The sequence below is a fragment of the Triplophysa rosa genome, linkage group LG3 (genome assembly GCF_024868665.1).
Source record: "Triplophysa rosa linkage group LG3, Trosa_1v2, whole genome shotgun sequence".
NCBI classification, from domain to species: Eukaryota; Metazoa; Chordata; class Actinopteri; order Cypriniformes; family Nemacheilidae; genus Triplophysa; species Triplophysa rosa.
Genome location: NC_079892.1, coordinates 822815 through 934400, shown reverse-complemented (window position 1 = coordinate 934400; position 111586 = coordinate 822815). Strand labels below are relative to the sequence as shown.

Sequence of the window (111586 nt, the reverse complement as noted above, 5' to 3'; positions counted from 1 at the left end):
CACACACACAGGGATAACAGCACAATCCACAGCTCGCACACACTCGGTTGAATTGTGAAGAGTTTGTGTAACTGTGACACTCACAACATGACAGCTGATCTATAATCATCCGATGTGTGTTTGACAAATGACACGTACACAAAACACACGACTGCTGCATGTAAACACAAGCGGTGATGCTGTGAATCCCTTCAGATCCTAATGACAGACCTCAAACATCTACGCACACGCTCGCACACACACACACAGATGCCAGAGGGTGAGAGCCGAGCGGTACTGATGTGACGTCCTCATTAGTGCAGAACTCGACCGCTGAGGTCATGTGACCACAGTACGCCAGCCAGCATCCCATGAGACCGGTGGAGAGAGACAGAATCACAGCCATGACACCGGATGAACTCTTCCATCAGATCGCGCGCTTTACATTCACAGACTGAAACTCACGTGCTGCATGAGCGGCTGCAGTTTCGTCACGCCCGAGCTGAGCGGGGATCAAACGGCCGATGTTTTGAGAGAGAAGACAGACGTGTTTCCACATTAAAGAGCGGTAGACGGGCAGGTGAGCTCCTGCCACTTCAAACGGCCTCATGAAGAGGTGACACCCGGCCCTCCGCACCACAAACACCAGAGAGGAGCATCCACACACACACACACACACACACACACACACACACACAATCTAACACAAACCATCATCATTACCAGCCAAATAAATCACTGCCAACTTATAAAATACCTGTTTCTTTGTTCGCTTGTTTATCTCAAAAACTATTTGTGTTTCAATCAAACAAGATACAGTCATCTGTTGAGCGGTAGAAACAGGAAAACGTGCCTGTATTCTTAAATGCAACCAACAAAACTACAACGCAACTGAATAAAAACCTTCTCAGAACTTCGATGACATAAAATGACGTATTAGCAACATTATGTCATTGCTAAACACTATGAAAATGTAAGCATAAAAACATCATTAGTGCAAGGTTTAAACCATTAGCATGTTTTCATAACGTAATGGGAATGTCATTAAAACGTTCTTAAAACAGATTTGTGTTAGCAGAGAAAGAACCAAGTTTTAGGAACGACAAAGAGGAGGCTACACGATGAAGAACATCCAGACTTCAAACCATTTTACGGCAACAAGCATAACTTTCGGTAGACCTCCACGAAGAATCAATAACGCTCGAGTAGTTTTAATTTCGTTGAATACAATGAAACATTAATATAAATGAATATTGATCTGTATGAAATGAATTGATACATTGACACCAAACACAGAGCGAAGTTAACTTCAGAGCAGGCCGCATGCGTCCGATGACAGGGTCTATAACCGTGCGGAGTGAAGTAAAACAACACAGTGATGTTGCGTTCGTGAAGGAGTCCTTCTGGTTCATGAAATCTCTCCCTCGAGCACAGAGAGCGTCTTGAAGTAAGAGTTGAAATAAGAGCCAAACACTTCCAAACCCATCACATGTTTTTAAGGGGAATATTAAAGAAAGATCTGCTTTAGAATGATTCAGGTGAGCGTCTGATGAGTGTTTGGTGTTCTCAGGTGACGTGCTTGGATTAAGATGCTGTCCACATCAACGCTTTCTTCACTCGGCCGAGGGCTGAGCCGCTCTCGCTGGAGAGCTTCAAACAGGCCGACTCGACCGAGACGAGCGCTTCAAGACACACTTCACCTCCAACCAAACCCTCTCAAAGATCTGAACATCAGCGTCTCAGAGACGATTCCTCGAGTGGCAGCGCTACATGACGACAGTTCTCGTCACACTGGCCGACTGTCCCAGCTGCAGTCGTGTGGGAGTCAATTCATTTGCCTCCAATAAAGATTGAATGTCACGGTGGAGCTCAGACTCCCTCTTCCTCATCGCTGACATTTCACTTTAACACACACAACAACAAAGCATGCACAGTTTAAGAAAAGCGTCTTACCATCCCATAACCGCAGTCAGATCCGTCCGCGAGGGGCATGTGCTGTGTACGACAGCCTTTGTGATCTCCCTCCGCGCTGGTGCACCACAGACGCTTGCACTGTTTCTGAAATACACACCAAACATCTGCTACTGTGCCATTTCTCTGAATATCTTCTTCTTTCAGAGTCATATGACGATGCGGAGTAAACCAGCAAACTGTCATTTTAAGTGACGACATCGGTTGAAGGGATCCTCTCACAGGTCTAGTGAAATATCTCGTCTCTGCTTATGAAAACGTGCCCGACGGCTGAGATTTACACGAGCTTTAGCACCGACACACTCGTGCGACTGTTATGAGCTGACGTTGACAGATGTCCTACCATAAACGGACAGACTTGTGATCCGGGGCCGAACATGAGTTCACACTGTCGGTTGGCGTCGTAGAGTTGACCCGGGAGCTGAGCGGGAAGATTATACGTTCTGCCCGGAGGCTCGTCCAAGAGACATTCACCATAACCCGTACTGTTAAACATAGAAACACAACAAATATCAACACACAACAGCTGGTTACAGTGCAATGATGAAACGGAAACCAGCTTATTCTGTCCGTCTTAAAGGGACAGTTCACCCAAAAATGAAAATGATGTCACTGTTTTCTTTTCAAACCTGAATGAGTTTGTTTGTTCTTTACAACACTGAAGAAGATATTTTGAAGTACGCTGATAATCAAACTGAGTTCATTGCATGAAGACAAAACATTCCTCAAAATATCTTCTTTTGTGTTTGAGTCACACACAGATTTACAAACACGCGAGGATGAATAAATGATGACAGAATTTTGTTAAGAAGATATTTTCAGGTCTCCTCACAGGAAGTGAGGAATCTTCTTACCTTTTCAATTCTAGTTTAAGAAAGAAGTTAGGAATGTTCTGTATTCCCCGAAAAAAAAACTTCTTAAGACAGTTCTTAAAATTGATCTTAGGAAAAAAGTTAAGAATGCAAATTCTGGAAACAAAGGCTGTGGTAAGCATCATCATAAAATGACGACAGCATCACGGTTGTCTTAAATCTCAAAAGGTAAGATGTTTAATACATGTATTGGTTGTTTCACATGTGACGTGTTTTGTATCAAGCTAGAATCATAATTTTGACGTTTGCTTTATTAAGGAATTTTTATATTGATATAATGATGATGTCTAATGTTAGCTCCCTTACTTTAGCTTTCATTATTAAAAACAGAGCACTTTTTACATTATTCTGGGACAAAGTGACTCGAAACGGAGAGGATCACAAATATTATGACATAGTAACACACACAAAGTATTACCATAAATATAGCTTAATTTTCAGCACTTGCTAAGATCTTAGCTAACATGCTGATGCTGTTTAACACATCACATGCTAATATATATATATAGGCTATATAAGAATACGAGGTGCAACACGTTTCTTGTGTAGATAAACATGTAAGGGCTAATGTACAAGCAGCCGGTTGTTATGGCAGAAATAAGGGTCTTGTGTCGCACTGAAGGGGCTTATTAAAGCAATAAGCCCCAAGAAGCAGTGGGTTACAGTGCATTTTATAACAGCTAAGGGCGTTGTGGCATGACGCGAAAGGAGTGCCTAAAACCCCGTAGCTGTTATAAAATGCACTGTAACCCACTGCTTCGCGGGGCTTATTGCTTTTATAAAACGGTTATTCCATATGCTTAGCAAGGTTTCATAAAATAAAGTAAATAAAATGATATTTAGGCTATGTGGTGCGGTCAGCCGTTATATATTGAGGTATTTTATAACGGCTTAGAACTCCGCTCAGCCAATCAGAATCAAGGACCAGATTGCTTGTACATTATCCCGCTTATTACACGCCTACTTGCCACATGAGAAGAAAACTGGACATGAAATGTGAAATATTTGATTAGCTCATTTTTACCGAATGCAGACCTTCCGCGCGGAAAAGCCGTTTAGTTTTGGTTTTAAAGTAAGAAACGACATTCAAACATCACGAACAGGCAAATTGGTTTAATCATTTGTAAATATAATGTCATATGTGTTATTAAAAGACATATTTATAATTCATTTTTGTGTAATATTAAACTGCCCCTCTCAAAATGATTTGCAGCATCCGGGTTACAGGTGTTATTAGTTTTGAGCGCTTGTTATTTGAACATAACAATCCTTGGAATGTCGCGACTGGCCAATCAGAATCAAGCACTCAATGAGCCGTGTAATAACTACAGTTACAACACGTGTAATCGTTGACGAAGCATATGTCATTTATTCTTACGACAAAAATGAAGAAAAAAATATTTGAGAACTTTTAAAGAAATGTTTGAGAATCGCACTTATCAACATTCTTAGGAACTTCCTATAATTTATCTTAAGAACAATCTTATATTTGGTCAGTTTCGTGAATCGGGCCCTTGTAGTTTTTTTGTGTCACGTGACAATGGTTTGACATGAATGCAGTGGTGTCTGTAGGTCAAGTGTGAGGTTCATGGAGCCGGTGCCGGGTGGTCTGTTTTGTTACCTGACGGTAAATGATTGACTGGACTTAGTTAGACACCAGACGGCACAAAGAGCGCATTTCAACAGGGGTAAAGTTTTCCTCCTCTTTTCCTTTTCTACACAATGCACAGAACGGGAGCATTTTAGCATCACTGGAAGTCTCTCTCTCGCTCTGTAACGTTGTGTATGTCGTCCCACCACACCCTTTCTTTAAGAGCTACAAAAGAACAGCTGTTTTCAGCAGATTTCATTGAGCGCTCATTGAATTTGTTGGGCTTAAAATCCCTCAATAGCTCATTGAGTTTAAGACTGTATCAAAAACCCATTCAACAAAACAACCTTCATAAAAGTGCGCCGTGTGCTGACGGGAAACTCTCTGATGTGTTATTAAGTGCAGTTTGTAGTTGGCAGTGAAGTCAAACACCTGTTTGTTTCACTCATTAGGGCACTTTCTGATGACACAAAAACTGAAATGCTTCACGTGTGTGTGTGTGTGTGTGTGAGAGAGAGAGAGGTAAACTCATTATATTCCACAAACACCGTTTCAAGTTTTGATTTAGTGATGAAATGTCTCGGCCTCACACACACACACACACATCACCGCGTAACTCGCTCGTCCCGGCTGTGATACAAACTCTCTCTCTCTCTTTTGTGAAGCTCTCTGCATCCACTCGAGCAGAAGATCAAAGGCTCGCGTCCAGAGAAAATCTCATTAGAACTGACATTTCCTGTCTTAAAGGAACTCTGAGAAGCCCTCAATGAGTCGTTGCCCCCGGTTACCGTTGCCGAGGGGCCAAGCACGCCGGCAACTAAATGACTGTTTGTCCGGCACCCCGAGAGAAAGCCGACAGACGCAGACCGAAAGAGAGAGCGCGACCCAATCACGATTCACTCAAAGGTCATTTTAACCTTAAAACCACGACACCAGATCACACTGGTCAAGCGCTGCAAACCAGATAAACCAGTTGCTCAAACACCCGAACCAGTGAGAAACATCAACAAATATCAATCAATCCAGAGACACAGAGAGTGAGACTCACTCGAGGAAATCAGTGATGTGTTTGCGGCTGCATGTGGACCAGGACCACGGACTGGTGTCGTAGTTGAGCGTCGGAGCCATGACGTGATACTGATGCTTGACACCAGACTCACGACACTTCGGACTGTCATCATGAGGCATGTTGAACCTAAAACACACACAAACAACCGCAAAAATTCAACAACATGATGCTAAAAAATGACAGAATACTCATGAACAGAAAACTGTCTCAACGTTGTCTCAGATGTTTCTCTTACACTTGCTCAGGAGAAATGAAACGAGAATCAAACGAGACACGAAGAGTCGGGAGGATTATAGGGCTCAAATAATCAGGATTTGATGAGAAATGTCTGAGCTCATACTGAGACTTTGGATTGCAGACGAGACACATCTGAGCTCAGTTTGACTCATTGAGATCTCTTCTCAAACTCTCATGACAGACACATTTCTGACTGAAATATCTGAGACACACATGAGATCTTACTGACGTCTAAGAGAAATGATTGAGATCTCTGGCCCTATTTGAACGACCTAAGCGCATGTCTACAGCGGACACACAGCTTGTTCTAACGGGATTGGTGCGCGTCCGGTGTGGACAGAATTGAAAATGATAACGGGTTCTAATGCGTTCTCTTGTCGCGTCGCATCTTGCCGCATCCGGTGCAGACACGGTGTTACGCGCACGGCGCAGGTGCACTCAGGGCGTGTCCGAATCCACTTGTGCTAGTTTAACGACAGGAAAACGGTCCATGGTCTAAACGGGTCGTCCCGATTCTCTTAATGAGTCATGGGTGTGTTTTGGGCGTGACGTGCAGCAAACCAATCAGAATCTCATCTCTCATTCCCTTTAAGAGCCAGTTGCGCTCGCTACTTACACAGCAAAGACTGGACGCTTCTCCAGAGAGGAAACGCATCTGCTCGCGCATGCGTGAGGTTAAAGCGCGCACGACCATCTACAGGACAAGCTGGATTTTTAGCTTTATGTGCGCGATAATAATCTTTTACGTTGTACTTCATTTATTTTTTATATTTGGCATGTTTGTGTGCTGCTGCGCTTCCCTCTGTGTAATACGTAAAGTGATGGACCCGCCCAGAGGCGCATTTTCTACTAAAGCGCTCTTTAAATAACAAAACAAATATTGCACTATTGACTTTAGAGCAGCTTTGAGTTGGTTTATGGCGCAGTCTATTTTGGGCGCACAAATGAGCGCAAATGCATTTTCTGTTTAACCAATGCAGCGCAGGACGGGGAAATGAGAACTGAAACCAGCAGAAACACTTGCGCCGCATTGCGCCGGGTGTACGATAAGGCCCTCATGTGTGATGTTTCTGTCTTATGGGAGGGTGGAAGTTTCCAGAAATGGGTTTGTGTTGAATGAAAGCACTTTAAGAGGACGAGCTGCGTTGGAATAAACCCTTCAAAAATAGCAGCAACAATCCGATGAGGTCAGACTTGAAAATTCCAGCTGTCCCATCAAACGCCAACACATTCAGAACAAAGCCGTGTTGCTATCAGATGTTTAGTGTCCTCAACAGGGATTGTGATCATCCTCAATGACAGATCAGAACATCAACACAAACCTGAAGACTCGGCTCAACATTTACTCGTGACGTTACAAACTTTATTTCTGCTGTGAAACACAAAGGGTGTCTCTTCTTACAGAAGATTCATGTTCAGTGTGAACCGAAAACATCTGTGAAAGCAAAACCGCACGACTGGTAACTTGACAGCATCTCCATTTCTGAGTTTAAATCTGTGCACACGGACTTCTGCGAGACGTCGCTGTGAAAGATGTTCAGCGATGAAAGATTGTTGAAATGTGCGTGTGTGTGGAATGTGCTTTGACCAAACAGACGACATTCATCAGCATTAAGAGAGTGAGCATTTGAGAATGAGCGACGGCACGTCCAGAACACGAGACTGACAGATTATAAATGTGACCGTCGCCGTATCGACCGGCGGAACTCCTGCTGCCTGTGCTTTTGGAAAACTTGACAGATCTGAATTCATAACGAGAGGAAGAGACAAACGTTCGGCGGGAGGATGAAATATCGTGAGCGAGCTTTGAGAATGAACTTACACGTGACCGAGTTCATGAGCGATGGTGAAGGATGCGCTCAGTCCGTTCTCCTCGCTGATGGAGCAGCTGCGGTAGGGGTCACACATCGTCCCCAACTCCGCCAGACCTTCACACACACACACACACACACACACACACACACACACACACACACACACACACACAGAAACGTCATCTGGACATGCTACGTTAGCTCTCTCAGGCCTGATCCCTCTTTAAATTGAAGGGATGACAGATCGTGGGCCCTGAACACCTGCGCAGGGGCCCGGTCGCAGGTCACCGAGTTTGACGCTTCAAGAGAAGTCATTGACAAACCCACAGCTGCTGGAGCACGAGCCGCACAGCTGACGGCGTTCATGAACACATTCTCTTTCATCTTCCCTCTAAATATAGCAGAACTCAACATCAGACGTGCAGGACTTCAGAGTCAATCTAGCGGCTCAATCAAATATTCAATTTCTTCTTGTCTGAAGCATTAATCAAACTGTATGTTGAGGTCGAAACCAAAAAACATTTCTCTTCTCTTCTCTGAAGTTTTACATTAAGATGAAGAGTGTTTTACCTAACGTGTCGCACTTGTCTTTCGCTCGGCAGATGTCCTCCCTGCGACACAAACACACACGTCTCATCACACAACCCACACAAACCTACACGTCTTTGGTTTACTGGAAGGAGAAGGTCAAAGGTGAGGGTCAGGTCACCTGGTTATGAGAAGTGCGGTGTCGTGGTGGTCGGGGTGACCGTCGTCTAAAGCGTTGTGACTCTGTTGCCAGACGCAGAAGTTATGCAGCGTCGAGGTGGCGTAGAAGCTTACGTTCGGCCCTTCCTGAGGAACAAGACAACAGCTCATCCAAGAGAAACAACTGCTCACGGCTTGGGATTCTCACCCAATCTTGGTTTAAAAACACCTGTTTCGACAAATTCCCTTTATATTCATTTAAAACAAGGTATGATACGTTTACAGGCATTCATGTCCAATTCTGAAACAATTCTCATTACCGTCACCATTTAAAACATGCTATTGGATAAAAGCGTCCGCTAAATGACTAATGTAAATGTAATGTTCTGCTAAAATCAAGCGAAGCCATGATGCCTAAGCAAGTTTTTATTCATCAGACATAATAAGACATTAATGAAGTACAGTATATTTTAATAGAACATTTCTTTAAATGTGGAAAACTAGCTGTATGGGTAATGAGAAGTCGTGTACACAGCGTGACAAGAGAACATTAGTAGTAGATGTGTTTAAATCAAACTTAATGTAAATATCGCTGTGTTTAAAAAACCTTACAGAGGAGGAGAATATCAGTCCTGGACACTTCCATTATTTCTTCAGTTTTATTATACAGTTTTTTGTCATTAGAGAACACCTAGAAGAACATCAAATTGTTTATTCACGATATTTTAATTTTACTCTGTTTAAATTACAACATACACTGTATGACACACTAAAGGTGCATAAAAGATTCTTCACCGCGATGCCACAGAAGAACCATTCAGTCAAACCATCTCTTTCTTACCTTTCCGTGATCTTTTTTCACCACAAAGAACCTTTTGTGAGACAGAAAGGTTCTTCGGCTGTTAGCGGTTCTTTATGAAACCATTTAGACAGAAAAGGTTCTTCTATGGCATCAAAGCACCTTTATTTTGAAGAGTGCAGATGACCAGACTCTATTTAACCTGGCAGGTCATTCTTTAGTCCAGTGATTTATTCAGAAAGCCTCACGTGTGTGTGTGTGTGTGTGTGTGTGTGTGTGTGTGTGTGTGTGTCTTGTGTACCTGCTCGTTGTGTATGACGATGAGTTTGACAATCATGATGTTTATGAGGTTTCCCACACTGGGGTCTCGGTAGATCGCAGCAACCTGAAGCAAGATACAAGCAAACCAAAGTGTGGATATAAAACAACACCCTTCAAGAGATCACGTAAGCCTGAGAGTCTGTCAGGAAGTCATTAAGTCTCTCTAAACGTCCCGTGTGTCTGTGTGAAGCCAAAGGGCAAACCTCAACAAAACCACTGACAGACAGACAGACAGATCACAGATGGAAGCTGCCATAAATCACCGTCAGACACACCAATGGCGTCTTCTGATTGGCCAAGAGAACTGTGACATCATCAATGCAGAGCGCTCTACTGACACACGAGTGAATGGCGCTCAAGTTGAAGGCATTGCATTGTGGTAGGGCTGCTCGATTATGACAAAAATCATAATCACGGTTATTTTGCCCAATACTGAGATCCCGGTTATTTAACACGATTACTCACTAACTTTAAAAAAACATCGAAAAATAAAAAACTCGGCTTTTTATCTGTGAATTCAACTGAAGCATAAATGTAAAGAGAGAGCACAGCTGACCGCTGCATAGGGAAGGGCTGCGCTGTGGATTTAAACCACAAGAGAAGAGAGGATCCTTGCCAAATGGAACGCGGCACAATAATCGCTTTACCTCCATTATTTTGTTTTTGTAATTGTTGAAGGCCAAAATTGACGATTAGGATTCATTTTCGATGAATTGCACAGCCCTACATTGTGCTCATGTAGCGTCTCATGCATGATGTAAACAACACAACACGTCAAAATATCATCGATTTATGAATATATCAACTCAAAGAACTGAAGACATGGACTCAATTAATGATTAAAAAACGATCAAATTCTCTTTCAAACCGATTGAGACGTTAATGAGACCAACTGCAGATTTCACGAGCTTGAATATAACAAGAACATAAAACAACGAAACTATCATTTTGTTTCCAGAGGAATAATTTATTGCTCAGATGAGACTCTTTCATAAGGTTTTTGTTCCATCAAGGTATCTCGTGTTTTTTCTCAACCCAATTTAATTCAAGAGTTCAAGAGAAATTGATCATATTGAGATATCAGACTTTTTAACTTTGGCATCTTGGCTCCCAGTTTGAGACTCAACTAACTTCAGGAGAAACATCTGAGAAACAAGAGACCTCACCATTTGATCTCCGGAGAATCCATCGAGACCTGATGTGAACGTTATCTTTCTTTAAACAACACATACTGTCCAGTAACTGAAGAGAGAGAGCGTAATAAAGGAATCCTTCACTTACTACGGACATGATAGTGAGTATGTAGTGCTCCAGGTTCCGTCCGTGATGTCTCACCATCTTCACATCGGCCGTCACCATCAGCTCAACGAAGCGCGGGTACGACAGGAAGCGTTTCTTACGGGAATGAGCATCGCTGGGATCATCTTTGGAGTGGGCGGTGCGCTTGTGAAGGGTTTCCTGTAACGATGTCACTTCCTCTTTGAGAGTTCTGTTGCTATGGAGACTGACGCGTGTGCTGGCATGATGTTCTGTGAGACAGAATGAAGAAATGCTCAAGTTGAGGCGTTCACTGACAATATGATGTGCGTTTCATACAGTCTATGCTAAAGTCAGGGTATGCGCAGCCATCTGCGTGCACGTGTGCGCTCTGATCTACAGCTGCGTGATGTGGGATTATGTCAGAGCGGAGGGTGCTGGAATGAAGCTCACAGCTGAAGCCAAAACCTTTTCAGAAGAGCCACGCTCTCACATTATGAGCGTGATATCAGACACTTCAGTTAAATGAAAAAGAAAGTGTCTTTAGGTTTAAGAGGAAATTCTGGTTAATCACTTCAGGCCACACATCATCATCATCATCATCATCATCATCATCATCATCATCATCATCAGGTCAGCCGTCACTACAGGAAACTCCTGTGAATTAAAATGACACAGTTTAAACCGCAAGACCTTCTCCAGTGAGCGCTGGTCTAAAGAACGGCTTCCACACACACCACACAACACAAACACATAATCTACTGTAAACTCCACATGTGTTGACATAACCTCTAACACACAAACACACACATCAACACTGATGTAAACACTGACATCATTTGTGGACGCCGTCAACAGTTAACATCAATTTACAGAAATCCATCATATTTGACTTTCTTCACGTAACCAATCACAAACCTGAGAAGCACATGTGTGTAGAACAACCGAACATTATGAACACTGTTGAGGAGAGACAGAATCTTCAGCAGGTGACAGGTGAACATCTGCAGACGTGTCATTACAATCAAACACCGGAGAGAAATGAAGACAATAAAGATACATGTCATGAAGATTACCACACACACACGCGCAAACACGCACGCACACACAGACACACACACAAACACACGCGCAAACACACACGTGTGCACACACACAAACACACAAGCTTGCACACACGCAACACATGCACGCACGCACACACACACACAAACACACGCGCAAACACACACGCGTGCACACACACAAACACACAAGCTTGCACACACGCAACACATGCACGCACGCACACACACACACACACACACACAAACACACACACGTGCACACACGCAACACATGCACGCACGCTCATACAGACACACGCACACACACGCGTGCACACACGCAAACACACAAGCATGCACACACGCAAACACACAAGCGTGCACACACGCAACACATGCACGCACGCACACACAGACACACACACACACGCAAACACACAAGCGTGCACACACGCAACACATGCACGCACGCACACACACGCGCAAACACACACGCGTGCACACACGCAAACACACAAGCATGCACACATGCAAACACACAAGCGTGCACACACGCAACACATGCACGCACGCACACACAGACACACGCACGCACACACACGCGCAAACACATACGTGTGCACACACGCAAACACACAAGCATGCACACACGCAACTCATGCACGCGCACACACACTCACATATGTGTGCACACGCGCAAACACATGCACGCACACACACACACACACACATGCGCACACAGACATACACACACACACGCAAAATGCACACACATCTCTTTTAGCAGCTACATCCCGCTACAAGTTCAGAGCTTTGACCTTTGACCTCATCAGTGTGAACTCTGCACAAACCAAACATCCTAAAAGTTTCTCAGTTCCTAAAAAATTATAAAACACTCCACAAACAACAAACTCCAGAAACAACTACAACAAATCACACACACACACAATGAACATCTGTCATGTGACCTCGGTTACATCAGCAGAAGTCGTTTAAAATCTGAAGCAATTTCAGACATATCAGCAGAACAAACGTCTTTACTCTCCAGCACACACACACACATCACACACACACACGCACACACACACACGCACACACACCCACACACACACACACGAGCAGCGCTGCATGTGTGCAAAACAAACACATAGTTTCCTCGCCTCTCTTTTGTCCTCATTCACAGACGGGATGTTTTTTTGTGTGAAACTCGACTCCTGAAAGGGTGAAATCCCTGAGCAAACATGAACAGGAAGATCCTGTGGCTTCAGTAAACACGTGTGTGACATCACTGACAGCACACACTTAACATGACAGATCACACAGAGGCAAGAGTTTCAGAAGATGTCATCAAACTGAGCTCAGATGTGTCTCGTCTGCAATCAAAGGTCAATCTTATTGAAGATCTCGATATCAACTCAAACATTTCACCTGGACAATCTACATTCATTTACACCTCCTCTCTTTATTTCTTCTGAGAGTAAGCTGATGCTCACATGAAACACAACAGAGAACTCCATCAAATCTCCTGAGCTGTGAAAGAGAATATAGAGCGCTCGTGTCATCATCAGCCCACAGTTTGAGTGGGTGAATCAAGTGTCTCTCTGTCCATCAGCACACAGACGTCTGTTGTCCCGCAGCGAGCTGGACTCTAGAGAAGCCCTTTTCTGACCACCACCTCAAACTCTCTCAGAACTCCTTATACAGTCCATCACATCACCAATTAATAATCTATCATCAATATTACTAGAAATAATAAATATTTGAAAGTCAATAATAGCTGTCCAGCAGACACACTGGTGTGTTACTGACACAATAATAAATCCATGAAGCTTCAGTAGCCGAGATGAAGATGAAGATGATGATGATGAGCGCCTCTGCGCCGCTTCAAAGCAAAACAAAATCATCTCACTCATTTAGAACTCTTTCTATGAGAAACACACACACAGAGATCACAGACAGAGAGATGAATCAGATGAAGCGGCCCGTATCCTCATGGACCGTCATCTCTTTCATTTGACCACCAGCTCAACAAAGACACTCGCAAGACAGAGAGATTAACACCAGCATAATCATTAGAGCCTTTACAGACAAGTGCTCACACACACACACACGCACGCACAAGCACGCACGCACGCACACACACACACACACGCACGCACACACACGATGTCAGAGAATGATACAGAGAATCATCTGTATTAAACGCACTCTGTGAAGTAATACTTGTGGATAATTAAGTGAAAACCATCGTTTCTGGAGGACACTGACATCATCATCAGAGTGTTTTTGAGGTTGTAGAGTGACAGACGGTGTAAATGGATCCACCTGCAGGCGTTGAGAAGAACCGAGACGTGGAGAGCCCTTATCATGGAAACACGTCTCTCAACATGGCTCATGACACCAGACTGACGTGAGATCAGATCAGAGAGTTCGGGACTCTAAAACACACGTCACGTTACAATCTGTTCAATCTGGACCGACACCGAAGAGCCTGTGACACAACTACTGCTAGATCAAAACATTATTCATGCAAAAGAGTATTAAAGGGACAGTTCACCCAGAGCCATTGAGAGAGAGAGTCGCGTCAACTCCGTTGACTCCAATGGAACAGTTTTTTCACAGCAATGGAGGCTCTCAATAGTTACTAGTGAGGCACAGAGCTGCGACTAAACAGACCAACTGAGGTAAACGTCTAACCCATTTAAAGATGAAAGCCATTTAATGAATAAAAAAATGAAAGAAATAAAGCATTTCAAGAGAAAACATAACTTCCTGGAACTGTCTGAAGGCTCCATGAATCACGTGACAGAACTCTCTCTCTCTCAACGGCTCTGAGTTCACCCAAACAGGAAGTTTCATCATCATTTATTCTCTCTCATGTGTTTGTAAATCTCTAAGTGAGTCTTTCTTCACTGGAACACAAAAGAAGATATTTTGAGAAATGTCTTAGGGGTTTCAATGGCGTTCAGTGTTGTTTGATGATCAACGTTCTTCAAAATATCTTCTTTTGTGTTCTGAAGAAGAAAGAAACTGCTTTTGTTTCTACTTCAATACAGGTTTGACATGAGGATGAATAACTGATGACAGAATTGTGATTTTTGGGTGAACGTCCGTATATAGAGTCAGTGTTTATACACAGATCATTTTCGCTAATCACGGTTGATATAGGATATAGAAAGTAATTGGTATTAAGTAACTAAATACTTTTTGGAGAGAGTCATTTGTACAGTAATTAGTAACTAGTAATTCATTACTTTTTCAGAGTAACTTACCCAACACTGCCCGTCGCCCGTGTCGTGTCTGTAAATCAAGTTTCCTCTAAGCTTCATCTCTCACCGTGTTCAGAGCTTCATTTGTGTGTTCCCCGTCCACCGTCCGCACCGACTGTCCACAGCAGGTTATATAATGACAACATAAAAGAGTCTTTGTGAGGGTCAGTGATGTCACCGTCCTTTATGTGTGCTTTTAAAGCAGAGGTCCCGGGCGGCTGTGCTGCGATTGGACGGAGAGCGAGTGGAGACGACACATGAAAGGGATGATGGGACGTGCCAACTGTCCCAGTTTTCTGTGCCAAGTGTCTCTGAGATCAAACCGCTCGGGGTTTTCTCACGAGTCGACCAGTGAACGTCATTTGCAGTAGGTCAAACTGAGAGCGGATTGCAGAATTGTTGAGAGACGGGCATGTGTTTGAAAACATCACAGGAGGAGTAAAAATGAGTTTGTGGTTTGTGTCGAGAGAAATCTTACATTTAGATCTGAGTGCAGAATGTTGAGATTTCTTCTCAAACCTGGTAAGATGAGAGAAACTGAAGACATGACTTTGGTCTCTGTCTGCTCCTCCAAGCATTCTGTTTGTCTCTTGAATGATGGTTGCACGAGGTCGGCGGGTGAATGTTTTCAGTCCATTTCAGATGTTTTGATTGTGACAGACGTTTTGTTTTAAGGTTCTTGCCAACGATCTCTCAATGTCGATTTGGCTCACCGTGCTTTCTTCAGAAATAAAGCTCTCAGGTCAATATGAATGTTGGTGTGGTCTCACCGACAGATGTTCAAAATGATCTGTGTATAAACACTGACTCTATATACGGACGTTCACCCAAAAATCACAATTCTGTCATCAGTTATTCATCCTCATGTCAAACCTGTNACTGACAGCACACACTTAACATGACAGATCACACAGAGGCAAGAGTTTCAGAAGATGTCATCAAACTGAGCTCAGATGTGTCTCGTCTGCAATCAAGAGATGAAGCTTAGAGGAAACTTGATTTACAGACACGACACGGGCGACGGGCAGTGTTGGGTAAGTTACTCTGAAAAAGTAATGAATTACTAGTTACTAATTACTGTACAAATGACTCTCTCCAAAAAGTATTTAGTTACTTAATACCAATTACTTTCTATATCCTATATCAACCGTGATTAGCGAAAATGATCTGTGTATAAACACTGACTCTATATACGGACGTTCACCCAAAAATCACAATTCTGTCATCAGTTATTCATCCTCATGTCAAACCTGTATTGAAGTAGAAACAAAAGCAGTTTCTTTCTTCTTCAGAACACAAAAGAAGATATTTTGAAGAACGTTGATCATCAAACAACACTGAACGCCATTGAAACCCCTAAGACATTTCTCAAAATATCTTCTTTTGTGTTCCAGTGAAGAAAGACTCACTTAGAGATTTACAAACACATGAGAGAGAATAAATGATGATGAAACTTCCTGTTTGGGTGAACTCAGAGCCGTTGAGAGAGAGAGAGTTCTGTCACGTGATTCATGGAGCCTTCAGACAGTTCCAGGAAGTTATGTTTTCTCTTGAAATGCTTTATTTCTTTCATTTTTTTATTCATTAAATGGCTTTCATCTTTAAATGGGTTAGACGTTTACCTCAGTTGGTCTGTTTAGTCGCAGCTCTGTGCCTCACTAGTAACTATTGAGAGCCTCCATTGCTGTGAAAAAACTGTTCCATTGGAGTCAACGGAGTTGACGCGACTCTCTCTCTCAATGGCTCTGGGTGAACTGTCCCTTTAATACTCTTTTGCATGAATAATGTTTTGATCTAGCAGTAGTTGTGTCACAGGCTCTTCGGTGTCGGTCCAGATTGAACAGATTGTAACGTGACGTGTGTTTTAGAGTCCCGAACTCTCTGATCTGATCTCACGTCAGTCTGGTGTCATGAGCCATGTTGAGAGACGTGTTTCCATGATAAGGGCTCTCCACGTCTCGGTTCTTTGCCAAACACCTCATAGATGATGTTCCTCAACACACTTAACTCCGCCTGTATACGTCTGGATTTCCTCACACACGTGGCACATACAGTCATACTGAACAACTATCACAAAACAGTAAGCAGCACACAATCTGAGTTAATCCCGCGGCACATTTCCCCTCACAACAAACACCCTCACTCTGAAACTCAGCTATTCTACAATCACTGAGGCCAAAAAACGCTCAAACTGTGGCGAGATTGAGTCCAGACAGTGAGCAGCGTTGGCTCGAGCCGGTGGGTCTTAAAGACTCTGGCTGAGATCTCACACACACTGCCAGCAGCAGCAGGAGGAGGAGGAGGAAGAGGAGGTGGAGCAGGAGGAGGAGGAAGAGGAGGAGGAGGAAGAAGAGGAGCAGGAAGAGGAAGAGGAGGAGGAGGAGGCGGAGCAGGAGGAGGCGGAAGAGGAGGAGGAGGAGGAGGAAGAGGAGGAGGAGGAAGAAGAGGAGCAGGAAGAAGAGGAGCAGGAAGAGGAAGAGGAGGCGGAGGAGCAGGAGGAGGAGGAAGAGGAGGGGCGATGGGCGGGCTGCTCGGGGAGACGGGTGTAACAGTTTACAGGTGATTATAACAACACAGACAGAGATTAACAGAACCAAACAAAGCCAAACCACCAGATTTAACACAACGTTCAACTGTGCTGCTGCTGCTGCTCAAATTCATGCTAAATTGAGTCCCAATGCAAGACATCCAACAACATTCACAACAGAACTCCGATTATAAAAAGAAAAGGACTGAGACACAGGCTTAAAGCCAAGAACATCTCTTCAATACACACCAACGTGATTTAACGAAAAACAAATGATCTGAGCCGTGAACAAGCACATTCGAGCAACAGAAATGTGATGTTGCCTTTGAGAATCTGAGCAGAGTTCATGACTCACGTGTCCAGCCGTGACACGCACGGACAACACCCTGATCAAAAACACATCCACATGCCTCAATTACAGTCGGTTTTGAAATGGCATGACAAATATTAACACATCCTTTCAGCCGCCACCACCCACAACACCATAGCAACCACGCTAACTACTGTACTCTACCCAGAACTGATGCAGCAGGACAAACACACACTTTATAATGTTGTGTACGAAGAATCCTGCTGTTTAATATCCAAACCTCAGCGTCACTAGAGCTTCATCAAAGGGTTCCGTATCTCAGCATCTGGAGCTCTCATCACACCCTCTTTTAATCCTCATGAATTGTATATCTGCTCGACTCTTTGGTGCATGACCCACATTCAATGTCACAACACAAGGAATATTCTAGAGTAGCTTAAACCCCACAGACAACATCTGCGAAACAATGACAATTACCACAAAAAAACTGTTTCTACCTTCAGTAAAAACCCTGCTTACACATTATATGTAAATATTTAGAAAGAAATTAACAATCATAATAACTTACGGTAACTACTGTAACAATAACTATAAAGATACCAACAGATAACAACGTTACATTTACGTTATGTTCATAACGTTACGATTGCACGCTGAAGTTTCACATTATAAATGCACAAATGCCTTAAAGGGGTCATATGGCGTGAACACGTGTTGTTCTGTGTCTTTGGTGTGTTATAAGTCGCTCATGCATGTATTAAACGTGTAAAATAGCAGAAATGAAAGTGTGGGAACAAAAGAGTCATTCTATGTAAAGCGAATGCTCACCCAGACCTGCCTGAAACACCTCGTGTAGCCACACCCCCACAAATCTACCTCAGTTGGTGGTCTGATTTGACTAAGACCGCCCAAATGTATACGCAAGTAAGGTGGGCGTACCTGTCAGTACAATTGAAGAGGAACCTGATGTTCCAAATATGGTCAGAGGCGTCACATTTCCCTCACACGCTTGCAGTATTCCACCAATCACTACGCACTGGTGAACTGGCCAATCACAGCACACCTCGCTTTTCAGAGCCATGAGCTTTGTTAAACATCAGCGTGTTTCAGAGAGGCGGAGCAAAGAGGAGATACAAACATGCACGTGTGTGGAAAATACAGCGTTTTAACCTTAAATGGTGTATACACATTACATCACATCTAAAACAAACCATAATATGACCCTTTAAATCTAAATGGATTTTGATTGGCCCTCAATGTTTTATTGTTCATCCGCTGAACGATTTCGATTCATGCAAAAATAAGAAGAACATGACACAACTAAAGCACCGCTCACATAGAGGAAACTCCGCCCACAACGATTACATCCCAGATGTTTCTCCGCCTCTTAAAGGAATATTCTTAACACCTCACTGCTCAAACAACCTGTTCTGAGACTCACAAACAGACTCCAAATAAAGAAGAGGGGTCAGGCTGCCCTCTAATCACACACATAACACAAGAACACAAGACCGCACACACACGTGAAGAGGGTTTGCATGTGTTTAACAGCAGCACAGGAGATGAATGTGTGTCAGTCAGAGCGGTGGAACGTCTGAGTCTCTGGACTTGATTTACTTTCATTAGACGAAGAATTTCAATAACTGGCCTTCATAATGAAGACGCTAATCCTCACAATAACACACATGCCAAAGAGCACAGCACGCTGAAAGTGAGCCAGCTGAGACCAGGACGCTAACAGAGAGCATTTCCACTTGTGTTCTTGTGAATCCTACAGTATTTTCCTGAACTTTCAAACACCCCTCTTTCATTTCCATCCCTTCACAGCGTTCCACAGACACCTGTCGCCCTCACCTGAGGTCGTGCATGGCTGCGCGTCAGGTGACTTCCTGTGCACATCAGGTGACTTCCTGTGCACATCAGGTGACTTCCTGTGCGCGTCGTGTTTGTAGATGAGGTGAGGTTTGTTATGTTCGTCCTCATATTCTCCGTCAGCGCTCATCAGGGGCTCGAGGAAGAACTGACCGCTGCGTGTGGTGAACGTACCCGCCTGCAAGAGCAAACACACAATGAGTCACATCACCATAAAAACAGACACAATTTGCACTGTTACACACAAGAAAGAAAGGCCGGTAGTTGAACAGCATACCAGCAAATAATGAAGTGGAAAATGGGATTTGGACCGTTTGAATGAATGGAAATTGTGTGACACACGCTGAATTAATTTTCCACCGTCGGCCCGAAAGAAAAGCACGCTTGTGTGTGCACGTCGTGAGGCGCACGTACTGTAACAGAGCCGACGATAGTTCCTGTCATTTCCTTCTACGCTCAATAAACCTGACACGTGTGAAAACATCATCCAGCACTTCTTCTAAACACAGTTCTGAAAACATCACCGGCCTGATGTTTCTATCTCTCTGCCAGCGTGACCTTCACTGGTTCAACATCATCTTTCAACAAACACCCTGACATCATCCTGACATGTGCAAATGAACATTTCATCATTCTAACAGACAGCAGGTTATCTTGTACACACCGGGGGTTCTCAACCTTTTTGACTCCAAGGCCCCCCATGGTCTTTAAAGGGATACTTCACTCAAAAAAGATTTTTTTTGTTCAAAACAAATCAATGTATACAGGTTTGGAACAATCTGAAGGTGAGTAAATGTTGACAGAATTTTCATTTTTGGATGAAGTATCCCTTTAACAATATTCAAAGCCCCCCTTCCTATTCACATAAACTCAACATTTCTACCCAATAGAATGATTTAGAGCTTGACATTAACTGGAAAAACGTATTCATTATAAAAATGGTCAACTAATAAGAAATGACAGAAAGTTCTGGCATGAAACTCTAGGGGCCCTATCGTACACCCGGCGCAACGCGGCGCAAGGCACAGCGCAAGTGTTTCTGCTAGTTTCAGCCCGACACAGTTCTCATTTTCCCATCCTGCGTTGTTTAATTAGCAAATGCATTTGCGCTCATTTGTGCACCCATGGCGTGCTGGTCTAAAAAAGAGGTGTTTTCAGGCGCATTGATGGTGCGTTGCTATGTTGAGGAACTGAAAGTAAACTGCGCCATAGACCAACTCAAACCTGCTCTAAAGTGTAAAGTCAAAGGCGCAATTTTTTTTGTTATTTAAAGAGCGCTTTAGTAGAAAATGCGCCTCTGGGCGGGTCCACAACGTGCTACTAACGTGCTCTTTAAATAACCAAAAAACATATTGCGCTGTTGAGTTTAGACCAGGTTTCAATTGGTCAGTGGCGCAGTCTGTTTCAATTGCCTCAAAATAGCAACGCGCCAACAATGCGCCTGATCACACCACGTTTTCAGACAGCACGCCCATGGGCGCACAAATGGGCGCAAATGCATTTGCTATTTAAACAACGTGGCGCAGGACATGAAAACGATAACTGTGTCGGACTGAAACTATCAAAATACACTCGCATCGTGCATGCCGCCGGATTGCGCCGGGTGTACGATAAGGCCCAAGATGGCGCAGTCCTATAGTCTAACCCAATCTGACGTAATAACTTTACCACACGGCGCAGCTGATTGGTTCTGTATCAGCAGCCAATGAGATAGCTACTCAATGTTTAAATCTTGGCTAGTGATTGGCGTAGCACTGCAGCGCGTTTCAGAAACCCGCCTCCTTCCCCAGCTCCACAGGTATAGATCTGCTACAGGGTGATCATGTACTCTATACTCTATACTCTATTCCTTACATGCACACAGCAGCATGTTGTGGATGTATTGGCAGTAGCAAGTCTCTGTATTTGCTCCGCAGCATCAGCAGCAGCAGCGTAGCAGATCTATTCTGCCAAGACCAAATACATTTATATGTCATGTACACTACCATGCTAAACCCTCCGCGAGTTGTCATGACAGAATTGTTTTTGTTTTTCGTATGTACTCAATGCTCATTTTGTGTCATTTAAAAATATCAGTCATCTTGAGGCCCCCTTGGAAGGCAACGGCCCCCCCTGTTGAGAACCACTGATACACACAGACGAAAGCACAGAGAACAGCAGCGTTCATCAGACGCAGTGACAGATGAGGAAATATTTCCACAAGAACTGAGAGAATATCTGACACACTCACTCACAGCCCTGGGGATGGAAACATGACATAAGTCTGCCTTCACGCGTGTACTCGATGAATACAGTACTGATTGACACGTACACACACAAACACGCTGCGACTTGACTCGATACAGTTCACCAGCCCTTACAAACACATACTATGGTGATACCGCGGTACACTGACGCTGTCACACAGCAGCTGTTAACCACTACATATGACAAATAAACCACACATGCGAAAAATAACAAAACTAACAATGAAGATAAAGCTCTCTTGTGCTACAGTATGTTATATTATAAATATACGTAAATATGAGTTTTTTCCAAAGAGATAACTTCATTTTAACTTGAATTTTTTTTAAATCATGTTTTTTTATTGTGCATTCCAATGAATATTATGAAGCCATAATAACAAAAAAAGATACAGCTAACTAACATAATAAAACACAATAAAAGCATGATAACATAATATGGCTGTGCAATTCATCGAAAATTAATTGTAATCGTCAATTTTGGCCTTTAACAAAATAATCGAGGTAAATTATTGATCCTCTCTTTTCTTGTGGTATAAATCCACAGCGCAGCCCTTTCCTTCACAGCGGTTCAGCTGTGCTATTTCTTTACATTTATTTTTCAGTTGAATTCACAGTTTAAAAGCCGAGAATTTTTTTATTTTTAAAAGTTAATGAGTAATTGTGTCAAATAATCGGAATCCCAATATTGGCCAAAATATTTTTTGCCGTAATCGAGCAGCAACTATAACATAATAAAAAACATGATTTTTGATTTTTTGATCTCTTTCTGGAAATAAACTCTTCAAATTAACTAAATAAAATAACACATTCTTAACAGTTTAGTTTAAGTGTTCGCTGTCACACCACAGGACACACGGGGCTGCACGATTATGACCAAAATCACAATTGTCGATTATTCACCTTGATATTATAATTGCGATTATTATTGTCGATTAATAGATTCTACTTTGACGTTTTGAAATGTTTTATAACTTTCTGCGATTACGTAATTGTTTCACCCGTAATTGTAATCCCGATCAGTTGTTTTGATTAATTGTGCAGCCTTATGCACACAGGTTGGGTAGATTTGTCAACTAAAGCATGATCACATTTGTTGAGTGCAACTGAATTATGGCACACGAATAAAAGAGTTTCATGTGAACATCCAGAAACTCATTCAGGCTGATGACATCATTCTCATAAACTCATAAAGACGAACACTGAAGGTTATTACGCTCGGGTGCGGACGGACGCTGTCAACAATCTGACATCATCATCACCTGTGAGAGGCGCAGACATCAGCACACGTATCAGAAGCGGTTGAGTCTATGTACAGCACACAGATCTATGAATCCATTACGACAAAACACAAAAGTAGGTTTTTGCAGTCTGTCTGTATAAATTCTTAAGCGTTAACACCGTCCAAATTCATCAAAATTCATTAACAACTTCAAAGTTACACACGCCGCTCTCAACACATCTTTTGGAAAATGATTTGAAATTTCATTCAACTCATGCATGTTGTCACACAGCAAACTGAAAGCACTTTCTCCGGCTGTTCTCCAACATCACCCGAGGACGGACACGCGACTGACGCTGATCCTCTCTGTGCGTCATGTGATGTATGACTTGATGACCTCATCAGATATGACATCACCTGCAGCTACAGACTGCTGCATTTACTGCGACGGGTAATCGCCTCATCTAATGAACAAACGACTGTATGCAAACGTGTCAGGAGAGCATCCTCAGGAAACAGCGCCACGACCAGCAGGAAGCTGATTGGCCAAATCCGGCTTAAAGGGACAGCTCACCCAGAAATGAAAATTCTGTCATCCTCATGTCATGTCAAACCTGTACGAGTTTCTTTCTTCTGCAGGACACAACAGAAGATATTTTGAAGAACGTTGATCATCAAACGACACTGAACTCCATTGTATGAACGCCAAGCTGGCGGTCCAGTAAAGGAAGTTTTAAAGCAGTAAAGAAGCTGAAAGCTCGTGTGAATCCGTCTGTCATCTCTGCATCAGTCTACACATCTAAAATAACCACATTCATGTCAACAGACTGCTGTTAACCTAGAGAAGAACTCAAGAACACTTCTGTGTGTGTGTGTGTGTGCGCGTGTGTGTGTGTGTGTGTGTGTGTGTAAACTCACGAGTCCAGCGCACAGACTGAAGACGGCCCGATGTTCCTGTTGAGCGTTCACGTGTCCTTTAAAGAAACAGTGTCGAAGGTCTGCGTCCCGATGCTCTTCTTCTCCCAGATGATCCACCGTGTAGGACGGAGCGATAAATCCAGAATCAGCCGTGAGGTTGAGATGAAAGCTCTGACCGAACGCCTGGATGCGGTACTGAGCCCTCACACCTGAGAGCTGGGCGTCAGAGCTGCGCTTCCTCCTGCGGTAGTGCAGCCGGTGCGGGAAGGACTCTCCAAACTCATTCAGTCGCACCGGTGTGATGATCTCATACGCTGACAGCTGGCCAATGAAGCTCTCTGAAACACACGCACACGTAACAGTTATACTGGAGCACTTTAATCCAAAGTGACTTACAGTGCATTAAAACTACACACTTCATCAGTGTGTGTGCGTGTGTGTGTGTGTTTGCGCACTAGATCTTTATGTAGAAAAATGACTCAACTGGTGTCCAGGAGATGTTCAGTGCATGTATGAAGTTCGCACAAGTCTAGATCAACACGTTCCACTAACATTTGCCATCCACACTTCAACACTACATCTATTGCTTTGTTGTGAAATGTCTTCATTTTAAAGTGTGTTTGTGCAGCTTTCAAACACATGACAGACTGACAGAATGACGCTTTAAATGTGAATTTAAGTAATGAAACACCATTTGGTGCTATTCTATAAAACAACACAACATACAGACCATCATAAACTTACAGTGTGCAAACATACTGCCATTTTCATGACATACACACGATATTGACACGTTATATTGTTCATTTAATCGTCAATACAATCGACTTTAAAGATGCACAAAACCACATTAAAACTAAAAAAGCCCATTTTATCTGTATTGGAAGCTGACTTAAGAAGAACAAGTTGCCGTTATTCCTCGTGCAGTAAATGTGTCTTTACCTTGTTTGGGGTGCAGTTTGTGCGGGTGCGCGATGCGTAAAAGCGCGGAGAGGTGCCACACGAGTCCCAGCAGCCGGAGCGCAGGACCCCGCATGATCTCTCTCTCTCTCTCTCTCTCTCTCTCTCCGGCTCTGATCCTTCAGCTACAGCTCCAGAGACCCGCCGTCATACCGTTAAAACATCCGTGCACATGCGCTCCGGTTCACTCATTCCGCGCACGGAAACCCGGCGGCGAACTCAACTCTCTCTCTTTCTCTCACACACTCAATGTGTGTGCGTTTGTGTGTGTGCTGATCCGTGCCAAGGGGCTTTTTTCGCTCCCCCTCAACACACACACACGAGAGAAAAAGAGAGAGAGCCAGAGATCTCGGCACGCCCCCCGCACCACCGCCGTCTCCAAACTCAACCAGTGCATGACAACAAATACACGTTTATTGACAATGAAATGTCACGGTCATTGTGTTTATGAGAAACAGAGTTTTGAGTTACGAGGTTAAACGGCAAACAAATCAAGTGAACATTTATTTATTGCATGTACAACAATTCTGACAAAGTTAATGTAACAAAAATGCACAATTAGAGTTTCATTAGTTCCTTAATGTATAATCCAGCATGAACTACGATCAATTAAACATTTTAGCAATCTTTATGCAAATGCAGTTTTTCATTGTTTGTTTGTGTTAGGTCAGTGTACATTAACTAATGTTACAATATAATGTTTTATATTAAATATCTATTTGTCAAAGTGTAGAAATGAACATTATGCTGTAGAAGTTTTGTTCAATGTTTATGTAATGACAAATGAAACTTGTAAAGTGTTACCACCTTTATCAACTATACAATATTTACTATAATATACTATATTCTGAGATTTTCCGGGTAACGACTGAGGAGCCCTTGAGCAAGGCACCTGACCCCTACTTGCTCCCCGGGCGCTGCAGTGATAGCTGCCCACTGCTCCGGGTGTACGTGTGGTCACCACTTGCTGTGCGTGTGTTCACTACTCTCTGGATGGGCTAAATGCAGAGGTCACATTTTGGGTATGGGTCACCATATCTGACAAATCGCTCACTTTCACTTTATATATATATATATATATATATATATATATATCATGTATAAGACATCAGAATGTGTGACTGACCAATCAGAATCATATTCTAACACGCCATGTAATGAAGCTAAAATTAAGAGTTTGTTTTTCACGCTTAGAGATTTTTAAAATACAGCCACACTGCAAAAAAATTCAGAAAAACAACTATTTATGAAGTCAGTCTGACAGGTGCAATGCAAAGCGTCGGGTTTTCTGAACTCATGCACAGATCATAAAGGTTGTTTCATTTAGCAGATTCATAGATTTGTGAAAGAGAAGATCAGACATCTCTGACACTCTTCATGCTGGACACATTGAACAGATCTACTTACATCTGCATAAGTTAAGCTTCATTTGAATTGTTTTAATTTAATTGAACATAAAAGCACGTTTCAGTACAACAATCACAGCTTACATCACACATATTTAACGAGAATAAGATATTCTAAATCTCTCTAATCTGGTTCCAGTTCTGTTTTGATGTACAGTATTTCTGTCCACAGGTGTGTGAGAAGCGCATTAGTCTTAAATGTGCACTTGCCCTCCCGCTGGTTTAAAACGATCACAGCGAGCAAACTGCTCTTTATAAAACAGATGTGAAAGTGCTCATTAGAGAGAGAAATCTCATTGTGTCTTCTCACAGCTAAATAACAACATGTGCTTCAGGTCTTTAGTGCACACTGAGGAGGGGACATCCCCGCAAGACGACTTCAGCACGGGACAATATTGACAATTATGTCAAAACTTATGGCTTTAGAAAGCCTGGAATATCGGAAGAGTTTGTTTCCAAAATGAGATGTTTTTAAAATCTTGTTTTTGTTCTGTTATCATGTTTTTATTGTGTTAGCTGTGTTTTTTGTTATTATGGCTTAACTCAAAACAAACCAACTGCAGTTTGATTGATATTCATTGGAATACACAATAAAAAACATGATTTTTAAAGCCGCCATAACTAAATAAATACAGCTAACTAACACAATAAAAGCATGATAATGTCATAAAAAATTAATTTAAAAAACGGAGTTATCTCATTTTGGAAACAAACTCTTCATCTGTCTTTTATGATTCTTTTGTCACGATTTTTCTTAACAGACAAGGTCACTATTATTCAAAGCTTCCAGACCATCAAAACAAAGTGCATCATGGGACACTGGTCATTTTCAATCAAACTGAAGTCTCTGTTTTGACTGTATGACAGTGTTCTTACCTTCACCACGGCTGTCAGATCAACAGCTCTTCTTCAGCTCCCCGAGGTCCACATATACATCAAGACTGAATGAACTTCAAATAAAAGCGTGTCTGACAAAGCATGAAAGAAAACACATAAACTCACACAATGAGCTTCATGTTGTAGCACGCACAACAAGCTTCCGATCTTCTCACTTGACCTTTGACACCAGCGATGACCCCCTGTGTGGCCCCCAGCAGGACCCTGGGAAACCATTGGAGCTTAATGAACAAGGGTTGAACTTAAACGCTGGAGAGCAAACTCAAACTTCAGCAGTTTTATGTAAAAAAAAGACTCAAATATTCCGCACGTGTGATGAATGTATTACCTGCATAAATCATTTAAAAGTGAAATCGACATCAATGTGAAGGTTCATTTTCTGAGGTTTGTATTTTCCTACATAATTCAAAGAGAAAAAGACCAAAAAAACTTAGGAACCCACTGGGAATGTGAAAAATTACATTCAAATGCCAAAAAAAAGATGGACTTACATACGCACGTTCTGTCCAAATATCCGCTTGATGTAGACGGAATTTATTGAAGAAATTTGTCGAGGCAGTTTTCTTTACCAGCGTGCCAGAGAAAGCAGTCCAGCCGAGAGTTTTGTGTTGAGCTTTCTGTGCTGCTTTAACTTCGCATGAACGTAACAGACATCGGGAGGTTCTGTTGATACATTATTGTCTTAACAAAAACAAAAATTATGTTTCAGCACGTCTATTTGTGAACCTTTTGTGACACGGTCCTCAAATCAGACAAAATTTTAACCAATCAGACTCATGAATTTCTGATTTATCTGAACCAGAACATCATATAGATTCAGGGTGGACCATTAAAGAAACCAGTTTATGACCACCCGGATCACCCTAGCAACCTCCTAGCAACATGCTCAAACGAACTCAGAAAACCTTAGCAAGTGCAAAGCACATAGCAACACCCTGGTAACCCCTGACAACATCACTTTTAAACGGAACCCTTATTTTATTTCAGTTTATTGCTCTGTGTTCATTGACATGATGAAGGCTTTGACCCTGAACTCAATGGAAACAGTAAATGTGGGTCGTTAACAGAACTAACTAACACTCACTCTCTGTGCATTTCATCCTGAAGCTCGTGTTAATGTTTGACACACTGATTGTGTAACGGTGTGAGACGCCTTCACACAACTACAACAAAAACACATGATTACAATAAAAGCACAATGGGATACACATTCTATCAGACAAAGAACGCATTTTATTTTCATATTATTTAACAAAGCCGTGCTTGCTTATATCATAGCCTCATGTCAGTAAAACGACTTTCACTCAACCTCATCGAATACCTATAAAGACAAACCGTGTCCGGAGTGGATTTCGTTTAAAGAGAAGAAAACGCTGAACAGGACTTCAGGATGAAAGATTTATTCAGACAGATATTGAACGTCGCCCTCTCTCTCTTTAAAAGCAATCAGTCCTAGAATGAAATGACATGACTCTCCCGCTAACGGAATGAGTTGTGAAGGTGGACGCTCACAGGCTAGCACATGAAGAGCCTCGGAGTGTCTGAAGAAGATGAAAGCGAGGCTCCTTTGGTTCCACCATTCAGACTTCAGTCCGTTCATTCCGTTTCCACCTTAAACAATCACACAAGTGGCGTAACACCCCCGGTTCACAGGCTCACCTTTGGACGGGTGGTCCGCGTGGCCCCTCATCGTCCGGTCTGACTCTGATTCTCCACAGCGTAAGCTTTAAATTCCACAGAGGAATGCCGGAGCGTCCCGCGAGTTCTCTGCGCTTCATCCGGAGGCTTCACAACGCTGTCAAAACATCTTCAGCCGGATCTAAAGCATCACTCCTGCGCTCTGAGAAGAAACGCGTGAGATCACGATTCCTGCAGAACATCAACACCATCTCGTGAGACTCAGTGGAAGCTTTCGCTTTAGTCTCACATATTTCTCTTGAGAAAAAGAGTCTGTCTGTCAGAGTTTGAGAAGAGATGTCAACAATGAGTCAAACTGAGCTCAGATCTGCAATCAAAAGTCAATGTTATTGAAGAGCTCAAACATTTCTCATCACATTTACTCAAATCCAGATTACATTCAATACAAATAATTCTAGATAAAAGATGAAACACAACTGAGAACTCCAGCATGTGAGCGCTAACATTCGTCAGGGACACCGTGACATGTGTGATGCGTCATGATGTGACCTGGTCATGTCTACTCCGTGAGCGAGCTCTGAATAAACACGTGTGTTAGTGCGACAGGTAACGGCATGACTAAAGAAAGTTTTCGCTCTTTCAGGACCTGATATTAAACCCCGTGTGAACTTCTCTCCTGCAGTCACTTTACAAGCTTCACACACGTTCAAGAGGTTTGCGGCTCTTGTACGTGTCTCACACGGTTTAACCTCAACACACATTGACCTGCGGATCCCAGAGGACGGGAGACATGAGTTTAAAATAACTAAACATCGCCACGCTCCCTCGCGCCATCACCCATGATTTCATGAGGTTAAAACAGCAACTCCACTCGTGTGTGGAAACGTTTTTATAAGGCTGTAAGGTCGCAGAACCTTCAAAGTCCCCATGAACCGGACGTTGTTGCGATCGTTTTCACTTCTGTATTTCGATGCATTTCCGAGTGAAACGGAATTTCCGTCTTTCTCTGCGATTTGATTGGATGTATAAAAACAGCCGTTGCATTTTTTAATGGATCTGGCAGCAGACTGACAGTTGAAGGGGAGGAGTTAACGGATGCTCCGCCCAAGCCGTCTAACATACGTCATTTGAGATGGATAGTCACTACAGGAAGGAAATGCTTTTTCAGATTTTAACTGAAGATTATGAGGGCACACGAAGTTTAAACAGAGAATGACCCACATTGACAAACTATTCACAATAAAACCTGCAATATTTCATGAAAAATAGACTTTGTCATTTTTCATTTCACTGGGACTTTAACATTCACGTTGCACTAACTATAGGCTATATCTTTTAAGAACCGTTGACTGACGGGTTTTTTACTTTTAGGAGTGCAGGCTTCACGCTTCCTCACAGTGTTTAATACTGATGATGTGGAATAAACGCACAGCACTTCTCCAAATCATTTATTCCATGTGCGCTCGCAAAGACTCGACCTGGACAGACAAACAGCCCCAATAAAGAACGGCAGTATTTCCTCTCTGACAACACAGCACGACGTTCCAAGACATAAACGCATTGTGACGTTCTTTGAAATTCTGAGACGAGATCTGTAAGAGTCACAACACATCCAGTGCTTTGTTTGCTTTGTTTCTGTGGAACACAACAGAAGATATTTCGAGAAACGTCTCGGTGGTTTTGTGTTCATACAATGGGAGTCAATGGAGTTCAGTGTTGTTTGATTATCAACATTCTTCAAAATATCTCCTTTTTCTATTCTGCAGAAGGTTTGAATAAATCAACGCATGATCTGTGAGAGGTGTGCAGCGATTGACATGAATGACGGCGTGTCGAGTAGATTTGTTGTACGCTCGCAGAACTAGATGCAAAACTTGGCTGGCGGGACCACGAGCAGACTTCAAACTCTGAACACGTCTGAGCTCTCCGGTTTCATTCTGGACAACAGCTGCCGGAGTCACACGCTAGTGCTGTTCTGGAATCAGTTTCTTCAGCTAACGGAGACAGATGAGGCTAAACTGACCTGAGACCAGCGATGAGACCCATCTGGAGCATGTGTTGTATGAGACCCAAACTCTAGTACTGCTGCGATACTCTGGTGCAGCGGTTCTCTGATCAATACTACGGTATAAATACCAACATTGATTCACTCTGAAACACACAGTGCCGTGTTCGTTCTGCATGCTAAGTGTTCTGAGCCTGTGATGTGATAACAGCTGAAAGCCCCAGAGACTCATGGGATATGGTGACAGCTGTGTGAGGTCCACAGCAGCTCACAGGAAGAGTTTTGTTCAAGTTGACTTCAGCTGTAGATGTGTTTAAACACTGAGATGATGTCTGCGCTCTCTCTCTCTAATAACAGGTTAGTGTATTGGGTGGGATTAGATCTCCAGCGGCCAATCGGTGACTAGAGCAAGGGTCAGCCTCTATTACAGGGGTCTAAGTGTCTCACCCCGCTGGTTTCTCCTAAACATCAGCACTGGCTCAACATGAATGTGATCTGATCCGAGTTTCACTCAATTCAATGTCAAAAAACACATTTTCATTTCAACTTCACAACATTATAAACCACATTTTTTTGCCGCATCTATTTTTTTTGTATTCTATATTGTTTACATGTGCACTTATTCATATCTGTTTTGTGTTTTAATGTATGTGTCTATTCTATTCTACTCGTGACATGATTTGGAACGCTCCACAGAATCTCATGAAAAGCTAAAACCACAAAAATACAGAAATATTTACCATCACCATCAAATGAATTAAAGGGAAATTCTGTTATCGTTTCCTTGCCTTTGAGTTGTTTCAAATGTGTGAAAGATATTTGGAAGAATGCTTATAACCAGACAGATTTCAACACCCATTGTAGGAAAAAATACTTGTGTTCTGTTGAATGTAGGACAGCAAACACTTCTGAGGCACTTTTGACTGCCACTGTTTTTTTCCTACTATGGTATACAGATTTGTAACAACTCAAAGGTGAGCAAATGATGACAGAATTTTCATTTTTGGGTGAAGTATCCCTTTAATATCAGTATAATTCACTTATAATAATTTAAATAAAATAAGTACATTTCAATTTTGGATAAAGTTTTCTGCTGAGCTAATTGCAATGCATTCTGGGAGTAAACCTATGATGCCTTAAAATGCAGCGCAGACAGCATATGTTTTATTTTCCCTACTATGGCAGTAAATGGGGGATGAGATTGGTTTGGTTACTGACATTCTCACAAATATCTTCCTGTGTGTTCAGCAGAACAAAGACACGTATACAGGTTTGGAACAATCTGAGGGCGAGTACATGATGACAGAATTTTCATTTTTGGGTGAACTGTCTCTTTAAGATCCTTCTTTTGTGTGCATTTATGATTAACTGTCAAAATTTGCCAAACTCAAATGAACATATTCAAGGATATGAAACTGAAATGATTCAGTCACGAAAGCCAGTGAGCAGCTGAATTCAATCGAACGAGTCTTGCTGAAAGGAAAAAGCAGAGGAACTTTCTTCTAGGAAAAATGTCGAGCCTTAAAACTCATGTAAACCACAAACGTAAATCTCGTCCGTGTCATAGAATGGGAGTTGTTTGGGTTGAAGTAGCGTATTTATCCTCCTGTGGTCCCAGCACAAGATATGAAAGGCCGGAAGGCGGGTGATAAACTCAATATTTATGTTTGGATGATGTGGATGTGTACACATGTCAGTGATGGACGTACACGACCGCATGTTTAAATCACGTGGAGCCATCTCCTCACCTGAACGTATTTGTGCGAGTGTGGTCAGGACCTGCTTACAGGGGTCATCTAGACTGAATCACAAAACCAAAGACATGACTGAATCGATTTGGCCTTAGTCTCGGATACGCTGAAAGAGAAGCAGAAACACAAACCCGAGCATGTAAACAACCCGAGTCTGACATGTTGATGTTTTGGTCATTGGTGTATTTATCATGAGCTGCGGTGGTGCCTCATCACTTCACACAAAAGTCTGACGGGTTATGAGTGCTACCACCAGAACATCCCAGCATCTACCTAGCAACCAGATAGAAAATTCTAGCATCTACCACTTACAAAAATCATAGCATCTACCTAGCAACAGCATAGCAACAACACAGAACATTTGGTCACGCTTTAGATTACGGCCCGCAATGAAGCGCATAATTCAACAGGATTTACAGCGTAACTAATTGTAACAATAATCTTCCTCCACAGCACATATCTGTAGGTAAAGGGGAACAATATGCAAAGTTTGGGGAATAAAGGGGAACTGCATGCCATATAAACATCCAAATCAAAACACTCTTGAAATTGTATTTGATTGTAGTCTCAAGAGATCAACACTGATGTTGCACATTTTTTTCACATTCAAATTCAGCAAAACAACTCATAATTACAAGAAATTATTTGTGTCCAATAATCCTACAATCAATCAAATAAAATTAGTTAAAAAAGAGTTAACCCTTAGTTTTAAAATTCTTACAGTATAAATATTTCTTGAATTTCCTGACTTCTTTATTCCCCAAACTTTGCATATTGTTCCCCTACTACATATGAAGAGTTTGGTTCCAAAATGAGATAACTCAGTTTTTAAAATTCTTCAAAATTCATGTTTTTCATTATGTTACCATGTTTTTATTGTGTATTATTGTGTTATTTAGCTGTATTTTTTCTTAAATCAAAACAAACCAACTGCAGTTTGAGTAATAATAACTGGAATGCATAATAAACAAACATGATTTCTGATTTTTTTTAAATGGAGTTATCTCATTTTGGAACCAAACTCTTCATATATGTGCTGTAGAGGAACATTACTGTTACAATTAGTTACGCTGTAAATCCTGTTGAATTATGCGCTACATTGCGGGCTGTAATCTAAAGCGTTACCGAACATTTTTACAGCTCCAAATTCTGCATTACAGTTTTTCTTTAGAAACACCTCTGTTACTATTGCTTCTACTCAAAAAAGCAACTGCACCCTAGCAACCACTGATAAATGCCTTAGCAACCATCCCAGTTCGATCCAGTGTCATCACAGTGGGAACACTGATGTAAAGATGGACTGGTGTGAGATGTGTCATGCGTGACAAGTAGCCCCCCCCAACACACACACACACACACACACACACACAGGTTTTTGCTGAATGAACAACATGTTCCTCGGGGAAATGAAGCAGTTTGGCAGAGACATCTGATCTGTTTAAATCACATAGTTGAGCAGTGAATGGGTTGAAAGCCCAGCCCAGTTAATATCTTTAATGAGTCTGTCTCTTATTATCAGAGGACAAACCCAAACTCAAAGATGACTGCTGCTTAAAAGGAGGATTACTCACCTAATCTCTGACAGACAAACACACATAACCTGATAAAACACACACACACACACACACACACAGCTAAAATACTCATGTGCTGGAGTTTCGTCCTGTTATACAGTAAAACAGACAGATCCATGAGAATTACTAACTGTTAGCCTATATGAGGTGGATCATTCGTTAGAAAATGGATCTTGAAATAGGTTTGTTTTCTTACCCCAATAGCAAACATGAAGTACATTAAAAATCTAGTACTCTTTAACTTTCACTCGAGTATTTTTTTACTTGAGTAAAAGTAAAGTGCGATTTTACATACGCAGAGACGCGTGACCTACGCCGTACCCTACGTCAATGCGACGCGGACCACAAGCGCTGTGATTGGTCTGCTTGAGCCCCCTCCTTTCATGTCAAAAAACTCCGCGATAGCGTCGGGTTTACTCATATACGCATTAATTATCTAAATAAATTACGTGTTTTTCTGTATTTATTTAACAACTCAAGCTGCAAAAGTGACCGTTTACTTGCCGCTATCACTGCTAAACGCTTCTCAAGCAGCCTCCACAACGATCCGCTTCTTCTTCGGCTCTTGTCTTGGTTACAGAAGCAACACGCCTGTGGACACTGACGCCTAGTGGCCATTGTCAAGTATAAACAAATACCGGCGTGGTCTGATGCAGGAGTAAAATTCTGCTATAAGAAAGTACTAGATTTTAATGCAATTAAGTATTAAATGTAAAATAAAACACACAAAAAAGTGAGCAAAAGTTACTGCTGGATTAAAAGCTCATATCTCCAAAACTGACACTTTACAGGAAAAGAAAAACACTATCTTTTCAACCATTAAACACTTTGAAGTTGACAAGCACTTTTTAATACGTTTTGATCAAAACCCACGAACATTAAATGTGACCAATAATAATGATTTATTTACAAAAATAGAGATACACATTTTCAGTTTGACAGTGAAGATATAATGTAGTGAAGTAAATACTGTCCAGTATTTCAGTTCAGACCTGGAAACGACCACAGAAAACTGAATTGCTGAGTGAAAATTCCCGATATAAAACTCCTTCCGCGACTTCGAAGGGAAAATTTTGCTTCAACATATTTACTGTTGCATTTTTTACGACCTCTGCGGTCGGTTTGAGATGTTAACAAGCACGTCTCCAGCGTGTGATTCTGGTATCTGTGCTCATGTGTATCAGCACACGGGTTCAGAGGTCCGTGTGTGTGTGTGTGTGTGTGTGTGTGTGTGTGTGTGTGTGTGTGTGTGTGTGTGTGTGAACACATGCCAACCAGAAAATTGATATTATCATCATCTTCACGGCAGCTTGACTGGTAATTCGCGCTGTTTCAGAATACATTTCAACACAAATCAATAACCAAACCGCACGCAAACGTCTCCAGACGAAACAAAACTGCCCTCATAATGTGAAAATAAGCTTGAAAACAGGTTCATGTGTTTAGTCGTGAAATGATGTACATTCAGTGTTTGTGTTTAGTAAAATTGAACAATTGAGTTCAAGTGTTAAACACGTGTAGAGTAATGCGTTAATGCAGCGTCCAAGCAATTTGAGCGCTGCGAGCGTTTACAGCAACTGAGGGTCAATGTGACCGCTTTCTGCGCTGCTGACTAGAGAAATGAAGTCCAGCGCTGCATTCACGACGCTAAAGAGATCTTCAGGGCTCACGTGGAATTCAGTCCAGGTGGGTTTATTTACATTCTCATCTGGAGATGACGTGTGCTTACATTTACACTGCCCCTCTCTCCTCTCTCTCTCTCTCTCTCTCTCTCTCTCTCTCTCCTCTCTCTCTCTCTCTCTCTAAAGCTGGGTGTGTGGATAATCAGTGTTGGCGTAATAGTTACTAAGCTAATCTAGTTTGTGTACTTTATTACAGTTACTTCTGAAGTCTAAACTAGATACTGTTGTGTAATACACTCACCTAAAGGATTATTAGGAACACCATACTAATACGGTGTTTGACCCCCTTTCGCCTTCAGAACTGCCTTAATTCTACGTGGCATTGATTCAACAAGGTGCTGAAAGCATTCTTTAGAAATGTTGGCCCATATTGATAGGATAGCATCTTGCAGTTGATGGAGATTTGTGGGATGCACATCCAGGGCACGAAGCTCCCGTTCCACCACATCCCAAAGATGTTCTATCGGGTTGAGATCTGGTGACTGTGGGGGCCATTCTAGTACAGTGAACTCATTGTCATGTTCAAGAAACCAATTTGAAATGATTCGAGCTTTGTGACATGGTGCATTATCCTGCTGGAAGTAGCCATTAGAGGATGGGTACATGGTGGTCATAAAGGGATGGACATGGTCAGAAACAATGCTCAGGTAGGCCGTGGCATTTAAACGATGCCCAATTGGCACTAAGGGGCCTAAAGTGTGCCAAGAAAACATCCCCCACACCATTACACCACCACCACCAGCCTGCACAGTGGTAACAAGGCATGATGGATCCATGTTCTCATTCTGTTTACGCCAAATTCTGACTCTACCATTTGAATGTCTCAACAGAAATCGAGACTCATCAGACCAGGCAACATTTTTCCAGTCTTCAACTGTCCAATTTTGGTGAGCTCGTGCAAATTGTAGCCTCTTTTTCCTATTTGTAGTGGAGATGAGTGGTACCCGGTGGGGTCTTCTGCTGTTGTAGCCCATCTGCCTCAAGGTTGTGCGTGTTGTGGCTTCACAAATGCTTTGCTGCATACCTCGGTTGTAACGAGTGGTTATTTCAGTCAAAGTTGCTCTTCTATCAGCTTGAATCAGTCGGCCCATTCTCCTCTGACCTCTAGCATCAACAAGGCATTTTCGCCCACAGGACTGCCGCATACTGGATGTTTTTCCCTTTTCACACCATTCTTTGTAAACCCTAGAAATGGTTGTGCGTGAAAATCCCAGTAACTGAGCAGATTGTGAAATACTCAGACCGGCCCGTCTGGCACCAACAACCATGCCACGCTCAAAATTGCTTAAATCACCTTTCTTTCCCATTCTGACATTCAGTTTGGAGTTCAGGAGATTGTCTTGACCAGGACCACACCCCTAAATGCATTGAAGCAACTGCCATGTGATTGGTTGATTAGATAATTGCATTAATGAGAAATTGAACAGGTGTTCCTAATAATCCTTTAGGTGAGTGTATGTGTGTGCTATAGTGGAATTGACATCAAAATTCAAAGTCTAACTTTAAAATCTGTGCTTTAATGTATAATTCTTACATTTGTATACTTTGGTTAGTAAATAATAATACTTTATGTAGTTTTATATGATTTATTTGAATGAATTAAAAGAGCCGTTTCATGTCTATCCTTGAATCACTGAACCAATCAAGGTTGATGTAGGATATAAAAAGTAATAAAATACCTTTTGGAGAGAGTAATTTGTACAGTAATCTAATTACACTATTGAATATGTAATTAGTAACTAGTAATGAATTACTTTTGCAGAGTAACTTGCCCAACACTGATAAGAATTCATCTGAATGTTGTGCGTTATGTTGACTGACCTGTGTCTGGTGAATGTGGTGATTCATGGGATGTTGTTGGAGGTTAGTGGAGGTGACGGGTGACAGCTTCCTTCAGACCACCGACAAAACATTCAGGCCCGGAAACATTTCACCCAAAAATGAAAATTCTGTCATCATTTCCTCGCCCTCGAGTTGTTCCAAATGTGTATAAATGTCTTTGTTCTGATGAACACAGAGAAGATATTTGGAAGAATGCTTGTGACCAGACAGATCTCAACACCCATTGACTCCCATAGTAGGGAAAAATACAATGGCAGTCAAAAGTGCCCCAGAACTGTTTGCTGTCCTACATTCTTCAAAATATCTTCTTTTGTGTTCAACAGAACAAACAAAATGATAAAGTCATTTTTCCTACTATGGGAGTAATTGGGGGGAGAAATCTGTCTGGTTATACGCATTCTTCCAAATATCTTTCTCTGTGTTCATCAGAACAAAGACATTTATACAGATTTGGACCAACTCGAAGGTGAGGAAATGATGACAGAATTTTCATTTTTGGGTGAAGTTTCCCTTTAATGTGCAAAACAAACTGAGCATTACGCCAGAAACACAAACATATGAATCCCTTCCAGCATTTCCAGCTTGATTTAATGTGCTGTTGTGCTGCAAAATGCATTGAAAATCAACTTAAACATTACACAAGACACGACACAATCATTAGAATATAGTATTGTCTTTCCATGAGCCCGTGACACATTTCTGTTTAAACCCCACGGGACCCTCGGTGGCCACACAGAACGCACGAGTCGCCCGCTTTCCCCCCGCACATGGAAGCTCTCGGGCCACCTGATGGGTCGTGACATCTGGCCTGAATTACTGCTGTGGATGACGGGTCTCAATGTGGCTCACATTAGAAAACGCCACGGCACGGCCCGCTCGGAAATGGATTCGGATTCAGCGCAGGATGATCTAATTAGCCCGCAATTCTTCGGTGAGGAAATCCTGAACGATGACACATACACACACAAACACGCGCGGAGGTGAGATCGGTTGATAACTGTCTGAAACTGGGGTAATAGATCTACACGAGTCTGATCTTGAACGTGATTTTAACAAGACTAGAAATGAAATGATGTTCTTTAGAGAAAGCCGTGGATGAACTCGAATGATCTCGATCTTAATGAAATCTCGTGTCATTTGCCTGTTAAAATGTCAGGAATTCTGTGTGCGTCTTTCCAAAACGATCCCTTATGTGCCTTTATCAGGTAGGTGTAATAAAAGGATTAGTGTTGTATCCGGACCCTCAGGAGACCCTCTCTTCCCGCAGATAGCAGGACTGTAATGGCCGGAGTTGATCTTATCTACACAATCCCACAGGACGTTGCAAAGACACACACAACACTGAATATCGTCCATACATGTGCCATGAATCTTTCCACCCTCCAGCGCCCCCTTCAGCTCGCGTTCATCACGTAACCATGTGAAGTGCACGACTGGCGAGACTCCAGCGGAGGAGTGAAGATGCGTCCCCGCAGACGCGCTCAGAATGCTGATAAGTTTCTCCATTCATCCCTGCGAGCCCCCCGTCGCCTCGCACCTCTTTCACTTCATATTTCGGTGTGGTTCTATTGACTTTTTCTTCCTTTCAGAGCGCCTTTAATCCCGGCCTCAGAGTCCAGCTCGGCCCTCCACAGAGCCGTCTTTATTGGGGGCTTACAGCGTCCGCCGGCTGGTTTATCTCCGACTCTTTTCAGTGCGCTTCTTAATGACCTGGAGAAACTCGCTCTCACGCTCGGCTTCCCAGGACTGCAAAAACCCCGTGACGTCAGGACGGAAGGAGAATTAAAAAAGACAGGCCGAGACCATCTCGCCGCGTGTGCGCTCTTAAAGATTCCTTCAGCGTCACCTGATGACTTTCTTTCTCCTGCAGATATTCTACAGTGTGTTTGCTTCCCTTTGGTTGTGTCAAATCTGCGAGACATCGTCTTGAAAACACTACACGGTGCTCGTACAACAACATGAGCCGCCACCGTCTGAATGAAGATGAGAAAATAATGACAAGATTTCCATTCGCAGGTGAAGGACTTCAAACCAACTGTTGAAACAGGAGACCGCCGGGACATCTCAGATTGGGACGGGGGGAGACACGCGCGGTCTGGACAGCTCGCCTAAATCTATTTGACACATTTCAGAAAGACATCATCAGTCCAGAACTACAGACGAGAGCTCATGAAATGAAGAAGAAATCCGAGACAAAGATGAGATGAGACCTGTTGTCGCCCAGCAGGACAGAGATCAATATCTGTTAAGCATCCCGGCACTCTTTAAATCCTCTAATCCTGAAATAAATCATCTCACGACTTCCTCTTCTCAACTCGTTTGCACTCCAGCTTCACCTCACTGGAATGTGTGAGTGTTTTATGAGGGAACTATGAGGGAAGAGTGAATTGTATATAATAAAAAACAATGCACACCATCACACAGTCCATTATCATATAATAAATATAGTGTGCCGTCATACATTATCTGCTCTTGAACATTCATGTCAAATGTCTGACTGGGAAACTCGTGTTTACGTGTGTTCCAGTTAAACCAGAATATTACCCCAAAAACAATAGACAACCGGTAACATTGTGTTTTCGCACTTTTTCAACATCCTGTCCACATATTATTTAATGATGCAAAAGAACATCGCCTTTAATTACTTGATAGAAAAACATGAAGTGAAATAAAGTAATGAGCTTCTTAAAGTCAATCTTTTGACATCTGACGTCAGTGTATTGAAGAAGAGATTTAACTTCAGCCTCGGTGCTTTCATTCATCACCACATTCAACAATCAAAGAATTTCTCTTTCTGAATGAGCTGTGGATTATTGTCACGAGTTCTGTGAAACAAGAGCTTCCCCACTGACGTTCAGTGTCATCTGAAAGAAGACGAGAGACAAAAGCTTCCACAGACACAACAAACCAAGCGCTTTAACAGCAGACTTCAGCTACACGACTGCACAGACACAACACACGTGAGAGGATTCTAATACACCAGCAGCTTAGATTGAGGCAGTTTGATGTTCAAATAGACTTTTTTAATGCAGTACAACTGTATTTACACAAGAATCACACGCACACAACACAAACCACTACACACAAAGACGGCGTTTCATCTCAGCGTACACAAAGACTTGATGAGTTTTTATTGAAACGCTGGCGTGTACCTGCAGTGTTCACGTCAGACATCACTGCGTCTCCAGAGCGCCGGATCTCAAGATGTGTGAGAGCTGAGAGACTTTATCAGTCCCACCGCTGAATGAAGTCATGAAACACTAAACAAAGAACAAAGAGAAAGACAGTTATGGTAATCTGTGCTTCTTTAACACAATATAAACATGATCAAGAATGCATGGACATTCCCGTTATTTCCACATGACATTACTTCACTTATTCCATTGATGAAAAAAGAGTTTTATTGTGTCTTGATGTCTACACGGGCAGCTAAACAACCAACACACTGTACATACATAACACACACGTTCACAACTAGTGCCTATAGACTGACATCGTTGTGAAGGATACACACACTTAAAATTAATCCAGGATTATGATGTCTAAAACTGCTGCCTATAGTGTGTGTGAGCGCATGCGTGCATATGTGTGTATATGTGTGTGTGTACTGTGTGCGCATGTGTGTGTGTGTGTGCGCGCGCTGCAGGCCAAGCATGCCGTCATGTCTGGAGGTCAGTGTGTAGTTTCTATTGATGTTGTAAAAGGTGTCATTAGCACATGACCTCTCTTAGGCTCGCAGGCTGAGGTCAGAGGTCAATTACTTCACTTTGTAGCACGAGTGTTAAACTGGAAGAGCAGAAGAACAGAGAGGTCAATGCTATCAAATCTCATATTTACACTGAGTCACACGCACACACAATCATTTAACAACACGTCATCTCCATCAGACAAAACCACAATGTTTCTGTATTTACAACAAAGTTCTGTGATGGTTTCAAAGGGAAAAATTAAAAATCTGCCATCATTTACTCGCTCACGTTCACGTCAGTATGAGTTTCTTTCTGCTGCAGAACACAAACTAATTTTGAAGAACGTTGATAATCTGAAACCACGGAGACATTTCTCAAAATATCTTCTTTTCTGTTCCACTTAAGAAGAGACACATAGATTTACAAACACACGAGGATGAATAAACGATGACAGATCCATCATTTCTTTATTATTAATACATACATGATACTTGAGTGTAAGCGATAGTACTAAATGAATAAAATATTCGACACAGGGATTACGTGATGTACCATATAATATTCATATGCTACTTCAAGGAACGGTACTGTGGAGACAAAAGGCAGCGGCGTGTCTAAAAACACTTCAGTACAATGGTAGCTTGACAATATCTGACAAAGATGTAAACCGTTGAGGTCCACCTCAATCCCAACCAATAGTTTTGTCAGAGGTCAGCGGTGAAGGCCTGAGGTGTGTGTGCGATACCATCTAAACACTGTTAAACCATCAGCCCGGAGGATCCGTCTGGAGACTCGTCTTATCTCCTCTCGGTCTTCCTCGAGTCGTCTGCGTCTCATCGACAGTCCATGAGGTCAGGAGAAGATCAGCGCACACTTCCTCTTCTGTCCTGATGAACAAACATGCCTTCACCAACATGAATTTACATGCTCGTCACGGTTTCATAACCAAGAGTTTATTTTGTCTAGGGGTGTTAGATACTCAGATCAAAGAACTATTACAATATTTTGAGCAAAATGTGAAGAATTAAACTGAAATTCAAATCTCACAATCCACATGATTCACAACACCATCATGAGCAAATATTCATTTCGTACATTTGATGATATCTCTGTTTAGCAGCTGGTGTCATGATGGGAACTCGCACTCATATTATCTACAAGCGTTCAATGTTCCACGTGAAAGCTCGGAGATCACTAAGCATCCAAACGATCAGGTGGAATGCTTTAAAGGTTGAAAGATTGCTGTGTTCAGTAATTGAAGAGTACTCGTGAAGAACATTGGGTTCTGTAAGAACGCTGGTGTACAGGCAAACATCCCAGCACCGGCCGGAAACACACAGATTACAGGGACGTGTGTTTTACACGCTCGACTCCCAACATGAAACACAAACGCTCTGACAGCTCAAAACCAGACAGAATTACAGCCAACGTACCGATTGCAAATGTGCTGATCATCATATTTCTCACGAAAGCTCAAAGATAAACATGAGAAGTGATCTTATGAATCAAAGATACAATCTCTGATATAAATGTGATAGACTAATGGAATCAGGCTTTCTACACACAATGTTTATTGTTTCGTATCAAGTTCAGAATACATTCAATTCATTACCACAAATATAATGTTGATGCACCTGTAACTGTACTTTTATACCTGTGTGTGCGTGCGTGTGTGTACCTGGTAAACCCTACGGCTACACAACGATGGCAATATCCAAAACCCTTGTCCTTGTGGGGACATGTTTTGGTCCCCATGAGGAAACAAGCTTATAAATCATACAGAATGAACTTTTGTGAAAATGTAAAAGAGCAGACAGTTGTGTGTGAGTGTTAGGGGTAGGGGTAGGGAATATGAGATACAGTTTGTACAGTATAAACACCATTGCGTCTATGGAATGTCCCCATAAAACATGGAAACCCAACATGTGTGTGTGTGTGCGCGTGTGCGTGCGTGCCTGTCTGTCTGAGTGTGTGTGTGTGTGTGTGTGTGTGTGTGTGTGTGTGTGTGTGTGTGTGTGTGTGTGTGTGTGTGTGTGTGTGTGTGTGTGTGTGTGTGTGTGTGTGTGTGTGTGTGTGTGTGTGTGTGTGTGTGTGTGTGTGTGTGTGTGTGTGTGTTTACAGCACTAAATGAGTTTTCTACACGGCGGGACGTCTGCTTACCTCACTGCCCAGAGCCTTCCTCTCGGTGGGAATGTCGTTCTCACGCTTTCCCCCTCCACCTCCTCTGGGAATCACAGAATCCTGACATTCCATACGGATACGACTCAATCATCACGACTTCAGCGGAATTCTGCCACTTCAGAGGGAACGTCAGGATGACTTCACTTCAGTGCTATTAACTAGGGCTCTCACAATTATAAAAAATATAAAAATAATCCTCTCATCGCAATTAGAATAAAGGAATTGTCATTAATACTTTTGTCAAAGCCTTAAAACAGACTATTGATCGCCATAATCGCAAATATTTCATAGACAATTAACCGTCAGCCAAAAGTGACAGCCCTACTGTTAACAACAGCAGCACACGAGGAGGCGTGTCGTTCTTTCTAGAAACGAAACACTCATTCAAATATACAAGAAATAAATCTGTTTGTTCGCAAAACATCATGTCAGTCCTACATTCAGGAGTCTACAGTGAGGCAGAAAAACACACAACGCTTGGCCCATGTGTCGTGTTCAGATGAGATGTGTATGATGAAAACACCTGACAGACGGCGCAGGTCCACACTGGCTCACAGGAACAAACCCAACTCACACAAATGTAAATCACCGGGTTTTTCCTGACTTCCCCTTTGTGCCGTAACCTAAACACTCTCTTTGAAGTCTTTCACAAAGCTGAATGTAGCCGGCCCGGTGGCTCGTGGGTATTTATTTAGCTGCAGAGAAATCAAGAACCAGTGTGTGTCTTCTTTTCAAACATCTAAAGCCGGCAGCTTGTGTTTGTTCATCCGAGAGAGTGAAAACCTGGACGGCATAAAAACACAGATTGACACGCTATCGGTCTATTGCAATTCTAACTGCACGTCCCTTCAACAGGCCGAAGAAAACTCAACGTCTTCATTCTCGTTCACAGCCAGAAACACAAAGTACCCACACCGCACGTGTCACGGGTCATGATGGGTACGAGGTTGATGATTGGCCGGCGCTGCAGGGAGGGATTTGACTCTAACCGGGGGTCACAGGCTCAGGTTTGACTCCCACACAATCGCATCAGCCGTGCCATTGCTGGGAAAGTGGCCTTTAAATCTGATTTAGGATCAGTCTGCGCAGATCGTTTCTTACGGGTGAAGGTACAGATTGAACTCGAGTCACTAATAAGACGTGAATGTTCAGCACATCTGACAGTGACCTTCTCTTCATTACGCTGTTCATATCAAATAAACGAAACAAAGGGACTGTGAAATGTCAGGGTCAGAGTTCAAAGCAATGCCATGTGTTCACTAACACACAACCGCTGTTAAGAGCTCACTGGCACAGACCTTTGAAACTAAACAGACTCAGAATTAGCCAAACACTTACAAGAAAGATGAAATCTTTTGGTTGATGACGTTATATTCCTTTGGCAACATCAAACAAGCCAGTTTCTTGATGAATAAGGCCATCCAGACCCGAACACACTTGCAAAACCCGCTACGAGTCCAGTTTTATAGTGTTTTTTCTTCAAACTCACTGCTGCCCCCTGTGTGTTACGGTGAGAATTACAGCGTCTTGGTTTGTGCAGCATCACTGCAAGTGTTGGTCACGTGAAGGAATTTAAGCCTGTGTCACATTAAAAATAATAACACCACTGAAACATATACACGGTTTCAACTTCGGTTCGGTTCTGACTGTTTTTAATATGCGCTCTCAAAGAAACAACTCCAATGAAATCCATCCCAGGTGCTCGTTTAAAAAAAAAGGAAATGACATCACAGATGCACCTGGGGTCTCGTCTGAAGCCAACTTCCCATCAGCAGGATCTCTTTTACACTCCTAACATGATTAATGAAGTCAGTTTCTGCGCAGATGCGGTCGTGTAATTATTTGTTTCTAAGATATACACGAAAAGCTCCTCTGGTGCAGTGAACATTACAGCACACACATCACACACACACTGACAGATGTGTATATGACACATCCTCTAATGGACTCAAACAGGTGTCCTGAGTCAACGGGAACACTGTGAACATCTCCTGAAGCACAAGATTGTGTCCAGATTGTGTACGCATGGACTTCTTCACTTGATTCTGTGTGACGCTTAAAACAGATCACATCATCCTGTTCCTTTATGGTCTACTGCACACAATTTCTCAATGAAACTGAAGTTTTGCATACAGGTGAATGTTAAAAAAAACTCAATTTAGATTTTCAATGTGGACTTATTGACCAGAACGTTATGTGCAGAAAAAAACATAAACCAGACGCATAAACTCTATTATACTCTATTGTATTCTGCCACTTGGCGGTCAAACACCGCTACTGCATGCGCACATATATCTGTTTACTTTTATTTGCTTAAAAAACATAACACATAACAATTATAACATTCATTCATATCAGACATACTGTACCAATAAGAGTACATATCCGATTCCGTGACTTTTACATGATTTACCACAAGACATCTGTGATTGGCCCATTCTGACCAGCGCTGAGAACTGTGTCACGTGATTATATCCACAGTGCACTGGACAATCATTTACACACAAGTAAATGACACTGACGAACTGTAATAAAGTTTAAATAGTCAAATTATCACTAGAAGCCATCAAATATAACCAGTTACAGACCGAAAGAGATAACTGACAATGCTCTATTATTATTATTATTATTATTATATTGTCGTCATCAATATACGTGACCAACACAAACACACGACAGAGGTGATATTACAAACAGAAATTACATTCACAAATACACATTTACCATGCACTAACAACCAATAATCTACCATTATATTACCATGTGATACCACGGTACTATTTTGTATTTTGTACTGCACGGCGGCCAAAGATAGAACAACAAATAAATAAACAAACAACAATAAAAAAAAATTTAAAGACACGTTATCGTAAATAATCTATATCTTGTGAAAACAATAATATTCCTTTTACCATTCCCCGACATGATTCAAAAGAAATACGTTTTCTCCAGGCGCTATTTTATTTCCAATCCTTGACAGCATACTTTATATATATTTCAAGTCTATAACATTAACGTTTTTTATTACTTTCACAGACTGACACAACACATGATATGCAGCATTTCGTACAAAATGTGTTGTTTGATGTTATTGTTGTATTGTTGTGGTATCTTTGAGCTCAGATTTAGCCGCCATTAAGCATCACGTCAAACGTGATCTTTTAACGGCCAATCAAACGTGCTCTCGGAAAATTGATAATTCCCACTTCTGATGTCATTATTCCGAGCTGGTTGTGTTCATGTGCTTTGTTGTCGGAAAGAATGGAGGACGCCAGATTCATGCTTGTGTGTGTCTTGGGAAAATGTTATATGGTAATAGTTTTCAACCGTACATCTTACTGTATAGTTTTACTAGTCAGCTTGCTGACTATTCTGCAATATTGGTGAAATACATGCTATTTTCGCAGTGTATACATGCAGTATGCTTCAAAGGGTTATTCATATATGTAAATATGTACTAATTTAACAACAAGATTCAATAAGAACAAGAACAATTCGTCTTTACTATACTGCTATTTCATACAATGAACTGCGGTGTTATTTGATTTACTATATCACATACATCACGTTTGACTGCTGTAACGGGTTTACCGGATAAATAAAAGAACATCTTTTATCTTTTTATCGTCTAAAATTACTACAGATAAAGCCATTTCCACAGTGAAAAACATTCGTTTTTATATAACACGTACATTAAACTATATTAACTTGGGTGTTTTGTTCGATGATTCAAATAAATCTCAGAAACAATCTCTAAACTACATGTCTGTTTTATTCTCGACTACTGCAACGTGGTCATTTATTCTGGTGCTTGTCTTGTCTACAACACATCACTGAACATGGTGCCATCTTGTGGATTCTCACGAATAACAGCCACAAATAATGGATTTCACATTTCCTCATGACAACCATTCATTTTAAAGGAGCTAATCGAGACACGAAGCAACTAGAGACATGATAAAGTTGTACTCTATAAAAGAGATGCTCGCGTCAGTGTTTGCTAGATACTCGCTTAGTCTCATGTGTAATTAGAGTTAAGTGTTAACGCACTTCTTGCAGTGTCTTCTGAACGCGAGCGTCTCTTTTATCATGAACCCTTTCCACGCGTCTGCAGCAGGCATGTATTTTGACATGATGCGTGATGCACATGGGTTCACGTGAAGCGCTGAACACGTATTTTGAATTCCTGCTTCCCCTGAAGAGGAGGCACCGATCGCCACTGGTTCAGTGGGCTTTTAGTGCACTGTTGCCCTCACCAATATGGCGGCGCCGTTGCCTATCGCAGCAGCGGCCAATGCGGCGTCTAATTATATATTTATGTCTATGGTTTACTTTAGATGGTTAGAGTTAGGTTAGAAGTGTGGGGTCCACTGACAAATCCAAATCAAGATTTTACTACATGGGAAAAACATCCAATTGAGAGCCACAACACACATGAGACAAAACTCTATCACTCACTGGGAAAGCCAAAGAAAACGTCAAAGTCAATGTTATTTGGCCCTAAAGAGAGAATCCAGTCTGGACACAGTGACCGATGAAAAACTAAGATCAGACTCACTATAGAGACGGGCAGACACACACACACACACACACGGCTGCCACAGGACCAGAGACTGTGTCCACACTGACCTCAACACAACTCCACTTCCTAACACAATGCACAAAACACACACACATACGGACAATGTTTGATGGAAAAATCAAGTCTGTACACCAGACGTCTGAAAGTGTGTCAGAGGATGAGAAAGTGGCGTGTGTGTTAGGAGAACACAAGGATGCTGTGTGTTAGCTGTCTGTTTTTATATATTTACATATATTATAAACCACTTTAAGTTGCACTACATATATAAACACTTTATTTAATTTTATTACTATAATTATCTTTCTTTTCGTTTGTATACATATTGCACTATTCGTACGCAGCCCCGCTGCAAATGCTTTGGCAATATCAATGTACACTTTGTCATGCCAATCAAGCACACCTAAATTGAAAAAAATGGAACTTGTTAGGTTAGTTTCGTAAGACTTGAAACATCAAGGATTTAGTCAAAACCAACAAGCCACGCCCACGGATCTGAAGAGAACACGAAGCACATACAGGTGAACAGATCCGCGGTCAGCGTTCCTTCTATAAAATACAATAACCGATTTCAACGGGTGGACTACAAAAAACAAACGTGAGAAATTCGCGCTTGACAAGCATGGACATGGATATTCTTTCTTTTGTGACGTATGCTCTTTCTGTCTGTTATTCGCGGACAGCCACTATAGATGGCAGTATAGTTAGTGACATGTTATTGATTCTGCGCAGGAGAGAACCAGCCATACACTGTTTATGAAGAGTTTGCTTCCAAAATGAGATAATTCCGTTTTTTAAATTGTTCAAAAATCATGATTTTTTTATTGTGCATTCCAGTTAATATCAATCAAACTGCAGTTGGTTTGTTTTGATTTAAGCCGTAATAACTACAAAAATACAGCTACTAACACAATAAAAACATGATTAAAAAAATGATGATGTTTGAGTTATCTCATTTTGGAACCAAACTCTTCATATATATCTATGGAACCAACAAGGTGTTTACCTCGGCGCCACAACATATGTGTTCTTGTCGAAATGATGACGTGGTTAGCCGTGTATTGTTGTTGTTGGTTTTACATATGCATTATGTTTACAGTACATGTGTGCGGGGCTGTAGTAGTCAAGTCCACCTTTGTCGAGTCCAAGACCAGGACTAGTCAAGACCGAGTCCAAATGAGACGGTCAAGACAGAGAAAAGAATCCTCTTCAAGACCACTTACTTTATTTGTAATGATCAAATGAGGTCATTTTATTTACTTTAGGTAAAGCAATTTTCACATAAAGTCACAAAGTCATAAAGCCGAAGTGCAACTTCAGATTTTCAGTCTTTTTATTGTAGTGTAACAATCCCATTGTGGGCTGCTAATGGAGCATGTGAGGTTTAACGTGAGGTTTTGATTGTCTGTTAGACCAGTGTGCTAAAATACAATTGTTGAGGCAAAGAAAACTAAGATCCATTGGGATCAGGTGATAATGATAGTCTTTGTGCAGTTGCCGAAAAAATTGCTCATGAGTGCATTGTGTTATTGATTTATGAGTATTGTGTGATACTCAGTGTGAGATTAAAGCAGTGGTGTGGCGCATTATACTTTGAATTGACAGAAAATAAAACTTTAAATCTGTGAATCAATCAGACATGAAGAATCAGTGAATGAAGCTCAACAATAGTGACAATCAACAAAAGAAATGCTTCTTGCTGCAAAGCATACTGGGTAACATCATGGTACGAAACTCATTCCCAGCATGCATTGCAGTTTCCACTCCAAGAGGAAAGAGAGTTAACTTAATGAAAGTCAAGAGTCCAACTAAAGCAAACATAAATGCTTTGGAAGGAGAAAAAAATCATCGGAGAGTCCAATGACCGAGTCCGAGACTACAGCACTGCTACATGAAGTTGTTGAATCGTACACACGTACACACTGTGTCCATGACTCTTCTAGATCAGTGAGTTACCACTGTTTACAGTGATGGAAAGAACACATCAAAACTCTGTAGTTTATGGATGCACTGTAGACAAACCAAGTAGTAGACTGCTAAAGGGTGAAATGTACACGTTTTACAGCTCTTTACTGCTTTGGATGAGAATAAAAGTTCATTAAATTCACTTCAATCTTCAAACTTGAATCGGAGTTTGAATGTTGGTCAAATGTGGCTCTGTTGTCATCTTGTGAAGACGGGACGATATTGTTGAACTGTGATGTTTAGCGGTCATCCTTAACTCTGAACTCTTCGTGATGACTATAGAAATAAAAAGGTCTTTGTAAACTGCTGATGTCGACCTTGGAAAAGTACAAGTGACTGTAGTTTATGAAATGAACTGTCCCCACAAAGATGGTCAAATCTGAGATCAGCTACAGAGCCAATCAAATGATGCGATAAAAGGCTTTGTTTTATGCTTAAGGGACAGAAAGCGTCATCAGCTCACTATAAAAACAATAGAAGTGTGTGTTGTGGACCGTGTCAGATCTAACAGCATGTGATGTGAATGTGTGTGTGTGTGCGTGCGTGTGTGTGCGTGCGTGCGTGTGTGTGTGTGCGTGCGTGCGTGTGTGTGTGTGCGTGCGTGCGTGCGTGCGTGCATACACACAACACCCTGACAAACCTGTTCAAGAGACATGATGTGTGTTTTCCCTTCAGTCTCACTGTTTCTCATGCAGGCGCAGTATACAGAAATATTCTCTATTTCAGCACAGTGTGGATTATATAAACACTGTGAGTGTTAATTTGACCTTTTTTAACACTGGCGATTTTGCTGTGAGCACGTTACAACGTTTGCTTTCCTCTTTCAGATCTGTTGTAAGTCCCCTTCAGACCAGTAAACATCTCTTCTGTAGCATCTATACTTCTGATTTATATCATCAGATGTGTTAGTATAGAAAGATTTTTTTATCTCTGTTTATAATCAATGATTACGTTTTAATACAGTTCATCTTATTTCTGTTATAGAAAGAAAAGAATCCAGATGATCTGCCAAAGTGTTCGTATTTCAAACTCGTTGTAAGTCAAAATCAATGAGTTTTTAATCCATCACATCTGGAGCGTGTGTGTGTTCAGGGTGTGGGTGGGTCTCTAGAGAGATGGGGTGTGGTGATGTTGGTGGAGTCTTGGCCAATCAGAGCGAGGAGGGGTTACGGTCAGTGTGTGGATCTGACTCGCAGTGAGTTCATATGAAGACGGTTTTACTGAAACGGTAAGATCACTGCTTTCATCTTCAGAAGCAACATATCTGTTTTTAATGCTTAATATGGTTTCACTCGGTATGGTCCTATAATTCTGTGATCCATTTATTGGAGATATGAAGAACTCACTGTAGTTTTTTCTCTGGTTGTCAATCACGTCCTGTTGGACACCCCGTTCATTTCTCATGTGATTTGAGTTTTTAGATGATCTGGCAGATTGTACAGCGTGTTATGAGGTCTTGAGGTCTTGTCATCATTTAAAGACAATTCTGCATTGTTGCAACGCAGCTTCACAGAAAAGGCTCTGTTATAAACCATGACACTATTGTTTCTCACGCTGATGTCAATCTAGCTCATGCGCTATTGTTGACACACAGACAAACAGCTGCGAGATAACACTGAGAGATCATTCAGTGACTCTAGATGGAGTCGGACCACGGAGACGAGCGGCTCGACCCGGCTCAGAAGGATGATTCGGGATCGTTCGGGGTGCGGGTGCAGCTCCAGGGGATCAACGGTTGTCCTTGCGTGGTCCTCGGCGCTCAAGGGGAAAATGTCCTCGAGTACCCTGACGTGTTTCTGACAGAAGACCAGCAGCAGGGTTTGCTCTCGTACATGAGCGGCAGTGCTTCAAGGATCCAAACTCCTCCAGCGGATTCTACATCTCCGAGGAAGAGCCCCGAGACTCTCAGACACATTCAGAGTCTTCCGTACCACACAGCAAGTCGGTCCGGTCGGGTCTGGTTGAGCAGCCCAGTAAACGCCTCGCCCGTGATGGTGAAGCGAGCTCGGATTCCTCTGCCGGGAGCGGACAGGGAAGTGGAGAACATTCCCTGTCGAACATCTCATATCATCTGCAGACCCGCTTCAGGCGATGATCTGGAGCTCAGAGAATCACCTCGGCTCGCTCGACTGGGTCACAGGAGCAGAATGAGTCCGGACGACAAGAGAAGCGCCGAGTCCAGATTCACAGTCACAGATCGAAAGGCATCAGGCGTTGAGATGGAAGTCGAGAGCTCCACTGATGCGTCTGCTGCTGTCAGACAGCAGGAGGTCACAGGGGTCAGATCTGCAGCCTTTACTGAGAGGTCAAAGGTTAGAGGCGCAGAGAAGAGCATTGAAAGGGAAGCTCAGGTAGAGAACATTCATACAAAGTGACTAAATAATCAGACCTTTGAAATGTTTGAAACGATCAATTAGTTTTGGAGGCCAAACGAGTTGTATTTAATGAAAATGGTTTTGAAACGCATTAGAGAACAAACTCTACACAAAGACTGACTACACTGAAAATCAGCCAATATAACAAGGTTCATGTTGTGTGATGAGTTTACTGTCATTCTAATACTAATAACAGAGAATCAATAAGTGACTGTGAACTTTTCAAGTCTCGTGTAAATGTGAAGGGTTTGATTTGGGTTAAATTGGGTTGGCTTTCATGCAATCTTTTGAAGGCTCTGATTGGTCACTGATGTTCAGTTTGGATGTTTTTAGGTCACACCTGATCTGTTGAGAGGACAGCAAGAGCTTCCAGATCCACCCGATGAGAAAACAGCTAAACAAGTGATGTTGAGCTACCTGAAAGAGGGGTGAGAAGTTTTCACTTTGACATGAACACTGGCACTATCATCGTTTCCACTGGTAAATGAAGGTACTGTGTGAATATTATGGGATGTTGATTAAATATAGCGATCATTCAGTAGTATATCAGCGTACCATCGTATTGACACGGTTTGAGTTGTGTTATAATGCAATGAAGGATGTTAGCACGGAACATCCAGACGGTGGTGTTGTGTTATTTCAGCTGGAATTCTGGGATGGGTCATGAAAAGCTCTCGCTGTCATTCATGTGGTTAAGTAAAGTGATTGTTAAAAAACATCCAAGAAGTATAGTTTAAAAATAGTAAATTCTGTTATCGTTTAATCACCCTTAAATCATACAGAATAAAATCATGGATTACTTGGAATGCACAATAAGAAACATTTAAAACAACAGAGTAATCTGTTTTGCAAATGAACTCTTCATGTGTGACTGCTGCATCAGCGTATCTGTGTGCTGCTTTCCTTCAGGTCCAGTGACGGTGAAGACGTTGTCAGACCCAGGGTGGACGTGATGTTTGAGAAGATCCACATGTTGAAGTTCAGCACAGTAGAGACGCTGAGGGAGGTGAGAACACAAACAGACTCGTGTGATGGGTTTCTTCTTGACACACGTCCTAAAACTCACCACCATTTCATATCATAATAAATACATCAATGAAATTTGAAAAATGTTGCATTTTTTATTTATTTTACAGTTTCAATGGAATGACAATAGCAGACAATAATGTTCATGCACTTTGTGATCAGTTTGAGTTGGCAGATCCTCGTAAGGAGGTGAAGGATCTTAAAGACAGAAGGGCGGCGCTAGAGAGCCAGATCTCTCAATTAAAACAGCAGCTCCAGCAAGAATCAACGGTGATACGACTCAACATCAGTGTTCAGATGAACTGGTGTCTGATGTTCTGCTGTTATTATTCATGTGTGTCTGTGTCTACAGAACAATGAGGAGAAACAGAAGAGACTGCAGGAGGTGCTCGAGAGGAGTGAACACGAGCAGCTCACGCTCCGTCACAAACTCACTGACATGGAGAAAGACCTGCAGACCACACTGGACCAGTGAGTCCAACACAACATCACCATCTGTGTGTGTGTGTTTGAGTGTGTGTGTTAATCTGTCTCTGTGTGTGTGTTTGCGTGTTAATCTGTTTGTGTGTGTGTGTTTGTGTGTTAATCTGTGTGTGTGTGATGTGCGTGCGTGCGTGTGTGTGTAGACTGCTGCAGGTGAGGAGATCTCGAGATGCGTGTCGTGCTGATATGAGAGCTCTACAGCAGCAGTTGTCGGACATTCACGATGAGTTAGACAGCAGTAAGAGTTCTGAGGCTGCTGAGAGAGACACACTTCTGCAGGTACACAACACAACACTGATCCCAGATCAGCTCCATCTAACCGTCAGCGTCATCAGTGTCTGGTGCGTTTGTGTCCGTCAGGATCTGTCAGCGTTACGTGCAGAGTTTGGAGCTCTGCAGGATCTTCACGAGGAGCAGGACGAGGTGTTACACCTCAGAGAGAGAGAGCTCACGGCCCTGCGGGGGGCGCTAGTGGAGATGTCTGCTCATGCCAGAGACGTGCACATCCTGAAGGAGATGCATCAGCGAGAGGTTCAGAAACTCCTGCAAGCAACCGAGGAGGCCAAAGAGGCAAGAAACACACAGCTCACAGCATCGCTCTGTGGTTCCTCTGATTGGTCTGTGACCGTCTGTGTGTCTGTCGGCAGAGTTTGGACGTTCTGGGGTGGAAGGTTCTGGAGGTGGCGGCGGAGAAAGCTGCCAATCACACTCGCATCTCAGAACTGAGCCGGACTCAAACCGGACTCCAGGAGACCATCAGAGCTTTAGAGGAGCAGATCACAACCCTCAATGATATCACACAACAGAACGACATAGAGAAGAACCTCCTGGAGGAGCGTGTGGAGCGGCTGACAGTGAGAGAGAGAGAGAGAGAGAGACAGAGAGAGACAGAGAGAGACAGAGAGAAGGTGTGTGTTTTAATGTTCATGTGTGTGTGTTTAGATGGAGAAAGAGAATCTGGAGGTGGAGCTGATGGACGTCCGACAGCAGGAGGAGAACATGTGTGGAGCAAACCGAGCTGTCATGAGACATCTGGAGGACACACAGGTGCCTGTCTACTTCTCTGTCTGTCTGTCTGTCTGCCAGTCTGTCTGTCAATCTGTTCATCTTCGTCTCATCTGTGTCTCAGAGTGAGTGGAGCGAGCTGAATCGAGCTCATCGTGAGCTGAAAGAGAGACTTCAGGAGGAGAGCGTACAGATGGAGGAGCTTCAGGAGAGAAAGAGGGAGTTAGAGGAGCAGAGGACAAACCAGAACCGAGAGTGTGAGCGCCTGCAGGAGGAGGTGAGACACATCATCATCATCAGCAGCAGCAACCAGTTCACTCCTGACAGTTCACTCTCTCTCTCTCTCTCTAGATGAGTGCGGTGGTTGTGAGTGCAGAGCGAGAGACACAGCGTTTGCAGAATGAGGTGGACACAATCAGAGATAACAACCAGAGAGAACTGAACGCTCTACATACACAACTACACAACACACACACTCAACTACAGACACACACACAGACTGCCCAGGAAAACCACAGAGAGGTTTGAGGACACACACACACACTTAACTACACACACACACACACACACACACACACACAACTACAGACACACACACACACAAAACTACAGATACACGCACTCAATTACACACACACACAACTACAGACACACACATACTCAACACACTGGCTGTATTTCAGTATCACAGTGTGTTTATTGTGATTGACTGCATCACATCTGCAGTGTCACTTCCCTTTCATCATACTGTGTGTGTTGTGTGTGTTTGTGTTGTCAGCGGTGTGTGTTGGAGGATAAACTGTCTCGATGTGAGTTTGAGCTGAACGAAGCGACAATGAGAACACAACAGCTGCAGAAGAGAATTCAACAACTAGAAGAGAACAGACACACACATGAAGACAAACACATCAAACTCATGGAGGTACACACACGCGCACCAAATGTTGTGTGTCTCCTCACAATCAAACCCTTGATGTTTGTGTGGCTGTTAGATATGAATGTTTGTTGTGTTGTGTTGTGTTGTGTTGTGTTGTGTTGTGTTGTGTTGTGTTGTGTTGATGGTGTGTTTGTGTGTTCAGGTGAAGGTGCTTGAGCTGGAGAAGTGTCTGACAGACGAACAAAACAGCTCAGATTTACTCATGAAGAAACTGGAGAGAGGGAGAGAGCAGGTGGGCGAACGACACACACACAACACACACCCCACAAACTCTCCAAGTCTGTGTGTGCATATGTGCGTGTGTGTTTTCATGTTGAATCAGTCAGTGTGTGTTTGTGTGTCAGACGGAGCAGGTGAGATCAGATCTTCTTCAGGAGAGAGCTGCTCGACAGGATCTGGAGTGTGACAAGATCAGTCTAGAGCGACAGGTGCTCACACAGACACACACACACACACACACACACACACACTGACCTCTGATCAACATCAGTGCGTGTTGTGTCTTTGTGATTTCCTGTAGAATAAAGATCTGCGGTGCCGCATGTCACAGCTGGAAGCGTGTCAGCGGACGGGACAGGACACGCTGCTCTCCAAACTACAGCTGCACATGCACGAGCTGGAGGAGAAACTTCTGCAAGAACAAAAGTACCAGACCAACAGAACATACACCATGAACGTATGAAAACACGCAAGAGAAGCTGATGTGTGTGTTGTGTTGTGTTGTGTAGAGAGAACAGTGACTTACATCAGCAGAACCGTAAACTGGAGCGTAAGATGAAGGAGACGAGGTTACTTCAGGAGGACGAGCGTCTGTCTCTTCAGGATCAGAGAGATCAGGTGATGATCATACACACACATACGCTTCTCATTCAGACTTGAGATATTAAAGGTGTGATTTCAGCTCCTGCTGCGTCTCAAGAGTCTGAAGAGACTGCTGGACGAGGCCGAGGAGGAGATCCAGAGACTGGAGAACAGCAAGAGAAAACTTCAGAGAGACTCGGATGAGCAGCAGGAGACGAACGAGCAGCTGCAGACGCAACTCGCTGCTCTCCGCATGGACATCAGGTGACATCATCACACACAACCACATCACGAAACACATTCACAACACAACACTGACCACCCGATGCAATGTGCTATAAGTGCTGAAATAACTGAAATAAATAGACTTTCAGTCCACTCTTTATGTAGCCTACTTATCACTACTATACTTCCAAAGACACTTCAAGTCCCCGTGAACCGGACGTTGCGTCGCATTTGACGCATTTCCGAGTGAAATGGAATTTCAAATGAGAAAAATAGTGGGCGTGGCTTTCTCTGCGATTTGATTGGATGTATAAAAACAGCCGTTGCATTTTGAAATGGAACTGGCAGCAGACTGACAGTTGAAGGGGAGGAGTTAACGGCTGCTCCGCCCAAGCCGTCTAACATACCTCATTTAAGATGGAAGTGCATTTTCAGATTTTAACTGAAGATTATGAGGCCACAGGAATTTTAAAATGACAATGACCCACATTGATAAACTTTTTACAATAAACGCTGCAATATTTCATGAAAAAATCAGATTTGTCATTTTGAATTTCACTGGGACTTTAATCATACTTGACTTATAGTGACAATGGAGTCTAAGTGTATTTGACATACTTGTGTTTGTACAAATCTTTTAATAATGATCTAATCCGAGTATACTTGACTTGTGTTTAGGTGTATAAAAATGATCTATTATCTACTGTACATCAACTGTGTTTTCATCAGCTAAAAATGTGCTACTAAGTATTAAACTAGTAGACTATCAGTACATGCATACTTTCATGTGTAGTAGAGTTGCGGTACAAACAGAAAAAACTAGTTGGGATGGATGCATGTGTCATGAACTCTCCGTTTGTCTGCAGGCGGGAAAAGAGACCTAACACACTGCAGACGTCTGATGATGATGAAGATGATGATGAGAGAGCCGTCAGTTCAGACTGACACCTTAAACACACAAACAACCGCTGATGTCTAACTCATGAACATTCTGTCATGAGCATCATTCCTAATCTGACTTAATTTGATACTACAGTAAAACTTACCAGAGTAAAGTGTGTGTGTGCGTGCATGCGTGTGATCTGCCCTCCAGTGGTCACATGACGGAACAGCTCGGTTCTGTCTCCTCTCTGCTCATACAGTAGCCTATGTCTGATTTTAATATTCTGTTTAATCGTTTTATTCTTGTGCATTTTGACCTTACTGTGAAAATAAATATGATTGATATGTTTATATCTAATTTTGCTGTTTTATTTTGTCTCGTTACAATGAAAGAAAAAAACTTTGGCAGTACTTAGTTCACTGATTATATATATTTATGCATATGAATAATAAAACATTTAGTGTGTCAGACACAGCTAGCACTCGTACGTCTGCTAAAGATCTGGAGATCTGGAAAACATCTTAGAAAGAGCAGTTTTACATCCATTCTAAATCCTTAACATCTTACAGACGTCTTCTAGACGTCTACGTGACATCTGACAGCAGACGTCTTCGAGACGTATTACAGATGAGAAACTATGTCTTGCAGATGTAAATGCAGACATCAAATAGACGTCTGCCAGATGATTGTGTGCTATCAGAGACCCAGCTAGCACAGGTACGTCTGTAAGACGTCTGCTAAAGATCTGGAAAACATCTGCTGTGTTAAAACATCTGCTAAACATCTTAGAAAGAGCAGTTTTACATCCATTCTAAATCATAAACATCTTACAGACGTCTTCTAGATGACTAACTGACAGCAGACGTATTGCTGAAGTACTGTAAATACAGATGTAGTGTGCTAGTTTATTGTGAAATGTCATGAATGTGGAAGTGACATTGAGTTCAGTGATGGAGCAGCTCTGCGTGTGTAATGACACGGGCCTGATGGATCGATGCCGTGTGTGTGTGTGTGTGTGCGCGAGTGTGTGTGTGTGTGGAGATTTAATGTAGTTGAATGTGGAGTCAGACACACAGTGTGTGAACATCACAGACACGAGGAAACATGAAGTATCAGTGCGCTATCAAACACGACATCTTTAAAGAGTTCCTGGCCGAGTTTCTGGGGACGTTTGTGCTGGTGGTGAGATTCTCATTCTTTTCTTTTATTCAGTCATACTCAATCAAAAGGTGCGATAACAAGCAATCTCTCTCATTCTGTTTTCATACAATGTTCTTGACATGTAGGATGTTTTCATGTAAAAAAACCCCAGTAAATCACAAAAATGACTAGATGTGTTTTTACAGAAATACTTAATCAATTTGTAATTTTAAAAGAGGTTTATATGTTTATGTCCTGACTATTATTTTATCATTAAAAAATGTTGTTCACATGTGTCTCAATGCAAACTCACAGCAATCATGTATAACTGTTTGCATTGTGTGTCAGAGTTGTGGGTTGTGGCTCAGACTGTGATGTGTGTGTGTTTTGGTCAGTTGGTGGGTTGTGGTTCTGTGGCTCAGACGGTGTTGAGCAGAAACTCTTTGGGCGAGCCTCTGACCGTTCACATCGGCTTCAGCACCGGACTCATGATGGGAGTTTATGTGGCCGGTGGCGTCTCCGGTAAACACATTTATTGTTTTGTACGCACAACATTTACATTACATAACAATCACAGATTGTCGGCTCTTGACTGGCAGATTGATTTGATTGATAATAAACGTTCTCTCACTGAGGTCATCTGATGCCCAGAGCAACACACTGACACACCCATTGATCTGTGTGCATGTGTGCGAACACGTGTGTGTGTGTGTGTGTGTGTGTGTGTGTGTCAAGAGAGCTCATGATGGTGGTGTTGTTTCTCAGGCGGTCATCTGAATCCGGCCGTGTCTCTGGCTATGGCGATTGTGGGAAAGCTGAAGATCTGGAAGTTTCCCGTCTATGTCCTGGCACAGTTTCTGGGAGCGTTCGCAGGGGCGGCCGCGGTCTTTGGGCTCTATTATGGTGAAATTTCGCCAGTCAAGTAAATAATGGAGATGACCTTCTGTTCCTCCAGAGGTTTGAGAATCGTGTGCTTTTTTCAGATGCTTTCATGGACTTCACGAACGGAATCCTGTCAGTGACGGGCATTAATGCCACCGGGCACATTTTCACATCTTATCCTGGAAGACACCTGACAGTACTGGGGGGATTCGTGGATCAGGTCGGTGGAGTATGAGTCGGGTCCGTACAGCAGCTCACAGTTGATATCTGAAACAGACAACCACAGGATCTTCCAAACTTAACACAGACATTCAACCTGAGAGAGCTTTCACAGAAACACACACACAGTTTGTTGAGTTGATGGGGTTTGGAATAAGATCAGATGAACATCAGATGGTGATATGTACGGTAAAAACATGGTGGTTTACAGGTAGTGTTTGAGCGGACAGATCACAGTAACCCAGATTCATGTTTTGCCTTCATTCTGTTAGAAATGGATGCGCATTGATTGTCTGAAAGCCAGAAAGTCACCAAATCCAGTCTGACCCCAGTGACCTAATTCACTCGCCGATAAACACCACACAGTGAATCTTTCACCATTACAATATCTAGTTTTACTACGTCGTTTTATCTTCATGCTACTGCAAAAGACTGTATTTTGTGGCTTTGTAAACACTGTAAAACTTTGCTGTAGTTTTTGCATTAGCTTTGCCAGTAACTTACTGTTGATTGAATGACTACTTCATATACTTTACAATTAATACTGTTTTCAATAACTTTAATCAAAATTAAAACACTTTGACTTTTGAGATTCAAAATGAGCAAGAGACTGGCATTAGCACAGCAACACCGCCAAAAATGACATTCTTCTGAGCATTTTTGTAAGAGCATGTTTTCTGTAAGAATATTTAAAACTTCTTAAATTACGATACATTTACATAAGAAGAAAAGTGACCCAAGATATTGAGTCTTGTTTTCTGAAACAAAAATATATAAACTAGGTAAGTTTATGCTTAAATCAAAATTGTACATTACATCTACAGTAAGTTACTGGCAAACCTGCTGCCAAATTACAGCAAAGTTTTACAGTGCAGCTCAGTGGTCAGCTAAGGTCATGGGTTGGATCCCACATACTCAGAAACAAATGTTTAGTATAATGCAATGTAAGTCGCTTTGGATAAACGCGTCAGCTAAATGCCAGTAAATAAAAATGGTAAATGCGAAAAATTCCCATCATTTATTCTGAAGACATCTCTCAATCTCTCAACACATTCAATCCGCAATCAAACATGATTACTACACTTTTACTGTAATAAAACCACACAGCAAAATCGCCAGTGTTAGAAAATGTCAAATTAACACTCACAGTGTAAATACAGTAAATATATACTCACAGTATATACACTGTGAGTGTTAATTCGACTTTTTTTAACACTGGCGATTTTGCTGTGCACGGTACATTTTCCTAAAGGTGTTGATTGTTACTCCGCTGCTGTAAACACATGATGATGAAGGGTGTCTGTCTGTGTCAGGTGTTTGGCACAGGAACGCTGGTGCTCTGTATTCTGGCCGTCACTGATGTTGGCAATATCGGAGCTCCTAAAGGGGTGGAGCCTCTGGCGATTGGTCTGATTCTTCTGGGCATCAGCGTTTCTATGGGGCTGAACTGCGGTTACCCGCTGAACCCCGCTCGAGACCTGGGCCCGCGACTCTTCACCGCTCTGGCCGGCTGGGGGACGGAGGTGTTCAGGTAAACCACCTCTGTGATTTACATCCTCTGTACCAACACGGTCAGATGTGATTTCTCACGTGTGATGTGTTGTGATCCTTCAGCACTGCAGGTTACTGGTGGTGGATTCCAGTTGCCGGGCCGCTGGTGGGGGGCGTGGTCGGTGCCGTGATCTACTTCCTGTTGATCGAGCTGCATCACTCCAAAGACACGGACAAACCTCACGAAGAACCAGAAGAAGAAGAAGAGGATGAAGAGGATGACATCAGCCTGAAGGACAAATATGAGATGATCAACATGAGCTAAACTCAGTGATGAAGACTGACAGAAGAAACGGGTTTTCATGCAAATAAATGTTCTGGGTTCAGTAGTCAAACATCACGTTTGCAGTCCATATAGAGCGAGATGGTGTTTTTGTTCATCAGAATGACTTTCTGTGGTTATTTTATTTTATTGTACTGAACTCAGAACAACATACTGATGATGGGTGAAAATCTGTCCAGATGACAATGTAAGCAAAACGATCAATGACCAAAGATTATATTCATATTATATTCTGTATGAAGGAACTCGACAAATATTTCATTGTTTGCATTTTATTAAGGAAGTAATCCAGTCATTATAACAACCTACATACAGGTCTTCTTTCACGTGTGTGAGACGGGGTGTAGCAGCCATTTTAAAAGTGGGGGGACAGCTGGCAGGTGATGTGTCCCTCAAAGGCCAAACAAATTATGCACACACATGTTCATATAATAAATTCTATACAGAATACCAGCTGGTATTTTAGAGCACCCTAGTAGCAATTTTGGGAAAATGCCATGATAGCAAATCGCCTACCATAGTTAACACCATTGGAACAAACTGCCATTACCATATAACCAATTTTATTTAACATTTTGAACATAAATATATACAGTATATTAAAGCAATAGGGTTATAACAGATCCCCTTAGCTGTTATAAAATGCACTGTAACCCACTAATTCGCGGGGCTTATTGCTTTTATAAAACAGTTATTCCATAAATGTAGCAAGGTTTCATAAAAAATAAAATAAAATGGTGTTTAGGCTATGTAATGTGGTCAGCCGTTATAAATCGCTGTATTTTATAACGGCTTAGAACTCGGCTCAGCCAATCAGAAACAAGTACCAGAACTGACCGTTTTATAAAAATGTTTAATTCCTTAAAACACTGGCAAGTAGTCTCATTTCCGAAAACACTGCCTCGTCAACAGTCAAATCTCACCTGTATACAATCTGGATTACAGTGGTACAGTGTGATCAGGACGTGAAGCAGAGGGTCTTGTGTCTCACTGAAGGGGCTTATTTCACAATAACAGCCGGCTGCTTGTACATTATCCTGCTTATTACACGCCTACTTGCCACATGAGAAGAAAACTGGACATGAAATGTGAATTTGAAATATTTTATGAGCTCATTTTATACCGAATGCAGACCTTCCGCGAGGAAAAGACGTTTACTTTCGTTTTAAGGTAAGAAACGACGTTCAAACGACACGAACAGGCAATTTGGTTTAATCATTTGTAAATATAATGTCATATATGTTATTAAAAGATATATTTATATTTAATCTGTCAAAAAAAACTTTATTTGCTGAATCCGGGTTACCGTGTGTTATTAGTTTTGAGCAGTTGTTATCTGGGAATAACGAACCTGCAAATGTCGCGACTGGCCAATCAGAATCAAGCATTCATACGAGCCGCGTAATAAAAATAAGACTCTTCAGTGAGATACAAGACCATCCGCTTCATGTCAGGTCCTCATCACACTGTCGGGGATTATTGCTGCGATAACAACCGGCTGCCTGTATAATCCCTTACGTGTGTAGGCTCTTTTGTTAACGTAATTTCCCATGTCTTCAAAAACAGAAAAATAAAAAGAGGTTTGTAATTAAAAACTTAAAATCCAATGCTTATATTGTGTATTTATTGTTTGTGTGTGAGCCGCAGTAAAATTTAAAGTGAAACTGTTGAGGTCAAGGGGACAGCAGCGGGTAACGTTATAATGGTGTGCTGTCACTTTAAGGCCTACTGTAATGTGTGGAGCCATAAATTACACACGTGACGTCGTCAACTGTTTGTTCACTTAACAGAGCCGATGGTGTTTACAGAAACACTGGTCAAGACGAATATTTTGACATAATTATAAAATTATGTCGCGCGCTGCCGCTGACAAGCGCAGCCCGCGTGCACCTTTCCCGCTGAATGAGATGGTCGTCGACAGAAAACTTACTTTTGTGAGCCAACATGTTATTGTTACAAGAACTACAAAACAATTTCCTCGCAATGCTTACCGTGTCAATAATGTGACGAGGCACTGACACCACGTGAAAATAATGCAGTACGTAAGTTACGCAAATAATGATGTATATTAAGATCTTTTTTTCCGATTATTTCGTGGTGAGATGAGGAAATGCGACAGTTTCGCAGAGGCAAGAGAAATAATACGTTTGATATTTTACGTTATATGTAGTGATCCTCTAAATGTGCTGTGCGTGCTAGACTTCACGAGACTTTATAAGACACACCTCTAATCGCTGATAAGAGACACGTTTTGCATTCCTTTTTCATATTTCCTGGAGTGTCTTGATGTGTCAGCTGTATTTTTTGAATGAAACAATGAATCACGCGGTTAACGTGATAATCCCCCTCTACAGGTCACGTCAGAGGACATGTTTTTGCTCGTTCGCAGCTCACATGAAAGAGTTTCTTTGAGTCATTCACTTTGACGCAGATGTCCCTCAACAAAGCCATCGGATGAGATGAAAAGTTTCACAGGAATTCCGTCACGCAGGGGCATGTTTAACATAAAGTGGCATGTTTGTTTCATTTTCACAAGTATTTCCATATTCAAACAGTGCCCAGGGCCAGTAGCCAATCAGAGAAGGGCCTTACGCAGACTCCTCCCTTCAGACGAGCCGTCTCGCCGGCCGTCTTCTTGTTCTTCCATCACAGCACATGTGCGAGAGAAACATCCGAGACGTGATGAGGATCCAGACGGCTGCTCGACTCTCTCTGCTTCTCATTTACACTTTATCAGCGGCTGTGAAGGGAACCAGTAACATCACAGGTAAGTGTTTTACTTTGAAAGTGTGATGGGATGGGATTCCACACGAACTGGTATTTTAGATCCAGCGTGACTGTAATGGCATGTTTCTCATCAGAGGTCTTTGAGCATTAGCCACGGAAAGATTTAAGAGGAAACGCTCAGAAGATTACACACGCGTGTGTGTGTGTGTGCGTGTGCGCGTGTCTGTGTGTGCGTGTGCGTGTGCGTGTTTATAGATGCCGCGGGAGAGACGCACACTACAGAAGCCGTGCACACCCCGGCGGTGCTCAAATCCAGCTTCCACGTGTACCGCGAAGGGAACCTGTTTGAGGAGACCTGTGCCATCGTACCGTTCAGATGGGAAACCTTGGAGCGATGCGCTTACAACACGAGCAATGACCTCGTTCTCATCATCCACGGATGGACGGTCAGACCAGACGCATGAAAACATCACCGCCAAACACATTCCAGCTTCCAACACACCGTCACGCGTAATGATCTGGAACTCTGCACATAACTAATGTTCACGCGTTTATTAGAAATGAAATCATGCGTAAGAACGAGATGTTGGCGTTAAATGAGGCGTTTCAACCGTCTGCCAGCCGCGCACGCACAGGATTGTGGGAGTAAAGGAGACATGTCACTTCTCAGAAAGCCGCCAGCTGAAGGATCTCAGGAGGTTCTGGGTGTTTTCTAGGGTTCAGTCTCTGAGATGTCCTACAGATTTATAATGTCAACAAACAGGGAGAACAGACGGGAAGCTCAGTGTGAGGGAGGAAAGTCCTTATCAAGATATCACATTATTATTTATAATAATGATTATCCCATATTTTCACACACGTCAGCAATAAAAAAAGCTAAAAGAAAGGAAATAATAAACACAAAGACTAGAGATGCATTCCAGTTCATGTGTGTTGTGTTGGTGTGTAGATGAACGGCATCATGGAGCAGTGGATCTTCAGCTTGGCTTCTGCTTTAAAGTTCAGGATGGGTCAGGTCAACGTGATCATCAGCGATTGGAGGAGTCTGGCCCTGCAGGCTTATCCAATCGCAGCCAAGAACAGCCGTCAGGTGGGCCGGGACGTGGCCACGCTGCTCGAGTGGCTGGAGGTGATTCAGATCCCAAACAAAACTCACCCACTGTAAATGTGTGCAAAACCTTGGCTTGAATGGACGCTGATAGCACTTCCTCTCCTGACAGAAAGCCGTCCAGCTCTCCATGGATAAGGTGCACCTGATTGGCTACAGTCTGGGAGCGCATGCGGCGGGATTCGCCGGAAGTCACTTCAGAGGACGGAAAGTTGGCCGCATCACTGGTGTGTTTAAATCTTAGACACGTGTTGAGAGAGACAGACGTCTAACCCTAATCTGAAAACAACATAAATCACAAACTTGTGATATTTCATCAGAATGAAATAATCAGGATGTGAAAGCTGATGTGTTTTTAACTGCGGTGTGTGTGTGTGAGACAGGTCTGGACCCCGCAGGGCCGCACTTCGAAGGGGTCCCGGCGTTTGACAGACTGTCACATGACGACGCTCAGTTTGTTGATGTCATCCACACCTTTGCTAAAAGCAACATAATGCCTGGAGTTGGTATAAACCAGATCATCGGTCACGTGGATTTCTATCCTAACGGAGGAACGTTCCAGCCCGGCTGCAAGATGCTGGACATCTACAGTAACGTTTATCAGTACGGACTGCAGGGTGAGACCGAATAATCAAATATAGCAGTTGTACAATTGCAAAACATGTATTTGGCGTAGTGTTCACACTTATTGTGCATTGTCCTTAGCTGCGTCTGAATTCGCTCACTCGTTCACTATTCTCTATGTAGCGAATGCTAAATAGGCCACTATAGACGGTTTCATCCTAACAACATAAACAAACGTTACTGCGCATGCGCACTTTTGTGACCCCCTCAACTGAACTTCCGGCACACATTCACAAACAGTAGAGCGCCTGTAGATGATTTCTGATAACAATCAAAAGAAACCCAGAAGAACCTCAACTTGTCTCTAATATTTTCAATTTAGACTGCGATACAAAGATCAACCGCTAGATGTCGGTGTACCGTACGGTTTCTTTCAATTTGACCGAACTACAGGACCCATTCAACAAATCGTTTATTTAAAGGGGTCACATGACACGGCTAAAAGGAATATTATGGTTTGTTTTAGATGTGATGTAATGTGTATACATGATTTAAGGTTAAAACGCTGTATTTTCCACACACGTGCATGTTTGTATCTCCTCTTTGCTCCGCCTCTCTGAAACGCGCTGATGTTTAACAAAGCTCATGGCTCTGAAAAGCGAGGTGTGCTGTGATTGGCCAGTTCACCAGTGCGTAGTGATTGGTGGAATACTGCAAGCGTGTAACGCCTCTGACCATATTTGGAACATCAGGTTCCTCTTCAATTGTACTGACAGGTACGCCCACCTTACTTACGTCTACATTTGGGCGGTCTTAGTCCAATCAGACCACCAGCTGAGGTAGATTTGTGGGGGTGTGGCTACACGAGGCGTTTCAGGCAGGTCTGGGTGAGCATTCGCTTTTACATAGAATGACTCTTCTGTTCCCACACTTTCATTTCTGCTATTTTACGTGTCGAATACATGCATGAGCGACTTATAACACACCAAAGACACAGAACAACACGTGTTCACGCCATATGACCCCTTTAATACAATTATTATACAATAATAATAACAATAAAATATACTGTATAAAAATAACAATATAAATCAATATTAACATAAATAAAATAAAATAGTTATATTATTAGACACTAGCCAAACGCGTGCGCACGTCCAATGAAATGGTCTAAATGGGGAAGAAGTGAATGAAAATAAGTGAAGGATTTCGGACACTGACGTAATGTAACCTGCGTCTGACAGTACTGTCGCGGACATTCATCATAACGCTTACAACTGTGTGGCTTAATGGATTGTTTAATAAAATGGTAAAGTCACCTTATTTGTCAAGTGTTTGTAAAAACGTCTGTTTGCCACGTGTGTTTTATTACGTTTAATAAAATTATTTAATATATTTAAAATAAAGCACCACTGTCTATAACATTCATTTCATCTGCTTAATCTCAAAAAGTAGAAAATAGCTGTAAACAAGAACAAAGTATAAACGTACATTCGTGGCATTAACGGTCACTTTCCTCCAGCTGATATCAGATGTACACTCAAAATTTACACTCAAAATCAGAATGCATTGTGGGTAAAAGGTACTGAATGAATGTAGGGAATGAGTTGTCCACTCAGAATTCGGACAACACTACAAAATGGCGGACACCCGATATAGTGCACATATATAGGAGATTCAGACACAGCTCGTGATTTTACTCCACATTTGTTAAACAGGTGTACCCAAGACCATTAAATGCAGCCATGAACGTGCGGTCAAACTCTACACCGAATCACTGCTCAACACCAGCCAGCCCATAACGGGCTTCCGTTGCCGGGGCGACAGCACTTTTAACAAAGGCCTGTGTCTGGACTGCAAACAGGACCGCTGTAACACGCTAGGCTACGACATCAGACGCGGGCGGGCGGGCAAGAACACTAAAGGCCTGTACTTTAAAACGGGCGCGGAGACGCCCTATAAAGGTCAGTTCAGTCTGTATAATTGTTCATTTACTGCAAAACAGGCGTCTAGACAGCACCCGGTGCTTTAAATAAAGACTTTCCTGTGTGTGTTTATATAGCGCTCACACACCCTAAACCACCCTCTGTACTGTACTCAGTGCTTCACTACCAGATCAGAGTTCTGCTCATGAATGTGATCGAACCCGTCGAGGCCTCCGTGTCCATCACGCTCAACGGAACCGGAGGAGAGAGCGGAGAATTACCCATAACCCTGTGAGTCAACACACACAAACAGAAAACTAAACGAATTGGATGACGCGAGGTTCACACACATCGTGAGGTTTCAGGCTCCATGAATGATGAGAAACATGTTGACAGGTATCAGGAGAGCTCAGGTGAGAAGATCTACACGTCTCTGCTCACAGTAAGTGCTGATCTGGGTCACCTGACGTCCGTCGGGCTGGTGTGGCGGGGCGAGCTGGTCTGGTCCAGCTGGTTGAGACGGGTCAGAAACATCATGACCTGGAACGAACCCGATCAGCGCGCAGAACTCAGCGTTTGGAGGATTTGCATCAAATCAGGAGAGAAGCAGGAAAAGTGAGCAAATGACCAAACACAACTGATAAGTGAAAGTGAGCTATTAGTCAGATATGGTGACCCATACCCGAAATGTGACCTCTGCATTTAACCCATCCAGAGAGTAGTGAACACACGCACAGCAAGTGGTGACCACACGTACACCCGGAGCAGTGGGCAGCTATCACTGCAGCGCCCGGGGAGCAAGTAGGGGTCAGGTGCCTTGCTCAAGGGCTCCTCAGTCGTTACCCACGCTTTGTGATCATTGTATTTCTGTCTTGTTTTCCAGTACAAAACATTCAAAAATCAAGATATTTACTTGTCAAACAAAATAACGCAGCATATTTATAAATGAAATCAACTACATAAATGACATGTTTTTCTGTATTTAACAAGTCAAGCTGCAAAAGTGACTGTTTACTCGCCGCTATTCTCTCAGCGTACGCAACAAGCTGCCTCTTCTTCGGCTCTTGTCTTGGTAACAAAGGCAAAACCCCCGTGGACACTGACGAATAGTGGTCAGCTCACAAGTAGGAATGAAAACTGACGCAGTTGTTTGCTAATAAAAATCTCCAAATATCTGCCAATAGTGTACGAGAAAACTTGACTATTCTGACACCATCTGCAGATTTGTCTTTTCTGTTTTAAGCATAAAAAACTGAATTTTGCTTCTTTTTTTTTTCCAAAGAAAAACATGATTAGTCGCTTTCATGTAAATACGTCCTGATTTTAGAATGTTTTGTGGGCTTACTGGAAACGAGACAAAATACTAAATATTTTCTGTGTGAAAGGTCATATTATTATGATTTTACACTAGTTAACTTTTGTAGATTAATGTAACTAGATAAAAAACAATAATATTCAGAAATTATAATTAGCAGTAAAAATGCAGATATAATCCATGATATTTTCCACGTAGCTTTCCTGTAGTTCAGTGGTTAGATCATGGCGCTAGCAACGTCAAGGTCATGGGTTGGATCCCAAGTATTGCACATACTCTGATACAAATGTGTAGTATAATGCAATGTACAGGTGCTGGTCATATAATTAGAATATCATCAAAAAGTTGATTTATTTCACTAATTCCATTCAAAAAGTGAAACTTGTATATTATATTGATTCATTACACACAGACTGATATATTTCAAATGTTTATTTCTTTTAATTTGATGATTATAACTGACAACTAATGAAAATCCCAAATTCAGTATCTCAGAAAATTAGAATATTACTTAAGACCAATACAAAGAAAGGATTTTTAGAAATCTTGGCCAACTGAAAAGTATGAACATGAAAAGTATGAGCATGTACAGCACTCAATACTTAGTTGGGGCTCCTTTTGCCTGAATTACTGCAGCAATGCGGCGTGGCATGGAGTCGATCAGTCTGTGGCACTGCTCAGGTGTTATGAGAGCCCAGGTTGCTCTGATAGTGGCCTTCAGCTCTTCTGCATTGTTGGGTCTGGCATATCGCATCTTCCTCTTCACAATACCCCATAGATTTTCTATGGGGTTAAGGTCAGGCGAGTTTGCTGGCCAATTAAGAACAGGGATACCATGGTCCTTAAACCAGGTACTGGTAGCTTTGGCACTGTGTGCAGGTGCCAAGTCCTGTTGGAAAATGAAATCTGCATCTCCATAAAGTTGGTCAGCAGCAGGAAGCATGAAGTGCTCTAAAACTTCCTGGTATACGGCTGCGTTGACCTTGGACCTCAGAAAACACAGTGGACCAACACCAGCAGATGACATGGCACCCCAAACCATCACTGACTGTGGAAACTTTACACTGGACCTCAAGCAACGTGGATTCTGTGCCTCTCCTCTCTTCCTCCAGACTCTGGGACCCTGATTTCCAAAGGAAATGCAAAATTTACTTTCATCAGAGAACATAACTTTGGACCACTCAGCAGCAGTCCAGTCCTTTTTGTCTTTAGCCCAGGCGAGACGCTTCTGATGCTTCCTGCTGCTGACCAACTTTATGGAGATGCAGATTTCATTTTCCAACAGGACTTGGCACCTGCACACAGTGCCAAAGCTACCAGTACCTGGTTTAAGGACCATGGTATCCCTGTTCTTAATTGGCCAGCAAACTCGCCTGACCTTAACCCCATAGAAAATCTATGGGGTATTGTGAAGAGGAAGATGCGATATGCCAGACCCAACAATGCAGAAGAGCTGAAGGCCACTATCAGAGCAACCTGGGCTCTCATAACACCTGAGCAGTGCCACAGACTGATCGACTCCATGCCACGCCGCATTGCTGCAGTAATTCAGGCAAAAGGAGCCCCAACTAAGTATTGAGTGCTGTACATGCTCATACTTTTCATCTTCATACTTTTCAGTTGGCCAAGATTTCTAAAAATCCTTTCTTTGTATTGGTCTTAAGTAATATTCTAATTTTCTGAGATACTGAATTTGGGATTTTCATTAGTTGTCAGTTATAATCATCAAATTAAAAGAAATAAACATTTGAAATATATCAGTCTGTGTGTAATGAATGAACATAATATACACGTATCACTTTTTGAATGGAATTAGTGAAATAAATCAACTTTTTGATGATATTCTAATTATATGACCAGCACCTGTAAGTCGCTTTGGATCAAAGCATCTGCCAAATGCATAAATGTAAATATTAAGTGTTTGTGTCTTCTCTTGTCAGGGTGTGGTTTTGTGCTTCATCTGGAAAAGTGACTCACCTGAAGCCCTCACAGGAGCATCAGTTCATTCGCTGTGACGTCTTAAAGAGAAAACCTTCGTCTCACCAGGAGAAATCAAACACGACACGAGTGAAGAACAAGCTAAGAGACGGCAGTCAGAGATCAACCGAGTCTTTTTATTAATGCATTTCAAGTACTCCAAAAAAATTACATCTCTTTGCACAATACGGTTTGAAATGTTACGTAAAAATGTTCAAAGTGAACAAAAATGAAGTTACTGTATAAAACACAGTGAACATTTACAGACAGAATTAATCATCTTCTTATGTTTTTTTTTCATTCGTTTTAAACTTTAGTGATCAGCCTATTTTCACCTAACAACATTTCGACTCAGTTAAGACGTTTTCAGTGCACGTTCCTCTATAATGTTTCACCAAGACTATGAAAAAAAATGATAAAAGTCAAATACAAGCAAATATTCAATCTCCTCTATTCAGTCCAGACCACAGAAAAAACATCGAACGCCTCGTTTCCGCCCACGTTCCTTTGTCATAAATGGCAGTATGGAAAAACAAAAACCTTCATGTGCACCTGACAAACCGTGTGAAGAAGTTTCTAGATCTCAGAGGAAATGTCTCTCGGTGTGGTCCGACAAAACTCATTTCTAGAGGCGAACGGAAAAGTATCAAAATTTCTCTTCAAATATAACAGAAATACTCCAGATACTGTACACAAGTTTACAAGAGAAGAGGACCGTCTGGACGGATGGAAATCAAACGTGTCAGTCGTTTGTCCGAGCTGCTTCTGAAAAAAAACCATGTGAGAACATGCAGAAATCAATGGCGTTTTACCACCTCAGACGGGACGCTTTTACGAGGGACAATGAAAAACAAATGTTTCAGAGGCTGAAGAAACATCACAGCCTCGCTTACACTAATGTGACCGTGAAGTTTTCAGTGGTGCTCCTGGCGGGCCACCGTCCTCAGTTCAGCACTCGAGCGACTGTGAATCTCCAGGAGCAGAACCGAGAACTCAACGAGTCCCGAGGTGTTCGTGGATCATGATGAATGAAGACTGAGTCTGACAGGAATCTTCTGCTATATTCCTTTCATCGTGTTTTTTGTGATGTGCTGCAGCAGAGAGCGAAACCTCACAAACACTTCATCTCGTTCAAGCTTCACTACGGCTAGTACACTTCAATCCACATATTATTATTTATAAATCTGTACCTGCCGCTCTGTTGGAAGTACCCTTCATAAACATAAAAAACATACAATGTGTGTGTGCTTGTCTTCTGATGGCATCTGGCTATACACAACAACAAAACATTGTAAACATGTCAACAAACATATGCACGAAATGAAGAATGTAAACGGTAAAATCTGTCCCGTGGAACGGCGAAGAACAGCTCACGAGTGATCCGTTTCTCCTCCGTCGCCTTCAGCGTTCGAGTCCTGAGTGTTTTCAACAAAACTGCAACAGTAAAATCTCTTTATCGACAGTAGAAGAAATAATTTGTTCTCGCGTATAATACAACTAATATGGTTTCTCTATACAGCGGCGAATCTGTACAGACGCGTCGGCTTCCGCGCGCTGGAAAAGGGAAGGCTTGACGTTTCCAGTTGTACAAAATAAAAGTCCTTTTCCGGTGATCTGAGCGAAGCGCCGCGCGGTCCTGCTTAAAACGGATTTCCAAGAGTCTGAAAAAGAAACGAGCAGACGAACTCGGAGACATTACGGGAGACGCTCTATCTACAAATAAACTTCGGCACTCGAGTACTCAGTCAGGGAGGGGCGAGAAACCGAAAGAAAAAGACGGAATAAAAACACAACTTGTTCTGCGTTTCCCAGCGCGAGCCGGGAGTCGTGTGCGATGGGTGAAGTTCATGTTCACTCCAAAGAGAAAACGCCGGACGTGTGAGGGGTGGAAGCATTGTGAACACTGGATATATTCCTGTAAACCGTTCCAGCGCGTCTGCGTGATGAAACATCTTTATCTTGCAGTGTGAAGATCAGAAGTGCTGCTGCGGGTGGACGTGGTGGTGGGCGGTTGCGGGCGGTTGGGTTCGATTCTTTGGAGAAAAGCCCACCGCTCCACGGTCACACTGACAGAATCTACAACCGCCAGAGAACTAAAGAGTGTTAAAACTAAATGCAGGCTGTAAGAGTTGAGAGAAAGTCCTGAAGTGTTGCGTTGGAGATCAGATGAGTTTCTTCAGTGTGACTGTGGATCAGAGGCTTCGGGCGACTGCAGTACCACGGATGGCAGGCACTGTGGGGCGGGGGATACGGCGGTCTCAGCGTCTCATCTGACCCATCTGGTAGTTCTCTCGGGGCTGACGGTGGTGACGCTGCGGCTGCGGCTGGCGCTGGGCCTGACGTGGAGCCTGCCGCTGGTTTTGATGGGCGTGAGGAAGCTGATTCTGGTGCTGAGGATGTTGCTGTTGGTTGGCTTGTTGAGCTCGTCGTCTCTTCAGGGTACCTTCACCAGATACAGAGAGAGATTGAAAGAGAGGATGGAAGACATTCTATTATGAAGAAAATATTTTGGCCATTACTTTTATTTGAAACATGAAATCTGAGTCTTGAGATGATTTGAACATCATGGGATGAATTACCTGGCAGGGGTTTTGGAGGGGGTAGCTTGGGGTTGCTGCTCGGTGTGTGAACGCTGCAGATTTTGATAAATCCCGCCATAAGCATGATGAGAGCGATGCCCATGAGTAAAACTGCCCACCAATGAGCCTTTGCAGAGAAAACACACACACACACACACAGAATAAACACACGTGACGAGCGGCATTACCAAACACATTCATTCAGACACCAACCACTATCCACTCGGCGATGTTCTCGTAGAGCTCGGGGTTAAAGATGGCTTTCTTGAGTCGTGCCAGAGGACCGTCAGCGTCTACCAGACGACACTTCATGAACACGTCACAATAACCTTTGAAGTCATTACAGGGCGAGCCGGCCTGCAGCGTCGTCACTTTCTTATTAAAGAAGCGGGCGAGACGCTCGGAGCCCGTACTGCTGCACGTGCTCGGGTTCACTGCGGACACACACACACACGTCATTTCAACACTCAAATCTAAACACAGCAAAAAGAACGTGTCAAGATTCCCGCGTTCATACTTTTCTCCATGCAGCAGACGTGACAGAGTTCCGTCTCGTCTTTGCCGTCCACGCTGGCGCAGGTGCACACCTCCAGACCGTACTTCTCGCAGATGGATCCCGAGCACACCTGAAACACACAAAGTGTCAGACGCCACATCCGTGTCGCTCTCATGCAATGGCTCGCTCACTCGCTCACTCACTCACCCCGTTGAGACAGACTTGCGTCTCTCCGTGACAGGCGGTGAAGTTGGCTTTGGGTTCAGAGGTGGGACACTGAGCGGTGGCTCCGTTACACATGCCCTGATGAGCGCACTCAGATTCCTCTCGACACTTCTCGTTGCGGCTCTTGTAGGTACATTCGGGCGTACAGCAGGGACCCTGACTGGGGCTGGACACGTTCAGAGGAGCGTTAATAATCTCACTTCTGCGTTCATGAGTTCCTGCAGGGGGGCGAGCGAGAGTCTTACCTGCACACTCTGTTGGGTTTCAGTTTGCATTTCTTGTTATCTGGCTGATTGGCGTCATAGCAGCAGTCGTCTTTGCACTGATCGCTGTAGCCGCAGTCGCATTCCTCGCCGGGCTCCACCAGACCGTTTCCACAGATCGGCTGTCCGGATTCTGTCCGATCACACACACTGGCGTCACATTCAGAACTGAAGTAAACGTGAGAAACGGATCACAAGCGTAGCTCCTTACCCACAAAACAGCTTCCACGCTTCTTCTCCAGCACCATGCTGATGTTTTTGATGCTGCACACCGAGAACTTGTTGTTGTTTAGTTTGTCTCCAGATGTCGCTCTGGCGTACATGATGTAATTCCCTCTCTCTTTCTTGTCCTGGCTTTTCGACTCGCCCGGGGTGCACTCGGACCCAGAGTCATGCTGACGGATGGAGACAAAACCACCAAAACACCCATCACATGATTCATATGACATGTGTACATACACCCGCAGTAAAATCTTTCTACTCGTTTCTGTTCTGTGGTCTTTTACATGAAGTTGCATCAACTCACCGGCGACCCAAAGTTGTGTCCGACCTCATGAGCGAATGTTATGTGAGAGACTTTAGGAGGCACGTGAGAGGCGTAGTTCTGTACCGTGATGATTCCAGTATTCAAAGATTTCTTCTTGCCATCAGAATATAATTTACTCTTCTCGCAGATTCCACCAGAACTGCCTAAAACACACAGGTATGGATCGAAACGACTGCTTCATTAAACACTGCAGAAACTGAGTTGAATCAAAACTGCTGATTCTTTAAGCACAACAGAATCAGAACAAATGATTTAATAAACACAACTGAATCAGAGACGAATCATGACAACCGATTCATTTAATACAACTGAATCAATGAATCGCAACTGAATCAGAGACGAATCATGACAACCGATTCATTAAACGCAGCAGAATCAAAAAATAAGAACAACAGATTTTGCTCATCTATAATGCAGAAATATGAAATCACAGGTGTACCTGCTGGTGCTCCGACCCAGGCCAGACCCAACACCCCATCATCAAAGTCTCTGTCTGTGAAGACGTAGGCCAGACAGTAATCATCATGATTCTGTTCGGAGTTCAGTTCCAGAAACTTCTCCACACCGATATTGGCGAAGCGGAACGGATTGGAACGGTCTCGCTCGTCATTGGTTGTGTTTATCTGCGACGACAAAGAACATTTGAAAGCGCAGTCCCCGTCAAACACAAGTCTGTTGAAAAACAGTTGCTCATTGGTTTCTTAAATAGTAAATATTTTGTGGTTTTTAAGGTCCTACTTTGGTTTATGGAGCGTCCAACAGCAAGTTGACGTACATACACGGTGTAAAACAGTTATTCTTACCTCACTTCTTGACTGACTCTCAAATGATTCGTTCGGCGATTAATCTGTCTAATCCCCACCTTTCTGTCAGCCTACTCTGATCTGATTGGTCAGATGGTCTAGTCTGCTGTGATTGGTCTACCGTGTCGCAAACTGAACGTAGGCGGGCATTACACCGAGTGACGCAAATCTGACCCGGAACTGAAATTAGAACGACAGACGACTCGTTCGCATGATTCCTTTTTTCTCAAGCCAAGAACTTTGTTATTCGGTTTCACAACTTGCTTACATTCACACACAGCAACATCACACACGGCATGAAATGTCATTTTACGGACATTGTAATATTTACTCTTTAAGAACGTTTTGTCTGTATGCCATCCTGGGTTTTATTTCTGAAAGGGTGTCTTACCCGTATTCTCTTGACCATGAAGCTGATATTGCGGATGCCCATGAAATCTGTGCCCTGGTAGATGGCATCGATGGCCTTCACGTGATTGGAGATCTGAGCGGGGGCAGACGGTCGTGGTTAATAACTCAAAGGTCGACTGCATCCGTCATTCGACTGCTGTCGACGTGCGACGTACCTGAGCGATGACGGCCTCTCGCGTCTTGTAGTATTTGTAGAAGAGATGATCGGTCTGAATGAAGAGCTGACACGTGTTCTTCTCTACCTGTGTCATCCTCTTCTTCCTCAGCAGAACGCCATCGTTTATCTCCACATTCACCTCCTACGGAACAAAAACATTTCCACTGAAGAGCTCTGAATAGACTCGACTCACCGGCCGGGTGAATAAAACTAAAATGCTTTCAGATAGAGTTTCATTTGAACGTCTGACCTTCGCTGGCTCCTTGGCGGGCGATGCTTGATACTTCTTCATTCGCTCAAACACAGACGAATCCGCACAGCCGCCTTCCGGTCCGTATTTGTGAGGATAATCTGAATGGACATCAAACAGTGACTGAATCACCACGACATCTGTCTGTTTGTAAGAGCAAAAATCAAACATTTAATGAATAACATGACGTCGGTTCACTCACAGATGTCGTCCTCGTGGTAGATGACCGAGTGGAAGGGAACGTTCTTGTCCTCCAGGTATCTCTCGGCTGGTTCCACGTAATACATCCCCTGATGAGTCTGAACGAAGCCATCGAATCTCCCGTCCACCACAGAACCGTGAGTCACGGTGCCCGCTTCACCTGAAGAGCACAAGCAGCATCAGCGCCGCTGAACACTTCGTGAAGGACCACACGCGTGCGTGTTTTCATTCTTCACCGTGGAAATGACACTCATTCATTCATTCTCTCGTTTTTTTCTGCTGGAAGCGCTGATGTTTGTTCAGCTCACCGTAGATTTCTCCAGTGTAGATGTGAGAGGTGTCGTAGTTCATCTCCTGTCCAGACATCTCCAGCTTAAAGTCCTCTGAAAACAAGCGCGTGTCTCTCTTCATTCGGAGGTTGAAATGTCTGCCCGATGAAAACACAGCAGAGGGATGTGAAAAACATCAAGAGAAGCACAGCTTACGTTTGATTCTCGCCTCTAAAGAAATGTCGTAATAAGAAATGATTGATTTTCCTGCTAAATTCAATACAATTTTATTTACATAGCGCTTTTCACAATGTTTTATTGTTGCAAAGCAGCTTAACATACATCATCATAAGAAATTGAATAAAAAATAAATAAAAACATTTATTAAACTAAATCCATTTCATGTTCACTTTAAAACTGAAGATTTGTTGCAGTAATGGTCTGTCCACACCGGGACGATAATCGCACGCGTTTATCCTCGACGTTTAGCGCCCCGTGACTAAACAAAGGGCGTCAATGTGAGTGTGCACACCGACGCGCAAAACGCCAGGCGTAAAAGCATCTTTTTTTGTTTGTTTGTTTGACGCGCCGCGTTAAAAAATGGCCGACCAATGAGATTGGTGCTTTTGTTCACGTGCCTGGAGCTGCTGAAGTTACTGTAAAACACCACTTGGTAGCGCTCAAGAACAAAACGGTCGAGCACACATTGACGAAGAGGAACCAAGATGAATGCTTCTTCTGTGTGAAAAGCGAGTGTCAGAAGCATAAAGTTGCGCAGCGCCACCTTGAGTGCCGGTGTATTTCTGTTTTTCATTGAGCGCCATCTATGTCAGGGAGTGAATTTGCACGTTCGCTCGGCTCATATATCGCTCGGTATATTCTACTATATACTACCCTGTACAATGTCTCTTATCTGTTATTATCCCCCATTTTCTGTACAATAGTCTTTATTTTATATATGCATATTTTAGAATCTTTTAGACTGTAAATCGTATTATATTGTATTGTCATTGTGTTGAATGTCTGTACTAGAAGCTTCCAACACCAAAGAAAATTCCTTGTGTGTGCAAGCACACTTGGCAATAAAGCTCTTCTGATTCTGATTCTCATCACCAGTGAAAATCGTTTGGGGTATAAGCGCGTGCGATTATCGTCCCGGTGTGGACAGGCCTTAACGAAGGGCTCCAGATGAAGATGGTTTGTTTTACCTGCCGTGAGCGTGAAACTGCAGGTGCAAGAAGCTCTCGTGATGGGACAGCGCTCTCTTGGCTCTCTGATGGTTCTCGTGAACAACATCGGTGTCGTACGACAGACCCTCGTAGTGACGGATGTACTTGTTTAACGGGTTGCCATGGTAACCTGTTCATGACACAAACATCATTGTTTGACAAACACCTGAGCGAATGCTCAACAAGAACCGCTTTAAGTTACACATATTTCACACAGATATCATATCAGGCCTGGACAATTCCCCATCAATAGTGTTCACGCCCTCTATTGTTGGTTGGTTACGATAGTGTGATGGTATCCGTCTGAGACACTTTCCTCATATTTACACAAACAGCACACACACAGGATTCAGATAATGTGTTTGTTTGGGTGTTGATTTCAAGTTTCAACATCGTTTCTCAGTGTCTTTAATGACCCACAACTAACTGTTAATGTGTTTGTGACACAACTCATTGAGATTTTAAAATATTTCAGCTTAAAGACCGCATGAAGCGGAAGTTGCGATCGTTTTTACTTCCGTATTCTGACACATTTCCGAGCGAAAGGGAATTTCAAAGGAGAACATGAGTGGGCGTGGCCTGCGTTTTTCACTGCGAATTGATTGAATGTGTAAAAACAGCTGTTGCATTTTGAAATGAAGCTGGTAGCAGATTGACAGTTGAAGGGGAGGAGTTAACGGATGCTCTGGCCAAACCGTCTATTATAAAGCGGTCAGTTCTGGTCCTTGATTCTAATTGGCTGAGCCGAGTTCTAAGCCGTGATAAAATACCCTGATTTATAACGGCTGACTGACTTACACAGCCTAAATATCATTTTATTTACTTTACTTTATGAAACCTTGCTACGCATATGGAATAACCGGTTTACAAAAGCAATAAGCCGTGTGAAGCAGCGAGTTACAGTGCATTTGATAACAGATGAGGGGGTTTTAATGACTCCGCTCCACGCCGTGCCACAACGCCCTTAGCGGTTATAAAATGCACTGTAACCCACTGCTTCACATGGCTTATTGCTTTAATTTATGCCATCTGAGATGGATAGTTTTCATTTTCAGATTTTAACTGAAGATTCTGAGGGTACGTGGATTTTAAAAAGAAAATGACCCACATTGATAAACTATTTACTATAAGCGCTGCAATATTTCAAGAAAAAATAAGAATTGTCATTTTTTATTTCACTGGGACTTTAAATTCTGAGATCTGCTGTATTTAAAGGGGCAGTTCAGTTAAACATGAGAATTCTGGCATCATTTTATCCTCTCGTGTCATTTCAAACATGTGACATGAGGAGGAATAAATGATGACTGAACTGTCCCTATAAGTGTAAAGGCGAGAAGAGATTGTGTGCATCATGGTAAATGTTGTGGGATGATGGTAAATCAAGGTAAAGGATGTCATAGGATGATAGTAATGGCAAATGATGTCATGAGATAATGGTAAATGATATAGTTTGATCATGGTAAATGTTGTGGGATCATGGCAAATTTTGGTTAACGATGTCATGGGATTATGGTAAATCATGGTAAATTACATTGTGGGATCATGGTAAGAGATGTAGTGTGATAATGGTAAAGGATGTTGTGTCATCCATCCATTTTAATCTGGTTGTGTTAGCCAGTATCGCAGCCGAACCGGCCCACGGACACGCGCTCCACGCGTGTATCGAACGCATTTGAGCTCTAAAAATCGTGTGTGCTCGATCCCGTCGTGAATATTGACGGTAAACCGCGGAATAACCGGGGTTGTCACAATAACAATGGGGTGAATGTAGCGGCTTTAGCGTTAGCTGCTCGGCTCGCGCGAGCGTCAATGAATGAAACGCGACGCGGGATTAAAGACGCACTCACCTCGCGCGGATCCGCCGCAGATCAGGCACAACAGCACCGATAAGGACACCGACACCGCGGACAGATGCATGTTTAGCGCATGGATGACGGACGGGTTGGGTTTTATTGTTTACAGCTTCAGGCTCGGGTTCGGGGCTTTACGCGCTGACGTCAGACGCACGGCGGAGACCCCTCCCCCACTGAGAGAAAATACTGCAAACCCACACAGGCAGGCAGCAAACAGTGTAAAGTCAAATTTAAATGTTAACAGTTGTTTCAAGCTGATAAAAAACTAATAATAGGAGATACGTGTGGGTGGACATTATCTTCAATACAGTACAAGGAGAATCACGAAGAAATGTATTTTTACTCAAAAATCGAATAAAAAGAAGGTGCAGAACTTGGCCTACATGAAACTGATGATTTAATTACCCTGAGATCCACTTACTTTGCAAGTAATTATTATAAATGTCCGTTATTATAAACTATTTATCCTAAGATCATGTGACGCATGTCATTTCGAAATACATAATTAAGGTTTGATACCCGAAGGACTTCAAACAAGATGTGGGAGGTCTTGTAACGTTTTATTTGTTGAAACAGTTCGCATTGTCCTGTATTTATAAAGAATATATGAATATTTGAGCACCCCTACAATGGGTCATACCATTATCAATGCTTGCGCGAGGCCGTGGACCAGTCGACTCAACGCGCGCATTTGAGTAAGGTATAGAACGACATTATGCTGCTGTTAGTGTTTAAAATAAAGTTCTTGTAAAATACAAGGTAAATGTAGGTACAGATTATACAGAAATAATACTAAGCTAAGTCTGAATGATATAATGACTTGCTTTCTTTGTGCTTAACAGGTTGCAGTGGTACGATGTTTAAAGCCACAGTTCACCCCAACATGACAAATATGTAATAATTTATTCACCTTGTGTCTCTCAATCTCATAACTTTCTTTCTTTTGGTTTTCCATTCAAAGAAATCCCAAAATAAAGGCTCAGTTGCTTTATTGAAGATATCTTAAAGTCACCATACAATCAAACAGGAAAATGCACACCATTATTTTTTTTAATTCAAAAAGGGAAGGGCAAAATAAAGCCCCGCCCTACAATTTTTCTAATTTCAGAAGCCGTTTCACTCGGATACACGTCACGATATGGAAAAGAAGTCAATCGCAACTTCCATTTCATAGTGACTTTAAGAGACTTTCCCTGCGTTCCAATTCGCCTACTTATACTAGCCCTAACAGTAGGTGGAGTTTTTGTGTTGGAATAGTAGGTACTTTTGAGCGCATGGCAAAATAGATTGCACAAACTGGGACATACTAACAGGAAGCGGAAGAAGCCGTTGTTGCCTAGGGCACATTCAAGCTCAAACCGGTGCCGTTTTTCTACGGTTTCCGGGTTGAACGACACGTTTCCTGGAAACGGTGTGCAACAGGGTTTGAGATGCATTTTCTCTTGTTTGGTGGGCGTGTCAAGAATGTCAGGCCAATCAGCAGCCAGCAACATGTGTATAACCCACGCGGTGTTAAAGAGACAGATCGCACAATGGGTCCAAGTAAAGTCGTTTACAAATGTGTCCGCTGCAGCTCGGTATACGCAACAATTGAAGATATTAGAAGAGATGTATTTTGCAGTGTTCAACACGTATTTATACCGATTTCATCAGGCTCTGAAATGTGTTCATAAAGAACACTAAGAATGGCCTTCTCAGCTGCCATAGTTCAACTCTTGCGTCATCACAACAGGGTGTTCAACCGCACCACCATTTCCGTTTAAACAACGTTTAGCTGAACGCAGCCCTAGACAACATTGTGACCAATAACTGCATGTCACATCGAAATACAGCTCTTCTTTCCATGAAGGATTTAGTCGTTCATTATTTCCATGTTTACTGTATACTTACATTTGTTCATTTAGTGACGCACCAGTTATATCATTTATTGGTAACACTTTACATTAAGGTAGCATTTATGAAGCGTTTATAAATGTGTTCATTAATGATTAATAAGTCATTTACAAATGCATTATAAAGCAGTTATAACTGCATGAATAAAAAGGGGGATTCTAACGAAATACCTGCCAAATTGTGAGCAGGTATGAGATAAACAACACAACACCCTACAGTGTCCAGTCTGACAGCCTATATTGCAAACAATATAAAGATAATAATGAATCTGCTTTTGAGTCAAATAAATAATGAATAAATTCATTTATTAAGCATTTATAACATGTGAGTTAAAAATGACTCACTATTTGGCAGGTATTTCATTAGAATCCCTTATATCCCAGTTATAACTGCCTCATAATGCATTTGTAAAGGACTTATTTATCATTAATGAACACATTTATAGATGCTTTATAAAGAGTACCTTAATGTAAAGTGTTACCAATTTATTAATGCAGTGGGGCGTCACTAAACTCCGCCTCCTCGTGGTGAGTTGTGGGTAATATCAGCCGTTAGAGTGTGTATCATTCTGCACTTCCAATTCCTACCAGAAGTAGTCAACCATCCGGGAATCTTTGGAATACTATTTTCGACATACTACGATTTGGGACATACTAGTTCTACTTGCAAATACTATTAGGACGGATAGTCTGCGGATTGGAACTCAGGGTTTAACTTTCACCTTAGAATGTGTGATTCTGTTAAATATGATATTTGCTTGAATGTAGAATTGGTTTCAGTTCTGTTTTAGTAAAATAAAAATCTTGCATTCCTTAAATGGTGAAAATATAAAAACCAACATTACAGTTCTACTCAACTCAACTCAACTCAACTTTATTTATATAGCGCTTTTACAATTTTCATTGTTACAAAGCAGCTGTACATGAGACACATTGACTACAAGCAAAACAATCAAAGTTGTACCTGCAAAAACAAGAAAAGGTTGAAAACACAGAAGACAGACACACCCACACACAAAACACTCCACACACACAACACGCACACGCACCAACACACACAGACACAGAGACACACACACACACGGATGCGCACACACACACACACAACACACACACACACGTACGTACACAGACAAGTACGCACACACACACACGCTCAGTGAGAGCACACATTTAGGATAAAGGAGAGAGAAGCACAGGTCAAATATAACAGACTATAAATTCCTATATGCAATATTAATTAAGTAAAACTTTAAGATTCTAAAGCAGCCCCCCCGGTCAGGCAGATAGTGCAAAAACAGTATGCAAACGGTGGCGAGGAACCCAAAACTCTAATCGAGAAAAAAAACCTCAGGAGAACCCAGGCCCAACCAGGGGATTCCAGTTCCCCTCTGGCAAAAGCTGCTGCCTCTGCACAAGCTCCAGAGAACTTGCACAACAAGGCTAAATAAAATAAATAAACTTAATAATAAAATAAATTATAGTTTAAGATTATCATTAATAATCTAATAGCATTTGAAGTTTTGTGGTGAAGACATGTCAAGAGACCGCGTCCTTCTTTATCCAGCTCTATCATCTCAGCTCTTGTCAGGTCCCCACTTCCCATTCTCCGCTCTACCATCAGGTCAGGCCATGAACTGCATCCTGCTCGCTGTGGTAACCTTGGAACAATGAGACAAGACTGGCTGAGAGTAGAGTACTGTTCTGTACTCTTTGATGCAACAAGTACATCAGTTGTGTTTTTGGTTCCGGTTGATCTAACTAATGCAGCCTAAACCCTCTGAAGATTTATATTATGGAAGAGTAGTGTATGCAAGATTAAAAAGATGCGTCTTTAGTCTAGATTTAAACTGACAGAGTGTGTCTGCCTCCCGGACAGTGCAGGGAAGACTATTCCAAAGTTTAGGCGCTAGATAGGAAAAGGATCTACCACCTGCACTTGATTTTGAAATTCTAGGTATTACCAACTGACAGGACGCCTGAGAGCGTAATGCACGTGAAGGACTGTAATACAAAAGGAGTTCATTCAAGTACTGAGGAGCTAAACCATGTAAGGCTTTATAGGTAATAAGCAAGATTTTAAAGTTAACGCGATGCTTTATAGGTAACCAGTGCAAGGTTGACAGAACCGGGCTAATATGTTCATACTTTTTTGTACGTGTAAGAACTCGAGCTGCCGCGTTTTGGACCAATTGGAGTTTTTGTAATAAGCCTGCAGGGCAACCACCTAACAGTGCATTACAGTAATCTAGTCTTGATGTCATGAATGCATGAATTAACTTCTCTGCATCTGACATTGACAGCATATGACGTAGTTTAGATATATTCTTAAAATGGAAAAACGCAATTTTACAGGTGTTGGCGACGTGGCTCTCAAATGACAGATTACTATCGAATAGAACGCCAAGATTCTTTGCTGACGACGAGGGTTTTATGGAACATCCGTCAATAGTTAAACAGTATTCTTGGTTGTTACTTATAGCAGTTTTCGGTCCAATAAGTAACACTTCCGTTTTGTCCGAGTTCAGTAATAAAAAGTTGTTACTCATCCAGTTTTTTATATCGACTATGCATTCCATTATTCGATGGAACTGCTGTGTTTCATGAGGCTTCGAGGAAATATAAAGTTGAGTATCATCAGCATAACAGTGAAAGCTAACTCCGTGTCGCTTTATTATATCTCCTAGAGGTAGCATGTATAATGCGAAGAGCAGAGGCCCTAAGACTGAGCCCTGTGGTACACCGTACTGGACTTGCGATTTGCGTGACACCTCATTGTTTATTGCTACAAATTGAAAACGGTCGGATAAATAAGATTTAAACCATTTCAAAGCTATTCCCTTAATGCCGACATAATTTTCGAGTCTATGTAGGAGTGTGCTGTGGTCAATGGTATCGAATGCAGCACTAAGGTCTAGCAGCACCAATAACGAGATACAACCTCGGTCAGACGCCAATAGCAGATCATTTGTAACTCTGATCAAAGCAGTCTCTGTACTGTGACATGCTCTAAATCCAGACTGGAATTCTTCATTGATGTCATTCCTTTGGAGGAAGGAGCATAATTGAGTTGAAACTACTTTTTCCAGAACTTTAGATATGAAAGGTAGATTCGATATAGGCCTGTAGTTCCTTAGTTCTCTAGGGTCGAGTTGGGGTTTTTTGACAAGGGGCCTTATAACAGCCACCTTATATGCTTTAGGCACATGTCCTAATGTCAGAGATGAGTTAATAATACCAAGAAGAGGATCTATAATTTCTGGGAGCATCTCTTTCAGTAGATTTGTAGGTATAGGGTCTAGTATGCATGTTGTTGATTTAGATGATCTAATAATTTTAGACAGCTCATCTTGATCTACGGTATAAAATAATTGCATTTTCTCCTTAAGGGCGCTGTAGTTAGTCTGTTCAGCGGGTTTCACTTCTGATTGCATTGTTATAATTTTTTCTCTAATATCTTGGATTTTATATGTGAAGTAGTTCATAAATTCATCACTGCTATGCTGATATACAGGATCAACAGTTAAGTATGTTTGTGTTGTCCTCCATGTTTTCTTTGGTCCCTACAGGACATTGATCTCTTATCACTTTTTTATGCATGGAATTGATCTTTTCCCAAAGAACAACAACATCATATCAAATATATACATTAGGGATGGACTGCTCCTTTCAAGAGCTTTTCTAACACGTACTGTAAGGATCTAGAAGGCCACTGATGAAGCAATGCCGGATAAATGAACAGACCTTTAAATATAACAATCATCCAGTTGTCTCCAGAAGGTCGAGCTCTGCTTGTCAAACGGTCCAAATGAACTTCTGCTGTCAAAGAGGGATTAACCTGCAACCCACCGAGTCTAATTCTCTCTGTTATCCATTAACCTAATGATGATGATGATTATGTGGCGCACACAGGGGTGATGCTGTCACACACTGTGTGCATTTAAACTCTAGTGTTTGTCATAAATGTCAGGTTGGAACAGGTTAAATAGCAGTCTCTTGTTGTGACAACATGCCCCTATTTCCATGATGGTGAGTAATTTTTGATGCAAATATCCTCCCGGGGTATATATACAGTATTCCACTTGACAAAAAAACACTATAGTAAATTGCAGTACCGTTCTGCAGTATAAACTAGAGTAAATGAATTAACTGAAGTAAATGCACTGTTGTCGTTGTTGCTATAGAGAATGTGAAGCTGAAGTCACGCCCTATGTTGCATGTTACAGTGGCCCCGCCATCTTGGGAGGAAAATACTCCACTGCTATTATTGTTTTGATATGTACCGTTACTTGTTTTGTTTGATATATGGAGAAATCGAAAGTGAAAGAACCATGGGCTTTTCCTGAACGACTCTACGTTGCAGTTTTAACACAGCAAGACCGACCTACCATCCTTATATTTCCTAATCAAACTAGAAAAACAAAACACTGCATTGAACGCACTAGCAGCCATCCTCCCAAGATGGCGCCGTCGATTAACAAGCTCTATAGTATCTACTATTTGCATTCACTGTGGTAAATTCTATATTAACTCTGGAACAGTACTGTAGTAAGGTCAAGAACACCAGTCCTATCTGGAAATGTCACTATAATTTGGTCTTTTTGTCATGTGTAAAAAGTCACATCGCGTTTGTGTTTGTGACGCGTCCGCGCTGCTGCTCATCTGAACTGCGGCATGCGTTCCTCCTACGCACATCCCGGGATTCTGGTTGCCATGGTTTCCCGCATCCCATGCGCGGCTCTGCTGTATCCAGCAGCAGGAGCAGAAAGATGCCAGCGCTTAGAGCCTCCTCAGCCATCTTTACGCCTGTAAATTAGCCGAAAGCACGCGAGTGATCGAAACGGCTGCGGATGGCGGAATAGCGAGCAGTCGGTCGCGTCGCGTTCCCTCTGACGCGTTGTGCGGAGCGTTATATTCTCGTGCACTCGGCTGACGCGGCGAAAACGGGGAGCGTCTCTTAACGCGCAAGGTCGGCTCGAGTTTTGCGCAGATTCCACGGGAGCGTCAGGAATGAGTATAGAAATCCCCGCGGGCTTGACGGAGCTTCTGCAGAGCTTTACCGTGGAGGTGCTGAGGAACCAGCCGGCGGATCTGCTCGAGTTCGCGCTTCAGTACTTCACGCGCCTCAAGGAGAACGAGAGCCGCGGCGGCGCGTTTGGCAATGAGCGCAACTCGAGCGGGCGAGCGGGGAAAGCCGTCAACTTCTGCGAGGAAGCCATGCAGATCGACTCTGAAAACGGCGACGAGGAGGACGACGACGACGACGAAGAATTCGTAGGTAATGAATGTTTGCGCGCGCGCTTCTCCTGTCATCTGTGATGATGCATAATAATACGTGCTTGATTTCACACATTGACCTGCGCTGTAGTTATACGTGTTTAATTGATTAACACGGCCTTATGATATAATGTCAGTGTCGGTTGAAAGAAAGCATCATAAAAAAGCGATGAGCTCTTTGTAAAAGATGTCCGTCAGTCAGCTGTGAATGATATATTAATAATGAAACGCGCTTTAATTCACGTGCATGCCCAAATGAACCTTTTCTGGATTAAATGATTCAGTAAAAACCATCAGGCCCTGAACAGAAGGCCGCAGTCATCACAGAAGGCACTTGTATTTCAATGTGTCCTCAAGTGTGTATTGTTGTATGTGTTTCCATGAACCATAAATGTCATTCATATGTTATAACAAAGACAAATCACAGATGAAATCTCTTCTCCTAGACATCAATGGAAAGCAAATGGAGACTTTTGCATCTCAGATATTTCTCCTGAAAAGGCGTCTCCATTAGAAGAGATGTCAACAATGTGTGGAACTGAGCTCAGATTGGCCTCGACTGCAATCAAAAGTCAATATTGTTGAAGATCTCAGTATCATTTCTCATCAAATTGACTCAAATCCAGATGATTTCACCTCTACGATCTACATTCGTTTACACCTCCAGACTCTTCATGTGTTTACACAATTACACTCTCATTTGATTCTCTTTTCTTTTGGGTGAAACATCAGAGTTGATATTCAAACAGTGAACTCCATCAAATCTCCTGAGCTGTAAAGGAGCATCAACTGTGTGCACTAACATTTCTCTCTTGCTTTTGCTCTTCGCCAGCTCCGGTCATTAACAGATTTGTCAGACGAGCTTCCGGTAAGTTGTTCTTGCAATTTTCTGTCAATATAATTGCTTATTCAGCTTCAGGAGTGGGTTGATTTAATTTACTGCCGTGAAATATTCTCTTCGAGCTTGTTAAACATGGTCATGTTTTATGACTGATGGATGGGAGAATTCCCTTCTTTACTGGGCTTTAATTGACTTGTGGAAGATGAGTTTTGTTTGCCATAAGCCATGAGAAAGTGTTTTAGAACGTGTGCCGTCGTGGATCATTTAAAACCACAAGTGGAGATGAATGGATGTGTTAATGTAGCGTGTGCCGTCAGAGCTGATGGACTCTCAGAAACACACGACACAGATCGTGCTGGAGCCACACAGGAAGAAATGTCTTTATATTGTGTTCTGTAGTTACAGTGACGTTTTACAGACAAATCTACTTTCATAGAAACCTCTCTTCTCTGTCTGGTTCATTTCACCGAATACCTCTTTGATAGAACTGCATGAATTTTTCTTAGACTGTTGAAAAGACAATGTGTCTGATATCTAAAATGAAAAGATTTCGATCGGACTACAGTTCTGAAGTTGCCATTGACAGTGCAATATGAGGTTTTCTTGACCATTTACTGGATGTGTTATACGTCCACAAACTGTGTAGAAACCGACCGCAGTTAAGAATCGAACCTGATGTGGGCATGAAAAGTTAAATGGATCCAAAGAACTGAGAACATGAGAAAAAATTGGAGCATCGAGATTGAAATATAAATGTGGTGAAATCTCTAACCACAACAGAGTTCTAGACTGTTCCTGTACAAGAAAATGTGTATATTTTTGCGTATCATTCTCCGTTTATATGAAGAACGTTTTTTAGTGAATAATGATACAACAGCACAGAAATAGAAAACTTGCAAGAGTCAGAAACTTTTACTGAACTTGTTCTCAGACTCCACAAAACTCTAGGGATGCAATGTCAAAATCTCACTGTACGATAATACCTCGGTATGACGTCTCCAGTACGGTATTTATTGCAATCTTTAAGATGACAAATGATGACTTGGAAACGTGCCATAAGCATCCTCTTTTCTTCATCCTCCAATCATAGCTGTAGAGGTGTTACAGTGTGAGATGGGTCAAATGAGCTAAAAATCCCTTTTATCAAATAAAATCATTGCACCAGATGCCACATTTGTTGTAACACTCTCTATGTTAGGTCCGTAAGACCTTTCGTTTCATACAGTCATGTGACCACCATAATATTGAGACAATTTTGCTGTGACGATAACGCGATAACCATAATATTGTTACATCCCTAATAAAGACCGCTGACAGCTTGAAGCGCTCTGTAATGCATCACTGACTGGTTTGATCTCTAATCCTTTCATTTTCACATTCAAGTCTGTGCCGAGGCATTTAACCCGGATGAGGATGAAGAAGACAAAGACGCACGAGTGAGTGTCCTCTAAAAATCTATTCTACGTTTGCTTTGAGTACATGCTTTACATCCCACAATGCTTTGCTGTGCCCACAGGTCACTCACCCTAAAACAGACGGGCAAAGACAAAGACTTCAGGAGGCCTGCAGAGACATCTTACTGTTCAAAAACCTGGACCAGGTGAGATCACAACAGACCAACAGTGCAACCAACCACTCAGCTGTGAGCTCCACGAGTGACGAAAACATGACTCAGTCCTAAATGAAATCCATCTCTTAAATGTCCACTTTTGTGATTGACTGTATGTCATTCTCACGGGATTGATTTATTTTTTTACCAACAGGAGCAGATGTCACAGGTGTTGGACGCCATTTTTGATAAGATTGTGCTGACGGGGGAACACATTATCGATCAAGACGACGACGGCGACAACTTTTATGTCATCGAGAGGTGAAGAAAGCGCCGGATCGGCCTCCTGTCGTTCAAACCTTGAACGCATCATCATCATCATCTGGTTTCATTTCTAGGGGAACGTTTGACATCGTATTGAAGGCGGACGGCACCACGCGGACCGTGGGGTCTTATGACAACCGTGGGAGTTTCGGAGAGCTCGCCCTCATGTACAACACGCCCAGAGCGGCCACCATCATCGCTACCTCACCCGGAGCTCTGTGGTGTCTGGTGAGCGTCATAAACCTGACAAACCTATTTCACATCACATTCACGTATTCAGTACAGCTTGTGTTGGATCAGAGCAGAGCCGTTGGAGAAGAGAGTTACGACACACTTTGATCTCGCTCCCGTGTGGTCGCGGAGCTCTCAATCGTTCCAAACAAATCCGTGCTGTCAACCTATTTGAATGAATTTTAGCGGGACAGACAATAGCAATTATATTTGCATAAATTTTGCTAAATATATTAGCACATTGTGTACGTACACTGAATACTACGTTGAGTACATTTATAGCAGCATTTTGTCCAGGGAGTATAAGATAATATAATAAATATAAGATTATAAAGATAATAAATAAGATCTATGAATGTAAGATATGTCCGCCAACTCGATAAAACGTATAAACATGCCGTTATTTCACCAACTGTACAGTCAATGAGTTTGGGAGACACTGAAATGAATGGGCTTCATGGTCGCTCCATGACACGAGTTACTTCCGCATTCCATTCTCCCAACGGACAGTGTCGTAACTCTGTTTTTCAACGGCTCTGGATCAGAGCGTGCTCTCTCTTTTATCTCCCCATAGACTTTCTGACGTTACAGTACTGATGAACCCTACACCGATGACTTCTAACCCAATTCCTGAAGTCAACATTTTATATTTTCAGGATAAAATACAAATGTGTTTGGAAATAAGTGATCAAATTCAGTCTTCGCTGGTGTAAACTGAAGTCGGTTTTTAATCATTTCGCAATCGATCGTTTTGTAATTTTTGCAGGATCGACTGACGTTCAGACGGCTCATTGTAAAGAACAACGCAAAGAAGCGAAAAATGTACGAGGCTTTTATCGGGACTGTTCCACTCCTCACGTCGCTGGAGGTTTGAACACACGCGTGCACACACACTTCATCCGCTGACATCACACTACTGATATATTAGTCACTCACTCGTTCATTCATTTTTCAGTTTAAAGTGCGCAAAACACCTGTCATTCAACATATGACATTATGCAATGACTTGATCTGTCTTGTTTAAAGGAATCAGAGAGAATGAAGGTTGTCGATGTCTTGTCAACCAAAGTGTACGACAGCGGCCAACGGATTATCGCTCAGGTCTGGAAGTCAATTCAGTGAATAAAAATATATATTTTTTAAAAACATTTGGCTTCATTGAATAGATATGACTTTTTGTTGCTTAGCTACTACTATGATTTGTTTCATTGAAATGTCCTGGAATTATTTTGTTCGAAAGTTGTCAGTTAGATTTTACGTCCAGGTTATTGTTGTTAACGTTATTTGTTTTCACAGGGTGATTTGGCAGATTGTTTCTACATCGTAGAATCAGGACATGTTAGAATCACTATGAAGAGAAGTAAGGTGAGTTTGAGCGTTTAGATCTGAACGCGATCCAAGATTCAGCATTTTCAACACGGTTCAGTTCAGGCAGGGATTACTATGCAACAAACAAAACACAAATCTTTCACATGTATGTTTGGTCTTGTAGTCAAAAAACGAAACAGAAGAGGAGGAACTGGAGATCACCACGTGCTCTAGGGGGCAGTATTTTGGAGAATTGGCTCTTGTCACCAACAAGCCACGGGCAGCATCTGCATACGCTGTGGACGATGTCAAGTGTTTAGGTACTGCGCTTCTATCAGTCTGAACACTTTTACTGAGGTCTTTTCCTTCAATGTCACTTTAATTCTTTCCCTGACATTTTCTGTCATTGATTAGCGACATTGACGTGTTTTTCTGGATTTCGGGTAGGGGGTGCTGTTACACATCTTTTGAAAGACTACAGACTCAAAAACAAGCAAAACTCTTACGTTTTGATCATCGCTCTAAAGTCTTTAACAACAATGTTCGTTTTTTAGCTTTTAGTTCAAATTCCGTGCGTCTGAAATCGCCTGCTTCCATACTATATTGTAGGCGAAAACGAGTATGAGTCATGAGTCATGAGTAGTATGTTCAAAACCTCAGTATGCACAAAACAGTAGGCGAGAAACACCCGGATGGTCTACTGCTTCCGCCGAGATCGGTGAGTGTGGATCGGATGAACACTTATCTATCCCATGATGCCACGGGAGCTGAGCAACGGTCACATTTCAAAAGTAAATATAGCGGAAAACTTCAAAGCGGGTGTCCGTTTTTAATATGTAAGTACAGATGAATGAATTTCTCGTGAATAAATTATGTTTGTAGTACCGACGCCAGGTATAGGTTGATGTTAATACGTCAGAGGTCAATAAACACACGGGTCACATGACAATAAAACATGGCGGATGCAGTACGGCCGAAATCTATTCATACTACCCCCACACATGCTATATAGTAGTGGTGGGCGATACTGTAAAATTTAGTATCGATACCAAGTAAATGCAGGGCCAGTATTGCCGATTTCGATACCGATACTTTTTACTTTTAAAAAGCATTCACTTGAAATTACATTTACTTTCCTGTAGATGAAATGTCATGATTTATCAGATGAATGCATCATTAATATGCTAAATCTGAATACATTTTCATGACCACTAAAATATTTTGTGATTTGTGCTCTTAATGTGCCTGTGGGCTAATTAATCATGTAGATGTTAAAACACTGGACATCATTTAAACCAAATAAATCTATTTATTTAGTTATTTATTCCTGTAATCGAATTTGCAAACATGAACTCTGCACCAAATTATTACTGGAAAATAGTAACAATAACAGATTAACAGAACAGAAAAACGATATGTAACAAAACAATTTCTCGTTATCCCAGTACACAAAAGTGCACAAAATTATTACTCAAGAACAACGATTTTAAAACTGCTTTTCCTTGTTCAGTGTTATGTTTAGACAAAATAATAGAACAAATTAACATGTTTCCCTTTCACTACACTTTTTTAAGTGAATTTATAAACAAAGTGCACACTATCTATTTAAGCACTTTATTTACTTTGTCTCTCAAACAATAAAGTACTTTCAATCTTTGGCTTTTTACCCCCAAAGGCCCACTGCCATACATCGCAGTTCGCCGTGTTTTTATTCACCGAGGTGATAAACTCCACACGACGCTCCTCTTCTTTTCGCCGGCTGCAGCTGCGTCTGCGCGCTTGCGCTTGGCGCTGCTGAGTCACGTGATAGCGGACTTCAAAACACAGCAGGGCAGGAGGAGCAACGTGTGCAAAACTAGGTGTATGGGAAATAGTTTTTCTTCATTATACAATTATTAGCTACATTAGTAAATAAATAAAATCAGTAGTAAAAACACATTAGTATCGATATTTTTATGTTAGGATCGATCCTTTTCGATACAACCTCAGTATCGAAAGTATCGATACTTCAGGATCGATCTGCCCACCACTACTATATAGAACGTACTTAGGTAGGTACTTCATTTAAATCAGTACGTACTGTCCCAGTATGCGATTTCGGACGTAGCAATACTTTCTTTTTTAATAAAGCTTTCCCACATCAAAAAAAGAATGAAGTTGGAACATGAACAAAAAAGCGGAGGCTTTGTTCGTTCTTATGATATTTGAAATGTTTGCATATTCATGCAAAACATATCCTGGGGATCAAAATGGTGCAGCTGGCTGGTAACTTTATTTTAAACGCTCCTGGGGAAGAAGCTCATGAGAACCCGGCCGCTAGAATCAAAACATCAGTACTGCACTGTTTTTCTGTAAAGCTGCTTACCGTCATACGAAAGAACCGTGTGACCTGAAACGCATCACGTCTGATCTCAAATCAATTCTGTGTTTATTTGCGTGTTGTGTGTTTTACAGTAATGGACGTTCAGGCGTTCGAGAGGTTATTGGGTCCCTGCATGGACATCATGAAACGGAACATTGCGAATTATGAAGAACAGCTGATGGCGCTCTTCGCGAGTCACATGGCAATAGATGAACAGAATGCATGAAACACAATAAACATCACAAACAATAAATGCAACATGAAATGATGAGAGAGCGGTGAGTACTGATGACTGAGATCACACGTCTTCACATACGTCATAAGCTTGAAGTTATTGTTTTTTGCAATCAATAATCCGAATTCAGTAGATGTGAAAAGCCAAACGTGTGAGGGTTTGACTTCAGGACGCACAAGGTTTCTCTCACCGGGCACATGTTTGGGATTTGGTACTGTTTATCTACATCTGCATCTTTATTTGGTTTTTGGTGTTTGTTCACATGAGACACAGAGACGTTGCCTGCATCTCTTACAGTGAGGTTCAGATCAAGTTTGCATTTGTTTGCAAGACTGTGTTATTCTCATGAACACCTGACGTGACACAATTGGTTGAGCACAACTGAATTCAGCAGCTGAAGTTTGGAAGTGCTTTGTCAGACGCTTCATGAATTGAATTCTGATAACAATATGCCGATGTATAAAGTCAACATGGAATGTAAATGGACATGTTTTACGGTCTTATTGTGCATGATTCACTGGGACACATGATTTCATGTCTTCATACTTTTCCTTTAAAACCCACACAGCCTCGGAAACGACTTACGTCGCTGTCCCTCCCCGTAAACCATCTGACTCTTTCACATTCCAGTCAGCTCTCCATAGACTTCATTAGATGTGAAGAGTCGGGTTCCAAAATGAGATAACTCTGTTTTTATGTTTTTTCCAAAATCTAGTTTTTTATCATGTTTTTATTGTGTTTTATTGTGTTAGTTAGCTGTATTTTTTTGTTTTTATTGCATTTTACTGTGTCAGTTAGTTGTATTTTTTTGTTATTATGGCTTAAATCAAAACAAACCAACTGCAGTTTGATTGATATTAATTGGAATGCACAATAAAAAAACATGATTTTTAAAAATGTTTTAAAACGGAGTTATCTCATTTTGGAACCAAACTCTTCATATGTACATAAGAGTTATTAGTGAACGACCTTTCGTGTTGACTTTATTTCAGTCAAATTCCAAACATATTGCTTGAGAATAAGAACAGGAAAACAAAAGAAAGAGAGCCACATGTTTGAATATTATTGCACTTTGAAGCCAGTGTTGTCATGACATTTATACTTGCACACTTCTAAATGTTTTCGAGCTCCTTATACTGTTAAACATAGAAATAGTGACTATAGACATCGTGTATCTTTACTTTCTGTTATGGTGTAGCACATTTTTATGATTTGGTAACATCACCACCGCTTGACGCATCTGTTGATGTGAATCATTTTTGTATAACTGAAGTATTTCGCTGATTTTGAACTGAGACTATTTAACATGCACAACTTGTATCTTTATGTAAAGGATCTTGAATTTCTCAAGTGTTTGTTTAGTTTCTGACCACTTTTCTGTTTTTGGCAGCATTCGTTCTTTATTCATTGTTGATTCTGCGGGATTTTGGCTTTAACAGTCTCTATTCTCATGGCTGTCTACCTCTGATATGAGCGACACAATCATCATCCCTTCTCCTCATGTAGATGTCAACATGATAACATTTCCTTTCTGTTTTCCTTCTACGTGTCTGTGCGACTATCTGCTGCCTAGTAAATGTCCTGAAAACCAATCAAAGGTCTACAGTCTCTCAGTGTAAGAGAGCTCAGCATCTATCTGACTTTCCATTCAAATAAAGAACAGTTTTGTATTGACATCATATTGTGATTACTCTATGTAAACGGTATGTGTGATTTGTTTTTGTTTTTTTTTAATTTATGAATAATCTCAATAATGCATCGAAATGACATTATACCAAAACCTTCCCGCATGGATGTCATATGTTTGGTAAAGTCTTGAATCTACGTTAAAGTCGTGTTATTGCGGTAAATAAGCTGTAATATTAACAATTTACAGCGACGCTTTGTGTTTGTTTATCACGTCTCGGAACCTCTATTTAACCGAAAGGGCGGGACTTAGTCGAAAAGTATGCTGCCACAACCAATGACATTTACGGCTGATGTAACGGGCATGCCGAAGTGACCAATCACAGACACAATAACAAACTCGTCACGCCAACTGCAGCGTCCAAGCGACTAACCAATCAGCGTCGAGTTCATAATACTGACGTGCGTCTCCACCAATAGGAGGCGAGATCTAAAAGTAAGCAGTCCTGCCTTCTCGATGAATGCCAGAGAGACTCGGTAATGGCGACAGGTTTGGTGAGTAAAAAAGTTCTTGAAATATTACGACGAAACGCAACGGTAATGTCAATGAACTTTATCCCGCGTGAATATTTCAGGCCGCGACGGACGCAGCAGTGGAAAGTTTAAAGACTGTCATTCATTTTTTTTTTATCGCAAATATCAACTTTGTGTTTTGATTGGGTCTTTTTTTCTTCTGTGTGACGTCTGTTGTTTGTTTGTTTGTGGTTTAGTTATTCTCGACCGTCGTGACAATAATTCAAAGGAAATCAGCCGTGTTTTCTCGTTTAAAGTATAATGAGAACAGGATCTTCATTCATTTCTGTGCTCTAAACGGAAGGACTTCATGTACCGTGTCTGAACTTGTTGACATTCTTTTGTTTACCTCTGACGGATCGCATCGGACTTCTGTTTCAATGGTTTATTTACATCATTTTGACATCTGTCAGACATCTGAAAGCTCGATGGTCTGTACACGATGTGTTTGAAATCAATCTCACAGCTGTTGATCTGTTTTTAGGATGTTTTTCGAACAAAGAGATTCTCGTTGTTGTTACAGTTGCATTAAAGGGGTTGTTCCATTCTTCAACGATTTACTTTTCGCAATAAAAATAATCTCAAAGCCGAAACCTTTTTTAAAACGGGCGCTTTTGTGGCGTTATTTCAAGAATGAGAAGAGAAAACGGCATATTTTCCATCCCGTGTTGTGAACAGAAAGAGTCGAGCCTCTCGTTTATTGAAACGGAATGATCGTCGATCGAGGTGATCGATTAGACTGTCAACGGTGAATTTTGGTAGTTTTGCTGTTTTTCTAGCGCTGTTATTGATCTGCTGTTGTTACGCAGTTATGAATGAATGAGCTGCGCTGCGCATGCGCGAAGTCCCGAAAGTTTATTAAAAGCGTTTGCGTGCGACGCGCATCTCGTGACCGCGCTTTACGAAACAAAACAAAAACTCGTTTAATTTCTTACACAAATGTTTTCTATGTAAATGCATTCAAACGGTCAAATGGATCTTATTTGGGATTTTATTTTGTGTGGACGTGATAACAGCGGTGAACGTGCAGAAACAGCGGCCAAGAACATATTACACAACAAGAACTGTGTGTGTGTGTGTGTGTGTGTGTGTGTGTGTGCGCGCGCGTGTGTGCGCGTGCGTGTGCGTGTTTGTGTGTGTGCGTGCGTTCATGTTTGTATATCCCGGTGGGCAGTGTTGGGTAAGTTACTCTGAAAAAGTAATTAATTACTAGTTACTAATTACACATTCGATAATGTAATTAGATTACTGTACAAGTTACTCTCTTCAAAAAGTATTTAATTACTTATTACTAATTACTTTCTATATCCTACATCAACGTTGATGAGTTAAGTGATTCAAGGATAGACATGAAACGGCTCTTTTAATTCATTCAAATAAATAATATAAAACTACATAAAGTATTATTATTAATTACAAATGTGAGAATTATACATTAAAGCACGGATTTTGAAGTTAGACTTTGAATTTTGATGTAAATTCCTCTTCTGCACACACATATATTACACAAAGTATTTACTTTAATTACATCAGAAGTAACTGTAATTAAATTACAGAAAAAAACAAGAGTAATCCCTTACTTTACTTTTTCAAGGGAAAGTAATTAAATTACAGTAACTAATTACTTAGTAACTAGTTACACCCAACACTGCCGGTGGGGACCTAAACCTGAATGCACACCAACACATGGGGACTCGTGTCACCGTGGGGACCAAAATTGAGGTCCTCATGGGCAAAAAAGCTAATAAATTGTACAGAACAATATTTTTTACAAATCTAAAAATGCAAAAAGTGTTCTATGATCTTTAGGTTTAGGGATAGGGTTAGGGGATAGAATATACAGTTTGTACAGTATAAAAACATTACGCCTATGGACTGTCCCCACGGAGATAATAATAGTGTGTGTGTGTGTGTGTGTGTGTGTGTGTTCATGTTTGTATATCCCGGTGGGGACCTAAACCTGAATACTCACCAACACATGGGGACTCGTGTCACCGTGGGGACCAAAATTGAGGTCCTCATGGGCACAAAAGCTAATAAATTGTACAGAACAATATTTTTTACAAATCTAAAAATGCAAAAAGTGTTCTATGATCTTTAGGTTTAGGGATAGGGTTAGGGATAGGGGATAGAATATACAGTTTGTACAGTATAAAAACATTACGCCTATGGACTGTCCCCACGGGGATAGTCAACCAAAGCCTGTGTGTGCGTGTGTGTGTGTGTGTGCGTGTGTGTGTGTGCGCGCGCGCGCGTGTGCCTGTGTGCGCGTGCCTGTGTGCGCGTGTTCATTCATAAGTTGTTCTTATTCATATATCACTCAATTATATATAATATAATATACAATATAATTATCACTTGAAAAATAAGAACACAATTGTTGAATTTTTTCAATACTGTAAAATGTTTCTGAGGAGAATTTTCAGTATGAGAAGAGCAGAAGAATCAGGTAAAGGGTCTTAAAGTGACAGTTCACCCAAGAATAAAAAAATCTTTCATTCTGGTGTCATTTCTTTGTTCCACAAAAGAAAGAGTTGTGAACCACGTGAGGGGGAAAATACGCCGTTTTTATTTTTAGCTGAACTTTAAGTCCCCATAACCCTCAAATGCCAGGAAAACTCTGGGACTAAACTAGTTTGGAAACCCATTTTGCTTTCACTTGATCATTTTGTGTTGTGTTGTGTGTTTGTAGTCCGGTCAGCTGATCTGTCATAATATGGTTTGGGAAGTGAAACGTCAGTCAGTCCCTCAGAGAGTTCAAGACGTTCAGGTACAGAGCTCGGGTATGGACGACACCTTTGACCTGCTCAAGTGTAATGAGCGCCTGCCCTCCTCACCCGGCTGCCCATCTAACCACACACACATGGAGTACGGTAAATACATCACTGTTACACGACTCTCTGTCAGATACTTGAGGTCAGACATGAAAACAAAATCCAAACATGTGTGCCGAGAGTGGAAACCTGTCATGTTCCAGTTGCACTGAGGGTTCATTTCTCTTCAGATGACCTGCCCGAGCTCCAGGAGGTGCGGGATGACCAGACCACAGTGGGCGTGTTCCAGGTGACCCCGGGCGTGTCACATGAGGAGGGGCGGAGCTCTAAGCCAGAGAGCAGCGCATCAAATACGAGCTGGCTGACGGAGCTGGCCAACATTGCGACCAGCCCTCAGAGCCCCCTGCTCCAGAATGACCCGCACAACCGGTTAGAAAATCCTCCACTATACACTGGGAAGGACTGTGATTTGTGTACATACTGATGTGTAGGACTGGCTAAAAAATATCCATTCTTCCATTTTAATCGATCTTCAAATTAAAGAAACAATATCGATTCGGGAAATCCCCTAATCCATTCTTAATACATGTGCCTCAGAGAATATGATCTGTATTTCGCCTCTCGTCCAGAGGATGGCGCCGTTATTCAAGTTGAACTGTGAAATCGGTTTGATTTCTTGAAGGGAACTCAGGGTATAGAGAGATGTATGGCTTAATACGTTGTAATAGCCTTACACTACTAGCATTTGTCGTTAGAAACACATCAAATATATTCATTTCTTTAAAAAAAACCTAAATGTAATTCTCATTTTAACCTAAGGAGGCCGCCATGGTCTTTATCGATGACGTAACATGGTTGCACGCACAGGCAGCCAAACTGAACACAGACACGCTAATCAGCGCTTCAGTAAATATAAGGTGCTGTAGGATAAAATGTATATATATATAAATAATGCTGAAATAATAAAGAAAGAAAATAAAGACGCTATTTGGTGTATTTTCATACATTTTAATATTGTTTTTCAGAAACAATACAAACATAGATATTAATAACCAAAATCATTTCGAATTTATTATATACACAATTTTTTTAGCCATTATAAAATGCATTTTATCCCAATTTTGACTTTTTGATGTTGATTTATCAACCCTAACGTTATTGTCTTCTCTCCCTCGGTCATTAGCTGACGGGGGCTAATATTCACATGTGCTCTAATACAGAATAAATAAGCAAACCGCAAGCATCTTATTATTGTGTTTATCAGTATATTCTCATAATGTATAAAGTATAGGATAATGGTGGATGATGATGTCTTAAAGAAGGTCGTTTAAAACTATGATTTAATGCACGCTCACCTTGAACAGACGTCTAATACTGAAGGCATTCTTCTTTTATGGCAGGCAGTCTGGCTTGTGTCAAGAGGACATAGCGCCACCTACTGTCCCTGTGTGTTTGTATATCTGATCTTATGTTTGACGTCTCATATTTTACTGTTATATATGGAAAACGTGTGTGCGTCGCTGTTGCGAAAGAGAACAGGTTTAGGTTGCAACCATTTGACGTCACAGATTTTGAATGACAGCCTCAGAGTGAAAATATGTTTTCAAAGTTTATGAATACTGTGACGGTTACACTTTTTTTATTTCACATTTACAAAGTCAATGCCATTGTTCATATATGAAGCCATACATCTCTCTGTACCCAAGGTTCCTTTTAAACGTGTTTCAAGTGTTCATGAATTTAAAGTTGTTCATGATTTCACTGTTGCACATTTACAATGTTTTTATTTTTTACAGTAATGTTTGGATAAAAGTAACTCAAAACAATTGTGTGGGCTCTGCTATTCCATGTCTGCAAAACTAATATTTGAAATGAAATACTGATGACTGTGTGTGTGTGTGTGTAGGTCGTCCCCTGTTCACATCTTCAGCAGCAGCAGCAGCAGTTTACATTCCTACGCGAGACCTCCTCTGTGGTCCAGCAGCGCTCCCAGCCCCGCCCGCAGTCACATGAGAGAGCGCCGGCGCACCCGAGTAAGACCTCCGTCATTATCAATTATAACACACATAGTGAACAGAAGTAAAACTATTAAAACATCACTTATAGTTTAAATCGAATCAAACATAGGCCTAAATATTACTTGACAAACCTTTTTCAGAATATTTGGTTAGTATAAGTTGAAGCACTAAAATGATTCACTGCAAACTAAAAGTGAAACTGAATTAAACATAAATGAAACCTATGTAACCTATATGAAGCACATAACACAGTTGCAAAAAACAAATCAAAATAAACTAACAATATTTATTACACGGCTCATTGAGTGCTTGATTCTGATTGGCCAGTCGCGACATTCCAAGGATTGTTATGTTCAAATAACAAGCGCTCAAAACTAATAACACCTGTAACCCGGATGCTGCAAATCATTTTGAGAGGGGCAGTTTAATATTACACAAAAATGAATTATAAATATGTCTTTTAATAACATATATGTTATTATATTTACAAATGATTCAACCAATTTGCCTGTTCATGACGTTTGAAGCCCCTTCAGTGAGACACAAGACCCTCCGCTTCACGTCCTGATCACACTGTCGGGGATTATTTCTGCCATAACAACCGGCTGCCTGGACATTATCCCTTACAGAAAAAGGCTCATTCAAAAGCATTGTGTGTGTGTGTGTGCGTGCGTGCGTGCGTGCGTGCGTGCGTGCGTGCGTGTGTGCGTGTCACAGGCCAGCAGTGAGTCTGAATCAGGTATCTTCAGCATGTCGTCTCTGTCTGATGATGATGATCTGGGCTGGTCTCATTCATGGCCCTCAACAGCTTGGCACTGTTTTCTGAAAGGTAAACACACACACACACACACTCAAAGGTTAATGTTGGGATGCCAGCCTTTTTATCAAAGAAGAGGAGAACACAGCGCCCCCTGCTGTTATAAATGAGATGTGAACGTAGACGACAGACAGACGTGTGTCTGAATCAGGAGATTTTAGTCTCTTTTGTTCACACGAATTCAAGTGTACAGTACTTCAGACACTCAGAATGAATATTTATTATACTTGTATAGAGTATATCTCCATCAAGAGAAGACTTTCTGTCCGTCACGTATATAAGTGTCATTTCGGAGAAGTACCTAAAGCATCGACTGGAGGTGTAATAGACGTCTACTATTAGCACACTTGAATAAAGGTTGTCTCGAGTGTTTTGGCTGTATTTTGTTCGTCCAGGAACACGTCTGCGCTTTCATAAAGGTGTGAATGTGGAGTGGCAGGATGCAGAAGATGTGATGGATTCGGATGAAGATTCTGACGATGAGGGAGGATCACAGTCCAACCCCATGAAGGTAAACGATGAGCGCTCATTTCTAGAGAAATCCTCATCGTATTCATCAGAAACTCTGTTTGTGTCTGAAGAGTTACGGCTTAGAAGGTCTGAAGCTGGTGGCTCTGGAGGAGACGGTGTCTTTCGGTCAGTCCGTCCTGAAATTAACCTTTGACCCCGGTTCATCTGAAGCAGGCCTTCTGACTGCCGAATGCCGACTGGACCATCCGTTCTTTGTGAAAAACAAAGGTACGTTTATTTCATCTATGGTACGTTACAGCATGCGTGCAGATTGCGAGATTCATGTCTGTGGCGTTTGTGCGTCAGGATGGTCCTCCTTTTATCCGAGCCTCACCGTCGTTCAGCACGGCATTCCCTGCTATGACATGCAGATGGGAGACTTGTGTCTGCCGCCGGGACATCGTGACGCCATCAACTGTGACGATTCGGTGGTTTTCGACACTTTCAGGAGGTACGAGGCGCTCAGGTTTGATTTGTGTGGAGCATGTTAGGATGGACGTTGACGTGTTGTGTGTTGACTTGCATGTTCTCAGTTACGACTTCACGCCTCTGGACTCGTCGGCCGTCTATGTTCTCAGCAGTATGGCTCGTCAGCGCCGAGCTTCTCAGTCCAGCGGCGGAGCCGTGAGTCCCGACTGTGACAAACTAGAGGCCTGCGGCTCCGCCCACCACTCCCCCAGCAGCAAATCGCAGCGCAGCCATGCCTCAGTGAGCTCCGGAGCCACACCAACAAAGTGCAAGCGGCCAATGAATGCCTTCATGTTATTTGCCAAGAAATACAGAGTGGAATACACGCACATGTACCCGGGCAAGGACAACAGGTGTGTGTGTGTGTGTGTGTGTGTGTGTGTGTGTGTGAGTGCGTGGAAATGTTGAATGAGATAAGAACAATTAACAGCACTGACGATGTGTACGTTGCTTGTTTGTCAGAGCGATCAGCGTCATTCTGGGCGATAAATGGAAGAAGATGAAGAATGAGGAGAGGAGGATGTTCACCATGGAGGCGAAAGCTCTAGCCGAGGAGCAGAAGCGACTCAACCCCGACTGCTGGAAACGCAAGAGGACTAACTCGGTAATTCTTCAACGTTCTGCTGTCCATCATTCTGTGACGTATATGAAACGGATCTCTTCTGTGTCTCGCTAGGGTTCTCAACAAAACTAGTCTGATGGAAGCACCAGCTGGAGACACTTTCTCTCACGGACCGATGAAGCTGTTCGGGTCTGCACACTTGCTTTAGAAACACAAACGAAAGGTCGTGATGATTACCACTTGGTGTAAACTAGAGAAAAGAATTGAAACCGAAGGAAAATCAGATATATTCAATATTTAAGAAAATGTAATCCTGTCAACTAACAGTGCTTATGTGTGTTTTATAATCTTTAAAAAAAGAATGACTTATTCTTCCAAAGCAAGACGTCGAGTTCTTCTTTCAGGTAATCTGTATTTCTGTGCTTGAAAGGTGCAACCCTGTGGTGCTATTTTACTGAGGCCGAAGGAGCGATTACATATATATATTCAAATAAAGTCTATTTTTAAATGTTAAAAGAGGAAACGTAGATGTTAGCTCGTTTTTCAGCTGTTCACAATTCTAGAACTCAACTTGTTGCACAGACTTGGATGTATTGCAAACGCCAGCGAGCTGAGAGGCCTTGAATTGAATGTGACATCAGTCCAGCCTATAGGCCATATTCTCTGTGTGTGTGTTTATTCATGCAGCCATATTGTAGATGGAAGGAGTCACACACGCACACATTCTGTCATACACAGCACTTCAGGGCCATGCCTTCACTGCAAGTGTTCAGGTTTTGCACTTTATATTCATATATAACCTTATACAACAAATACATGTATACAAGCTGAAATATTGTGTAAAAATATACATATATATATCTTGATATGATGATGTATCCTTTGACACAATCATGGTCAAACTGAGCAAACTTGTGTTGTGCTTTGCGGGTTTGCCATGGGATTGCATTACAAATACATTTGTTTTTGTTAATATTGTACAGGTCCACGTTCCCATCCATTTCTTGCACATACAATTGTATCATATAAATAAAATTTTAAACTTACTAGCTTTATATTCACATTTTCAGTGTTTCTCTTTGTGTCAAACAAAGATGTGTTAAAGAAAGACTGGTTGTAGTAGACAAATAATGCTTTGTTGAACCAACTTAATAATAATAATAAAAATATATTTTCTTAAAGCGAGAACAGAGCGCTGCAGGGTGATGTGTGAATGGACCAAAATCAAGGGATCCTGGGACGGCAGTGACGTCACGAGTGGGCCCTGAGAACATCATCCTTACAAACCATTTCTAAAATTAATTTACTCAATAAAAGAACCAGCAGCAGAAGTTAACAAAAGGTCTTATGAAATATATTTTTCTTTTTTTAAATCCTATATTCCGTTTTCGTATAGGTAAACGTATACCCTATATCTAATAAACTGTATATTACTATATATACAGTATATTGTATATAAACTGTATATTTCGTAGGCGCTCCGTAGGTGCGTTTTGATATTAGTGAGAATTTGAAATTCAAATGGAACAGCGACTCGTTTGAGCCGTTATCCCAGGATTTGCCAAGGTTTGAGAAAGTACAAGCGTTCAAACGCCTTTACAGCGAAAACAAATTAAGCTCTTGATATTGTTTATATGTATATTGTATATATACTATATAAACTGTATATTACTATATATACAGTGAGGGAAATAAGTATTTGATCCCCTGCTGATTTTGTAAGTTTGCCTACTTACAAACAAATGAAGGGTCTATAATTTCTGCAATATTTCCCCAATGGGGTAAAGATGATCATGAGAAATGTTAAAGATCAGCCCAGAACTACACGGAAGAAGCCTGTTAATGATTTCAAGACAGTTGGGAACACAGTTAGCAAGCAAAACATTGGTAACACATTGGTAACACGCTATGCCACAGTAGACTGCACCCGCAAGGTCCTCCTGCCCAAGAAGGCCCACCTGGCTCGTCTTAAGTTTGACAATGAACATCAAAATGATTCAGAAAAGGCTTTGGCGAAAGTGCTGGCACTGCTGTGAGACCAAAATGGACTCCTGTGTTTGGAGGGAGAGAAATGCTGACTATGAGCCCAAGAACATCATGTCTACAGAGAAGCACAGTGTTGGAAACATTCTGCTTTAGGGCTTTTTCTCTGCTACAGGTATACAGGATGACTTCACCGCATTGAGGGGCTGAGGGACGGGCCCATGTACCGTAAAATCTTGGACGAGAACCTCCTCCCCTTAACTAGGTCATGAAGATGGGTCATGGATGAGCCTTTAACATGACAAAGACGCAAAACATATTGCCAAGACAACCAAATAGTGGCTTAAGGAGAAGCACATTAAATGTCCTAGCCAGTCTCTAGACCCTAGTCCTATAGAACCTCTGTGAAGGAGGCTAAAACTCCAATTTGCTGAGCGACAGCCAAGAAACCTTAAAGATTGACAGAGGAGTGGACTAAATGTATCCGGACACATGTGCAAACCTGGTGACCAACTATCAGAAATGTCTGACCTCTGTGCTTGCCAACAAGGGTTTCTCCACAAAGTACAAAGTTATGTTTTGCTTGGGGATCAAATACTTATTTCACTGACTGAAATGCAAATCAATTTATAACCTTTATATAACATTTTTTCCCCTGATTTTTTTTAATATTCTGTGTCTATCAGTTAAAATAAACCCACCATAAAAATTATAGACCCCTCATTTGTTTGTAAGTAGGCAAACTTACAAAATCAGCAGGGGATCAAATACTTATTTCCCTCACTGTATATATATTAGATATATTACTATATCTAATATATAAATAAAGTTGAGTTGAGTAAACTGAAATCATAAAACAAACACTTTTTTTAACTGTAAATCGTTAACCATTGTTAAAAAGAATATTCAATGTGTGTGATTTTAATGAGGTTGTTCAGTGAGAAAACAAGCGTATGTTACTTGTTTAACTTACACACACATTGGTTATTGTTTTCAGTAAGAATGTTAAGTACAGAACAAGCGCGTTTTACCTCACCTAACTGACACTGTTCACTGTAAAAAATCCCGTAAAAAAAAACAGAAAGTTTACGTAAACTGGAAAAACAGAAATATACCGTAAAATATTTCTTTTCTGTAAAATTAAAGGATAGAAGGAAATATATTCAATTGTTTTCCCCATTTTTCTTGTAAATGTGTTGTCTTGTTCTGTAACTTGCCGTATTTCAAATATAAACTGTAAAAAAAAGAAATATTGTTAAAAAATCTTGTTTTGTTCCCTGCAAAATTAAATGTTCCCCTGTTTTTATTGTAAAATTGCGGTCTTTTTCTTTCGGGTTTTGACCGTATTTTAAAAACACATACAAATTCATTTAAAAAAAGACATTTTATGTGACAAATCTGTAAAGTAATAACATAAAATTACAGTTTTTACAGTATATGTTCAGTTCTGTATGTGGATGTAAAGTTTATATTGTTTCACGTATATGTGCTCCGGTGAAGGGCAGGTGTCCATGACGTGTCTAGCTGTAGAGAAATGTCCGCGCCCACACGCAGGTAACTATGCGACCAACTGCAAGTGTTTTTGTTTTAAACATTGTGTAATGTCAAATCTCTCAATATCTACATCAGATACGTAACAGGAGTCTGTTTTCTGTTCGAACTGTTGGTCGACATCAAGCTTTGGAATTTTTGGAGCCTCTGTTTCTTTTAAGACAAAGCCAATGAAATGAAGAGGGAGGAGCTACAAACAGTCTGAAGGATTCGTGGAAATTGATAGAACTCATTTGAATAATTTTGGATGGAATGCAAAGGCACAAAAGGCAAATCTTAATCAGCTACAAGTAACCCCCACTGTGACATATCTATCATCAGTACCACCCTGGAGAGTCATACAACCAGGGGCGTAGCTACATGGTGGCCACGGCTACCCCTGAATGATGGATGGCCACCTATCTGGCCACCTCTGTTGTGCGAAGCAGTTTCAAGATGTGTGTCGGAGTTAACAGAGTGCTGCGCAGAACATTTAGCGTATGCACTGAAAGTAACGCGAGAACATTACCATGGAAGTTCATCGCGAGCAGAAGGATCGGGTCAGTAAAATCAGTCTTGTTTAACTAGATTTCATTCATTAATTACATTTTCGCGAAAGTTTAAGTTTGGGTACTGCAATGCTTATTTTCTATAAAAAATGCTAACTTATTTTAAAATAATGTTAGCACATGAAAGCATTGCAAATAAATTGTTTACTTTACGTTCTTTGTGTATGTTTTTGACCAGCAAATTATGTGTAATGAAGAATTTGTGTAAATTACAGTAGAAAAACTATGCACTCAACCATGATAGCTGCGTCCCAAATTGCACACTTATGAATTTAAGAAGAGAAGTATCGTCCCAAATGGAATACTAAACGGTTTTATACTAACCGGAAGTATATCGTTTCCCAGACGAGCGCAAACGACGTCAATCACACGGCATAATGCGTGTGAATAAAAATCAACGTGTACCTTGGATTTTCAATGTGACCGCACTACTCACACTATTTATACTACAAAATGGCGTAGAATAGTGCAGAAGTGTGCGATTTGGGACCCAGCTCCAGTGTACCCTAACCTAACTCTTTTTATTGAACATTAAGATATACAGGGGATACATAACATACAAAAAGGAAATAATATATCAGACTAAATAATATTAAATAAAGACATTATTCACAATAGGCTACATTTATGTATAAAAAATATAAATCATAAAAATATAAAATAAATAATAAACGCATACAAGAATCAACAGGCAATAATCCTTATAAGGAAACAACATTTTTTTCATTAGAATTTTATTTATCATGAAGTTTTTGGAATTTATGTTTAGTCCATCTCCTACCCTGAGAGGTCTATCTTGCTCATTCATAAAAATCACATTCTAAAGTGTTGTGAAATACATGAAGTAGGGGTGATATTTAAGGATTCTTTACCTTGGGAAAGTCTCTTAGAGCCTGAGCACCTTGTACTTCTGGAGACTCCTGAGGCCTTATTTATGAAACGTGCGTACGCACAGATTTGATCGTAAAGCATGCTTACACAAAAATCCACGGCAACGTTCATGTATAAAAACGGTCTTTGACGTGGAAAAGTGTTGAGCGTCACGTCAGGATCTGAGCAGACGTACGCACTTTTGCTTGTTCGAGTGCTGCAGGTCTTTGGAAATAGAAGTCATTCTTGTCGCTCGTATAGGATTTGGACATTGACTGATGCTCTTTCATAGATCAACGACATTAATTAGACATCATTAAAAGGCGCCTGCTTTTCTTTGACTGCTGACCCAAAGAACATGTTGCTTCCCTGTTGGTCACGATTCAATGTTGCAATTTCTAGTGTTGCATCCTTATAATGGGCATTTACTATTTTTTCATGTGTATATTAAAGGTCTTTTTGACTCATTCTATCCGTAAAAGAAATAGTGGCTAATAATTCTGCACACCTAAATATAAAGCATTTTTCACTTCAAGCCTTCGCTATTTGCTATCAGGGGCAGTCGTGGCCTAACGGTTAGAGAGTCTGCCAAACAGACACACAAAACATGCAAAGCGGTTGCCAAGGAACACAGTGTAGTTCCTCGGAAACAAGATCACATTTTATTTGCTATGTTTTATGAAACCTCGCTACATACCGTATATGGAAGAACAGTTTAAAAAAACAATAGGCCCAGTGAAGTCTGCGTTTACAGTGATTTTATAACAGCCAAGCGGTGCTGTCAGGAACCTCGGAGTCATATTTGACGAACAGCTGTCCTTCAATGATCACATTGCAAAGACATCGCGGTCATGTCACACCCTCCTACACCCCATCAAGATCCCTGCGTTCAGCAAACCAGCGGCGTCTTGTATTGCCTTCTCATAAGGGCAGTAAATCGCTTTCCCGCTCTTTCACAACTCCTTCCAAAGAAACTACTTCAAACCCATCTCTTCTGTGAATACTTGACAAATGAGTAAAAACACCGACCCTCTCTCAACAGGTATTGGTCTGGCTTTTGTTGAAACTAGAAACTTTGAATTATCACCTATTGTGTTATTGCTCCTGTATCACTTATTGCTCCCTGAACTCTCTGTAAGTCACTTTGGATAAAAGCGTCCGCTAAATTACTAAATGTACTAAATGTGCTGTCGGGTACAACCTGAAGTGGAGAAAAATCAATGTAAACCACAGCTTCATGGGGCTTATTCCTTTATTAAAACGTCTTTATAACATCATAGCTATAATCTGCACATGACAAGAGGATTAATACACTGAAAAATAACATTTTTTACTAAAATAAATTCTACGAGGATTTTTCTTTTCAAGTAAAATTTGCTGCTATAATTTAAGTACAAGTATCAACTGCCAAGGTGGTTATATCTACAAAATGTATTTATGTGGTCTCAGCACAAAATAAATAAGTAAACTTAATTTGACCAATTTAAATGGGTTTAACTAATAAAATTGAGTTGGATTTACTTATTTTGTTTGAGTAATTTTAATGAACAAATTAACATAAATCTGAACCAAAATTAGTAGATTTTATTCCCATGATTTATGTTATTGTAACTCAATTTTTTGGTAAAAACAGGAACATAATTGTAAGTGTTGAGGTCTCTTCATCAGACTGAATTGGAGGTCAGAGCGATGTTCCTCTCATCCGGTCATCGGTCTCCTCCGTAAGGTCCTTGAGCCTTCGAAATCACCTGCAAACAAGAGCAAAAAATAAATCAGTCCGCTCTTTTTTTAAATGCAGTTTATCCAGCCGTGTTGGAATTGGATCTTATTTTCACTCCCTTATCAACCTTTTCCACAATGCGCGAAATTACCCAATATGCCTTGTGATTGCGCGTAGGGCTGATGCTTGAGACTTCCGGTTCGCCATTACTTAGGCATTACAAAGTTAGCTTAAAAGCTTTTAAATGGACGTTAACATACTTTGGCGTCATTTAAAACGGCATAATGTCAAAGAGCAGCGTCTGAATGATTTCACAGGGGCCGCACGGCATGAGTTTTTAACCTAGACTGTTAAAACAACTTTGTTTCTCACTATAAGACCGAGCTGTCTTTAAATGTTATTTACTTTACGCTCTTGTTGCGTCACGTGGTAACACTCGTTCGTAAGGTTTTCTGAGCTGTGGCTGTTGTGACAGCCATTTACTGCAACAAATTCTTTGTGACACTATTTTTAACTATTAACAGAAATGTCCTCTAACATGGTAACAAATAAAAAACATCAAACAGGAAGTCACTCGCAGTAATGGCGCCCTCCATGGAGACGTCAAGAAACAGGTGGATAGAGAGATGAGTAGAGACCAAATGTGACCCTGGACCACAAAACCC

General features: G+C 41.8%; 7 protein-coding genes across 20 annotated transcripts in view; 5 read left to right on the top strand and 2 right to left on the bottom strand.

Annotated features, from left to right (window-relative positions):
- LOC130551688 (A disintegrin and metalloproteinase with thrombospondin motifs 20) overlaps window positions 1–25238 on the bottom strand; it is a 56721-nt gene extending 31483 nt beyond the window's left edge. The window contains exons 1-11 of one of the 6 annotated variants that reach the window (XM_057329533.1): window positions 24947–25238; window positions 24005–24342; window positions 19604–19799; window positions 10622–10869; window positions 9321–9404; window positions 8243–8367; window positions 8104–8144; window positions 7542–7647; window positions 5462–5608; window positions 2294–2435; window positions 1933–2037 (exon numbers count right to left, since the gene is read on the bottom strand). In XM_057329533.1, coding sequence (XP_057185516.1) covers window positions 1933–2037; window positions 2294–2435; window positions 5462–5608; window positions 7542–7647; window positions 8104–8144; window positions 8243–8367; window positions 9321–9404; window positions 10622–10869; window positions 19604–19799; window positions 24005–24342; window positions 24947–25040 — 1626 coding nt within the window. In that variant the 5' untranslated portion in view covers window positions 25041–25238. Of the gene's footprint in view, window positions 1–1932; window positions 2038–2293; window positions 2436–5461; window positions 5609–7541; window positions 7648–8103; window positions 8145–8242; window positions 8368–9320; window positions 9405–10621; window positions 10870–11515; window positions 11576–13968; window positions 14082–14915; window positions 15044–18029; window positions 18119–19603; window positions 19800–19898; window positions 20274–24004; window positions 24343–24946 lie in introns of those variants that run through there. The other 5 variants (XM_057329534.1, XM_057329536.1, XM_057329538.1 and 2 more) reach the window with 5 other exon arrangements.
- Window positions 25239–51296: 26058 nt separating this feature from the next.
- Window positions 51297–58228, top strand: LOC130551859 (cingulin-like protein 1). Of its 4 annotated transcripts, none has more exons than XM_057329836.1 (19): window positions 51297–51401; window positions 51768–52524; window positions 52882–52976; window positions 53458–53554; window positions 53737–53844; window positions 53927–54045; window positions 54201–54336; window positions 54418–54627; window positions 54705–54911; window positions 55000–55104; window positions 55187–55339; window positions 55414–55584; window positions 55841–55984; window positions 56142–56231; window positions 56344–56427; window positions 56520–56644; window positions 56728–56836; window positions 56901–57064; window positions 57892–58228. In XM_057329836.1, the coding sequence occupies exons 2-19, from the start codon at window positions 51814–51816 to the stop codon at window positions 57968–57970; spliced, it is 2907 nt and encodes a 968-aa protein (XP_057185819.1). In that variant the 5' UTR covers window positions 51297–51401; window positions 51768–51813; the 3' UTR covers window positions 57971–58228. The 4 variants fall into 4 exon arrangements, with proteins under 4 accessions (XP_057185819.1, XP_057185818.1, XP_057185820.1 ...); XM_057329835.1 differs by having other exon boundaries at window positions 51329–51401; window positions 51595–52524; XM_057329837.1 differs by lacking the exon at window positions 51297–51401 and having other exon boundaries at window positions 51420–52524; window positions 55414–55467.
- A 772-nt stretch (window positions 58229–59000) lies between these two features.
- Window positions 59001–62604, top strand: aqp9a (aquaporin 9a). The gene is made up of 6 exons (XM_057329860.1): window positions 59001–59090; window positions 59444–59570; window positions 59814–59951; window positions 60032–60150; window positions 61463–61680; window positions 61764–62604. Exons 1-6 carry the CDS (start codon window positions 59013–59015, stop codon window positions 61963–61965), a joined length of 882 nt encoding a protein of 293 aa, XP_057185843.1. The 5' UTR covers window positions 59001–59012; the 3' UTR covers window positions 61966–62604.
- Window positions 62605–63713: 1109 nt separating this feature from the next.
- On the top strand, window positions 63714–71757 carry LOC130551633 (hepatic triacylglycerol lipase-like). 3 transcript variants are annotated; one of them, XM_057329386.1, is made up of 10 exons: window positions 63714–64025; window positions 64539–64750; window positions 64966–65156; window positions 65660–65839; window positions 65931–66045; window positions 66202–66435; window positions 68101–68346; window positions 68445–68598; window positions 68704–68922; window positions 71563–71757. In XM_057329386.1, the coding sequence occupies exons 2-10, from the start codon at window positions 64639–64641 to the stop codon at window positions 71741–71743; spliced, it is 1632 nt and encodes a 543-aa protein (XP_057185369.1). In that variant the 5' UTR covers window positions 63714–64025; window positions 64539–64638; the 3' UTR covers window positions 71744–71757. The 3 variants fall into 3 exon arrangements, with proteins under 3 accessions (XP_057185369.1, XP_057185370.1, XP_057185371.1); XM_057329387.1 differs by having other exon boundaries at window positions 63717–64750; window positions 68484–68598; XM_057329388.1 differs by lacking the exons at window positions 63714–64025; window positions 64539–64750; window positions 64966–65156 and adding an exon at window positions 65164–65496.
- On the bottom strand, window positions 71716–81271 carry LOC130551632 (disintegrin and metalloproteinase domain-containing protein 10-like). Its single transcript, XM_057329385.1, has 16 exons — window positions 80877–81271; window positions 79009–79159; window positions 77840–77958; window positions 77533–77691; window positions 77331–77431; window positions 77079–77222; window positions 76904–76996; window positions 76149–76332; window positions 75689–75852; window positions 75374–75557; window positions 75145–75295; window positions 74882–75065; window positions 74696–74804; window positions 74392–74612; window positions 74179–74305; window positions 71716–74042 (listed from the first exon to the last, which is right to left on the bottom strand). The coding sequence occupies exons 1-16, from the start codon at window positions 80944–80946 to the stop codon at window positions 73858–73860; spliced, it is 2346 nt and encodes a 781-aa protein (XP_057185368.1). The 5' UTR covers window positions 80947–81271; the 3' UTR covers window positions 71716–73857.
- Window positions 81272–87520: 6249 nt separating this feature from the next.
- LOC130551581 (cAMP-dependent protein kinase type II-beta regulatory subunit) lies at window positions 87521–96577 on the top strand. Its single transcript, XM_057329293.1, has 11 exons — window positions 87521–88052; window positions 88884–88919; window positions 90276–90328; window positions 90409–90492; window positions 90656–90762; window positions 90840–90993; window positions 91763–91864; window positions 92023–92097; window positions 92293–92361; window positions 92489–92624; window positions 94759–96577. Exons 1-11 carry the CDS (start codon window positions 87785–87787, stop codon window positions 94890–94892), a joined length of 1218 nt encoding a protein of 405 aa, XP_057185276.1. The 5' UTR covers window positions 87521–87784; the 3' UTR covers window positions 94893–96577.
- Window positions 96578–97017: 440 nt separating this feature from the next.
- Window positions 97018–105295, top strand: hbp1 (HMG-box transcription factor 1). Of its 4 annotated transcripts, none has more exons than XM_057329291.1 (11): window positions 97018–97082; window positions 99793–99973; window positions 100105–100303; window positions 101781–101907; window positions 102610–102721; window positions 103105–103220; window positions 103270–103447; window positions 103526–103670; window positions 103753–104040; window positions 104150–104291; window positions 104364–105295. In XM_057329291.1, exons 1-11 carry the CDS (start codon window positions 97068–97070, stop codon window positions 104379–104381), a joined length of 1521 nt encoding a protein of 506 aa, XP_057185274.1. In that variant the 5' UTR covers window positions 97018–97067; the 3' UTR covers window positions 104382–105295. The 4 variants fall into 4 exon arrangements, with proteins under 4 accessions (XP_057185274.1, XP_057185275.1, XP_057185272.1 ...); XM_057329292.1 differs by having other exon boundaries at window positions 97019–97082; window positions 103291–103447; XM_057329289.1 differs by lacking the exon at window positions 97018–97082 and adding an exon at window positions 97095–97531.
- The last annotated feature ends 6291 nt before the right edge of the window (window positions 105296–111586 follow it).

Excerpts from the sequence above, each read along its gene's own strand:
- LOC130551859 (XM_057329836.1), top strand. The coding sequence starts at position 51,814 with ATGGAGTCGGACCACGGAGACGAGCGGCTCGACCCGGCTCAGAAGGAT. Across the intron at positions 54,337-54,417 it reads AGAGAGACACACTTCTGCAG|GATCTGTCAGCGTTACGTGC; the intron begins GTACACAACACA and ends TGTGTCCGTCAG. Across the intron at positions 54,912-54,999 it reads AGCGTGTGGAGCGGCTGACA|ATGGAGAAAGAGAATCTGGA; the intron begins GTGAGAGAGAGA and ends GTGTGTGTTTAG.
- aqp9a (XM_057329860.1), top strand. The coding sequence starts at position 59,013 with ATGAAGTATCAGTGCGCTATCAAACACGACATCTTTAAAGAGTTCCTG. Across the intron at positions 59,091-59,443 it reads TGGGGACGTTTGTGCTGGTG|TTGGTGGGTTGTGGTTCTGT; the intron begins GTGAGATTCTCA and ends TGTTTTGGTCAG. Across the intron at positions 59,952-60,031 it reads GGTCTTTGGGCTCTATTATG|ATGCTTTCATGGACTTCACG; the intron begins GTGAAATTTCGC and ends TGCTTTTTTCAG.
- LOC130551633 (XM_057329386.1), top strand. The coding sequence starts at position 64,639 with ATGTGCGAGAGAAACATCCGAGACGTGATGAGGATCCAGACGGCTGCT. Across the intron at positions 65,157-65,659 it reads TCATCATCCACGGATGGACG|ATGAACGGCATCATGGAGCA; the intron begins GTCAGACCAGAC and ends GTTGGTGTGTAG. Across the intron at positions 66,046-66,201 it reads GAAAGTTGGCCGCATCACTG|GTCTGGACCCCGCAGGGCCG; the intron begins GTGTGTTTAAAT and ends TGTGTGAGACAG.
- LOC130551632 (XM_057329385.1), bottom strand. The coding sequence starts at position 80,946 with ATGCATCTGTCCGCGGTGTCGGTGTCCTTATCGGTGCTGTTGTGCCTG. Across the intron at positions 77,432-77,532 it reads CTACCACGAGGACGACATCT|ATTATCCTCACAAATACGGA; the intron begins GTGAGTGAACCG and ends ATGTCCATTCAG. Across the intron at positions 74,613-74,695 it reads CGTCTGCTGCATGGAGAAAA|TGAACCCGAGCACGTGCAGC; the intron begins GTATGAACGCGG and ends GTGTGTCCGCAG.
- LOC130551581 (XM_057329293.1), top strand. The coding sequence starts at position 87,785 with ATGAGTATAGAAATCCCCGCGGGCTTGACGGAGCTTCTGCAGAGCTTT. Across the intron at positions 90,329-90,408 it reads AAGAAGACAAAGACGCACGA|GTCACTCACCCTAAAACAGA; the intron begins GTGAGTGTCCTC and ends CTGTGCCCACAG. Across the intron at positions 92,362-92,488 it reads TCACTATGAAGAGAAGTAAG|TCAAAAAACGAAACAGAAGA; the intron begins GTGAGTTTGAGC and ends TTGGTCTTGTAG.
- hbp1 (XM_057329289.1), top strand. The coding sequence starts at position 97,481 with ATGGTTTATTTACATCATTTTGACATCTGTCAGACATCTGAAAGCTCG. Across the intron at positions 99,974-100,104 it reads CCACACACACATGGAGTACG|ATGACCTGCCCGAGCTCCAG; the intron begins GTAAATACATCA and ends ATTTCTCTTCAG. Across the intron at positions 103,448-103,525 it reads GTTCTTTGTGAAAAACAAAG|GATGGTCCTCCTTTTATCCG; the intron begins GTACGTTTATTT and ends TTTGTGCGTCAG.